Below are 144179 nucleotides of genomic sequence, written 5' to 3' on the forward strand. Positions count from 1 at the left end.
TCTTCATTCTTAAAAACAAATTCATTGCGGAGAAAAATCCATCTTTGTTTTTCTGCTGGAAGTACTGTCTAAAGAAAAGCCAAAGCACAACATATACAAAATAAAAATACAACTTCTGCAAAACAATACAAAACTCTTGGAGATTTACTTTTCCCATCTTTTCACTCAAACACCAGAAGAAAGTCTGACAGCTTGTCTACAAGGACATTCTTTTGGAATAAAGGCTGGTGCTCATTTAAAGCAAACCTATCCTAGACTAAATTAATACCAGCTCAAAGTGGTTTTGAGATGTAGGATGCAATCCAGTAGCAAAGTCTGGGGAAAAGTTTTATCAATAACACCCACGTTTAGGCACTGCATTGGACTAGCTCATTTGTAAAACGCCCCTTAATGTATTTCAGGGGCTAAAGTAACATGTCACAGCCTGCCAAAGGAAAACTGCACACACTTGTTTTCTTCTAAAGCAGCCCCTGAAAGACACAGATCCGTAATCTGTAGTGAAGTACAGCCTGACGACCAGCTAAAGAATATGATGAAGGAACGTTGTTTGAAAATACTTGGTGTTTTACTGTTATTAATAAAATGATAGGTACATTAGTGTCCTAAAAGCCTGTAGCTGGTCAGCTACTACTGGCAGAGCCTGGAAACGGTGAAAATTAATCATCTCTTGTATTAAACACTGTCTTTGTATCTTGCCACATCTCTGTTACAGACTTGGTATTGAATAACGTATTACAACCCAACGGAGCACATCAACTTAATTCCTTTGATCTTCTGTCAGGCATAGCTGGGAAGGCGCAACGGGAACGTTTATTCTAACTAGTAGGTTTAACCTTTAGGCTAGCAAAAATCAGGAAAGCGTTTTTTCAAGCTTGGCTTTGTCACCCATCTAGAGAACCTAGTGCTGTGGCTGCTGTCCGCCCAGCTCCTCTTCTGGCAGGGTCACGCAAACCCATCTTCCCGCTTTCTAGCAAGCCTCAACCCAGCTGTTACTCGGCCCTTTCTTTTTCACAGTGGGCTGGTTACACCCATGAAAGGAGCTGTAAAGGGGCTCAGTGTCAGCATCACCCTAATTAAGCTGCAGAAATCTTTTCAGCCACTTGATACTTCAGCTTTCCAGGGGCCTGTCTGCCTGAACAGAAACATTTTGTTAAATAAGCTCAACTTTTTGCTAGAGCCGGTGTGACACTGAAAGCACAGCAGAAGATACGAATGCTGTCCGTACGTTTTGTTAAACCAGCGTCAAATTACAGAGCATGCCTAGAAAGCAGGTGGCTACAACTGCAGCTCCTTTCAGGACCAACTTGAGATAAACAACCACAAAACCAGCACGGCTTCGTTTGGCGTGGACGATACCGTAATGACTGCTTGTTAACACGCAAGTTCTCTCCAAACCATCCCCGTTTGGTGTTTTTTTTCAAACCAGGAAAAGCCTTTTTTCCCTCTACATCAAGCATCTATGTGAAGGTTAAAGCCCTAGGAAATGCTTTTCATTTTGACAGCAATGCCAATGCCATCCAGTTCCCTTGTAGGGAACCGCTGCCTCAACAGTTGTAATTTCACTGTTCATTATCCCTCAGCAAGAAGCACTTTTAAAGATCACAAGGCAGATTCAAGCGTCAGCAATAACCAACCTTGTATCAAGTAACCTTGTAGTAGTAAAGTCTGACCTATTGGTGCCAAGTATCAGCCAGAGTTTTGACCAAGAGGATTATTTAACCAGTGGAGCTCGCAGGGGAGAGGACGACAGCAGGGGACCAGGCAGGTCCTTTCCAGCAATGCTCAGAAGTTCTTACTTTAAAAGAATTAATCTTCCTACAATTCCCCTCCAGAAACAGCGGCTTCATCATGTCAGAAGTTTTCTAGAAGACACAAGCAAAGACTTCAGTCCCATAGAGGTGTGCAAGCTCAGCCGATTTACAAGCACATACCAACTGCTCATAAGAAACCCACAGCCGCTCCTGGAGAGCCCCGGAGGCTCTGGTACACCTCCCAGCCATCACCAGCCTCTGCAGCGCAGTACTGGGGCTGCTTTTCCTCTGCAAGCAGCGTTTATCGTTATTGTATTACCTACCCTCTTCAGCCTTGAGCACGCTCTCTTTGTTATCAATGTGTTAACCCGAAAGATAAAGGTGAACGCCATGCCTGGCTGCTGGCTAAGCGCTCGCTACTCATCTTCCAAGATCAGCGGAATCCTCTAGGTTACTTCTGTCAACACCAAGAATAAAGGCACAAGATCACAGGGATCTCATTAAGTATATTTGTTCCGAGAACAAGACCTGTGTCTGCTTTTCTCTGATGACCTGAGGAAAAACCCTTCAGCACAGAAAATGTATTTGTAATCAGTTATGGGCATTTGAATGGGCAATATCCAGTTTAAGGAGAAAAAAAAATAAATACAAAAATCTATCTGTCCTAAGCTTTCTATATTGAGACCTAGTGAACAGCATTGTTCTTCTGTTTGAAACAGAAAGCAGGGATGGATGTATCTGAAAACACCAACACACACAAAAAAAAACCCAAACCCCACCCTTAGGATATTAAGTGAGCCATTTAACTAAGTATTTAAAACCTCTGCAATTATTAGTTTATTAGTATCATCCAGGATTCAGATGTTCAATATTTCTCCTGAAGTTATACATAAATGCAAATTGAAATAAGAATCTGAAAGTCAAAATTGTATAACAAAACAATACTCCATCACAAAAGCGTGTAAAATTACAAGAATGCTTTTTTTTTTTTTTTTAAACACTGGCACTTAAGAGAACCATAATTTTGTAACCACAAAACTGCCAAATTGTCCCCCAAACTGGTAAGCAGGTATATGTGAAAATAGTTAACAGTTGCCAGCACTTGAAATTTTACTAAGTATGCAAAAAAACCCTTAACTTTGGTTTTGGAAGAGAACTGTATTTGACCAAATTAGACATTGTTGGTATACCATAAACATTTCATTTTTTAATGCAAAATTTAATAAAATGTACTTTTCCATACAGCTATATTTAACTTAAAAATGGGCAAACATCAAGAGTGCGGTATAAAACCTAACAGGAAAAATACATCTTATCTCATTTTCAATTTGAGACAATATACAACTTTGTTTAAAGGGCTAAAACTAGAATTTCAAGAATACAAATATGAATTTACATAGATTTAACAAATAATAATGGTACCATTTATAGAAATCTTAGAAAGAAAAATCATTTCTCGTGGGCCATTTGCTACCAGGAGAGTTTCATGGTATAAAGCCCGTGGCCATCACCAGACCTGTCACCAAAAAATAATATGGTAATTTCATGCTTTTAACTTTACACATTTTTAGGTACGCTCATCGCTCACAAGTGTTCAGAGATTTACAAATACAACTTCCATTACATGGTAACAGAGTCACACATGTAAATTTCTCTACACTGGATGGACATACACTCTTCCTATGGGTCCTTCTAGGACAAAATTTAACATTCCCTCCCTCCCCGCCCTCCCCCCAAAGCATTTCATTTCTGTAAAATTGAACTCTATACTTCTCAACTGTCCAAGACTGGTAAACTCATGCAACTCAATAGAACATTACATTTCACAAAAATCTGACCGAATAGCAGTTTGTTGAGAATAAATTTTTTGTTTTGTTTCCAGTTACGGAAGAATATTCTTTGATCATATGCCTATATATTTTTCTTACCCTATCATGACTATGCAGGGTATGCAGATCAAAGCTTTGTTTATCAGCTGGTTATATGAAAGATGAAAACAGTAATATTCCCGTGATCCCATAAGGGCATTCAATAAAGCAAAAGATGAGTTCCCCTCAAAAAAAAAAAAAAAAAAAAGAAAAAAAAGAAAAAAAAAAGAAAAGAAAAGAGAGAGAAAAGAAAAAGTGTGATTTTTCAAGGGCACCTATTAAAAGGACAACAATACTAATAAAAAAAATTGTATTTACTTAGAAGCATTCAGAATGTCAACAAAACAGCTGCAACTTTTTTTTTTTCCTTTTTGCAATTACAGAGTGGTATTCAGTTAACAGAACAACAATTATTTTTATGATGCATCAGAGACAACTGAAGATGAAAAATGAACTCCATCCCCGTATATAACTAATTTGTGCTGTGCACCAACAAGAACCTGCTTTAAAACTCCCATGCCAATTTACAACCCCCACACTGTACCAGGCAAGGTTAGTGGCCATTGAAATACCACTAAGGACAGGGCTATCTAAAGACACATTCGGTAGTGTGTTAACTATACAAAAAAAGAGACACTGTACAGTTTAAAAACAAATCTTACACAGCCTTACATTTCAATTTTTTTTTTCTTTAAAAGGAGTGAGTTGTGTACAGGGGGGTTAAATGCTTTATAGACAAGAAAGAAATTGCTCTAAAAGAGACTTATTCATCATCATCATCATCTTCATCCTCCTCCTCTTCCTCTTCTTCATCCTCTTCATCCTCTTCATCTTCATCCTCATCTTCCTCCTCCTCCTTCTTCTTCTTGCTCTTCTCGGCCTTGGCAACTACTTTTTTGCCTGCATCAACCTTCCCTTTGGCCCGGTATGCAGCAATATCCTTGGAGGAGAAAAGCAGGAAGAATCTCTCAAAGATTTAACCAGCCAAGAGCTCTGAGCAACTTCCAAATGGTACTTGTGAAACCAGAGCCACCCACGTATCTGCCCCTTCTCCACATCCACTGGGGCAGGATCGGGAGCTGTTCAGCTACAAGGTGAACAGAGGCCCAAAGCCAAAGAAAGGGGAACCTGCTAACATAGAGATGATACTGACGCTGGAACACACTGCTTACTGCTGCTGAGGGATCGCCACTGTTAGGCTTCTGGGAACACGTTGGAAAAGCTACTGCCTCGGATGGTAAAGGCACAGCTGAGCCCACTGTCCCATAAGGAAATGAAGTAGGGAGACCTCTTAAGGTGCCCTTCTTGCCCTACCTTCTACAATGCCTAAAGAAGTGCACAGGAGAATCCTCCTTTAAGGTACAAAATTGTAATTAGCCATCTGAAACACATTACAATGACATGGCCTAATATTCACAATGTTATGCCTCAGTGAAGAGCAGTTATACAGAATTCTGCCTAACTCAAGTTTACAAAATAAAAGGTACAAGAACTTGATTAAAGGGTAGACAGTGCCACCTTCTGCATGCAATAAATTTATTCTAGTCGTTTATAACGCACAAAATTCAGTTCCTGTTACCAGGAAATCAAATCTGTACCTGGAAAACCAAACCAGAAAAGTGGTTAGACTTCCTGACTTTGTGCCAAAATAACAAAAACAATTAGCTAGGTATGATCTACAAGACAGAAACATACCAGCTGCAGAGAAACGTCAACCTTTTTACGTAGATGGTCCAAATCTTCAAATATTCCTCACCCAGTAAATGTCACTTTCAGTAATAAAATCATCTTTCAGTTCCCTCAGACTCCCTTAAAGCTTAGCATGAGATTTTCAAAAGGTACAACAGTCACGAAGTCAAAGGCCAAGCAGTGAAACACTGACATTACCGCACCTTAAAACCCCATTTGTAAGTGTACGAAACAAGGACAGTACTAGTGAAGATTAAAATATCTGGGAATAAAGATTAATAACTCTACCATATAAAAACTCTCAGAGTCGCCTTGGCTGCATATACAACCAACTACCACGCTGAAGAGTTTAAGTTCCATAGGAAGGACAATGTGGGAAAGCTTCTAGACCCTGTAATGCCTCTCCAGCACATAATAAGGACCCAAAGGGGCCACCCTGCTCACTACAATTTTAAAGTCACTTTGTTTCCCACCAGGAGAAACACACAGAGGAAGGTCACGGCACACAAATGGATCAACATGGTAAACATTAGCTATAGGTGGCTGATACAGATTGCTATACGTTAGCTATAAGTGCATAAAGCATCATCAGGGGATGCGAACATGCATGCCCTCCCCTCCCTTGGTTTTGGGATGGGAATCTGCCCCTGGAAGTAAAAACACAAGCAACACTACCCTGCGTGCACAACCCGATTCTACAGCTCCAATTATAATAGTGGAATTTAGCTTCAGTAATTCAAGAAATTGTGTGACATGCTGTTCCGCATGTATTATTAACTATGTTAATTAGTAGAAAGGAGATGGACACAAACTAGGTACAGGAAAAAATACGTTTAAAATTAGCATCTCCTTAGTGTTCTGACATTATCCCAAGAATAACCTGTAAAAAGCATCTATGTGTATCAATTATCCTAATGTTCAGGGATGCTCATCAGTAACTCCAAAATTAGGGAGAACCAATTCATTCTTTACTACCGTTACTTAACACTACCAACTTAACTCAGATACTGCTGTGACCTATGGTTTTAATAACAATGCAGACACCATGGTATCCATTAAACCATCATTAATGGTCCTGAATTACAGATGAATGCAAACAGTTCAACACAAAGGACTGCAATTTAATGTTACAGTAACAAACCGTATGCCCCCTTATATGGTATTTTCCAACAAATACAATGAAGTTTGTCATTAGCGTATTATAATCTGCAACATCAGAGTACATGAGAAGGGAAGAAACATCTAAACTGAGGCTTGACCTCCCCGAAATGATCTCCATAAACGTCAGTGTTACCTTTTCATACTTCTCCTTCAGTTTAGCAGCCTTTTTTTCATAAGGCTGTTTATCATCTGCAGCGGTGTTGTTCCACATTTCTCCCAGTTTCTTTGCAACATCCCCAATGGACAGACCAGGATGTTCTCCTTTGATTTTTGGACGAAACTCAGAGCAAAACAAGAAAAAAGCCGAACTAGAGAAGAAATTTTAAAAAAAGAAGAAAAAAAGAAGGTAATTTAGAAGATAATTTTAATCTTGGACTTTACCACAACAGACAGTTTTGTGACCCTCGTTACAGTTTCTTAAGAATGTTTTGGAAAAGCACCTAAAAGTGAGACAGATGTTAATTACAACAGAAAGTATTAAACTCGAACAAACTACTTTGAAAACTTAATGCATCCTTGTCTCTTAAGTAATGCTGCACATCTAGTCCCATTTTTGGCAGGACCCCCAGCAGAGCAAATTTTATATACCACATACAAAGAAAGAAAATCTCAACAAAAAGAGAGTAAGTGAATAATACCAGGGGAGCAGATGTTATGTAAGAATTGTTTAAAGGCACAGAAGCTGCAACATTTGTTGTTAAAAACCAGGATTTCCAGATGACGGCATCAGCCCAGATAAGACCATTTACTGGTACAGGAACTTCCCCATTTCTTTCAGCATCAACTCTATTTAAAACACACACAAAAAATGTATCACTACAAAGTATTGGTGTCTAGCAGGAGGTGAACCTGAAGTCAGCTGTCTTTACATAGTGGGTGAAGTTTTAGTTCTCCAAGCTGATTTTGCACAAAATCCGCCCTCTAACCCGTCCTGTGCAAAAGCCTCTGATTTTACATGGACTGCCAATGAAAAATTCTGCTCAAGCCAACAGGTGGGGAGAGCAGGGCCTCAAGTTCTTTACACTAGAATGATGCCTTTAACAGAAATTGGGAAAATCAGTCAGAACCGCACAGTGTAGATTTCCGCATCTAATTGCAATGGCTGACATTCCAACTTTGATAGTGGGCCAGCCCAAAAATAAAAACTTGCTATTCGTAACTGAAATTTCAACCTATCTTTATGCCACTGGTCAGGAAGATCATGTAGCCTTGTTATTTCTGAAGCTTCTAAGCCTCGATAAAATGATCATTTATTTTATAGATATGCTCCAGTATGATGATCCCAAACAAGATAACCTAGAACTAGAAATCTACTTACGGAGGCCTCTTCGGTGCATTTGGATCCTTGAACTTCTTTTTTGTTTCACCCTTAGGTGGTACATAGTTTTTCATTTCTTTTTCATAACGAAGCTTGTCAGCCTTTGCCATATCTTCAAACTTCCCTTTCTCCTTAGAAGACATAGTCTGAAAGGCAATTAGAATCACAGAGTACCTCAAGTTGGAAGGGACTCAAAAGGATTTTGGTCTTTTAAGATTCTAACCAAGTCCACTTCCAAAATTTCAGTTGGGGGAGCTAAAGGTAAGGCAAGAACAATGGGCAGTTAACACAACTTACAACTGCACTACATAATTATCCAAAACCTGAACTTTTAAACAATTTATAACCTCAAATAGCATTTCACACAAAGCAGTCATTTAGGGTTATGCGGGTTTTTTCTTCTTTTAAGCGGTTATTCCTACCTTCCATCGTTCTGAGCATTTTTTTGAGAACTCTGAAAAGTTCACTGAAGCATCTGGATGTTTCTTCTTGTGCTCCTCCCGGCAGGTTTGCACAAAGAAGGCGTATGAAGACATTTTACCTCTCGGCTTTTTAGGATCGCCTTTGCCCATTTTTGATGATTTTCTGTAACAAAGGGGGGGGGGGGGGGGAAGGGAAACAACAAACCCTTAAAACTTGTAGTTTCTACAAACTAAGGTGGAAAGTAAGCTACAACAAAGGACCATGCCAAACAAGACCCATGGGAGCAGTATTCCAAAATCATACAGTGGGAACAAGTTTCTCTTCTGGAAAATTTACCAAAGACTTCTGTCACCGATGTTTGAGGTGACCAAATGCAAGCAACCTGGAATCTCAAAGGGCCTTAAAAACATGCAGTTCTGGTCTCCTGCAAACAAAAACATCCCTTCCAAGCAACCTGAAGACAACTACTGCAGCAGAGACTGTACTCTGTGATTATTGCTAGTGTATCAATCGTGTGCTTGGAAGGAATAAATTGTATTCTTGGAATAAAGATAAATATATTGTATGCTTTGAAAGAATAAATTGTATTTTCTGAGGAGGAAAAATGCACCAGCGTATCTTGTCTCAGCCGGCCTTCTGGGTTACTAAATCCTTTTCCCCTACAGCCTGTGTTTCTATCCCACTCCCCTGTAGGCCCTGGGCACTCGTTTACAAAAGAATTATTTATTTTTTTTAACGCTGTATATTATCATTCTGCTTTATGTGCACTGCAAAAGCCTACTCTTTGTATGTATACCTAGAAATACAGGAATGAACCACCGCACACGGTAAAACATGTTATAACCAAGCCAGGGACGCGAAAAGTATGACATTTACATATGACTAGCAGAGCCTGAGCGCAAGGACCGTCTGACTCTTTCAGGGACTCAGAGGGAATGAAAAATACCTTCCTGGAACTTTCACACCCAAATCAGACATTCAGAGTATTTCTTCTCAGCTCCCTGGAAGAAGCCACTTGCACCCTGACAAACCGCTCTTCAGCAAGAATTGAAAGAGGAAAAAAAAAAAGAAAAAGAGTATTTAAAAAAAAAAAGGGGGGGGGGGGCGGGAGGACGCAGAGCCTGGCTGTACGGCCACAGAAGCAGTATTTCCTATCGGTTTGGCGGACAGACAGAAACAGATTTCTGCTGTGTGACTAAACACGTCCGGTTTGAAGTTTCTATCAAGTAAACAAGAACTGAAGAAGCAGGAGCCGCTCCTGCCTGCTACGGAGACGTTCCCAGCGGCAGCCGGGCCCGGGCCAGGCCACTGCCCACCGGCCCCGGGCCGGGCTGCCTCAGCGGAGCCGAGGGGCGGCGGGGGTCAGGCACCCCCACCGGAGCGCTGCGACAGCGAGCTGGCGTTTAAAAGCCGCCTTCCCGCCATTTTGGACGTCTCCCCTGCGGAGGGGACAGAGAAAAACTTCTCAAGTCCCTTAAGAGACCTGCGGGAAGGGGGAAAAAAAAAAAAAAAGAAAAAAGAAAAAAAGAAAAAAGGAAAAAAAAGAGCGGTCCCGTTATTGGGGAAAAGCTGTGCAAATTTTATTTTACATTCACGCGAAGGCTCGCAGCCCGCAAGCACATGCCCAGGGGCGAGCAGCGGGGCCGGCGGCCGCCCGCAGCCGGCGACCCCCGGTCCCGGCCGTCGCCGGCAGCCCCGGGACAAAGCGCCCTGCCGGCCGCCGCCCCCGGCCCCCCGCGGCGGGGCGCGCCGTCCGCAGGCCTGCCCCGCTCTCCGCCGCCATGAGGCCTGGCCGGCGAGGCGCGGCCTGCGCCGCCGCAGCGGCGGTGGCGGCGGCGGGAGCGGCCGCCATGGCGCAGGCTCCTGGCGGAGGAGGTCACCCGCCGCCGAGTCTCCTTCCATTTTGTGCGCTGAAGAGAGCGAGCCGCTCCCCCCCACCCCCCCGCAGCCCGGCGGGCGGGGCGGGCGGGCCAGGCCGCGGGACCCTCGCCGAGGGGCCGCGGCGAGGCCGGGCGGCGACCCCCAGCCCGCGGAGGCGCGGCGGCAGAGCCGGGCGGCGCGGAATGGCCGCTGCTGGCGTCGCCCGCGCCCGCCGCCGCGCAGAGAACATGGCTCCTTCCTCCCTTCCCTTCCCTTTGTGTGAGCGCGCCCGCTACCCTGGCGCACACGCTCAGCCATTGCAGCCGGGGGAGGGCGGGCGGGAGGCAGCCGGGGGGAGGTGGGTGGGTGCGGGGGGAGCGGGGGGGTGGGGGGGCCGGCGTGCTTCCAGCGCCCGCCCGAGCCCCGGCGGCGCGGGCAGAGCCCCGGCGGGGACCCCCGCTCGCTCCCGTGCCCCGCCGAGTTCCGCGGCCCCTCGGCCCCGGGCCCCGTGCCCGAGCGAGCGGCGGCGGCTGGAAAAAAAAGTTCCCCCGAACTGCGCCCCCGCCCGCCCGAGCGTCTCTCTGCTCCGCCGCCGCTCGCCTTGTTTTCTCGCTCGCGGCTCCCGTCAGCCATGTTACAGCCGGGCGGCCGCGGGGCCAGCGGCTCCCCGGCCCGCGCCCCGCTGCCCCCGCGCTCCTCACCGCCCCGGCGGTGGCCGGCAGCGCGACGCGGCCCGCCCGGAGCCCTCGCCGCCTCGCCGCGCCCGTGCCCGCCGGCTGCCCCGCCGCCGCAGCGATGGCTACGGCGAGGTACCGTAAGCGGCTTACGGCAGGGCACGGCGCGGCCCGCGCCCCCCGCGGCGGGCGCCCCCCAGCCGCTCGCTCACTCACCCCCCCTTCCCTCCGCTCCCCGCCCCCCCGCTCAGGCGGCTTCCTTCGCCCGTCTGCCTCCCTCCCGCCGCCCCGCTCCCGAAGTCGCCCGCCGCCCGCGCCCCCGGCGCCCCCGCCCCGCCCCGGCCGGGGGGCTCGCCGCCCGGGAAGGGTCTCCCGGGCACAGCCCGGCTCGCCTTTGTGTGCCGGCGCCCGAGCCGTCGCTGCCCCACGCTCCGCGGCCAGGCAGCGGCGGCGGCACGGCGGCCAGCGCCGGCTCGCCGCCCGGCTGCGAGCGGGCGGGCGAGCGCGCCCGGCCGGCCCGGCGGGCCCCGGCGCGTACTCACCCGTGTCAGAGTCGGCACGCAGCCCTCGCTCGGCCCCGAGCCCCAGAGACGCTACACCGGCCGCCCGCCCGGCCCCAGCGCTGCCTGGGTCCCTGTGTAGCCCGGTGCACCGCAATGGCTGTGAGAGCGGGATCGATACGCAGCCTCCTCACACTCTCAGCGCTGGTAACATTACTCTCAACACAGCCCCGTCCCCATTGGCTGCCGCCAAGCCAGCCGCCGCGCCGATTGGCCGAGGCCCTTCCATTGTCCTGACCAGAGAGCTCCGCCGATTGGGCGCGGCGCGGGACACGTCACTGAGGATTGAAAGGGCGCGCAAATATAAAAGTGAGTGGAGGGAGCCGGGCGGCGGCGGGATGCAGAGTTCCGAGGCGGCGGCTCGGCGCCGCGCTGCCGCCTGCGAGGAGCGCGGGCCGCCGCCGCACCGCCCGGTGCCCCCGCACCCCCGGGGCTGTCCCCGTGCCGCCCTGGGCAGGCCCCTACGCCCGGCCCCTGCCGCCCCGGGGTGAACGAGGGCGCCGGCGCCGCTGAGCGATACTGCGGCCGCCCCGGCAGTGCCTCCGCACCCCGTGCGGCACCTCCCCGCCGGGCAGCGCCGCCCCGCAGCACGGACGCGGGAACCCGGGCTCAGGGCGCAGCGGGGCTCGGCGGGGGCGAGTACGCCGGTGCCGCCTTCTCTCGCCCGGCGGCAGCCGTCGCACGGCGCGGGCCGGCACACGGGCGCTGCCTGCGGCGGCGTGCGCAGCTCTGGGGGTGTTGCGGGAGGTGCGCGCTGGTGGTTTTCCCCAGAAATGGGTCAGTGCTCCGCAAGATGGGGATCGGAAGGTCTGGGCTCTCTTCGAAGCCACCCCCTGGGTGAGCAGGGGCGGCCGGACAGCCCCTCTCTGGTTCTCCACGCTCCTGGAAGGCGGCCCTGGGCTCCAGCCCGCACGTCCCGGCTGTGCTGGGGAAAAGCCGCGGCCTGGGCCGTGTCCCCCCACGTCCTTCCCGGCCGTGCCTCTCCCCACTTTCCTGTAGTCGCTGGCACTGTGCGAATCGTCCATAGAGGACTGTCGAGGAATAAATACCCTTTACATCCGCTTTGCCATCTACATTTACCTTCATGGGTGCGCACGAGCCCGGGGCTGCTGACCTTCCCCAAAGGCGCTGTCAATGCACCTACCGAGTCACCCGCTGGAATGCAGGGAGTTGTATACAGGTGCACATGTTAAAAACCATTCTTACCTTGTAACTGTTGTTACGCTAGCAATGTGAGTAGCAGGTAATGTTAAGAAATGGTCTGTACAATGCTTAAAAGCCTTGTCGGCCACCTAAATGTGAGAACAGGACAAATCCTCACGTGCCAGACCAGAAACCTTTCCAAAACTTCATGGATAGGAGAAGATTTTACGAAAACGTGATAATTAGGTAGGCTGTCAAAATCAGCTATTTACATGTGAACATTTGTGACTAACAATAAAATTTAAAGTATTTCCATCTGACAATAATTGATAAAGTGCCTCTGTTCTCTTTGCTGGGACCGTGGCTAATAGCTTTCAGTAGCAGGAATTAACTACAGTGAAAAGTGAATCCTAGGGAGTTGTGTTTAAGGTCCCAAGCAAAACTAGCCCCTAAATCCAAGAATAATAATACTGTGTACCTCTTCATTTAGCCCAACGCTACTTGCCCAGTTCTTAGTAAGAGAGAAACTTAAGACAATACTAGTCTATTAACTTTAGGCAAATGGAAAACTGTACAAATACCAAGAACTAAAAAAAAGTCAGACCCACATCTTCAAGTCACAATTGTACCAATTTCCAGTGCAGACAGGCCTAAGTTCAATAAAATACCTTCCTCTTTCTTTAGATACAAATGTGATTATAAAGAAACCAATATAATTATACTAGTACTAGCTCACCGCAGACACTTATATGCTGGGATGGCTCAGTTCTCTGCTTGCTTGCATCCATGTTAGGTGGGTTGAATCTTTAATTGTATCAGCAGAAGAGTCACAGTATAATCCTGTGGAGATGCACCCAAGCAGCCGCTCTGCTTGGTTTGTCTCTGGGGATTAAGCCACAGAAGAGGCTGCAAAAGATTGGCTTTGCCACAGACTTACTTTTTGGTGACCCTTGGACAAATCTTTGTGCTCGTTCTTCCTTCTTTAAGTGGGGTGGTATTTCTAAAACATTTATAAGACACTGTTAGAAACAAAGTCAATCTGAAATGAGCAAGCCTCATAGCAGAGGCCATGGGTGCTGATCTGTTAGAGGTGTTACCGCACTGGATGGTGTGCAGCAACACTCTACACTTACGTCTCAACCCGCAGTGCCACACATCAATGGCTGGTCTCAGTGTCACATTGACATTTATGTCATATTGAACGATGTGAAAAAAAATTGCATTTTTTTCCCTCCTCACTAGCTTACTTTCAATACTCTCGTGTGCATAGTACCATTAAGTCCCACAGAACAAATATATAGGTTTTATATAGGATGTAATAGGTTCCTGTTTAGGAAGCTGTCAGTACATATATTAAGCTGAGATCTGTTTAGCGTCACAAGATGTAAACCACCTCCCAGTAAGCATCTGAACATACAGCAGGGCAACTTTATTATTCAAGAAGTATTATACCAGGGCTTCTTCTGAGTGTTGTTCACACTTTCTACCCTTGTCCTCTGGCAATTCTCCCATACAAGAAAACATCAATCTCTCCTCAAAGTCTTCCCAAGTTAACCAGGTCCCTCACAGCTGAGGAACAGGCCCCACAAGTCATACGCATTTCTACACATCTGCTGACAGAGTATTTGTATTAGTATTCATCTGATACCCTTAATTAATCCAGAATCTGGTAATTTCTGTTCTGGATCCAATGCCCGAGCCAGTTGCTGCGGCTTGGTTATGACTGCTGCCTCCTAACATTTTGCTTCCTCAAGCTGGTGCTTCTTTCAAGACATTGCTGGTGAGTCAGCAAACAAATTCCAAATCTTCTAACGCAATTATCAATTGTTCGGCAAGGTGGGGTGCTTTAGGGAAGTCAATGACCCTAATGCTAAAATTGCCTCGTTTGTGAAGTAGTCCCGATAGACACATGAAGACAGCGGTTCTGCTACCTGAAATCATGTGAAAACACAGGAATAGTAAGGAACACTAATGTTTCTGTCTCAAGCAAAGTCTCTTTTTGGCTGGTTTGTGCCTTAAATTTTAAACCTTTCCGCAGAATATGGAGCAGAAGAAAACTGTAAAAAGCACAAGCATTTATGTGGCCTAGTGTGCAGGAGCTCATAGCTTTGCACATTCTGAATTTCTTTAAAGTTTCTTCTGTGAAAACCAGACCTGAAAGGAAGGAAAAGGCAGGCATTTATTCCCAGCTGTTGTCTAGACCCAACAATTTAGTAAAAGGCGAGCACTGAGAAGGTTCTGATTACATGACATATTCCAGTAAAGGTTTTTCTTCATCTTTGCTAAGTTACATGCTAAGGCCTGTACAGGTTTCCATATCCCAGCAAGGTTTTTTTTGCAGTCCCCAATGACAGAAATAAAAAGAATTTACTCATTGGTTGCAGACAGTAGCATTTTTTACAGAAGCAGTCTATGTTTCTTCTCTTGTTCATGCTGTGCCACATCCCTTCTGATACTTTACAAACATGCTTTCTTCTGCAAACCCTATTGAAGTCCAAATCTGTTTTAAATTACACTCCACATGACAGGTGCAGTCACTGAGATCACTTGGATAACATGAGCCACCTTTGACTTCATGCACAGAGGCTTTGCCTACAGAATAGTCGGGTCATAACAGCCCAACATGACTGGTCCAGAAAAAAAAAAAAAGTATGTAGCTGCGCTGAGAGTTTCAAAATCCCTATTTAGTAATTTTGTTGTTTTGCAAACTGGAGTATACTTTGGGAAAAGTCACACAGATTGGATGTCTTATTGCAAAGCATGAATAAAACTATGGTTTCTGTTAGATAGATGTTTTCAAATATATCAATTTTTACTATATCCTTTGTAGCTACTTATTTGAAAACTAGTGGAAATGTTTGTAAGGAGCTGTTTGGTTCAACTTCTTTTCCATGCAAGGCAAGCTGAACTTGGATGGAAACACCAGCTGTATATTCTTAACCTTTTTTTAAAGCATCCTTTTGTTTTCCATTTTCTTTAGAGATAACAGAGAAAGGCCTCTCCAAAGACAGAACTGTTCTTCTAGACAATGTATTGCTGAGCAGGAACTGAAAAATTCTAACTGAATTATGAAAACAGAGTTTTAATTTCGCTATTTAAAATAATTATGTCACTTCAGATCAGCCCGTCTAGCTCACAGCTGAAGACTTCTAGCAAAGACAAACAAGTATGGAGAATCCCAAGTACAGCCCACCTGGTCAGTGGTGAAGCCTGGTCAAGAGGGAGAAGGCAGAGCGGGGATCTCATTCTCCCCAGCTCTCAAAACAACTTTGTGAAACACCTTGGTTGAGACTCCTCCAGCAGAATTTTCAAGAAAGTCACAGCATATAAAGAGCCACGCCTTGGGAAGTCTGTGCCCACTTGAGTGGTGTGGTTGCTGACGGAGATGAGAAAAGGAACTTGCATCAATTCCAGGAGATGCAGGAGATGGGATGCAGGGCAGCACACTTCCCCTGGGACAAGAAGGTTGCTGTTCCATGCCATCACATTCCCTTGTAAATTTTGCTTTCTGTGAAGGACGCTGCTTACTCCCCAGTGGTTTTGGCTGTAAGGCAGATGATTTCATAGCTCACTTTGACAATGAAGAGATTCAGTGTCGTCACTAGACCTCCAGATTTTGTCACTCTGTCCTCCCTCCCAAGGAATGAGATCATTGTTTCTTCTAGTCAAAATTAAGGTAATATTACAGTGAAAATGGCACAAATAAACCTAGCTTGTTAGTCAAATCCAAAGCTACTATTAAGGTATTTTTTAACGAGACCTGAAAGCCTTTCTCACCGAAAATGTTACATTTTCAGCTTAAAACAAGAGCAAAACATTTGCAGAGACAAGGCACCGAGGCACATGTACATATGACGGAGCTGCTGGTGATTTAGGTTGTCACTGTTGCTTTTGAACACTTTCAGCCATCCAGCGGGTAGGCTGCTCGCAGCACCTTTGGAAAAAGCACTGGCCGTATTTGCCCTTTTCCTGAGGCTGCAGTGCCAGCCTGTATGCAGCCCAGATGAACACAATTCTCGGTTGCTTATTAGATGCAGACTTACAACCAATATTTTTCTCCGGTGCCTTATTTGGAATCTGCCAAATAGCTCCTTAAAATAATTTCCGAAGGAGAAAGACCCCATTCAAAGAAATGAGACTTAGCATGTCTGCAAATAGTAACAATGCATGGAATGTGCTCCGCTTCACCTTTCTGGCTGGATTTGCTCAGATTGCATCAAGTAATCTGCATATATTATTGGCTCTCTTCTATTAGTGAGAGTTATCTAGAGAACAAGATATCAGACAGCCATTTGTCCTTTCAGCATGGATGAGTGGCTGGCTAGTCTACATGGGCGAGTAAGCAGTGACTGCGGACAAGCAGCAGCCACGCAAAGTAACCTCAGCTGACTGAAGGAAGTGGTCTGGGAGAGGCAGTCAGGGAGCAGGGATGGCACCCATGCTGCTGCGGTAATTTCCTCACCAGGCTTCATGTGTGAACCAGCTGATTTTTGTTGACATGTGAGCCCTGCAGACAATTCCATTGTTTCTAGAGCTGATACATTCTTAAATCAGGGTCAGTACTTACAAAGCACTTCAACATAGAATGGTCAACATTACATTTGTATAGGCTTTTGAGGAATTAACAGATAAATAGTAAAGCTTCCAAGAAAACATATTTCCATAGCAAAAGTGTATACCTACACTGTTCAGCTCATGAATTGGGCAAACCTGCTGAAGATACATCAGTATTGACTTTTCTTCTGATGATCAGTATGCCATGAACATTTTTTTACAGTGAAAATGTGTATAGAAAGTAACCATTTCATGGTGACAGTGATGGAAATTATTTACTGTTATGACATGTGATTCCTTTAGCATCCTATTCCTACATAACTTCTTTAAATGTCTCTGTGAAGCTCTCAATGCTGGGTTACAGACAGATAGGAACTGTGTTCAGCTTCAACAGAAAAAAGGAGTTCAAGGAATGTTTTTCTAGAACTGCACTATTTCTGAAATTATTGACCTGTTGAGATGTTTGATTTGCTGAGAGCACAACATGCAGTGCAACATCCACTTACCTCTTCAACTTTCTGGAAACATTGCATCAAATATTCAGTCCCTCCCCAAAATCTCCAGACCATTTAGGTGATTGTACACTCAAGTCTACCACCAAGATAAGAGATATCACCTGCTTCTAATAAACCAAAAATGCTACTGTCCACCTTCACAGACACTCTTCTCTAAACACAGCCTCCCTCAGACCACTGTAGTAGCAGGTAAGCTTCTGATGCTGACGCCACTATTAGACTTCTACATCTGAACAGGCAGAATCCGGCCAGGCTAAGGTGATGAAAAATATCTCAGATTCCCTTCCTTCCTATTTTATCCAGCCCAAAAGACTCAACAAGATATGCTCCCTCACATTCAGGACTCCTTTAGATAGCCCTCAATGCCTCAAGTTAGATTGGCAAGATTCCTTGAGCCAGGTATAATGCTGGAACAGAGCTACTACTCTCTTACCTACAAGTTTTCTGAAAATGCACAATATACAAATATCACTCAGATCTATACTCTAACGCTTTATACAGGACTCTATCCATATCTGCAACACAGGCTAAGCCATCTGCTTCTGAATATGTAGAAGACAACTAACACCAACACAGTCCCCGATATTAGAAATCCTAGCAGTATTATCTCCACAGAACAGGAAAATAATATGAATTCATGTGATGCTGACATCCAAAGAAATAAGGGATGCAGCACATACCACTATCTGGAAACTACACAGGATCTACTGTGATGTCTACACTGCAAGCAAGCAGTTACAGGAACTGCTGGAGGAAATAAACATTAGCTCATAGCTTCAGAAAGGAACTTGCATAGTTTGACAGTCTCTCCCTTCCACTGAATACAGCCAAGTGTGTATGGTTGTCCCTGAGTAGTGTTCATCTCATTCCTAACAATGCAAGGGTAGACAATGGAGCGTTTCTCATTCAGTGTTTCTCATTCATTCAGGGAATCGTCCACATATTCAGCACTTCCCAATGAGATACAGTGCTCAAGGAAGATTACAAGTACTACAAGTTATCAGAGTGAATCACTTAAGGAGGGCAAAGAACATATCCTGGAAAAGCATAGGAAGTCTTAAAAAACTGTTATCCTTTCCTCACCTCTCTCCTTTCTGTCCCCTTTCTCTCTTCTTTCCCCCATACTCCTGTACAAAGAGAAGCTGGAAAATGCACTGTGGCAGCTGAACCTGCTCAACAAATACTTATCAGTAGTATTATTTCATGGGAAGATAATTTGCCAGCCACCCCTCCACTCTCCCCACCGCCAGAATAGTTATCCAGTATATGTTACACTCCAGTGGATGCTGCATTGATCAAACACCTACCATTATATGCAGCCGTCCCAATTTATTACTGGTTCAGGAAGGAGGATCACCTCTTAAATGACTGTTCAGAGAAATGAAGTCATGCTAGTATTCTTACGGAGACTGTCTCCAGCTGCTATGATAATCATCCTGTTTCTTCTACCATCTTCTTTCCCAGTGCCATCTTCTCCCTTTATTTAAGTGTTGTATTCCAGGACTTGGGAGACTCAGGAGAAGAAACTGAGGCAACCTAGGATGTAAGAAATTACAAACTTTATATAAACTAAACCTGTGACAACAAAAGGCATCCAAGGGAATGCCCACTTCTCTCAGATAGTCACTTTGAAAAGGGCTCTGTGAGCTCATCATCGCAGGGGGACATCTTCTAGCCCAAGTCACCCACTGCTACCAAAATCTTAGTATTAACTTTTTCATTAACACACACTTGTAGTCTAAACCTATTTAGACTAGTACTTTCTTAGCCAGAGGCCATTTGGCTTTCTGTTCTGTCCTTATTTGCCTTTACTCCTTTTTCAGGAGTTTTAGAGGATTTAAAGTCTTTTACATTATTTTAATTCTCCTTTTTTTCCTCATTTACCATGTTTCCATGAACTTTAATTTTGCTGAAACAAATTACGCTCCTTATTGAATATGCCCCAAGTTTCACTGAGGGAATGCTGCCAAAACAGAAAGGAGTACTCCTTTCAAAGTTAAAAAGCAAGACAGTTTGGACAGAAAGTCAACCTGGTGACATCAAATTTGTGTAAGAGACAATGTTAGACAAACTTGCATTAAACTGATCTGCAGCACTGAGACTTTAAACAGCCTGTAGTTCAATTTACTGAAAATCTGATTGTTTCCATAAGGAAGAAGTGCGGATCTGTGGATGCAGATTCAATTCAGATGCTGATATGCATGATATGCATAAAAGTCACTGGGTAGTCTGAGATGCTTTGACCAGGCATCTGGTTAGTCTCCTTAGGGTAAATTTAACTCAACCTTGTCCTAAAGTACAGATCAAAATCAAAACGAACAGCCACTCCTTTGTTAAGAAATACTAAAGCAGTAAAAATTCCAAGACCCTCTTTCAAGCTATGGATTTTGATTGTTGGAACTCACACATGACTTCATGGTGACAGCTTTTGTAACAAAAGAAATTCTTAATACTATGTTATTTCTTTTATTACAGCAGAACATAAGCAAGTGGCTACTTATGGGATTAAATGGATGTAAAGGATGCATATGTGCACGCCCATTCACAGTCTCTATTTTCAGTGGCCTGCCTAGTCTGTTACAAACAAAGATTTTGCATTCAATGCTACAAAATTTTGGAAAGTACATATTACCATGTTATCCATAGCACTTAAGGTTTTCTGTATTATTGTGGCTTTACAATTAAGATTATTACTTTTATTTCACTTCTATCTCCTTAAAAACCTCAATGCAAACACTTCTGCAATCCCTCCTGCACACCCATTCTGGATGATTTGATAGCCCTTTTGAAGTTTATGAAGCATTTAAATGTTTTTAAAATGGTCCATCCTTTTCTGTCCTCTAATAATTACACACTCAGATGTGCTGAAGTTATATAAAGTAATTGTTTGTTTTATCTGACCTTGCAAAAACATCAAATTCTGACCATACTAACACAGGGGTAACTAGTGAAGCAATTTCACTGCTGTATATGTGACTAGCAAAATAGTTTTGTCTCTCTTTTAATAGAAAAATTAGAGAAAGGATAGAAAAGAGCCCCAAAACTCATCCAAGAAGGTGAAAAGAAATAATGAGAACCGCAAAAAGCTCACTCAGTTTGGCTTTAACAAAAACCAAACAAAAACAACAACAAAAAAGGCGCAGTAACTTGATTACAGGGTAAAAGCACCTTCCTGGGGAGAAAACAGTGAGTCCTAAAGAGCTCTTTTATCCATCAGAGAAAGGCGTAACCAGAATCAATAACTAGAAGCTGTAGGTAAACAAATGCAAATCGAAATAAGGTAGAACATTTTTAGCAGCACACATGATTACTACTTGTATTACCCTAGTACCTGGAAGCCAAGTCATGGATCAGGGCTCACTCACATTAAGTGCTAGCAAAAAAACCCCCAACCAGCCAACCCAAAAAGCACAAACTAAGCCCAGCAAACAATCCCAACCAAACAACTACAAATAATGTGTAAGATGAAGTAACATAATAAATCGATGATGATATGACAGGCAGCAGTTTCAGGCCATGGTTTCACGATACAAAGTGCAGAGTTGAGATACTAGCTTAAGATGATTCTACCCTATCAAGACACTTCCTGCTCCCACAATTTCCCTATAGCTGTGAAAATTCAAAAACTGATCCTTATTTAAAAAAACAAGTGTTAAAAGCAGTGTTTTATTGTTTTCTTCACAGCAAAATGCAAAAGTACATGAGTTCCACTGACAAGTGTTTTGATTTTTATGAATTTCAGTGAATGGTTTGACCAAAATTTTCCTAACTACCTGTATATCTTAGTATCATCTCCAGCGCTGTTTACAGGCCATCTGAATTTGCTGCCTTCCTTGTGGGAAAAGACTGCAAAACCCAGAGGAAAACATGCAAAAGCAAAGCATAAGGCTGCTTTGTTTTCGTCATAGCAAATGACTAGTCTGGCCACCGAATCTCAGGTGTCACCCATGGATAAGGTAGAACATTAATAAAAACTGAGAGCTGGGCTATGGTCTGGCAAGATTTATCCAGAAAAAAACCTCAAAATCAAGTCTAACATAAAACATAAAGAGGTAAGCTTGTGATTCCCAACACCACTGCTCCGGCACTGGAATCTCCACACCATTCTTGGTAGCTTACAAACACAACAGGCTACTACAGTTTGACCAGGAAGAAGATTAAAGGGACAAGTGGAGTACAACATTTTCTATTATAAAAGGTTTTGCTACCTGTTTTGAGCTCAAGGATTGTATTGATCGCCCCTGAAATTCATCTGGGAGAAAACATGAAGACTTGAGGACTGCCTCCTCTTCCTGACTAATGGAAGAAGACAGATAAGAGAAAATCCCACCTTTGTTTTCCGTTCCTTTATTTACACCTATTAGCAGACTATAGCAACACACCATACACTCCAAACATCTATTGCACAAGAAACTCAGAGGATCTAATTTCTTGAGCTGGGAATGCTGAAGAGAAAACAAAAGCTAGGGTAAACTCTCCCGAAATAGTCCCTGAGACTCAAAAGCAAACTGTATTTTAAGGGTATTACCTGTGCATTTACTACCCAGTCTTCTTCCCTTCCTCCCTCGAGGTGGCCAGCCTCCTACCAGCTGATGTTCTGTATTTCACCGAGCTGAATATTCACGTTCACATGCTAGACAGGGAAACGGTTACAACCAGTTTTAAAAGCATTCATCTTTTCTTGTTTCTTATTAAAAATACTTCAAGCTACAGCTATAATAAGCTACATTAAAAGAACACAATTTCATTGCAAAGTTTAAATACTTAATAGCCTTAATATTTGCCCTCATCCACTCTGCTGAATTTTTCCAGAGGATTGTGGCCGCCCTGTGTGTGCAGGACACACGCTGCTCAGGAAGTGAATCAGGGTTCTGTATCGAATTAGATTATTTATAGGTTGGTATATGTGTTTGCTCTAGAAGTTGTGCAGAGAACAAGACAGACAACTACAGGAAGAGAGCAATGGGCATGTGGTTAAGGCAGTTGAACGCCACACAGGAACACTCAGTTCTGCCTCTGCCTTCGCCATCGGCTTCTGTGAATGAGGAGCCAGTCAGACCAAGTACCTTGGCAGGTGGCCACCAACCTTGTCTTCCTCATTTTCTGGGAGTCCAAACTGAAACACCTTGGGCCTTTTATGTAGAAATGCAAAGCAGCTGATTATAATGGAAGCTTTGGCTTTTGAGGGGGAAATGGAGCTGGAGGCATGAGTTTAAAAGGCAGGAGAACCCAATTAATATCATCAACTTTCCTACTGACTGACTGAGTGGCTTGGTTTTCTCCTTGTCAAACAGGACAGCGGTGCCTTTCTGTTGTTTTGGGAATAAGCAAAAATTCACCAAATACTGTGAAGCTCTTAGATATCATTGTAATATGCCTACAAAGGCAAAAAAAAAAAGGTATTTCTGATTCTCTATATACAGAGAAAGTTTTGGATCTTTTCATCCGTTAATTATCCTATATTGCTATATACTTGCTTTAAAAAGTCTACACAGTATAAATACTAGCATGCACAGGAAGGGACATATCCATTCTTCCTCTCAAACTCTATTTTCAATGCAATTTTGCAAAGTCCTTTCCAGCTTCTATCAGAGCTATTTAACTTTATTACTCAGTGAAACTGCAGCATGGTCATATGGAATAGAACAGGGAACAGCACTCAGTGTAAACAAAAGATACTCTCTGGTTCACAAAAATAAAAATATCCTCACTCTCAGCTATATAGTATGTCATATAACCACAGCCACAGAAATAGAAAAGCAACAGAAGAGCTAGTAAAAGTTAATGCCTTTTCCTACTTATTTTATTGGTCTACATCACAGAGTATCATCATATTGAAAGATTTCAGTAATAGCAGGCTACTATTGCAAAATTTTGCACATTGCAAAATTAAAAAAAAAAGTCTATCAGCATATTTTAAAATGTCTTGAATAGAGCTCCAACAGTTATTCTGACTTCAAAATCTGAGTTAAACAGATACCACAATGACTGAAAACACAGGTGATGATGTCCATTTTAGGTAGGAAGCCATTGAATGTAAAAATATTACACAATAATCACATCAATCGTGAGTTTTTGGCACCTGACAACAGAAGTATTTTGATGATGCCTGACAACGCTGCAAGCACATGGTGTCCTAATGCTACTGAAGTAGATGCGCATGAGATTCAAATACAGTATTGTTTGGCAGGATAATTTTCATGAATTAGAAGCAAATAGACAGGGGAATAAAACAGAAATTTAGGTTCAGGCCTACAATCAGATCTTCAGAGTAGGAACTTGCAGTCATCCAGAGTCCCATGAACTCAGTCAGGCCCCATGGTTATGGCTATCGAGATCCATTTGGACAAATCCAGTGGCAGGATTAGGGCCTAAATACGCAAACAGAAGAAGGGTGAAATCAGGTAACACAACGCACACCTCTAAAAAGACACCAGACTAGTGAAAAATAAAACTCAGAAAAATAATCTGAGTATCTAGACCATTACAAGATTTACATTTTTACCAAAAACGCTGCAGCTACAGGAAAGGCTAAAGTGGTATCTGACATCAAGAGCTTTATACAGCATTAATTGATCATGCCATATTCCCCTTCAGGCAAATACGAATACCTGCAGTGGGTTTGCTCACCTCCTGCATGCTGCCACTCTTTCTTATGTATATATAATTTGTTTTATTATTTTAAACAAAAGATTGTGGTCTGAAAAATCAATAAAGGTGATGTTTTGATCTTCATCAACTCTTCCATTTCTAGATGTGTAGATTTTTAGCCTCTTAGTAACATGGTGGCAAAACTAAAATGAGATAATCTTACCACATTTTAAAACACTGTAAAACTGACAGAAAGTAATATTATTTCTATAAAAAAACCTTTCACTGTTATGCCTATCTGAAGGTTGTGAGAAGTTCTAGCTTGGCAGCGTGTCAGATAAAGTAACTTTTTATGTAGATGTTTCTCCCTGCCATACTAATAAAACCCCACAGTAGCATGCACCTAGTACCATATACAATTGCCAATGAGAAAATAGACTGTCTCAAAAAAATGTCAGCTTTATAAGGAGGTTTGCCAACTGAAATATAGGCTTTAATACAACAGGGATGTGTGACAGCAGCAGTGAAGACACTACAGGAATATCAGGTTTAGGGTGGAACAAGCACACAGAACCACAGGCTACACCATGGAATATCATGTCATCTGAACTTCAGCAGCAGCGTTAATCATCCACCCCAGGAAGGAGTCCATGCTTTCTCTCTACCTATGACCTTCCTGTGGCTATCTGTCAGCTCAGGAGCATGTAATGGCCAATTCACCAGGCCTGTAAACATCACTGCACCTTGCACCTTCACCAGTACTACCTCTTTGAGCTAGCCAGACCAAAAATACTATCAGGTTGTCCAGGAGTATGATACCATTCTTTCCTTTACTATAGTACAGTTAGGTCTTCAGAGATCAGCAAATAATCAGACAAATCAATAAAAACACACTTTCTGTCCAAAAAAATGTTCAGGAGAATCAACCGTCTCTGATTACTTTTATATCCCCTACTTGACGGCTTAAGATGCAGCAAGATCCTTCATATAAAATAAAATAAGTTTAAAAATTATTCCAAGATACGCGAGGACACGAACACCTGAAATTCATTGAAAGAGATGTTGATTTGTCAATAGCACTGACTGAGAGGTAAAAAGACTCAAATTGCTATTATTTCTAGGCAAGAAAAAATTCTATATACAAAATTTTCTATTCAATATGCACTTCGGACATTAAGATACCCTTTTGGCAGAGACGAGACACTGACTTTACTCAGATTACTTATATATGAGGAAATTCATGGACATGCAAGGCAGGTATGATTTCCAAAATCTGTGGGAGAAAGTAATGGTTTCATCTTCTTAGTGTTGGTGTTAGGTCAGGATAGGTACCAAAATCTTTATCTCCACTTTACTGTTGAATTCCCACTTGTATACCACATGCATGCCAGAAACTGGTACATAATAAAGAACCTGTAACACCACATTTAGAATATAGTGTCATATTTTGGTCGGTTTATCTCAAGAGGGTTACAGACTAATATCTGGCTGTTGTTCAGTAAGCATGTTGGGGCAGAAGGAAGGAAGAACACCTCAGCAGGTCCTGCCTCGCCGTGTGCAGGCGGAGGTCCCAGCCGCAGGGCGAGTGGGGAGCAGAGGGATGCCTGACCTCCCGCTTCATCTCTCCCCACCAGCTGTGAGCATCCAGCTGCCGGGATCCCACAGACACATGTCACCTTTGGCCCACAGATGTCTGGCATGCCATGAAGTGTGTTTACTCAGGAATTTACAATTTCACACTTTTTAGCAAGCAAAAGGTCATTTACTGCCTTACCTGGCTATCACTGCTCTTTCTCTGAAAAACCTGAAACTACTGAAGTGCTATTAATATCAAATTCCTTTCCAAAGAGTCACATTTCTGAGGATAGGCAATTTTTTAATTTCTATTCCCTGAGCATACTACATATTTCATTATTTTAATCTGGACATCTAACTACTAGACACCTAAGACAATCTTTCTTCTTGCTTTTGCAAAAATGCATGAACCGTTTATATTTCCAACCCTGGTGGAAATGTATCTGTTGTAAAAATAACAAGAAAGCAGATAAAAAGCTGTTTGTTTTACTTCGGGTTATGCCTCCCTGATACTAAAGTTGCTTCATCTCTGGTTTAAGTGAGAAAGGCCTAGAAACAATTCTAATTCTCACCTGTTTGCTACCATGCCCACACGACTATACGCCAGTGGAAAATTAGCTAAGAGCAGATATCCTCTGCCCTTTCTGCAGTCCCTCTTCTCAGCGTGTGAGCTCTGGGACATGCTGAAGGGGGAAGGAAAGTATGGCTGTGGCTGGTACAGGACTTGGCTATAAAAGCCTCAAGCAAACTGAAAGCTTCCTCCTCTTGGGGAGGATTCTTACATCATCAGGCAGGATCAGAATGAGGAACTGAACCAATTAATTATATTACTGAAGTACTATGGAGTATAGTTATTAGGGACTTGACTTCATAATTTAATTGTAAAGAAATTACCGTACCTGGTGTTCATTAATACCATAAACCAAATAAAACGCTCGGTGCTTTCCCTGCAAATGCAACACACACCTTTTCATGCTAGGCACCCCACTGCGACATTACAAATCAAACTCAACAATTAACATCCCGTCCTTAGTGGCAGGTAGGGAAATATTCTAAGAAATATTACCTGGGAAGCAATCATAGGAGCAAAGAACTCCAAATAATAAACAATACAATTGTATTTGAGGACAGATCTTTAAGGTTTTCATATGAATGACTTAATTGCTGGTGACATACACAACACTGCACAGCTACACAGTCATCCTGCCTATTGCTCAGACAGATAATTCTAGCATCACCTGAGATCCCAAATTTACTACAAACCATAAGATTCGTATTCGTAATTTGCAGATACTTTCAGTACAACATTTCCAAGATGTATTAATTCTTTCAATCAACTGAAGCATTCCATCAGGTTACCCTCATCATCACACTTTGATTCAGCAATGTTTTTCTCTCTGCATTTGAGAAACACAGCCTGATCTCACTCGCATTCATTCAGAACACTGCTGCAAATACCCTTTTGCTAGCTGATCAGAGAACCCATTGCTGTCTCTACAGCTCTCCCTGACTTCTCCTGGAAGATCTGTTACTTGTCTTCACTTTCAAGGCCCATTCGTCCTTGCTTATCACCACCGCACCTATTGTTCCTTAATCATCATCAGGAAGACAGCTGTGGTTTGCTGGCATTTGAAGCTAGGCCAATTTTCATGAAACATAAAGCTGAAAAGACCGCTAGATCATACTGTCTGATTTGTTTATTATTTTCTGTTTGGCTAAAACACTTTCAAAACCCCCACTTTTTCCTGGGGAAAAAAAAAGAATTATTTTTAAAAAAAAAAGTCAGAGGCGCTTCTTGTATCTCTTCCCTTCCTATCTCCCACCCATCATTTAGCGTCATTCAGCTCTTCTCTCACCCACGTTATATTTTCAAACAAACACCTCATGCCTTTTCCTGTTTTACACCTTACACTTTAGGGAAATTCCCTTAAATATCTGAAAACATACTTCGCATTGCTGTTCTTCAAAGCTTTCTCTGAAATTCAGCTTACCAAGGTGCCCCTACAGCCCCTATGAGCAAAATGTGTGATAAGAAGGTATATACACACCACCTACTTTTAAGTAACTGAAGTAGGCAAGTGTGGGATGTAGGACATGAATCCTCCTATGCGGTAAATGGAAAGAGGCTCCTGTTGAGAACAATTTTGATGAAGGAATGCCTAAAATATTCCAAACTGTCCTCTGAAGGAGTCTCTGGGTAAGGTGTGGAAATGGCCTAGGGAGATCAGTCTTCTGATTTAGGTACATGAGTTGGATGCCTGAAATATGAATGTTCTCCCTCAACTCCTAGTATTTCCCTTCTCATCTGTGTATATTCAACTCCTTTCAACTATTTACATTGCAAACATTTAGGACTGCAGATAAACTTTTCAGCCTGTTTGTGTGGTGCCTAGCATCACAGGAACTTCAACATCTAAACAGCACTACTTTACAGTAATAAAAAAAAACAGTCTTACAATGCCATGCAGCATTTTATTAAACAGTACCTGATAATGTAATTTTCATAGAACTATGCACACATGCCAGGTAGAAGATGCACAGCTATGATTCTACTTTGTATTTTCTAAAATCCCTAATCCTAAAACAAAGAGCTGGAATGCATTCATGGCTGGCACCAGCTTGTTTTCTCCCCAGTACCAATGATGGGCAAATCCTCAAGACAATTCAACACAGTGAAAGAGAAGGGAGAATAAGAGTGATGGAAAGGTATATGTGGATCCAAGATGCATACAGAATTTTTGGCAGAGGAAGCAGGGTGGGAGAAACAAACTGTGGAAGCCCTTGTCATGTGTGTGACAGATGTCATCAGCTATTTTCTGAAACAATCAATGAGAAAAAGGTAAAATGTAAGACTGGTAAAACTTAGAAATATAAGGAGTCCCTTCATATAGGCAAAGAGTTCATGCCCCACAATGCACACTTCTCCCTGTTAAACTTACTGAACTTTAAATATACCCTGTATTTAGGGTGTATTTAGGAGATTTCAGTAACATGAAGAAGGTCTCTAAAGCCCAAAATAAGGAAGCAAAACTCCTAGATATATCTTACATGCTAAGAAAATCTCCGAGTCCCCAAAAACATGCTTATTGCTGGGAAAAAGATAATAAAACATTATGAAGAAACAATGACCTTCAAGAAGTTACTTGAATTAAAAAGGAGTCTCACACAAATTTGGAAATCTAATTCTAGTACAAACAATAAGCCAAAGTCACACTAGGCATCACGTACAAAAGAAACAGAATAGAACAACTACTACTGATGATGATCTAGTTCTTGCTCTGGATCTATTCATCTGGATAACAGAAAAGAAGTTCTTTCAAAGCCTGAAGTAAGAAAACAAATCCTCCTCAAGCAAACAAACAAACAAAGATGCAGACAGTCATAGATTAAAACCTGATGAGAATAAACAAGGCGAAATACTGGATTAAATAATTGTTTTCATTATAATAAATGCCATTAATGGCAAAGAGTTAACTGCAAAGTGTCTCAAAAGAATGGATTTGGCCCTGTGTTGTGGTACAGTTGTTAGTCACCCAGAAAGTGGGGTGAGTACCACGGCATAAAATCTGCAGTTATTCAGCTTACTTGGAGTCATGGCACAATGCGGACCCCAAAACCGCCAAGTATAAATGATGACAAATCACAAACACACACTAAAATAAATGCAAGAGAAAACAGTCTGTGTTTTATGAAGTTTCAAATTAAAGGCAGAACTGTAGGGAACTTAGTGTAATATAACTCAATGTGTTAGGCAAGGGGAAGGTAACAGTTACCTACAGAATCTCCAGATAAGTTGACGTTACCCACTGACATTTATTCTCCCATAGATTTAAAATGCTCACACTCGTACGCTCACTTACAAGCACCGAGACTTACCTGTCCAAATGGCCTGGCCAGGATAACTTCCATGTAAAACACAGGACAAGGGCCATGAGCTATTAACTGATGTCCTCACCCCATTTCAGGAGTTGTTCTTAATTAGCAATAAAACCCTAGGGTTTTTAGCAGATCTTTTAGGATATCTTTCAGAAATCATCAACTGTGACAAGACAGTCCTTTGCCTCAGGATCTTGCTTACCTCGTCTTCCATAAATCTTAGGCCACATTGCTGTCCATTGTCCATTTTTCCTTGTTTGGAATATAGGTCTGAAATATATGCCTGCAGCCTCTTCTCCTGTTTGGCTAACAGGAAAAAAGAACAATGTTTGTGATATACTACACCCTTGTCGCCATCCTCTTGTTGTTAGGATGCAAGGTCTTCCACTAGCAAGTCTGTGCTGTAGCACACAGACACTGCTGGGAATGGTGTCCTGGAAAAAGTGTCTTTCATTATCAGTACAGGCCATTTCTTTAACCCTTTGTTTTGCTCTTTCACCTTATGCTTACACATACATTTTCATCCATCCTGCATTTACACCAATCTTCACACTCCTTTACAACTCTGCATAGTTTTATGCCAGTTAAACTGATCTGACACAGATCACTGCATACCCTCCCTCCTTCCTTTGCCATGTGCCCCTCTATTCTCCTTGCAACAGCAGCCATCACTGGTAAGTCTGCTCAGGGAGCAAACCAAGAGAAAAATCAACCTTTTACTGGTAGGACTAGGATTGCTTTTTTAATGGTGTAGTTCCATGCACTGGATCACTGGGGCAGCTGAATGCCAGTGTCAGGTACAACGGAGGTGGTACAACTGCCTCTGTTTAATGGAAATTTTTCATTAGACCAGTTATGTCGTAACGGGAAAGAACAGAAGATGCTTTGGCCTCAGGACCACTTCAGCAGTTTAGTGAAAATATCTGCTCAATATGCTGCTATAATAATAATAATAATAAAAATTTTTTTAAATCAGGCTTCTAAAACAACGGAGGAGAATTAGAAGAAAGCCGGTATAATAGATTATAAAAATCAATACTGTGACCTTAACAGAAAAACCTCCACATGACGTACAGGTCATCCCTTCTCCAAAAGGATAATAAAGAACTGGAAAGGGCTCAAATGTGAACCGTGATAAACACTAAAAAGATCCTACAAAGATAAATTAGGAAGTTTAAAATCAAGAGCATTATATGTGGACATAAAAAAAATTACAACTGCTCTAGAGAGGGCAGCTCAGACATTTCTGTGGTTGCTACCTTGTAACACAAGAAAAAAATACAGAGAAACATCCAAAGTGTGGAAAATCAAAACTGATCAGAAGAAATGTTTTTCACATCGTATGTAATTTATTCATATTGATTATCAAGGAAATTCGGTTATTAATATAAATACAATGTCCCTATCAACAATGGTATAAATCAAACCCTTTACTACATAAAGAAATCAGGAAGAAATTTGTTTAGAGTTAACATCAACTGAGGCATTGGGATATATTTACCAGTGAAACAGGAAACTGTATTATGGTTTAAGCCAATATGGTAACTCCACTCCTATCAATTAAAAAAAAGGAATAGCAATTTGATTTCATTATTGAACTCTTACTCACAATCTCACGGTAACTTTTCCTACAGTTTGCATTAAACACTATTACTAGCTCATTAACAACAGTATAGTCACAGTTACAAGACTTTGAAACTACTGAAGTTTGGACACATTAAGCTTTTATGTAAGCAATAAAGGCAAACACATGAAAAACAAAAATCAGCATGATTATAAACTCATTTTCTCCATCACTGCAAGTTCTACCTAAAATATATTTTTCCTGATTTTCAATCACATCCAGCTTCTAAAAAGTTTGTCTATTTTTTCAAAGACCTGAGATTGAACATTTTTCCCCTTACCCTTTTTTTTTGGTTGTTGTTGTTTTTTTGTTAACGATTGTTTTAATGGGGATTCTCATCACATATCTTGCTAAAAAGCACCCCAAAAGTGACTACTTACTGATCACTCACAAGCAAGGAAACTAGAAATAGTTTAAGCACTAATTCTTAAGCATGCCACCACTATACTGCTTAGTTATCTTGATTAGATCATGTTTTAGTTTGAAACGCATATTGTCACAGCACACACTAGAAAACACATTACCCTATTGTATTAGTCACTACAAAGACATACTGAAAATTAAAATTCTCTCTCAAAGATCAGAGTCTCAATTTTATTAAGATAGGCAAGGAAAAAAAACACAAAAGAGAGCATAAGGATGGGGCTTCATATATTTTGTTTGAATTTTTTCCACTGCTTCTGGGAAGGTAAAGAGAAGATAGCATTGTTTGGGAGCAGGGCATAGTGGGGGAACTGGAAGGAGAAGCTGCCAGCACTGCCAGTGCAAGGATGGGACTTCATGGCTTAGGGGCTGGGTCAGGTAAACCCAAGAAATAAATGACTGAAGCATCACACAGTACAATACAGGGTGCAAATGAAGACTTGAAAGGTCAGTAATACGGACAGCACAAAGAACCAGAAAGATTGCCTAGGAAATCTTTCTTGGGTAAAGAAAATGCAGTTGGTACCAAGACAAAATTTAAAGAGCTACATAAGAAACTGAGAAATTTAAAGGGCTACATAAACTCAGTGCAGTGACACTTCAATGTAGGCACAGGTACCGGTTCTGTTAGGGAAGGGAACTTCAGTCAATGTACAGCTGTGGGTCTGAGAAGACCTTACTGTCCACAGTGACAGAGAAGCTATCTGGCACAAAAGCAAGCCCACAGGCTGCAGAAAGGCAACATAAAATTTCTGAACCCAAATTTTCATCTATGTTCTGGAAGCAGCAGACCATTCACCACCAGGAAGACTGAATATAAAATGTATTCCCCTTGTTTAACTCTCTGTTTTGCAGATCACACAGGCTGTGAATTTGTGAGTAAAAGAATTACCACGTGCTAGATTTACCTTTTAGTTGTATAGCTTTTGCCTGTGATCATTTTAATAATACACCCCACTGACAAATAGTGATCACTTGCTGAAATAGAAGGGACCTTTTGCTTTTCTAAAGCTATTTTATTATATGCTTGAAAATATGTACTGAATATAGATAACTTGAAATATACTTAACTGTACATTTACCTGCCAAGTTGCCCCATGCACTTTTTTCAAGTAGAGGGTGTGCAATTACAATAAACTAAACTCGGGGGGAGAAGGTGTAAACTAACCTCATTTAGATGTGAAGGAATTCCTTGTTAAATGCATTTCTTTGTGCATTCCAATGGTACAAAAGCTGTTTGGTAATAAGAAGTTCCTGGACTGAAACAGACACTTCAGGACTTCTCGTTGATGATTAATGTACAGTTTAAGGGAGCCATTACTTTGTGACAGGCACTACAGAAGCCAAGTGTCAGATAACGTATCAGCTTCTGCTCCACTTCAATTCTAATTTAATGATCAGTACTCTTTTATTCTTAACGTCTTGTTTTAAATATTAAACTACAAAGTTCAGCAGGATACATAGCTGCTGTAAGAGTAGAACTCCCGTCTCATAGCGTGAATGTCGTGTAGGCATTAAATGGAAGATATTTTACTATTAATTTTTGGTTTTAACGAAGCTTATTTTTGAACATGAACATCTGCCACAATCCACCGTATTGCCAAAGGAAAATCTAAGTTTACCCTATATATGCACAAAAGAAAACTGCCATAAACAAAGCAATAAAATTACTTCAACTCACACGGTAACCTGTCAGACTGTGCTTATCATCTGGTCCGCATGCTGTGCAAATTACCTTCCCGAAATGAACAAAATATTTCTTGCGACTAGAAATGCTTTTGCCTACAATCATTCACGCACCTTTTCCCAAGGTGCACAAGAACTCTAAGCCGGAGCGTGTCTCCGGTCCAGCACTGGCCCAGCGTTGCAGGGGGAGGCCCGTTCCCAGCGCCACGGAGCTCAGCGTGCCCTCACCTGCCCCAGAAAACCGCGCAACGGCGACCCCGCGCTGCCGTAACGCGGGGTCATCCCCAAGGCGAGCCCGCTGGCTGGAAGCCCCCAGCCGCGCCGCGCAGGCCGGGGCCGAGCAGCTCGCCCCGCGGCAGCCCGCCCCGCGCAGGGAGGCTGCCCCGGCCAGGCACCGCGCGACCCGAGCGGCGCGCAGGGCTGCCCCGGCGCGCACAGAGGCCGCGGCGGGCGCGGGGCTCCCGGCGGGCCAGGGGGCGGGCCAGGGGGCGGCCACGCCCCGCGCGCGCCGCGGCGGGCAGCCAATGGGGAGCGGGCGCGGAGCCCGCCCGCCCGGCGGCAGCTGGCGCGGCCGGCCAAGGTCCGCGCGCGGCCGCGGCCCCCGCAGCTGCGTCTCCGGAGCGCCGGGGAGGGGCCGCCCGGGTCCTAACGCCGCCGCTCCCCGGCCGGCGCTGCTGCAGCTGCCTCCGCCGACTGCGGTCACCCGGGCCGTGCCCTGCTCACCCGAACGGGGAGAGCTTTCTGCCCACGGCGACATTTGACGCCAGTACCGATCTCACGGAGAAGAACCTGCGGCCACTTGAACGTACCGAGGTGCAGCACCCCCGCGTGCGCGCGGCCACGGGTGACACCGCCAGCCGGGAGAAGAGGACTAAAGGGTCCGACAGAAGGTCAGTACCTTCGGCACCCCGCATCAAACCTGGCTCTGCTTATAAGAAACCCCGATTAGGTCCGTCAGCACTCGGTCCCTACTCTTAACCTCCGAGCTGCGCATCTTCGTCACACAGCCCTGGAAAGATAAAAAAACCCTCTGCAACAGGTGGGAAAGCGAGAGCAGGGCTAAAATTGTATATGCTGTAGCATACACGAGCAAGATTCCAGGATCCTAGCAAACAAAGGAAGGATCTGGACAAGCCAAAGGCTCAGACCAGGGAAAACTGCAGAAAATATGGTCTGGTGAGGCAGCTTGTACACCTGCAGATGTGGGGTACACCAGCATGGCCGGGTTCTGGCTTGCTGTTGCTACTTAGGTCTATTAAAGGCAAACACAGCTGTACAGGAGGGCAGAGACACTGCATCTACACCCCATTCTTTCAAACGCATCAGCCTGGCCACAGCAGCGATTTCTGATGTATTTTCGCTTTGCCACCTCCTTCTCCTCGCCAATACTTCAATACCACTGGAAGATGGAACTGTAGTATTGTTTTATCTTTATACCTTTTATACTCTTTCAGTGACACATCTTTAAGTGACCCGAGATGACTTGGTCTGGGGTGCTAGAATTAAAGACAGGTTTGAAATGGCTTCTTTTATTACCTTCCAGTGTTTCCTGTGGAAATTGTGATCAACTTTGTTAATAGCTGCACATAGTTTTCTTTAATGTGCCTGCAGTCTTGCAGCCCAGACTGGACAAGGGATGGACAGACAGGCTCCACATCAGTGGAAGTAGCGTTAGGTGAGCATTGACAACCTCCTCCTGAAAATGAAGAGGGACATAGAAAAACTTCACACCCAACATAGAGCTGTTAGTAGTGTTATGTGAAACATTTATGGGAAGACCACTTTTTCATATAAATCTGTTTACTTTGGCATAAACTCCTCCACTACATACTATGCATGGCAGAACAAGACTTATTTACAAGCCAAAGTACCTGAACTGTGGCTATGTTGTAGCTATTCTATCACAGCAATCTGTTTTACTCCTTTCAAAACCACAGGTCTGTCATCCAGAGAACAAAATTTCTGGAGCTATATGCATATTTTTAATAACAAATCAACGCAGGCTTAGAGTTAATACTACTATATAGCGCATGCAAAAACCCAAACATCCTAAAGATTCAAAAGAGTATCTGAAAAATTTTACACCCCATGCTTTTCAAAAGCCTTTCTCTCATCTTGCTTCTGTGGGTGCATGTCTGTCTCTGTATTACAGATACCAAAGAAATGTAGGACTGCAACCCCTGCAACCCCTGGCCAGACAGACCTGCTTCTTGCAGCGTTCCAGTATGAAGCTTCTGTAATGTAAGTGGTAATTTCTGTCACATGTTGTGAATAAGTAAATCTGTTTTGTCTTTCACATTTTTATTAAATGAGGAAAATTTAAATTGGTAAGAAAGTAAAAATTCAAGGAGAGCTAAAATAGCCAGCAGCCAGCTGGTTCACTCCAATTAGTGTTTTCACAACACGGAGAGCATTAGATCTGTGCTATCAACTTCCAAAATAAAAGCATTTCTGAATCTGTCTAAATCATTAAAAAAATGCACAGGTGGCAATGCAAAGAAGATATTTCTGTAGCCTCTCATCAAACAGTCAATAAATTAATACACTGAAACTGTGCCACTTTATTAAAAAAAAATACTGAAAAATCACTGTTTCTCAGTTCCAGCTTACGCTCACAAGACAGATGTAGCCTACCAACTCAGCAAATCAATGGTGTTAAAAAGAGCAACCAGACATGGTAAAACACAGCTTTTTGAAAGCAAGTACATTAAGTAATTGATAGCACACATGTCCAATGTGCACAGAACTCAAGGATTCAAACGGGTATGAGCATCTTGCAGATTTATATATATATATACACACACAGATGTAATGGCATCAGGTTTCACTGTGGGCTGCCATACTGAGGACATGCCTTTAGGCTGGCATGTTCATTTAACATGAGTCACTCCGTTTGGAAACAACATAACAGAAACAACCACAAACTAATGAATTGTGAAAGAACTATAATATTTTTCTCCTCAGGGAAAACTCAAGTGTCACAAATAAAGTTAATATCACAAAAATGATTCAACAAAAGAGGAATTAAACACTAAATGGCAGTCAAATCTTTTACAAGTCAATCCCTTGTTTTTACTTGTTTTATTTGAAACAATACCAGTCAGGACAGTCACCTTAGAAAAGATCAACAGAAAAAGACACTCCAGCTTTGGTTTATATAACTACTACAAGTCCATATAAGATACTTCTATGGTGTGGAAACTGCAAAGTAGGTTTTTCTTGATTGAACTTGCCCTTCAGAATTTGAGGGGTTTCAAAACTAAGAGCTCACCTTCCCTTCCCTGCCCCCCCCCCCAAAAAAAAAGTTGGTTTTAAATGTAAACAGCTCCAATAAATAACCAAATGCTCGCCATGTAATGAACCAGAGTGAAAGATTAGCCTGGCAAAAAAAAAAAAAAAGTTGTGAGCAGCCTAAATTCCTTGTCCCAAGTTACTACAATAGCCTACAGAATCACAGCAGCTTTAAAATCTACTTATAAATATATCTAAGCAGGTATCTAAGCTTATATTCCTGTATCTAGCATACATACTTGTCCAGTGCAACTAGAGGAACCTAGTCCTTACATTACAATTGCTGATTTGTGTTCAGTTTTTTGGCACTGGAATGAGTGCATAGCACTTTGAGGGCCAGATTTTATCTCCCACCCACCTAAAAAGTAAAAATGAAAAGCTGAGTGTTGCAGAAAGGGCTATTAAATAGAAGTCACTATTAGTCAATTCCATACCAATTAATTTCAAATTAGGAGACTGCTTACATGAACTCTTTCATGTCTAACGTGCATTTATATCAAGCCTCTGGAGTCTGCCCACAGACCTCTCAGGAGTTCATCTACCATGCATTTTCTGTACTTCCAGTATCTTAGTGAGGATACTCTCTTTGAATTAATGCTGCCTTAGGTAGCTGTTAAGTTATGGTGCATGTCTATACTGTGCAACTGAGTACAGCGCAACTAGATTCTGTCAGCTAGGCTGGTCCTCCTCTCCCCCAGGATACACCACAGTTTTGCTGCTCTCATCAGGTGCCCACAGGAAGTATCTGTGTTAGCACAATGATCTGTCTGAGCTCCTTATCCTTGCCTCTCAGCAGGGCTAAGGCCTCCACAGGCATGCAGTGGACCAAACGCTGTTACCATGCTCAGACATTAACCACCACCCCTCTGACCAACATAGTCTATCCGATTAATGCCTAATCTGCTTGTGAATCAGCTCCTGAGCCACCACAGCTTTCAGCATAGTATGAGAAAATTAAGACTTCCTGAGGTCTGTCAAAACCCTGATTTCACTGGAAGTAGCATGCTGCTGGAAGAGCTACATCAACTGTGAAACTCATGCACCAGAAGAACACTCTGTCTCTGTGCTGCTCTTTACTACCATAGTGTAGGCATACCCAGGATCTCAAAATATCCTTAAGAAGAAGCTTTAAGAACTGCCAGCTGTTACCAGAACAGTTCCACTGCAATACCAACCACCAGTGGTGCCAGTTCTTTGTTAATTTCAAGAAGTCGGTACATGCAGAGATAAGAACAGAATTGGTTTTGGTGAAAACAAGAATTTTTGCTTAAGGAATTGTTGGCCTAAGCTATTTCAAAGACTAAATTAGAAGGAACCACTCCTACTATACTGTAGTTATAGTAAAACTTCCACTGGTGTTTCTACTTGCATTTTCTAATTGGTAGATTTAAATAGTGTAAAACCTCCAACAAAGTTGTACCAGTATAGTAACTTGACATGCTGCCGTGTTACTTTTTTTTTTTTTTTTAAACCTATACAAGGATTAAAAGTTCCCAGCTACGGTTAATTGTCAATAATTACATATGTTTCATATTTCCTGAAAAGTCGGATGCAATGCCCATTAGAATAGTTACATGTGTAGTGCTGAAATATGCCTCCTGAGGTTAGTTGTAACATACTGTGAGTGGAAAAAAAGCTGTTAAAAAATATTCACTTTAAGTATTCAGAGAAATAGATTCACAAACAGTGAACCATAAATGGCCACTAACTACTTCTCTAAAATAACACTTCTAAAAAGATGCTTTAACTGTTTTTATATGCAAGAAGTCACTGCTAAGTAAACTAAAGTTGTTGTATAGTTTCAGAATTTAAAATACTGCATGGTACAGAGCAATCCTCCTATTTTCAAATTTTAGAAGAAATTTTCATTAAACAATCAGACAAATCTTCGGAGACACATACAAACACGTTTTACTGTAAGCTATCATGTACTGTTTAATAAATCACATGCAGATTCTTACCAGAACGCCATTGCTTTTGAAGATGCCATATCCATTGTTGTCCTTGAGATATCCATCCATATTCATCATTAGTACCCTGCTTGCCTGCACTCAGGCTTCAGAATGGATTTCTGACAAGCAACCCACACCTACCAAAATGGTTTCTAGAAAGAAAATTTAAAAGCTGTAAAACAAGGAAAACAAACCAACAATTTGCAAACCACTGCAAGTGCAATGCGAGCATAGTCAATATAAAATTAATTCTGAAACATTCATCATATTATGCTGGACTGTAATATAACCACAGTTATAACAATTATACTTTTAAATGTCTAGTTCGCCTATAGAAAAACTGCAAGAGCACAGTCCTCTTACCCTGTTACATCTCATATGCCTTATTTCATTAAGCATACTCATTTGCCTAGAAATAATTTCTTATAAAAAGACAGGATAAATGAATATTATTCTTAATCATATTTAAGGTCTTTTAAGGACTTATGAAAATGAAGTTCCATTATGCTGGGCAGCGCATAAACACAGAACAGTAAAACGTGCCCGATCATATAAAAACCAACAGTCTAAACAGATAAAACAGCATGGGGGTAAGTTCACACAGAGCACAAACAGCACGACTGTAGTAAACGTAAGGGTAGTTCTGTCTTCGGGGTGGCTTCTGCTTACAAAGAAAATGGAAGGAGATACAGAGTAAGGAGGACAGATTGGGTGGGGGGAAACATATGAAGTAAGCAGGACTGAAGACAGGTAGAATGGACAGAAAGAGGGTGAAACAGTCAATGGGCATAGGACAGTGAACAGCTAATTAAAGCCAGTGAATGTTCTCTGAATGGTCAAAGGTCCCGGCCTTTTGGCTCTTTCTGTTCCTGCTAGTTAGTCTCTGACTAGGTCCTTTCTTTACTGCTGCCAGGCTAAGAACAGAAGGGCTATACTGATTTTCAGTCTTTTCCCCATCACAATCCCCTCACCACCATTTAATATGGGATCAGTCTCTCCCTCACCGTAGCTTTAAAATGGGAATCATCTGAATCTGCTCAACAGTATCTTTTTATAAAACAAGCACGTCCAGATCATCCTTATTTGCAAGTGATCCAAGTTCTGATGTTCTGACTTCAACTTTTTTAATTCTTTTTTAGGTAACGCACACTGGACAAGATTCATTTACACAGCAGAAAAGTAAGGCAAGACACTCATCTATAAAACAGCACTTGAAAGTTTGATCAGAGTACATAAAACATTGCATTCTATACTGAAAAACAGAGTTAAGTTAGGATTTGGGTTGGGGACAGCTGCTTTATAGGCTCTGGTGCATGCAGCCAGATGGAAATAACTGTAACCATTCACAGTAAACTGCACTTGTTCTAGTATCAACTGAATAGATTAGGCTTATATCAGAAAGGAAGATGCATTTTTATTGTCAAAACACTCACCATTTATGTCTTGTAGCACAGATGAACGTAAGTTTGTGTAAAGGGCAAGTTTGCCCACAAAGGCAAATCGAACTTACGAAACTGAAGTGGTGTAACTTCTTATGGGGCTCTATGGATAAGGGTAAATAACCTAGAACGAAGTCACTTTCTTCTGGTATAAAGTCTTCAATACAAATAGTTCATACAGGCATAGCAATGGCAATGTAATTTAAAACAATTTCTGAAACTAGGCCAGCCCTCCTAGGCTGTTTGCTTCTATGCAGAAATAAGCTGCCAATATATATACAGTTTTATACTGATACAGCTCTGTTCACACTGTGGGGAAAGATGGCTGATGCTTTAATTATGCCAGTACAGATAAAGTAGCAAAACATCTGATAGAGAGCTTAGTATCTCAGATATAGTCCATTTACCTATTGCAAGATAGCTGCAATATTCCCAGCACAGGCAAAGCTTTAGAGTACTACTTCTTGCCTTAAAAAATAATCCCTCCTGTGTAATTCCCAGATCATCATCAACATTTGAAGTGATAATGGAATTACTAGAGACAAACCAGACTTTGAATTTCTGCCAGATTCTGTCAGGAGTTCAGCTGACGAGTTTTCTGCCTGCCACTCAGGTGTCTCTATTCTTTTCATAATACTTTTTCTTTTAAAAATAACTTCTTTTTTTCAGCAACAATGCTGTGATAATTTTGAATCTTAGTAAAAACACTGTAAAAACAAAGCGTGTGTTTGGGCTTGAAAAAATACACATAAAAGCAATTACTCCTCCTCAGCCAAACTACAGCTTTGGAAATTACCTCTGACTTGCCAATGACAATAACAGGCAAGCAGTTGTCCAGCAAAATCCCTTTAGTTTAGCTGCACAATAGTAATTCCACCACTGTCTGTGCTTTATTTGGTTGTTTGAAACCACATCTGCAAATCCATGCTGCACTGTTAAAAAACCCAACCTTTTTGCTTCTAAAAGAACAAAATTTAATTGCTTCCCCAAGTATTCCATAACATTTTAACCAGCATGTTCCCCTTAGGACACTATGAATGGTATCTCCCGGACACATCTCAAGTGAGTTGAGACATCAGAATCACCTGATAAAAAAAGAATGCATTTTCCTCCTTACTTATGACTTGTTTTACAATAGCTTCCAAAACAAACTCAAGATAAACGTATATATGCATGGTTGTGTGTCCCTGTCTCCCTCTCCCCTACAAATAAGATCGCTGCTCCCAAAAATCTTTGGATTAAGTGAAATATCTACAATAGTAACTTACGTATCAAGAGGCAAACTGTATGTGCTTCAGTAAAAATAAGAATTGTGTTGATTATAACCTAGCTAGCACATAGAAAGTACTGATGGGTATGTTAGTTATTAAAAAAAATAACAAAATATTTAATTTTTAGACCTTAAACTTGTTCTAATTTTAGGGATGGATCTGTATTGCAAACAGAGGTACTTAAAAGTTGAGGGTTTTGTTTGCTAGTTGGTCAGCCTCAGCAAGAGCAAAAAAATTGAAAATAAAAATAAACACAATCCTTGTAATAGTAGCATCCTGTCATAAATAAATGTAGAGGGCATACTTATACAGAAAATATTGTTAAACAAACATGACATCTCTGTATAGAAAGATTACCTCATTACAAATAGTTAACAGAGCACTTTAAGGACCTGCCAGTAAGTGTAGTCTATTACACATAGGAATTGAAATTTCTCAATGCTATGAAACTCAGTAACAATGTAACTTCATCTAAAATATTTGTTACTTACAGAAAGCATCTTGAAGGATGCAATACTGTAATTTTTTACTTTCAGTTCAACTTCACTACTGATTTTGAAACATGCAGAATTTTTTAGTGATGGGCCATTTTTACCAATAGACTGAGGGGGAAAACTGAGGAAAATGCTTCTTTTTCCTGAAAATTCCAAAGCTTTTTTTCTCCAAGTGCCTCAGCCACAATTCTTTTTCTAATCCTCAGAGATCCTCCTTTCTTTATTACTAAGGTGAGATCAATCTTTGATATAGATATCCTGCTAAATAAAACATGGCTAGGAAATTCATGCCACACAAAACTTGCCTCTGGCCCCATGTTGCCCCTAAAAGATATAAGATTCTATTCATTGCCCTTTGTTGTGTGAAGGATAGTCAGATAAACAAGGTTGGAGGGTGGGAACATATACAACTGATGTCTCCAGGATTAAATGATCCAATAGGAAGTTAGTCCACAGCAAGTTGCAACGAAAGACACTGTCTCTAAAACTAGAGAAGGAAAAAAAGCAGTAGCATAAACAGGTCATACTCTAAAGAAAACACCCTCACCCGGTGTTTAGAAGCAGAAGGCTGTGCCAAGACAGATCCTGCATAAAGAATCATGGTCACCGACAGCTAGAGAGTAAATCAATTCTAGAAGCATCCCTGAAAACAACTGGTAGAACTTAGCAAAAAGATAAGTCTCCAACCACGGTCTTTACTAAACCAAAGCAGAGGGCACTTCATCCATCTACAAACTGAAATACTTTGCCCCTTAAATTAATGAGTGTCTGGAATCCCAAAGCCAGGTCTCTGAATGACAGCTGTATTCACAGAGCAGCACAAAATGAAATTCAAGTCACTAACTATCCCCCTCTGATGTACTGATTGAAGCTCTCATTTGATACCAAGTACAGTATTTGTATCCTGTAAGATGGTAGTCCATAACATACACAATTAGCCACTACACAGTAGGATGATGAAGTTAATCTTAGGCACTACATAAGTTTCATCTTCTCTTCTTGGTGAGGATGTCAGGAGTGAGATATCTTCTCTTGGAAAACCTTGAAACTCCCGTAGCCATATCGCAGATAAGGCGCAAGCATCTCCTTCCTTCAAAAATGCAACTAACCAGCTCAAGATGACAACGTTGAAATGGCAGGATCCAAGAGGACAGTATTTAAGCTGGGTGTTGATGATCAAGGCAACAGATTTCTGGGCCTGCTCTCAAAAAAATGTCATGATGCTGGGAACCAAAACCTCCATAGCGTGCTGCGGTGGTATGCAGTCCTGCTATGGTTGTTAAGTCATAAGGTAAGCTATACATCAGCTCTCAGCCAACGAGCCCTCTCTCAGACATTCCTGGATTACAAGCTCCAAGAACAAGGCAAAATATGTCTCTCTGAGACATGGGAGAGGAAGCTAATTGTGTTCTAAAGAGGAATGGAACAAAGGTATTCCATAACACTAATACATTAATGCATTAAGCACAAAAACTGGCAGGTGCACAGATTATATACTACTCGGGTACCATGCTTCTAATTTACAGCGCTAAGGGCACATACCTACCTACTGTGATACAAACTGTCTCTTAAAATATGTCACTTCTCTAAGACTGAATGTGCTGTCTCCTGATTTAATTTTTTTAATTATCAAGAACTCTTGTAACCGTTGCTTAGATTTTATGTAACTTTATAAATTCAAGAGGGGCAGAAATTTGCCCCCAGTTGTTTAGTATACCCATGACAAGAATTACAGGGATTACTGAATTGTCGGGATGGGGGGTGAAGGGAGAAAAAAAAATTACTGTATTTTTCGTCACTCCTGAAGAAACGTGCAACTTACTACAAGCATGTAATATTTCTTCCACTTACTTAAATTGAGAGCTACTATGAAAACACTTGCATTTTAATAGTTTAGTTTAACCAATTGCTTGGCGGGAATCGTTGCTTACTTTCTTAAACCAGATGATCCACTTCAGATGCACCTGGTTCTCTCACAGTCTATATTGTTTATAGAACCAAACATAGAATACCTTAAATATCTCATCGATGTTAATGGTTCTCTGAAGTTAAATATTCTTAAAAGGTAATACATGCATTTCTTTGATTTGTTATTTCTCTTAAAATACTCTCCATTTTTATTCTTGATCTTGATCTCAAAATACTGATCTTTTACAGTATCTTTTCTGTTTTTGGAGAAGGCGAAGAAGTCAGTCTATAATTGAAGCTGGGTAAGTCTTAAAAAAATCTGCAAAGCTTTAATGTTTTCTCTTTGAAACCCTATCATGCAGAGGAAAAACTTTTTGTTTTTTTTTTTAAACAGGAAAAATTCTTGCTCTTTTTCTACCAATTACAGAACTATTTTCCACCTTTTCCTCCCACCCCCCACCAAAACAGAGAATGAAAGAGGACCCTGGGTGATAAACTAGGACAGATTACTGGAGATGGCCGTAGCAGTTCCTGTTCCTATTGCACACCTTATTCCTCTCCAAGTTCCCCATCTCCACTACTGAGGCAGGAGTACCTGCTGCACCACTATACTTTCAAAGAGCAGCCGTAAAGTAGAATAGCACCAGTTCTGAGTGACTTTAAGGCTCGAGGTTACAAACTACATTGAACTGTCACAACACAAACAACTAAACTACCCTTTCCTTGGATCAGCTGGAGCAGGAGACAAACCAAGTTAATCCTGTGATCTGAACAGAGTCCCCAACACTTACTCCATGTAGAAACTGTTACTTCTAAATTATGCATGCATTACCAAAAGACATCTCTGTCTTTGTAAAATGGAAATTGCGGTAGCTGAACTAGCTACACACTCATAGCTACATGTTGGAAAACAAGATAAAAATGTGGCTGGGAATAGAACTAGACATTCATGTTTTGTGTCGGTAAAGAAGTCCTCTTCAGAAACAGTACTGCTGAAATGTTAGGTTACTATATAATGCTCAAATGGTAACTAACAAATCCTCTCACAAATCTATTTTAAATGTAAATGTTAAGTGGAAAATATTTATAGTTTAAGTTGCACCCTTTGCTACTTAATTATCATAATTTATAAAGAAGAAACCTTTAAGTTCCTCCTCCAAAGAAGTTACTCACCTGAACTGCAGCTTCAGAGTCCCCAGCAGTCAGCCTGTTCAGAGATTCTCATCCTACTGAATGTCAGAGACCTAGTATTTCAGGGATGGGATTTTAAAATCACTTGGTGATGACTTAACTTTGTCTCACTAAAGATACACCAACCTTTATTCCCACTCAGGTCACCTCACTGATTTCACAGAAAACACATTTAAAAAGCAGAGCTGAATATTTTCAGAAATTCCACCCGTGGGGTTAAAATGGAAAAAAAAAACCCCAGAAACTGATATAAACCATTTGAGACTTCTTGATGCATGACAAATCAAGTATTTTTGTATATTCGTGTGCATTAAAAGTAATTGAAATTACTTTCAACTGCTTGCTGAAATAATATAATCACAAGTACCTTACCTTCTTACTCTTCAGATATAGGACACTGAGGAAAATCCAGTTTTGTCTATGTACAGGAGGTTGTTCTAGGAACAGTAATACTTCTGCTGAAAGATTCAGAAAAAAAATACACTCACTGTTCTCAATGTCCATATTATACACATCATAAGCACTATTATTGAATAATACTAAACTTGTTTTATGTTTTACTCTTGTCCTACCTTGGCTTCTATGGAACTGTGTTCAATAAGGTTTGACTTCATGTACAGCCAGAATCCATACACACCAACAGGAATAAGCTTAAAAAATATTATTTTTAATATCCTTAAAGAACAAAGTTAGATGCATCAAAGCCCTCAGTTTTTATTATTCTGTAGCATTTATAAAAAAGCGTTTTAAAATTGTTATCTGGTGGACACTATTTATAGTATTCATACTGCAAATTAATACTAGAAAATTTACGAAGTGTCTCCAGAATGAATTATCTATTGTGATGATTTCATTGAAATGCATTTCAACTTTTAAAACTCCACTGAAGCAACAGCCTCCTTTTCACTAGTGCTTTCCCTGTTTGGAGTTCCTTAACAGTTCAAAAAGCTTTACTTGACTAGTTTCTGATTTTTAATTATCCATTACATTTATAAAGCATTTATTTAAAACAGTATCTTCATGTTTTGTCTGAGTGTAAGAAGACAAAGTAAAGGCTTACAGTAAACGTACTGTTCTTTCTATGTCACTGAAGTTCTTAGGCATCAGCACTGTACCAGGACGGCGTTGATAAGTAGCTAAGCATGTGCACAAAACCATGCAAAACAGAATCCTCAGTTTCTGAGCCCAAAAGATATGATAGTATTCAATTTGAAAAATCTAGTACTTCTCATTGTGTAGGATTTTTAGCAAGACAAATGGTAATGTTAAGGCTCCTCAGATCATATATGCATCTATAAAGATATATTTTATAGAAGTGATCCAGTAATTTAGCAAAAAAGTAGACAGGTATCATAAAAAAAGTTCTAGATTTCTGTGCACCACTGACATAAAAAAAGATCTAGATTTCTGTGCACCACTGAAAAGGCTGACAAACTGTACTCTGCCTTTCTGATAAGAAGCAGTTTGGTTGGAGTTGTGTTTTTTTTCAAATTAATCACTTGTTTGACCACTGGTTAGAACACCAAGCTCATAGCCAGTGAGAGACACCACACACACACACACAGTTTGCAATGAGAACATGGGAAATGAAATTCAAGTACTATTTAAATATTCATAATTTTATTATTATTCTACTGCTAACACTTCTTATTGAATGTATACTGCATACAGTTCCCATGCAGAATATGACTATGAACCAACTTCTGCTGTGAAGTCATTATTATGTTATAAAAATAATTGAATGTCTAGAAAAAAATAAACACAACATACAGTAACCATTCACCTAAAATTAAATCCTGATCCAGTGTTACCATGGCAAGATTTAAGGATCCATTTTAGAAAAAAATTCTGACTGGCAGAAGATTCAAAAGCTGATTTTTTTAAAATAGAAAATTTGAAGATATTCCAAGTTGTGAATACCTGACCGTTACTTTCTTGTTATTTCCCCTGAATGATTTGAGACTTAATAATGAACACTTGCATCCAAAACAACTCTGGCTTAGCAAAATACTGAATTCAGAAAATAAATACATAAGAAACTCTGAGAAAGAACTCATAGCAAAAGAGAGTTGTGTCATTACGAACATCATAATCTCCATCCTCAACAAGTACTCCAGAGATAATAAATTGTGCTAAAATAATTTTCCAGACAACTTCCCTCCACACATCTCCTAAGCATGCGTGCTACTGCATGCGCCTTTTCATTTCAAGATACTTTCCATGTCAAATGACCAACACAAAGGCTGCCACATTCTGACATAACACTGCATGTCTGTTAATTTAAATGAAATGCCAGCCTACCAAAACCAAGTGTAATTTAAATAATAACAAAGAAAAAAGTACTTACCTGAACCTGACAAAGCACCTCTTAACTGCATCACTACTATTTCCCAAATGAAGACTTCCTTGCAAATAAGTGAGTTTTCTTCAGATCGTTATTCTGTGGCACAGGCTCCTCCAAATGGCAGAATGAATGTATTGCCATTATTGAAAATTTACAGATCATCTGAAGAAACTGAACTGAAAGCAAGAAATACGGCGGCTTTATTTTGTGTAAACTTAGTGAAAATACTTAGCTTTCAATAACTTGTCATTTTTCAATAGCATTTAAAAACACACGGAGGATATGTACATGCACTGACTGATAAATTAAGTACAAATTACTTAATTTAACCAGGTGGACAGTTCATTTGAGCAGAAATGCCCAGGTAAAGGACTTCCATTTAATGCTACTGTGAAGCAGCATTTCAATAAATTTTAGGGCTGTTTCTTTTACAGTGGGTACACTGCAAAGAAGTTTCCACCAGGACATGTAGAGTGACACATGCCTTTTTGCAGAGCATTTACTTGTAATTTAGAATTATCTTCAGGTAGTTCAAGGTATTAATTCCAGTGTAAATTATTTTGTAACTGCAAATACTGAATGACATCTACCATTGTTATGGTAATATATCCAGCCTGAGAAGATTACCCTCAATTTTCTCACAACTTTCTCTCATTTTAAGAATGTATACAGTATTTTAACTGTGAGTGCTTATTTCAGGACAAGACTGATCATTTCTAAGACAGATTCTAGAGGCATAATTTGATGACCATCTATTTTGGTAAAAATGCCTGTTCAAACAGAGATGACCCTCCTGCTGCTTGCTACAACCTCATTTGTGCAGATGTACCTGCTGGTGGAACCACTCGCTATACCATATTGAAGAACTAACTTGGGTTAAAAATTGCTGCTTGCCATAGAATTGTCTTGAACTCAGGATTAATTTTCTGATCCAAGTCACTGCATAACGACACAAATGGCTGTGCTAATACAGCAGGAGGGAAAATGAGAAACGAGCACATAGCTAAGTGCAGCTACAAATGTCAGCACTTTAGAAACTACCGTTATTCACCTAAGTGTAAATTACAAGGTAGATTACAGCTTTGCCACTGACAGGGCAATACCACAGGGTATTCTTGGACTGCTTTAACTTTCTTTTCCATCTCTGCAGCAGAGTTCACCATCGCCACAATTGCACCAAAAATGAATGCTTGTAGGGCCACACCAAAATTGTTTGGATTACAGAGACAGTTTCCTGCCAGAGACCATACATTGTAAATCTAAGAAGGTGGGAGGAAATACACACAGTATGCAAGTATATGAAGATATATGTGGGCATGTGTGTCTTTTTCCCCTAACAACAGAAGAAACTTAGATCATTGTTTAGACTGCTAAAGACAGAAAAGATTAATTCTGTTTAATGTATCTGCCTAGGTCATGTCTGATTCTAACTTTTGAATCCACTACCTGATTTGAAACAGTTTTGTCAAAGAGGAAGATTCAAAATTCATTTACAGTTGCAGGCGGATAAAGACTGGCTCACAAACTGCCTGAAGTAAGTATAGGCTGCATCATATGCCCGTGTTATTAGAGAACACACACATATGTAAGAAACACACATAGTAACTACCCCAGCTGCAGCTTGTACTAAGATACAACTATCTCGGTATTGTTAGATCTTATGTTCACAGAACTACTTGACTATCCATTTAGTATTCAAATCCACTTACATGGCATTAAAACATGCGTCTTTGGTCTGCAAATTCCAGATCTGCTCTTTGTGTTCAGTTTAAAAGTACAGTACATACAACACTTGATGGATTCTGGTTTTCTGGCACAGCATCTCATCCTAACAAGATGCATTCTTCTTAGCAGACCAGCCACTTCATCCTTTAGAACCAAATAATGAATGATTCTAATTAAGTCATCATGACTTAGGGGTCCCTAGCACTTTATTCTAGCATTCAATCTTTTGATTCTCTAATCCCATAATCAGATAATGTCCCGTCAACATTATTTGAAAAGAATAAAATGTCCACAACATCTCTGCAGTGAGGATTAGCATGAAGAAATCACTCTGCTCCTTCCTAGGACCTCTTGTTAGTTGCTTTCTACACTCCCTAAAAGTCCAGGAGACCCATCAAGCCCTTAACACATTACTTAATATGTTACCATCCTCCTTTTCTTTTTAAATAAAAGCATACAAATGAAATATTTCTGTGAAAATTTTTCTGTGAAATACTATACAAAGTATTTCCGTGAAATCTGCTGCTACCAATAACACATGACAACAACTATACTTTGTTACTGTGGTTAATTCACATGTTTGGTAGGGTTAAAAGGTTACATAAAAACATTTCTGCTCACATGCATGTGAAAGTGAGTGGCCTTTTACAGCCAGTAATTTTGAGACTTCCTTCCTCATCACCACCTTCTTGCTTAAAAGTAAATGATTAACAATAATAAATGAGAACAGTTAAAGGGGTGTCAATAGGTACAAATTTTTTCCAGACACAGGAAGGAAATCCATATGAATTCCCTGCACATCTTAATAAGAAGGATCATACTACTGTTAATCAAAATACAATGTCTTAAATAATGATAAAGAGACTGTTGTGTCTAGACATTACATATATGCAGAATCTACACAGTATATTCTAACAGTGGGGGGGGGTTGTTGGGGGTTTTTTGGGTCATGGTGGGTTAGGGCTTTTTTTTTTTTAAATATAAAAATGCCCTCCCACATTCAGTGAGAAAACTTTGGCAAGTTTTTAGGGCCTCAAGCCTTTCTTAGACTGCTAACCTGCTCTGATGCCTTTGTTCCTGTAATCTCAGTCCTAGCGGTACCTGAATCAGGCAGACTAAGCTGAAGTCCATTCGCATGTCTCAACTGCACCTAAAGCATAAAATATTTAGGCACTCTACTGTGGGCTAGTTCCAGAACTGGAACAGAGTCAACTGTATGCTAGGAAGGAATTCCTGTATTAGGATTTCAATCTGATATAAAACTGTTTACAAATAATCCAATGCAACAGACAAAAAAGCGTGGCTGTATTTCTCTTACTGGTTTAGATCTTAAACTTGGGTCAAATTTGCAACTCCATGCTACAACATGATGCAATAGGCAAAATAATTGCAATGATTTGCTAGAGCTTAGTTTATTCAATAAATACAGTTTTTATAACTGAAATATCTATTTCCACAATACAAGTTTGATAATCATAAAATCATTCTAGTTGGAACAGACCTCAGAGGTCATCTAGCTCAACCTTCTGCTCAAAGCAGCATTAATATGTGAATACTTATTAATGATACAGGTCATACTCTTAACCTTGCAGACCACTAATCGCATGTAATCCTTAATTAAATGCACTCAACTGCCTTTGATAGGATTACTCATTTGCAGAAGAGTCTGTGGGACCAGTTACCTGCCATACGTTATTCCTAAGTGTGGCACATTATAATACTTCCCAGCTATACCTGTAATCAGTACCATACATCCCTTTCACTGTAAACATCTTTTAAGCAGATACCGTTTTGAGAGCAGTTTTCAAAGTGAGCCTGCTGTACATGAGTAGATTTTGATACATGAGAACAGGATGGAACGAAGTAGGGGATGATAAACCAGTAAGTGAGGCAGGAAGCACAGCTGGGTCCTGGTTTCATGGGTGTTTCACAAGTTGATTAATTCAGGATAGAGGTCCTGCTCTGAGATACACCTATAAAACCAGAGAAATTAACACCACTGGCACTAACAATCCTTTAATCATCAATGCCAGTGACTGAATTTCAGCAGAGTAACTTTGGGAACCTCTGCTTTAGTACTGCAGTTTTATTTTGTTCTGATAAGGATCTCCATGTTGGATTTGTATTGAAGTTTACACCTTTCTCTCATGCATGAAGAAGTGATTTAATATGTTGCAGTATTGCTAATTAATTTAAAAAAAAAAAAAAAAATCACTGAAACAATCCAAACGTAAAAAGAAAAAAGTTGAAATGCTTTATAAACCCACAATTACCCATCCACACAAGCTGAACTACAAAAGAAATTTGCCTTATACCCAGTAACATCCCTCTGTTCTGAAGCATGAAACACAGTAACAGTTTATCTATGTTATGTGGCAATACATAAACTCTGACACACTGACTAAATAGAGAAGAAAAACTCATCTTGTAAATAATAAGTTTAAGTAAACAGTTATTACCTGCTATAGTAAATAAATTCAGATATTAATACATCACATTCTAATTAAAATTAAGCTTATTTAATAGAACTGAAAGAGAACATAATATTTTTATTCACTTTGTTCATTTGTTAGGATTTCATGGTCATTTTTGTTTACTGTGGACACTTTACTATAAACCATAAAAATGCTATTTAAGTGGTAACAACAGCAACAAGAAATAAACAGCAGCAGGATATATAGAAGGAAATAAATTAACTTTAGCTGCTTTGATAACCTTGGTCTTAGGCCTATCTGAAAGACATCTTTAAACACCAGTATTTTAAAAAAATATGCTGAAAACCCTTTAAATTCTATAGTTGAAGACATTATTTACATGCCTTCCCCAAGGATTCATTAATAGCCATGCGGTATGCCTGGTTGCCTAGAGGGCTTGTCCCTGTTTGACCTGATATACTAGCTTTTGAAGTACAGGATACTCCCAGAATTTTACCCTTAATTATCCCCCCAAATAGTTAAATTTGGACCTCTCAGCAAACTTTCCCACCTCTGTATAAATGGCAGAAGTTAGGTCACATGATGGTGCACATGCATCAACCACAGATCACGAAAGTGACACGGTTGAACAATGCAGGTAAGAGGCAACAAGAGACAAGAATCAAGCAAGCAATTCTAAAGCCAAAAATGAGATCAGACAGATCCCCAAACTGACATCACCAGCAAAATTTCCACCTTATACATCTTTATTTTTCAGTTTTGTCAAGACACTTTAATATTTTTCTGATTAATAAAGCTGAGTAATTGAGTCCACTGAATATTTAAGTTCCCTTTTAACACCAAACTATATTGCTTCTGTGTTTTAGAAAGTGAAATTTTACTAAAGAATACTTGCTTGAGACAAAATTAATTGTATTTCCATGTTTGTGGTAACCTTGTATAGTAGTATAGTATTTGGCATTCCAGTTGAGACAGGAAGCTCAATACCTGACTATGAAGTAACAAGTCACTGTTCTGGCACCTTGCTCAAGGGAAGAGTGAACAAATTTTGAGATGCTCTCATGGTGTCTTACAAAGACAGATATGCCCAAACCTTGCTAGGTGCTGCTGCCCTATAAAAAGCAGACAGTTGATTTTGAATTTTGGCCAAGGTGCAAAACTACTTTCCTGGTAACTCTGACTAGAAAACAAACAAACTCAACAACAAAAAGAGTTGTGAGTATCAATTATACTGTATTGTACGTAGAGAATGACATCAGTATACAGATGACATATCAGCACCTCAAAAACTTCTGCATTAACACACCAGAGGTTATATGAAAATTACCAGTGTGGCTATTTAATAACATTTCTGGTGTTTTCTGGAAAAAGCATTATTAGACTGAAAAGGGCAATTATAGCCATTCCCTTCTCTTCTAAAGGCAAAGGTAAAAATTATGCTTTATGTAGAAGAATTACTGAACATTATCACAGCTTTGCAATATATTCTCTCTAATTTTAAAGAAAGGTTGAGAGACTGACAGGGAAAAGGACGTACAATTAGATGCATTTAACACTCCAACACATGCAACACACGAGAATGAGAGGGGAAATACATTTATAGCAGCAAACAGAAAGGTAGTAATATTTGGTTTCAGCTAGAAGTTGAACTATTGATATTTTAAGCTCCAGGAAAAAAACAATGTAATAGTTTCTTTGTCCTCACCATCATCACCCCCATCCACTCCCCACATCCTCCACCAACACAAGACCTAAGAATTATGGAAAAATGCTCTACAAACAGTTTGGGGGATTTTTTTTTTAAACATTTAATTTATTTATTTATTTGCAGAAGGATAATGGTCTTCAGGCCCAAAATGTTTGCTTTTTAAGAGTGAAGAACCACATGCATTTTTACAGTAACCAGCATAACAAAACTCAATCATGATGTGGCCTTCCAGCACCACCACAAAATAAAACCTGACATATAAAAATATCTATGTCATATACTTCATAAAGTCAAATAATTTTCTTTGATTAACCTTTGCTAAGGAATTAATTCATACCATCAAGTTTACTAGCTGTTTCACAAATACACATTAACACCATGCCCGATACTATGTTTTCAGACATTAAAAAAAAAGCAAACCCAACCAAAAACACAAAACACCAAAGGATAATTCAGTAACAGGAAAATTTTGCAAATGCTTTGAGTTTACACAGAATTGGTACCACCAAATTTAGCAAATTATCTAGACCCATGCGATTCTGTGAAAAAAAAAAGGGAAGTATGCCATATGTTGGCTATTGAAGAAAGAAGAGATGGGACAGGTATTTTTAAACTCCTCAGAATAAGCATTAGTCGTTCTTTGCATTTACACAGCACTCATTAGAGAGAGATGCCAGCAACAGGAGCTTCAGCTCATGCATAGTGTCAGTGGCTACAACAGTACTAGCATCCTTACACAATCCCTTGAATGTGATAATAGAAAGCAAAAAAAATCCAAGACTAAATAAGAAAAGGACCACAAGATAACAGCGATAAAGTTTAGCTCAACTGTCTTAAGTACTGGAGGGAAATGTTTCTGATGGATGGGTAGTAATATGTTTAACTAGACAAGTAAGAATGGATAATCTGTCGCTTTTTAAATTTTTCATGAAATATGTCATTGCTCCTTCTTCTTTCTCAGTATGAATTGCCATTTTACCAACAAAGAATCAGTTTACTTAAAGAGATTCCTTCCTTTTGAAAGTACCAGAAACTGGAATACAAGAAAAACATCCTGAAGCATGTCATAGACAATAACAAGAACTGGTTAATTTCTCAGACAGCAAGTGCATTACTTAATATTCTTTGTTCTACTAACATCTGAACCTAGTTTGGTAGGCAAGGTATTTAGAAACTTTCTCCGAGAGTCACAAGGGTTTGACTTTAATATGTTTGATTACCACTTACTTTCAAGAAAACAAAACAGCCAGCCTTCAAAGTTACTTTGAAAACAGAATGAAACCATTAGATCCTTTTTTAAAGAGCCATGTGTTACATCAAATATTGCATACTTGTGTAGATATAAAAGGGAAATCAATTCCAAATTATAAATACACACAGAAGAGAAACAGCACATTTTACATCATCCCAATTTTCCCAAGTCCTGTAAAGCACTGTCTTCAAGCTTGCTCTTGCTGAACATCACCATTCTCAAAACTAATGAATCACCTTACTGATAAAATGTCTTTGAATTCTGCCATAAGTCAATCACTTAAAACTATAATCACAACAAAGAAAAACACCCGCAACCTTAGAAATCTCAGACTTCCATGCAGAAGAACAGAAAGCCAGTATAAAGGCCAAACAAAAAGGAGAGTCAAATATAACATGCCTTTAAAGAACAATATCAATTAAAGAAAAACCAGTATGAGACCAGAAACCATATCACTGGGCATAAAATACTATCTGTGATTTGTTCACTTAATTTCAAAACACTTGGCTTGCTGTAAACCTTTTTATTTTGTATGTCTTTCAACCAATGCATCTCCAAACTTTCACATCAGTTTTCAAAGTCCTTACCATCCTAATCAAGCTAGCCAAGATCTTTGCCCTTGGAGATGTGAATTTTGTTTGACTGTTCTTATATTACATCATGCTGGGTCCCATTCAATTTCTTCTATCAACATTAAAATGTATTTTCTATTTATGCTGACTTGCACTAAGCATAGCAATGCAACACCGTGATGCCACAGGAATATAACCGAACTATTGGAAGAATCCTAAGGACACAAGTGCACAAAACAGTGATCATACAAAAAAAATGATCATACCAAACATCACCCATCTTTACATGGGTTTCTGAAGCAACATTTCACATTGATACTTTCCCACTAGAAATATTCCTGAAAATAATTCATTTCTGAAAACACAAAAGCTATTAAGTTTTGGCTATCGTTCCCTACTGGAATGGAGTCAGAAGCCTATGGGCTGTAGGACAGGGAGGTAAAATAACGGAAAGAACAGAATGAAAATGAAGAAAAATTATTTTGAGGGCCAGCTACAATTCCCAAATGGAAATTTTTGCAATGATTTTTGAGAACACTGCATCAGGCCTAAAGTGTTCCATTTCTCTCTTTGCTACAATGTAGCAATCTCTTTGCTCCTGTTAAGTATGGCAAGATAAGAGCTACTTCTAAGAACTAATAAAAAAAAAAATTCAAAAAAGTGTCCAACTCAGAGCAGTGAATAGATTTCTCCTGTTCTGGCAATGATACAGACCCCATAACAGAGAAACAATGTAGCACTTATTTTCAAAAAAATAGGGGGCGGGAAATGTCATAAAAATATAAGAGGCTTTACTCCAGAAAAAAGGGTTTAAACCAGTAGTGGTTGACAGAAAAGAACCTGGCCTCATGTTTTAGCTACCGATTTTATAACTTGTCTCAAAAAAAGATATCCCCGTCTTTGCAAAAATGCAAAAACCAAAGGATACTACATGTATACATCAAAATCAGTAATGTTAGTAGTTTGTGGACTTAGAAATAGTTATGGAGAGCAAAAAAGTTTACCATCACAGTAATCTTGCCTTCATACACACAAAAATTATCAAAATTGAGATTATCGTTAATAAGCTTTCTTGTGGTATATTTAACAGAACATTAATAACGAATTTGAGCATTAAACAGAGAAAAAAAAAAGTATAGATATAATTAATTAGTTACTTTAGCCTTTTCACATTTCCAAAACGGCACTTTGTAAATTTAAATTTTAATGTTCTTTTGTTAATTTTTGGAAAAAGCAGAAGGAAAGCCAAGCAAACATAAAACCTGAGAAACAAAACCTTCAGAGCAAGAGTTTTCATTTGGTACCTCCCACTCCATATTCAGTTTCTCAGGGACCATCATGCAGTGACAATCTGGTTAGAAGTAAGCAGCCAACGGGTGTGTAATTTGCATGGGAAAATATTTTTAGAAGACACGCATGAATAGCATATGTTGTCAGCCTGAGTACAATCTTCTAAATATATGCTCTGAACATTATTTCTCCAACACTCGTAATCATTTTCCAGATAACGATTCCTGGTACAGATACGTTACCGTCTGAAAACAACATGTGTATGATGCCTTAAACAACACTCATTTTAGAGTTCACCTTGGTGGCTGGGGGGAGCCTCTATATGATTATGTTTTCTCCTCCATATCTGAACATACTAACAGAAAAAGAAGAGTGTTTTTTTCCTGTTATACTACATGCACGATGTACATGCCAATAGAACTCAGTCATGGAAAGTGCCCGTTTCAGATACACCTTTTAAAAATATAATAAATTACAATGAATTCATACTTAAATTGTTTTAAAGTCTTTACTGCCAATGTAATCTCAAAGTTGGCAAATTATGTTTGAAAATAGAGGGCAACAAAAGGATACCCTGATTCAGAAAGTTAAATCAGATACATATGTTCATTTGCCTGAACCAAAGCAGCTTCAAAAATTGTATCAGAAAACCCTCTACTCCTCCTATGTTAGGAAAAAACAGTTTAAAAAGGTAAAGATGGAAGTCAGTAAAACCAGAAAAAAGTCGTGTGCTCATACATTGTTAGTCAAATCTAAATATAGTCACACTGACACAACATGCTGGAGAAAACAACGTTTGAGCAAGTAACAGTCTAACTACATCCCAAAGTCATTACCAGTCCACATCTGGAACACCCAAACCAATTCCTGGTGACTCTGGAGTTTGCATCATGTAGTAATTATTACTTTAGGACTGTTTTGTTCAGGCCAAACAAAGTTCTATTTTACTGCAAGATGAAAAATTTCAGGTTTTTTCCTTTGCCAACATGCAAACTCTCTTTCTAAAGCACATGGAAAAACTCAGATCTGGATTCTTTCTCTGGCCCAAGCTCTCCTTTCTTTAACTTGAATGTCAGTGTGGGAAAATGGAGGGATACCAGTAAATCATACTGTGCTACTTCACAGTATATAGAAAATACCTGATATTATAGAACGGTTTGGGTTGGAAGGGACCTTTAAAGGTCATCTAGTCCAAGCCTTCTGCAATGAGCAGGGAGATCTTCAATGAGATCAGGCTGCTCAGAGCCCCATCCAATCTGACCTTGTGCGTTTCCAGGGATGGGGCACCTACCACCTCTCTGGGCAACCTGTTTCAGTGTTTCACCACCCTTATTGTAAAAATATTTCTGCCTTACATCTAGCCTGTATCTACCTGCTTTTAGTTTAAAACCATTACTCCTTCTCCTATTGCTACAGGCCCTGTTAAAAAGCCTGTTCCCAAATATAAGTTAACTTACCAAAAAAGCTGGAGTGGGGGAAGACAAAACAGAAAATGGAGGCATTAGGTCGCTTTAAAAATCTTTACAGCTTCAAGTCATGAATTCCAATGGATCAGAGAACTGGAATCTATACTGGACCTTCTTCAAAGCCAGTCCATGCTAACAAGCAGGAAAAATGTCTACTTAATCATTGTGGAGCACAAACACACACAAGCAAATGCCTAATAATCATCTGTTAGGCAGTATATGCTTGAAACAAAAGCTTATGCTTGGTGGAAGCCAAAAACAAAACAATGAACCCTAGCCATCCCTTGAAAAAGTAAAAAATTAAACTACGATGAAAACAAGCTAAAAATTTATTATTGAAATTAATAAACAGAGCATATATTAATTTTTGTATATCCAAATACTGTATTTTAACCATGAGTAAGTATTACTAGGGCTAAAATCACAATACTAAGTCCTAAAACACCACGAGAAAAAAATCTTTGCATACATACAACTACCTAATGAAACTACTTAACAGCATTCAGCGGACTGCGTTATTGAATGTTTTAACCGTCAGAGGAACCAAAAAAGAGATTAAATACACACACTGCATTTGATGAGTATGTAGAAACACCAGTCTCAATGGCTTTAGAGCAAATCAGTTCCTTCTCCTACTCAACTTACCAAAAAGCACTTTACACTTTTGATCAAAGTACACAGAAAAAAATACATTCTCCACAATGAAAGCATGAATGAATCAAAACTCAAGATCAATCTTAAAGAAAAAAAAAAGCACTCTTCACAAATTACAATCTTTCCTCAGAACTGCTCCAGTTGAGCAAAATACCCTCAAACATCAATTCAAAAACTTCAGAACACTGCTGTACAAATTAAAGGAATAACTACAGCAAAAAGATAAGATGATGGATGCTACAATGGAATAACTACAGCAAGAAGACAAAATGATGGATGCTACAATGGGATAACTACAGCAAAAAGATGATGGACGCTACAATGGAGCCATCGTACTAACAGATTATTTCACGGTGTAAATCATGTAATGCTAAACGCTTTTTAAAAATGCAACCGAGAGTAAGGAGTCAGTAAAGCAGAGGCAGGCGCTAAGAGAAGGCATTTTTGGTGCAATCTCCTGACTCATGCCAACCCCGGGCCTCGGGGACCGGACTGGCTTGGCCCGCACCGCAGCCCGCACCGACCTACACGCCGGGGCTCCGGGGCTCCTGCGGGAGCTGGCGGGAGAGGGGCCCGCACGGTTCCAAGGCCGCACCGCGGGGCCGCTGGTGCAGAAACGCTCGTTGAGACCCAGCGCCCCGCATCACCTCAGCCTCCTGAGGCTGAAACATCCCAAAAGGGCGGCCGGGCAGCCTCAGAGAACAGGTTCTCTAAAGGGAGCTGCGCTCGGCCGCAGCGAGCGGCAGGACCGGCAGAACCAGCCTCTCGGCGCTAGGAGGGAGGTGAGACCCGAGGTACCGAACCTCGGGCGAGGTTAAACCGCACCCGGGGGCTGACTTTAAGCGTGTTCAGTGAACTGCAAGTTAGTCATCGACTGCCTGGCCCGAGCAAGACGCGCAAAGGCATTACCAGGAGGAACGCGGCTGCGAGGCGGCGGCGCGGGGCCCCCCGTTAGCGGCCGGGCCCGACGGGGCAGGGGGGCCGCAGGCCCAGGGCGGGCAGGGCCGCCGCCGCCCGCCGCCGAGCTGCACCGGGCCCGGCCACCGCGCTTCGCCCCGCCGGCGGGCGGGGGCACCAGGCTCGGGTCGCCCCTTTGCTGGGGAGCCGGGGCGGGCGGCGGCGGGGTCTCGCGCAGGCGGGCGGGCCGCGGCGCGGATGGTCCCCTCCCACCGCCCCGCACGGGGAGGGAGGCGGGAGGGCAGGTACCTCGGGCGCCGCTGCCGCTCCCGCCCGCCGTCCGGCTCCGCCTCCGCCGCCTGCCGGCAGCCTGGCGGGGCGGGGCGGGCTGGTGGGGCGCCGGGGACGCGCCGGAAGCTGCGCAGCAGCCGGGCGGGCGGCGGCGTGGGCTGGGCTGCGCCTTGCGGTGCCGGCCGCCCCGGGGCGACGGCGGCACGTAACGGCCGGTGCCCAGCGGTGCGGGCCGCGCTGGGAGGCCGCCGAGGGAGCCCGGGCCTGGGGCTGCGTGTGCCTCGCGCGGCGCCGGGGACCGGGAGCGGCGGCGCGGCGGCAGCAGCTAGCAGGTGAGAGCGGGGCCCGGCAGGCCGGGCGGCGGGAGGGGCGGCCGCGGCGCTCGGCGGGGTGCTTGGAGCCCTCCGGCGGGGGGCGGGGTGCCCGTTCCGCGGCGGAGCGGGGCCCCTGCGGGTTCCGAATGCCGACTGAGTATTTCATGTCAGTAGCTGCGCGGCTGAGGCGTGCGGTCCCTCCGCTCGGGTGGCGCTGGCCGGGAGCGCCGTGCGATGGAAGGCGCGCTCGCTGAGGCACGGGTGCACGCATATGTGCAGACGTGCACCGAGCACAGGCTTCTATAGTCTTAACATAGGTAGCTGTGGATGGCTCTGGCTGCGGGCTGAGGGCTCAGGCGGCCGTTTCCCCGCGGGTGTACGCGGCAGCCCAGCGCCCTCGGGGGCGGGGGGCACCAGGCGGGGACCCCTGGGTGGGAGCTGGCCCCCCTGCGCCAGGTCCCTTCCTGAAATCCTCCATCTCATAGCTGAGGCTGTAATACGCTACGCTAGTTCAGGCTTTGTTTGCCCCACACTGCTCACTGTTTTTTTTCCGGAAGGACGGAATGATTTGTCAACGAAACGGGTAGTCCCTGTCCCTTGTCATACACGTATTAAATATGAAAAGGTTTAAGAGAAGACTGACTGTAGAAGAAACTTTTAGAACAGCAGAGTAACAAACGTTGTGAGCATCAGTTTTATCCTGGTTCGCCTTAGGTTGGGTTAGGCATCTTGCAGGGAAGAAATTTGTGTTTGCCTCCACATAAAGAGATTTGCAGTTATGCACAGCAGTTACAGGCTGCCCAGTAGAGAGAGTTACCTTGTAACAGCAGTGATGTCTTGTTATAGTTGCACTTAATGGAGCACATTTTGTAGCCAAAATTGTAATTTTTTTTTTCTGTGACTTGAATTTTTATGGTTATGACCTCAGATACAGAAAAACGTTCATAGTCTAATTTCTTCTTGTATAAAGAATGGAGAGGTGACTAATAATGCAATGGATATTTTCCTTTTGTTTGTTTCTTTTCATCTTTTCAATATCCCCTTGATGAAGGAAAGAAGACTTGTAAGATGATTTACAAGAAGGCCAGTTTTAAGTGTTCTTTTTAGTCTTTGAACAAAGGGGAGATGTTCTTTTCACTGTAATGTAGTCAGTGTTTTGTCACCTGCTTGCTACAGTTTGTAACTGATTTTTATTTATAAGGTACTGTTTCACAAGGTACAGCTTACTATTATGAAAAGGTCCAGGTCCCTTTTACCACAGCATCATGCAATGGTTTAGGCTGGAAGGGACTTTTAAATCTAATGAAGTCTAACCGCCCTGCTGTGGGCTGGGACAACTTCCACTACATCAGGTTGCTCAAAGTCGTGTCCAGTGTGGCCTTGAACATTCCCAGTGATGGGGCATCCACAACTTCCATGGCCAACTTGCCCCAGTGTCTACAGAATTTCTTCCTTACCTCCAGTATAAATCTACCCTCTTAATATTTAAAACAGTTGCACCTTGTCCTGTCACTACAGGCCCTGGTAAAAGGTCTCTCCATCTTTCTTATAAGCCCCCTTTATGTATTGAAAGGCCACAGTAAGGTCTGCCTGGAGCTTTCTCTCCTCCAGGCTGAACAACCCCTACTTTCTCAGCTTTTCTCCATACGAGAATTGCTCCATCCCTCCGAACATTTTTGTGGCCCTCCTCTGGACCTGCTCCAACAGGTCCATGTCTTTCCTGTGCCGAGGACTCCAGGTGGGGTCTCACCTGAGCAGAGTAGAGGGGTGGAATCACCTCCCCTGATCTGGTAGCCACGCTTCTTTTGATGCAGCCCAGGGTCGGACGGGCTGTCTGGCCTGCAAGCATACATTATTGGCTCATTTCCAGTTTTTCATCCACCAACACCCCCAAGTCCTTTTCTGCAGGGCTGCTCTCAATCCCTTCATCTCCCAGCCTGTATTGATACTGAGGGTTGCCCTGACCCCGGTGCAGGACATTGCACTTGGCCTTGTTAAGCCTCATGAGGTTCGCTTTGGCCCACCTCTCTAGCCTGTCAGAGTCCCTCTGGATGGCATCTCTTCCCTATAGCATATCAACTGCATCACTCAGCTTGGTGTCATCCACAAACTTGTGAGGTTGCACTCAGTCCTGCTCTCTATGTCATTGATCAAGATATTAAATAGTATTGGTCTAATACAGACCCCTGAGGGACGCCACTCATTACTGGTTTCTACTTGGGACATTGAACTCTTTGGATGTGGCCACGCGGCCAATTCCTTAGCCATCTAACAGTCCATCCATCAAACCCATATCTCTGCAGTCCTTCCCCTCTTCTGTCTTCTGCCCTGTCAGCTCTTTAGCTCATTGAACCTTCTCACAGGCCAATTTAACTTACTAGAATAGTAGAAAAACTTGTGCTTTACTGACGTTTCTGCTGGTTTGTGAGCTCATTTAGCTTGTGGAAAGTCTGATAAGGATGTGAGCTGTCAGAGAAGGTAGGGGGGAGAGAAAGAAGAGAAGAGAGACCTCCCTATTCTGCAGCAGTGAGCCATTAGATCAACTCCTCTACTCAAGGAAACGTAACAATAGCCTTAGTAATTTTATCAGGTCCATAGCATATTTTGCACTACATTTTTCAAGTATCCAGGATAAAAGAAGGAAAGTAGCATAAATGATTTTAAATGTGACTCTGTAAGCTTGAAAGCACGTTCCTGTGTGCTTTCCCATCTGTAATACGGATACTACACATTGCTACAATGGGTTGTTTCAGTACTTGATAAAGCAGTCTTTTAATTGTCTGTTTTTCTTGGCAGCTGTTGATCTGATGCCCAATTTTTGTACATTGTGCAAAGTTCACTAATAACTTGCTGTAATGTTACAAATACTACAAAGTACAGGCAGGCCACTTGGTACAACTCTGCCTATCTAGTACTGGCAGATCAGTTTTATTTGCTTGTTGTGTTTATGTCCTTGAAATAAAAGGACAATTAATACTTTTTAAATGTTCATTATATTCAAAAGTGCAATAAAAGTCTTTACGCCAGTACTATAGTACTATTGCTGGGTGATAATAGTTGAGGGAGGTATCGTACATCTCAGAACAGTATTTAAATGATAAAAAGAAGAGCAGAAGTAACAGAGAACATAACCAAAAAAAAAAATTGCTTTCCTTTTGAGAGGTATAATGGGGACCTGCAAAGAAATAAATACATTTTATAAAACGCAGGCATACTTAAAAAGGAATAACCTGCAGGTTGTTAGTGTTACTAACCTTTCAGTGTGTGTTGTATTTGTGCGGTGAGAAATTGCCTGGAGTTACAGTTGTGTGATCTATGTATTTTATTTACTCTGGACAGCTGAGACTGCTTCGGGCCAAGGAACTGAGTAAAAGTCCCCTGAACAAGTTAGAGGCATTTTTTTTTACTAGCTATAGAATGGAGGGTAAAGTTTTTCAGTGTTTTAGTGTGGTTGGTATCTGCACAAATTGTATAAAAAAACTCAAGGTCCTCGCTTGACTATTATACGGTAAGAGAGTTGAGTCGCAGTGTAATAGTACTATTGCCACTGCATGAAAAATTGGGGAGCTTGGCTTTCCTTTATAGTCCAACAAGCTTGTATACTTTAAGCTAATTCATTAATTTTTACCTTGAGTGAGTCTGGGACCATGGTGTTTCTTGCACATCTTCCAACTCTACTTGGAAAACTAAGAATGCGCTCTAAGGCATGTGGGTTGATGTTTTTATGTTCTTACCTTCCATTACGGCCATTAGTTTTATGAGTCAGGGTATCTTTGTACGCTGCAGCATGGTAATGCTGAATGCATTGAACGTGTCCTTATCATCTCATTTTGACTTTCTCTTTAGTTGCCATTAGAGATTGATTTGAAATGAGTTGTTAAATTTTTCCTAGTGCTCTTTTTTTTATTCATGTTCTGTTGGATTTTAGCATTCTGTTCAGTTCTATAGGGTCAATCCTTGCCCAGTATTATAAACAGTTTGGGTTGAACTGGTATTTACACAGGTCTCCAAGAATATCTTGGGAAATTTCTTTTTTTGAAAGGAAGTATGATCTGAGTTAGTGCTATAGTGTAAGAAAGGGTTGAAAGGACATCATGGTGTGGGAGAGGATGTTGTTCAGTGAAAGTGATGAAAAGGGAACAGTCATGGCTGAAAGATATTACATTGATGACTTCACAATTCAACTTGCCTTAATTATGTCCTACATCTTAGAGAGATGTATTTATTCTAGTTAGTTCCATTTGAAGTCAGCAGGAGCAGAACTGGATCCCTGTAGTTCTAAATCTCTGTTTTTCTGGTTGATTCAGGGTGTAGTTAGCCTCAGTGCCAGTGAAGGAGTGGACTTAGGGATATGCCTTCTGACGTGCATCTGGTTCTTACTGAAGTTGTCCTCCATAAATGTGTCTCTGTGCATGTGTGATATGTGAGAAAGGCAAAATTTCCCCCTGAATTTGAGAAATCATTTGAAATAGAATGTTCAATGTCACTTGTAAAATATGCAATGGAGTTATAGAGCAATGGTAACTGTGGAAGAGCTTTAGTTTGCTAGGAAGTCTGTAACCCTGTTAAAATGACATTAGAGGTTTCAAAAAAGTGGCAGTAGCAGCAGGATGCCCTTCTGTAGTTAAAAATTGCAATGTTTGCAGGATAAACTTTTAATAGTTTATTATGCAATGAATTCACTGTTTTGAAAGATGCAACAGTGGGTTGGTTTTTTTTTTTTTTTTTTTTTAATGTTCCTCAGCAGCCATCTATAACTGTATGGGATCTTATTGTAGCCATTTTTAAACAAGTTCTTTCTTTGAGGCTTAGGTGCAGTAAGCTGAGATGCTCAGGCAAAACACTGATGTTTCTGTAAAGCATAATGCACTTGGAAAATATGCGAGACCTTGTAGAAAGCAATGCATAGATAAGCTTGCAAATTCAAGGCCTAAAGCTGTTAAATCTATTAGGTGACTTAAAGTTTTGAGTTCATAATCTGCGCTAGAAAGTAAATATTTTCAGTGAAGAAAATACTCTTCTGAATCCATTTTCACAGAATGTGCAGGCTGCATTATTGTTGGTGTATTTTTTTCCCACAAAATTTATCTAATTTTTCTTTAATTGTTTTATTCACTTCTTATTTTTCAGGAGTCTTTGAAAAATCCTTAGTGGTCATGACATTGTTACAAGTGACATAAATTAGCCAGTGGCTCAGAATGATGGATACCCAGAAGACTACAAATGGTTTGCAAGTGATTGGAGAAGGGACTGGTATAGGGAAATCGACACTCCACATGGTGGGGTATTTGGGAAAAGTCAGTTGAAACTTGTTTTACATGTGTGCAAAGTTCATATTTTTCTCTGCTTTGAGAGATTTTTAATTGGTCTTAATTTTACCAAAAAAATTCTCAAAATTATTTTCCACGGAAATCTATAACAATGGCGAAAGATTAAGATTATTCTAAGTAAATCTGTGCCTATGATTTTTTAATGGCACTATTTTTATGACTGTTTGCATTCCTGTGAAAACTGATTTGTCTTTCAAAGATCTGAGCTTGTGTTCCCTGGCGATAAGTATCCTGTGGTTCAGTTCAAGTAGAACGAAAAGTTGCTTAATTGTGTTGTTAAAGATACCTTATTAAATATTTGAATATTAAAATCAAAATATAAATTTATTTAGAACACTAGCATACAAAAATATATCCTATAAATATTTAAAAAATCTAGTTTACTCTTTAAAATTCTATTAGGTATTATACTTAGAAGTTGCACGCTGGTTTTCTGTCTTGGTATATATGTATGTCTTACGTTGGGATAATACATGAAATACATAAATTTATGCTGCTTTTTAAAAAAAAAATTTTTTTTTTAGAATTGTAATCCTGTGGAAACAACTGCATGTGAGTATTGTCCAGCCTGCAAAGAGAAGGGCCAGATCCAAGTTTTACGGACTTACCGCATTAATTTTCAAGAGTCCATTCTTCTTTGTGAAAATCCTCAGGTATTACACTAACGGTTTTGTTTGTTTGTGCAGAGGCCTTTACCTTCAGCAGTTACACCTCTTTTAAGTTTAAGATTGTTGTTGGTGAGCAGATTGTTGAAACTGGACCCTTTTGAGTCCATATGCTGGATGATGTTTGCCTGTGTACAGACAAAAACGTAACTAACCTGTGTAAATGCACTGTTTAGGCATAGCTAGCTACCCTGAAGAATTAAAAAGAGTAGATAAGAATGAACAGAGTTTCCCTTATGCAACAAGGGAACACAAATGATACTAAATAAATCTGTGTACGCATCAGAATAGTAAGGTGAAAATTTGATAATCCAGGTAACTAAAACATGACTCTTGCAGATGTGAGTCTCCTATTTTCCCTTCTTTATGTCTGGGTAATGTGAATAGGTTTGTTGTTATAATTGCAGTGGGGGTTTTTTTTCTTTTTTTTTTTTTTTTTCCTTTTTTCCCCTTTTAAGTTTTAACTTTACTTGGATTTCTGTGCTGCTTAATGTTTGAGTTGTGGTTTTGCTGTCTCTCCCTTCTTCACTGCTCCGTGTACATGGGGAGGGTGTAGCAATCTCATATGGACTGGTGCCCTTGTAGAGACTAGGCCTTGTGGGTCTCCGAGTTGCTTTTCCCATCCTTCCCTGCTTTTAAATAATCATAGTATTGTTCTGGAGATTGGTAATAGTGATTTGACTATATTCTGGTTGCAGACTAGCCACATATATATAAAAGACCCTGCCAACACCTGGTCTGTGTTGGGCTAGCCTGAAAGATACCCTGCCAGTTTTGGCGCCAGTGGTGTCTCAGGCACCTGATGATAATGCCAAATCCGTAGCCTAGAGGAATGGATTTAGCAAAATAAGAGAAGAGGGCTCTCCTTAGTAAAATTAGGTGGTTTTCAAGGGTTGGAAGCCTTTACTGGAGAAGTAGTGTTGATGATCACTACTGATATATTTACTTCACAATTGCTTATAAGACAGGAGTTGGAAAAAACAGTCTTCCTGTCATACATATGTTGAATTTATGTGTTTATTTCATTAAAATATCACTTTCCAGAAGTCTTACATTCCATTTTAAGAGTATGGTATATACATTTTTAGCTCCTGTACACCTGAAATTGCTATGTAGATCTCACTGTAACTTTCTTTCTTTCCTTTAGTGTATCTATCCACTTGGCTATAAACCATTAAACAGCATAATTATTTCTGCTGGTTCAGAAAATCATCAAGTTCCATCTGTCCATAAGAAAAGGAAATTGTGTGATGTCAGTGACTGTTCTCCTTCTGAATCACATCCAAAAAAATCAAGAACTAATACTGTGGTAACAGTTGAGCACACTAACAATACAGACCCTGTTGTCAGATGTTATCAGAATAGTTTATGCATTCCCAAGTCAAGCCTACATGATGTATTACAAAATGACCAGCAAAAACCTAGTAACAATGTGGAGTCCCGCATGCAGAAGGCAGATCTTGAAAAAACTGCCAACACCAACAGCTATCAACAAAGTCCGCCTAGGACTTCTAGTCCCAAAACACAACTCTTGCCAAATTCTGAACTTTTCTCAACAACGTCTGAAATTTTGCTCAAAGATGATAAAGATTCTGCTAATAACACAGATTTATGTCTTCAGTGGAGAAACATACATAATCTTTGTTGGTTAGATTGTATTTTGTCGGCACTAGTACACTTAGAAACATTAAAATGTGCTCTAGCAGAGGAATATAATGATGAGAAATGTTTACTCCAGAAACTCTTAACAAACTATAATCAAGCAACTGTGCTTCTGAATACCTGTAAAAGAAGTAAAGTAGAAGGTGAGTAAATTTAGCTGCTGTTTCTTCATATTCAGAGTGATCTTACCTGCTACAGATATGTGGAATTTAGTACAGTGCACTTAAATATGCCTCCTTCTATTTCAGGATCACAAAAAAATGAGTTACAACCCATTACTGTGACTTTACAATGTGGAGTGCTTAATCTAGCAGAATCCTAGTAACCTTATACATTGTTTTTCTTGGGGCAAACAGGCACGCTTTGAAGGCATCAAACACTAAGCATCTCTTGATTTGTTTTTTTGGGTCATATCCCACACAGAGAATTTGCAAATTGATGATGTAATTGAGCCTTACCCTGTTTCCTTCCCCTCTATTGGTTAACATATTAAGATGCTGTTCTAATCTTAATCTTCAAAATAATTTCTCTTGTGTTTTATATCCTTTTATAAGTGGGCAGTTGCCTTGTCACACCAAAAATAGTAAAGCTGTGAACATATGTTCTCTTTTGGCTGCAGCTGCACTCGAAGGAATGCTTTCCCTGAGGTCTACAAGCTCTGGTGTGGGTGATAGTGCTTTCTAACATGTTTCAGTCAAAATTAGGCAAACGCATTAACCTGGTTCTGGAACCTTGTCTGGAAAGGGTTAGTGAGTGCTCACAAGTGCAGCGTAATAGGTTCAAGGACTGTAACTTCCAGGCACTGGGGCAGTGATGAGCAGCTGGGGGCAACCTTCCAGGCAGCACAACTGGAGTCAGAGGAGGATGTGACACTGTAATCTACTAGTACGGCCTTTGATCATTTTCTGTGCTGTGGACTCAGTTTAAGAATCTTAAACTAAGACGTGTTTTTCTTAGTTCTCTTGACCTGGCCTGTTGGTGTCGTAAGTCTGAACTTCTAAGTCATCATCTGTTAGAGAATTAATACAGATCTCTGGTTAGCCGGTATGTTTCATGATTTATTTTTTTTCAACAGACATTCCAGGGAAAGTTTGTGGTTGAATATATATAGACTATAGTCCAAGAACAGCATCAGATAACTTGAAGAAATTAATATCTTTTCTGGGAAAAACAATAGGTGTATCAAAAATTGTTTAATCCACCTTGTGGCAGAGAAGACATACTATTTTTTGGAGGGGAACAAAAAAAAAAAAATTCCCCAAAAGATTCTGAAGTAGTTCATGTAATCTGCTTGCCAGAAAGTCAGGCTGTTTGATTTTAGGTTTCCAGCCTATTACCTGGAAGCATTCTACCATCACAGAGCCTGTCTCAGATGTTTTTCTTTCTCCTCTGTTGTGCTGTATTTGCAAAGGAGCTCTGGTGTGCAAGAACCCTTAAATGGGGATATTGAGTGTTGGAATATAGTCTTGTTTGTGATAACTTAAACTTTTTCATTTCCAGGCATTGCTGCAAACCCAGTTAGTTTATTTGGGGAACAGTGGATAGGAGATTGGATGAAGAGTACTGTTGTGGAGAATAGGTGTAATGTTTACTCTGCCCATCTGTGTAGTTTTTCAGTATCTTTTACATACAGCTGTTCTTAAAAACAATCAAAAGCAATTGAGATGCAAGAAACTTTTTTACCTTTTTATATATAGATAGATTTTATAAGTATTAGTTTCAAGAGCTATTCTAAATCCTTCCTTTAATTTGTGTACGTTATGATCATGATTGTGTAGTAGAAGTTTTATTCTTGCTTGCATTTAAAGAATGCATTTGTGTAGAAACAACTAGTAAATTTAAAATACATAATAAGATACATAAAGCACACAAAGTATTTCTAAAACTATTTTAAAGGCTGACTTAGGAAATCAGTATTTAATCTGGAACAATACATTTAAATGTTTTGTTATGAATTGTATAACATCATTAGAAAGCATGTAAGCAAATTTTTGGACTCTTCATCTTAATGTTTACGTTTTAAAATCCACTCTTAATCTCTGAATCTCCAGGGTTTGTAATGTCTGGTTACACTATCCTTAAATGTTGTTACTATCTAGCTGTTGGTACACGCTCTTAGCCATAATTTGTCAGGTTGAGTAATTACTGGTTAGCAGGCTGCAGCAAAATGTCGACAACTTGTGTAAATTCTTCTCTAATTTTCAAACCTGTGAATACCAAGCACTGGCTATTTTACCAACAGTTTTAAGCAAGTATGGATCAGTTTGAAAGGCACCGGTTTTCAGAGAATGAGTGCACGTTAGGGTATGTATGAGGCATGTTAGGGTTAGGCACGTGTATGAAAGGGTGGGGATGTTACACATAAATACACGAAGGCATATGTATTTTTTTCTTTAGATGTTCTTCCAAAAGCAGAATCTTACCTCAGTGAAATCAGAAACAGAATGTTTACACAGCTTCAGCCTCAGCTTAAGTGTGAATTGGGTAAGTAATTAGCATAGTATCGCAGTATTTACTTTCAGGAAACTCTACATGTAAAGCCTTGTATGTCAGTACATAAAAATAAGCATGTACAGATGCATACAAGACAGTTTGCAAATACATTTGTTTTTATTGGTGACATACATATACTTTACAGTGTGATCAGCTGGTTTGTCCCTTGACTGTTTTTGACTTTTTAGAGAGCATATTCTCATCTTTGTAACTATGCTGTAGTCATGAAATCATCATTGGTAACAACCTAATAACATGGATCAGTCCCTTTGCTGTGAGGATTAGAAGTACAGCCTTGAACAGATAACTGGAATGAAAATCATAGCACTAAGCTTATCTTCCTTTCTGAAGTACTGCAAGCTGATTTCAAATATTCAGTGGCTGTTTTTTCTGCCCCATCTTTGAAGGTATGAAGGAGAGCCCAGTGTTTGCGCTCCCTCTACTCTTACGACTGGATCAACAAGCTGAGAAACTATTCTTGCATTCTTTCTCATGGAAGTTTGAATGTTTATGTTGTGGCTACAAATACCAGGACCGGTGAGATTTTTATTTAAGTAGCTTCTATATAACTGTTCTACCTTACACTTTTAAAATTTGCATATAATAGTTGGCTTTCTTCAGATCTCCAGGTTTTGTACAGCTTAAGCTTGCTGGTGAAGTTTTACTTTTTTTAGGCTAGCATTGGCAAATAGTTTACTGCTATGTCATATATTAGGAAACCATGTTATCACTTAATTAAGAAAGAAATAATAGGTAACTGTGTGAGTCCCTGGTCATGGTCACTCTGATATTTTGCTGAGAGTATACATATTGTTGCAGTTCTAAAGAATATAGTCCTAGTACACTTTTGCTATTGAAGAATATCTGTAATATTCATTTGGATTACAAAAAATCAGATTCTCATACATATTTACCTATTTTCAAATAGTATTACAGGGAAGGAATTTCTTTAGAATTGGTTTAGTTCTCTGTAGCTGCAGGTACAAGCTAGTAATTTAGACTCCTTTTAGAGTCATCAGAAAAAGAGAGACACCTTCAGAAGACAGCTAGCATCATTTGAAAACACCTGTTTCCTTCCGCTATCTTAGGTTTATACAATAAAATTGTAGATCCCCAAGTGAGATGCGATTAATGCTGTTACGCTGCCAGCCGATGTGTAGGCCTGGTTAATAGGATGTGTTCAAGAGGCTTTGTTACATACTGTTTTTTCTTTAAAAGTTGAATAGCTTACGTTGAATATAAAGGAAGTCCTTTCTGGGGCTAATGAATGAATAAACTATGTTATTTCACTTTAATATCCCGTACATTGTATTTTCATACAATATAACCTCTGTGTAATCTCTGCTCTGAATGTACTGGTTTTTGAAAGCTAGACCTTGTATAACATGGATTCTGAGGTAATTTGTTACTGCTTCCTTCTCTCCTTGAGATTCTGTATTAGCTAGTAAATTACGTGGATCCTGGTACAAGCTCTATCTTATGCTGGAAAGGAAACAAAGGTAACATGCTAAGGGAGAAAGAGCAAATAATGTGAAACTGAAGGCCACAGAGCTGCTGAAAACAAATGATGACTGATACTGTTTGGCAGAACTGAATTCAGTGCTGACTTGGACGTGATGCAGTCACAGTGGAATTCACACAAATGGCATGAATATGAAGAGAATTTGGCTTTGGCATAATGTTTTAATAACTTTTTTTCTCCTGGCAAAGTGTGTATATTTATTGTTTTCTGATCAGCAACTAAACTTATTTTTTCTCTGTGTGTGTCCAGATGTAGGAAAACACTAACAACGTTCACAAATATAATTGCTGATTGGCATCCACTTAACGCTATTCATGTTGGACCATGTAATAACTGTGGTGATAGATCTCAAAGAAGACAGATGATTTTGGAAAAGTAAGTTTGCATATATGAACTTGAAAATAAAATACATAAAATTCTAAGACTTCAATTATTGAACGTATCACTTTCCAAACCAAACTATTATCTTGGGTTTACAGAGATGCTAAACTTTAGACTCTGATAAATACTCACTTTTAAAGATTCTAGATCGTTCTTAAATGCTGAAATGGCAAATAGTGTTTAATAAACATGAAACATAGAGCAGTGTTTAACATGCTGACCAGCACATGTGTTTGAGCCAGGTCAAAAATACCAAGTAGTAAATATAGACAACTGATATGCAGTGTCAGCCTTTTCACAACCCTTGCCATTGCTGGGTAAAACTGCTGTTTGATCATCTGTTTACTAGTTTGATTCGGGAACAATGTCCTTTCCTACTGTGGTTATGCCACAGCTGTCTCCTGGGTTTTTTCACCACTTCCCAATGACCAAAATCCCTTACGTGATGTTGGGTTTTTTCCCCTAATCTGTAACAAAATAGAATATCCAGTTGGAGCATTCTTATCCTGTGACTACTGTGCAATCTGAAGAGTCCAGTGTGAAAGCAGAATAGCAAAGGCGGAACCACATACTCTTTGAGCTGCCTTACTTTTTCATTAGGATCTTTTGCTACTGTTTCGTTTTAATAAACTGGTTCTTTATTGTTTCTTTATTAGAGTACCCTCAATATTAATGATACATTTTGTAGAAGGCTTGCCACTTAACAACCTGAAGAACTATTCATTTCAGTTTGAAGAAGACACCTACCAAATAACATGTGTTGTTCAGTACCAAACAGATAAGAAGCACTTCATAACCTGGTCTTTGAATCCGGATGGTAAGAAACATAAATTCTATTATAACACTTCATGAGTCTATATCAAATACTGTGTTATGGGTTACTGCAATAGTCTCAACAGTCCATCTTATAATATCAAGGATTTCTTCCGTCTGTATTATAAACTTCATATTAAAATTTTGTGAATAATTGTGGGAACTTTGTTGCTCAGGGTGAAGGCTTCAGTTTGGTGTAACTGATTTGTTCAGCAGCGTTCTGTCCTACACTGTACTCACTGGCAAAAGTTATTTGGGTAGAGTTTTTTCTCTTCATTACTTTGTAAAAGTTAAAAAATACTGTCTGAGCATGGCTGTGGGACAAATGATATTGGTTATTTTGAAGCCAGTTACTAATCCATTCTTGGCTGGTAGTGAGGGAACCTATGAAACTACCAGCATTAACTAAGTTTCTTTTCGTTTATGAACAGTACTGCACCTGAGGAGGCAGGGAGAGGCACAAATCCGTGTTAGAAATGTTACTAGTGGTGCGATGGTCATACCATTAGTGGGAACTCCATAATCAGTGAAGGTGAAAAGTTGGTATTTTGATTCTCATGCTTTTGTAGAAAGAATGGAGTGCAGTCTTATCAAGCATTGGGACAACATGAAAATTGTCTAAATCATACTGCCAGAGTTTAAATATGAAGAGGGAGCCGCTGGGAAATGCCTAGTTGGGAATATCCTGTACCTCACAGATAATCTATTTTAAAATTCTTAAAGCTGTAAAATATTTGCTCATGATCTATGAACAATTTGCAGATGATGAGGCAGATTATTAAAAGGAACAGTTCCTTTTTAACTGCCTGCCTCCCAGCCAGGCAATGTAAAGGTCCACAAAGAAACTTAATTTGAGAGATGGTTCTTCCCTCAGGGCTGTGGGTTTTTTTCAGACAAGATGTCGGCATCATTAGCTCAGACAAAAAAAACCCCTTAGCTTTGTTTCTTTGGTTGATGTATTAATATTGCTGGAAATTCTGCTTGTGTTTGATTTTTTTACAGTGGAAATATCCTGGTTTTCTCTGATGTAATAAAGAATGGAGAAAAAAACTCTTTATTTTCTGCTTGTCAGGGGAATGGGTTAATAAAAATATTTGACAAGTATCTGAGGTAGTGACTTAAATTTTAAGTCTCTGAGTCTCTACACTGGTTGCTATTTGTTTTTCAGGAACTTGGCTTGAATGTGATGATTTAAAGGGGCCATATTGCAAGAGACATAAAAGATTTGAAGTTCCTGCTTCAGAGATTCATATTGTTATCTGGGAAAAGAAAACATTCCGTGTGCCAGAAAAACAGAATTCGCAATTCCAGAGTAAAAATATTGAAGATTTTCTTCCTAATAATGTACCGTCAAATTCCACAGCGTCACACTGTGGTTTTGGTAACACTGTAGACAAAATACTTGCAGAACATCACAAAGAAAATTCTGTGAGAACTCCAGATAAGAAACAGCAGCAGGCAGCTGAGGATGAAGGTATTGTTCATCATGGTTTAGAAAATCTGGCACATGATGATCTTGTAACACTGATGCTTGAAGAAATTCAAGTTGACTCAGAAGGTAAATTGTTGCTGAACGGACAGATGGTGGGAAATAACTCTGTTGTTGAAACAGTCACACTGCAACAGCAGGGATCAGCTTTTTCACCTAATGCTCCATGTACAGGAGAGTTTGCTGGAGCTAGTCTATCTATGAGCAATAACTGCATGTTATATGAAAATTCCAGCATTTGCTTACCTCTAGAAGAGTTGAACCCAGCAAATTCTACTCCTGTGCCCAAAATACATGACCCTGACCCACCTGACTCATTGCTTGCTCGAAGAACAGGCGACAGAACTGATTTACCTAACAGAGAACATGGATTAAATTCACAACTACAACTAAACAAGAAGTGTTCAACTGTAGAGAATACTACACAAGAATCACCCGACTTGAAAGATGCAAGCAAAATCATAGTTAATTCTCAGGTCACCAATTCTTCTGCTGCCAATAATTCCTTTCAGCCTTCCCGCAAAGATCAAAAAAGAGGATTTGTAGGAAGCTGGGTAAAGAAATTATTAAACAAGAATAATTCTTTTATGCCTTCAAGTGCCTCAGCTCTCAAGAATGAGAAAAGTTGCAAAACTCCCTCAATGCAAAAAATAAGTGAAGTGTGGTTGCCAGTCAAAGGAGCAAGTAACTTTGGTGGATTTCAAAGCAGAGGTACAAACAAATCAACTGAGATCCCGAATTCAGTGGTTCCTCAGAACAGTAATACTCATCCGTTATCAAATTTCAAAGGATTTTCTCAAAACACTTGTCTTCCAAGAGCAAGTCATACCACTCTTGAAGGTCCAGCTTGGAATAAGTTAGGAAGTACATTGGGTACCTCAGGTAAAGTCACTCAGTTCCATTCACCTAGCTTTAACTCTGGGAAGACAGAAGAGTCAGATAGTGACAAAACAAAAAAACTTCGCCTAAAACTGTTGAAAAAACTTAATGCTAAAAAGAAGAAGTTGGCTTCACTGGACAGGCTAGCAGTGGAACAGACGAAACAGGACAAACCTGTGAGTGGAGATGTAAGCACCCAACCACAGACTGAATCTCACAGTGACAGTGAATTATTGCAGAGCGTTTTAAGGGAACTGCAATATCAGATTGATGTTGCAGATAATGAATCTGAATTTAACGCAAACTCTGTATCAGGGTGCACTAGCCATAGTAACGGTGATGAAATACTGGCGGAATTACTGTCCTCTACTTCAACTGTTGCTTCCTTAGAAGCTCAAAAAAGTGAAGATGAATGTATGTATATGGAAATGGTGGACAGCAGTGTTGCAATGACAGTGTCTGGTGAGACCTGTGTGCCACTTGCAGCAATGACAAGCAAGGACCACAATTATTACAGTCCTGTAAAGGACAGTAATTCGGAACTTCATACAATAAGCAAACCCAGTGTGAAAAAACTTGCCTTTGAAAGTCCTACAAGGGAAGATATCCTTCAAGACCTGTTTTTCATTTCAGGACCAAGCTCAATGGCAGGTGACATAGATTTACCTCATTTTGATGAAACTCTGTTTGAAACTTGGTAAATATTCGGTTTCTTGGTTTTAAGTAATTTTCAATGTTATGTATATTTTGAAGCAAAGCACTATTATATTATATTTTCTAACTGATTTAATTGCACACTGGCTGTACTTGAACAATTTATATTTGTGGTATTTTATTTTCCTTAAAATTTTATTGTAGCAGACAAATAAGGTTTTAATGCATTTTATTTTTCTAAGAAGCAGTTATTTTAGCTGTCAGATATAATGATGATTTTAATTCAAAGCTCCTATGAGTCTTAACTTTTGCTGCTTTTAATGTGGAAAACTTACCCATATTCTACCAAGTTTGAGAAGTAATGAACTTCAGTAGTCTTGATGATGTGATGGTGTAAGAAGTATTATTTAAGTAGTAGTGATTTATTTTACAGGATCACCTAGCTCCTGAATTTAGTTTGTCTGATGTTAAAAAAAAAAAAAAAGGTACCTTCTGTGATCAGGGATGTATGTTTGCATCCTTTGATACAAAGATCATTTGCAACACTAAACTCAAGCCTGGTATTCTGTTAGAGACTCTGTTCTTTTTGGAATTACTGTTCTACAAGCTCACCCTGATGTATACACAACACCCCTCAGATCCAAGGAAGGGTGGATATAAGGTAGAAATTTTCCTATTTGAAGTTATGGCATATACTGAGTTTTGATCCTGAGTAACTGAAAATATAATTTGGTAGAATATTTTTCTGAGCCAGGTTATTTTATAAGTAAAATTAATAAGATTTGGGCCAGAGTTTGCAGCACTAAGAAAAAGTATCAGATGTGACTTTTAGTTATTAATAGCTGCAAATTCACTAATAAAAGAAAGGTTTCTAAGAATTAAAGTTAACTGTAAGTTAGCACCTATTACTGTTGTTACTCAATTTTTCATAACCAGAGCAGTGCACCCCGTCCATATACGAGCATGCCAAGGAGAGGCAAGGTCAATAGAAGGAAAGTAATGGAAAATGTAGCAAGACAGCAATGAGTAAGCAGAGCAATTCACATCTTGGTGTTTCTGGTTTGTATAGCTTTTGTTTTGCTAGCTGTGAGTCTAGCTAGACACAGAGCTGAGGGTATTATATGCTAAATCAGATTAGCTGTACATTTTTCTTGCACTTGGAAATAACAAGGATTTTATCAGCAAGTCCTTGTTTCAGCCATTTTTAGAGGTGTTCTGCATTTTATCATTGTTTTAGAACCCAAGTCCAAACCATGAAGTCTTCAGTCTTAGTCTTCCAGGAGGTGCAATTGAACAGAACTGTTACTACAAGGCATTGACTGCAGATTTAAATGGTCTTGGGTTGCTTGAACCAGGTTCAAAAAGTTCGATAAACTGTCAGTAGCACTGAACTCACCTTGCCATGCTGTTTCTGATGCAATTATGTACCAGTTTATCGGACTGGCACTTCAGACAATGAAGGGTTTAATTCTTGAAATATAAGTCTATGTAAAGAACTTGAGCTCCCTTGTTTTAGATGTTGTAATTGGTAACGTTACAGCAGAGAACAAATCAATGGTTTCTGAATGTAGTGCCACTATACTGCTGGTGAAATGTTTGCCTGTTTGAACTCCCCTATTTTAAAAAAAAAAAAAAAGGTGACTAAAATTACAGTTTGATTTATCAGTGAATAAAACAGGTGCCTCTGCAAGACTTGAGAGGGGTAATAGGATATTTCTGCAGAGTTTTCCAACCAGTGGGTTCTATATATGCAAACCGCTAAAGCGCAGTGTGTCCTCCAACCTTGACTGCTTCTTGCAGAGGTTTCCCCAAGCAGTGGGGAGCTGTCTTCAAGTGTAGATACCATCTGTGACCGACTGGATTGCAGCTGCCTGCAGCTGTGAGGTGGAAACTCCTTCACCAGTGGCTCAGGGCATGACACACACAGGGGTGAGCAAAGCAGCAAGCCTGGGATTGGCGTGATGCAGAATGCGTAGGGCAACACGAAGAAGAGAAGATGAGCGAGTCCTGGTGGTAAGGCCTATAATAAGAGAGAGGACTATAATAAGCAGAGAAGGGGATGGGGGCACATCCACTATGCATATATGCCTAGAGAGAAGCAAGAATCTGGTCACCACTGGCAGCACCTCTGCAAACTGGTGTTAGGAGTCCTCTGTCTGCAGCCGTGTGGGATACAGCATGGGTATGTGTATGTATAGAAGCTGCGTAAGCAAATAAATAGTATTTGAGATTAAAGCAAGTCTGAAACTAAATCTCTTGGGTTGCAAGTTCTTTGCTGTCTGTTTTTTTCTGGAATAATTAACTAAAGATGATGCTGTGCAGATTTGTCTGTTTCAGTAATTTTTTTACTGCCTCAGATCCTGTGCAAGTGAGAATTCAGCTGAGATTGGATGAAGACCCCATGACCAAAGAAACAGTTTGGAATTTGGTGGTTACTGGACTTCCTGTTTTGAGAATAGTTTTAAAATGCAACTTTTTAGTTGCCATAAAGAGAATACCAAGTGTTGTATTAGTTTTCTGTCCTTTAGAAATACACTAGGTGGGCATATAGCAAATACGATTAGTGAGCAAAAGTTAGTCACTGTATTTTGGAGGTTTTATCAGTGTTATAGGGTAAATTTCCAAAAGCCTTTTGGAAAGGCTTCGAGCAGTTCAAGGCATTGTATTTTACACGTTCTTCACTTCTTGCATCACGTGATCTTGTCAGTCTGTGTCTTCTGATTGGGGAAAGGCACAATTGTGGCACTACCAGATTTACAGCTTGTAGGTCAGAATCAGCTCTGTGGTGGAGGTAGCACTGATTCAGATCTTACTGCTTCATATGTTCAAACACTTTTAATCAAAGTACAGGGGTGGAAAAAGGGCCGCCTTCTCACATCCTGCCTACAATAAACCAGCCCATCTGCAAGGGAGCTGCCTGCATGGATTTTTAGCTGTGTACCTGCTGGAGCACTCCTAAAAATTCATTGTGGTGCTGATTATAAATCTGATTTTGATCTTGATGTTTTTCATGGGTGGCTGTTGCCAGCATTGGTTTCTGCTTTAAATAACTATTCCCTTTCTGACAGTGTATCAATGGGAGTGATCATGTCTTGTCTGTGTTCCTCTTGCAAACCTAAACAGCTGCTGTTCTCCATGTGAGCCCCTTTGTGCTCAGAGCAGAGCATGTTAACCTTCCAAGCAGATTATGCAGCTCAAAGTGTGCACTGTGATTTAAAGTCCACCAGGATTCAGTCTCGGAGTGGAAGAGCTTACAGTCTAAGTATAGATCTGAGGCAGTGTGCAGACGGAGCAAGAGAGAGAGTAAGGTTAACAGGATTACAAGGCTGATGAAGTTTGCAGCATGCTTAGTTTTGCACTGCTATGCACAAACACAGTGTGGTTGTGTACAAGGGAGATGCTGAAGCAGCACAGCACAGGAGAACGCGGCGGAGCCACGGGACTCACGAAGGAGAGCAAGTGCTGGGGAAGGAGCATAAGGCATCCCCTACCTGTTGGGGGCCAGGTGCCTCCAGCTTATGTTTTCTAGAGAGGCCGAAGAAATAAACCCTCGTGAGATATTTCTCCCTGGACATGGGTCTGTATTACTCTTTTATGCAAATGACCATCTACAGGGGCTTCTATAATGCCCAAGGCAGGGTTTGGGCTAGCTGTAATCTTGTCCCCGGATTTCCAGTTTAGAAACAGGGCAAGTAGGCAGGATGTTAAAATAACCCATGAGCCATAAGGGTTGGCAATACACTGGAAACCTGCCGTGGATGTACCTGGCAAGGAAGCATCTCCCCTTGCCTCTCCAGCAAAATGGAACTTTGGTCCTGGCAGCTGGTCCTGGTGCAGAACCTTCCAACGCAAATGCTAGATGGAGAGCTGAAGCAGAGAGCCCCAAATTATTTTATATCCTTCTGTTAGTGGACTTTGTGTTCAACCACTTTGGCTCAAAGAGAAGATGGCGCATAATTTTTCTGTATGAAATATGTACTTGAGCCTTTAAATGGTGTTTTACAGTTCTCCCATGCTGTAACTCTACCTTTTTCTGTAGGTTGTTTCATTTTTCTGTATCCATGTCTTTGCTGCCTGGCTTTTTCTGTTGGTGTAGCAGAGGGAGAGACTGAAGTCATGGGGAAAGCTGGGAGAAGTTGTGCATCTGGATTTTCTAAGACACCATTTTAAACTATTTCAGTGAGCATCCGGCTCGCTTTTTTTCTTCTCTCTGACTTGGAGCCTCTCTTTGCTAGGGAAAGATGAAGTTTTTAAGTGCTTTGTGCTGCAGCCCTGCAGACGTGACTGTGACCTGGCGTTCCCCGCGGCCAGCACCCCAGCGGGTCCCGCACAAGCCACCAAACGCTCTTCCACGCCTATGGCCGCTCGGGGACAAGCGGTGACAGTGCTCCCACTCGGGCCCGTACTGTTCCGAAGGTTTTGTCCCAAGTTTTCTGATGACGTTCAGACCGTGTCAGGTGAGACTCGGTTGTCCCCCCCGAGGCCGTCCTTCCGGGCAGACGGGGTGAAAGTGTTTGCGAAGGGAAAGCGTGTGCGGGGCGGGGAAGCATCAGCACCCAGCCCCGCCGCGGACCCGCCAGCCTCAGCTCGGTCGGTTGTTGCCTTCTCCCGCGGGGGCTGTCCCGTTCCTCCCCCACGCCGTGCAGAGCCGTTCCGTCCAACGGCCGCTGGCGCGTTTTCAAGGCGGAACCGGGAAAACCAAAAGCCGCGGTGACGTAGGGAAAGAAAATACATGCTGTTTCCGCCCGGTTTCGAACCGGGGACCTTTCGCGTGTTAGGCGAACGTGATAACCACTACACTACGGAAACTTCCGCTAGACTTCTATTTTTCTGCAGCGCCCCTTGACCGGGCGCAGGGAGCATGGCGGCGCGCAACAGAGCGGCACCCCAGCCGCCGCGCCGGCAGCAGCCACTGACACTCCTCCCGGCGGCGGACGAGGCCCTGGGGCTCAACGAGGGACTCAGGCAAAAAATAATACGACCCCGCCGCTGCGAAACCGGCCTCGCAGCGAAGAAAAAAAGACCCCAGCACCTGAAAAGTGGTGCTTTGCGTCCCTGGGTGGGCTCGAACCACCAACCTTTCGGTTAACAGCCGAACGCGCTAACCGATTGCGCCACAGAGACGCCCTCGTAAGCCTGCTAGCCGCGCCGCTCCTGATCCCTGCGGCGGCCGGGGTGGGGCTTGGGGGGGCCGTGGCTGCGCGTCCCCGCGGGAAGCGGCGCGCCCCCGCCCGTCCCTTTGGCATTCCGGCGGCGGGACGGCGGCTTGTGCTACAGCGCCTTGGGCGGCGGGGGGGGTAGGGGGTGGGGGGGTGCAATCACCGGGTTTGGGGGTGATTTGCTTTTTTAATCTAAAGAACATGAACACCACCACCTCCCACCCACCCCCACCACCCCCCGCGCTGTCACCGCGGCCTTTCCCGCAGGAGCAAGGGACAGGCGAGCAGCAGACAAGCAGAAAAGGAACAGCGTTCCAAGTTTGGTCTGTTGGTGGGACAGTTGCGAGTGAGAGCCTGAAAGCTTCGTGCTGAGACAACAGACCATGGTGCTGGCAAGCAGAAACCCCATGGTCATACACCAAGGACAAGGAACACAAACCCAAGCATCAGCCTATTGACACGTGGCCAAAGTATCCAGCACCTTTTCTTCCACAATCTCGATACGAAAAGGACTAGTTGTGACCACAGACTCGAGGAACAAAAGACAAAATTCATCCCACAAAATTGAAAGACCTTTGATAATTATTTGCAGGAGCTGATGGATAGTGAGAACACTGACAGAAATGAGCCATGGCAAAAGAAACATCTCCAAGGGGAGTGGAGGGGAACACCCAGGAATCTGCTGCCCAAGCAGCCTCCCTTCAGCTCTGAAAATTCTATGAAACAAATTATTAAACAATTCGCAGCCACCTAAAAGGTAATAAGGTGAAAACGACAGCCAATGTGAGTTGTGAAAATGAAATTGTGCCAAAGGAGTGTAATTTGCCTTCAGGAATCCCAGGTCCCAGAGACAGAGGACAAAGGCTGGAGTGAGGAAGACATATCCTTGGTGGATGAGGACCAGGTCAGGGCATACTTAAGCAACCTACACGTACATAAGTCTGTCGGCCCTGATGTGATGTACCCACAAGTGCTGAAGCAGCTGGCAGATGTCATTGCAAGGTCACTCTCAATGATCTTGGATCGATTATAGCAGCTGGGAGAAGTGCCCAAGGACTTGCCACCAAGAAAGCACACCACCCCCAACTTCAAGAAGGGCAAGAAGGATGACCTAGGGAACTACAGGCCAGTCAGCTTCACCTTGATCCCTGGGGAGGTGATACAGCGGCTCATCCTGGAGACCATCTTCAGGCACATCAAGGACAAAGAAATTGTTAGTAGTCAGTATGGCTTCACCAAGTGTCCTGTAAGATCCTCACAGAGAATCCGTTGGTGTATGGGTTGGATAAGCAGGTGGTGAGGTGGATTGAAAACTGGCTGAACACCACCGGAGGGTGGTGGCCAGTGTCATGATCTGGTTGGAGGCCAGTAACTAGTGGTGTACCCCAGGGATCAATGCTCCTCAACATCTCAATTAATGATCTGGATGATGGGGCAGAGTGTACCCTCAGCAAGTTTGCAGACAACAGAGAACTCAGAGGAGTGGCTGTGAGACCAGAGGGTCAAGCTGCTATCCAGAGGGTGGGCTGGAGAAATGGGCCGGCAGGTACCTCACAAAGTTCATGGAAGCCACCCCTGTAGCCCCTCTGCTACCAAAACCTTGCCGTGCAAACCCATTGCACAATGGCTGCTGAGAAGCTGCTTCTTGGGAGCAAGGAAGGGAAAGATGACAGAGGAGATCCCCACAAGGTGGCTCTGCCACTCACCGGGCACCACTCAAACCCTACGGATCAATAACTTCCTGGGAGACTCCTGGGCTTTGCCAAAAAGGCCTCAGAAGGTGCTGTCCTGTGCCCCCGCTCCATCCTTTGGTCTCCTGATGGCAGGGAAGATACCAAATCTGCCAGCATGCCCAAGCTGGAGGCGGGCTTCCAGCACCTTGCTGGAGGGACTCAGATTCAAACTAGTCTCACTACATTGCAGCTCCTCTCCAGGCTCAACCTGCTGAAATTTAATAAAGATGAACCCAAACAGCTGCTCTGGGGCCGTCAAGCCCGGCGCGCACGCTCTGTCACACAGGGCTCGCCGGAGAGGCAGGAACGCAGCCGGGAGAGCAGTGGGCGAGACACGGAGCGGAGCGTGAGGAGGAGGCTGTGCCGGGGACCGGGGGGACCATGGGCTCTGTCTTCAGGTGCTGTGTTTTGAGCAGAACCTGTACAAATGGAGTGTGGAGGCAGTAATGAAAAGGAAGAAGTTTGGGAAATGTGGAGAAGGATGGGTTTTTGAGGCAGTGCTCTGATTGCTTCCATGGTGTCACTCTCTTGGCCGTGCAAAATGCAGACAGCATTTAAAAAGCTGCAGCGTGCCCTGTTGCACTTCACGTTTCCAGCTCTGTTTATGCTCTCCTTCAGGTTTTTGTCAGGCTTCGGAGAGGATGTGATGCTGAAGCAGACTGACGTGATGGCAGGTAGTCACACACGCCTATGTAGATGTACTATATAGTTGGTGGTTCTGTGGTGCTTTAAGTTTGCAAAGCACAGTGCTAATACCAACCAACCAGTTCAAGAGGCTCGTGTCCCATTGCATTTATGATAAAGCATGATGGCTGTGTGTCGCCTGACATTTGTATATGGGAGCTTCACAGCAGCAGCTTTTATTTTACAAGGAGATGCACTTTCATTGGAGTCCTTGCAGCCAAGCACTAAGCAGCATGCATGAGAGGAGAGATGAACATCCCAAAAGATATTTATAGATCTGTGTTCCCAGTCCTTTCCTCTTCAGTACGAAAGCAATTCTACAAAAGGATTATTTTGACTGGCTGTTCAAGATTTCCAGAGGAGGAGATTAATGTGTGGGAAGCCTTGCAGCACAACTGGAAAAGCTCGCTGGCTTTGCACATTTTCATGAGTTTCATGGCTCACTGTGTCAAGGTTATCTCCCTCAGACAGGACGATGTAGATGTCAAACAGCAATACAGCAAGCAGAAGGGCTGGGGTCTGACAGCAGCTGCTGAAGCACAGAATTACCTGTGCCTGGAGAGCACCGACCACAACTGGGGCTTACAGCTGATGCAGGCACTGATCCCCAAGGTGTCTACCACCACCACCCCACCACCCCCTTTATTTTTTATCTTCTTAAGAAAAATCCATTATTTCAAATGGCCAAGTGGAATATGATGGAGGTGTCCTGCACTGATCTTTCTACCAGGTGGACAGGGTTTTATGGTGGTGCCAGCTTTGCCTGACTGAGACAGTGATCTTGTGTGTATCCCGCAAAAGAAGAGGAGGCAAGAGCCACCCAGATGTTTAGGTCTCAGGGAGAGGGAACAATATGATGTGTAGATATGACATAAGCTGTTCACAGATTCATTTTGGCCCCACCTTAGCCCTTCCTTGCCAAGGCAATCCCCCAAATTGCCAAAAAAATTGCCAAAACCTCCTTCCATCCTGCAGCTATGCCACTCCTAAGGGGTATGAAAAGATAATACTCCTGGCAAGGGATTTCTGCTCTGTCCCACCATACTTACAACAGTGTTGCTCTGCCACAGTAAAGAGATGGAACTTCCTCTACATCTCTCATACCCTCTTGATTTCCTCTGCTTTGCCTTAAGGAAAACCCTCAGAGTGATGTTGCACTTAAAAAAAACCACCCAAAACGCCACAGTTCTTATTTTACAGCAGCCATACCAAACAGATTCTCACTGGCAAAGCTTTTTTTTTCCCCCTGCACACCCAGAAATCAGCTTAGCAAGCCCTGGAGTTGATGTCATGGGGGTTTGTTTTGCATGGAGGAGGGTGAAGCCCTATTTTCCTCTATGCATACGTGAGGGGTGACTTTGGAGCGAGCCTTGGCAAAAAGCAGTAATAGGCTGGGTTTCCAGCAAAGCGCCAGTGCCGCCGGAGGGTCCTTTGGTGCCAAGAAGTGCCAGGGGATGGGGGGAATCAGAAGGGGCAGAGCAGAAGAGCAAAGCAGGGATAAGGATGATGTAAGAGGTGCTGAGCAGCAGCAAAGCAAAGATGTGGAAAACAAAAGAGTGAGATGAAGAAAAAACGAAGGCATCAGCTGCTCAGCCCTCGCAACCTGGCAAGCACATGGGCTGTGGGCTGGAAGCTTGGGCTGGCCAGCTCGAAAACCCGCTGGCATAAACTCCTGGTACGGGTTTTTGTTTTGCATTATGGCAACTTCAAACCTTAGCAGCTTGACTCCTACCCCCTTTAATATGATGCTTCTGCCAAACTGAAGTCACCTATAGGAAGCCTTTGAAAGCAGGGAAGTGTGTGCATTTTCATGGAAGTTGGAGCAGATCTCAGATCAGGCTCATCTGCTTTTACTGCCCCTTGTAAATCAAAAGCAAGCTGCAAGTGCCTGGTAGGTTTACACCAGCATAACACAGGCAGAAGAAAGAGAAGGATCTGTGTCTGCTGTGGGAGGATGACTAGGAGTGGTCCTGCGGCAGATACCCTGAGGACCTGTGCTGTCTCCTTTGCCCTCTCCCATCAGCAGCTCACTCCTGCCTGCCCGAGCCCATGCACAGGTCCTTTCTTCACAGTCACAGAACGGGTATCTGCTTGGACAATATTCCTCTTTTGACTTAATTGTGTAACCACTCTTTAGGTGATGGGTTTTCCTCCTCAGATTAGTAGTAGCTTAGAATTAAATACCATCCTTAAATACCAGCTACGATTCTGTGCTTAGTAGACCACAAAGCATAAACTTTGATGGTCAAGTAAGAAAAGACTGTTTTGTTGGGGGAAAGAGAGCTTCAGTCCAAATAAAAGCATTCTCAAAGTGCTATTGTACTTCTTTTTTTGTTCTTGGGTTTGTTGTTTTTTATTTGCTTTTTTTTTCCCCTAAAGCAAATTTTCCAAGAGTTAAAATTCTAAACCTAGATACTATTTATGGCCTTGCTTTTCACACAGTCATGTCTGCATGGACTGCAGGGAAGGGAAGGTGTCCCAGAAAGACAGCTTTTTCCTATTAAGTTAACAGTAGGTCACCACTCGAAATGTTTATCACCTGCCTCTCAGCCAGCATGTTTCTGTATATTTGCTTGTACCCAAAGTACTTCAGAGTTTTCCAGATATAATAGTGCAGATGATAATAATTTGCATGGTAGAGAAACTGAATAAAAACACTGTTGCAGGTAAACATGTCCTCGTTAAACAAGATGGATTTTGCAGCTTGGCTCCCGCTGGGAACTTCTACCAGGCTGTGTCCCATCCAGAGAGGTAACCAGTTATCTGGACACGGTTTGGATGCTAGGTGGCACTCAGACCTTCTGGGTAGTATGTGGCAGAGTAGACACAGACAGATAGGAAAAAAGTTGTCCAGGATTCTGTCCAGTGAAAATATTACTTCTATTGGTGTTAAATCCCTACTAAAGGTAAGCATTTTCCATAAGGCTTTTCCCCATCAGAATATGGGCAAAAGAGAGTAGAGTAGTTAGGGTCAGCGAGTGATATACACTTTGGTTGAGGATGCTTTCCAATGATCTTACAGAAGCTGCGGGACTTTCTGCAGCCGTCCAACACTGCAATCTGTGCTTCCCTGCCTTCTTCACCACAGGGTCAGCACTGAGGTGTGCACATGCTGCAGCAATTATCTTCAGCCATATTGGGCTTTGACTGATAAAATTGGGGTGCAACTGTGAAGTCTGAGCCTGTAAAATGCCGAATGCTGGCAGCTGTTACTGTCTTCCAGGGAGTTATTTGTAGGAGGAAGGATGCAGGATCTATCTCTGGTAATGAATGATGGTTTTCTGTGCCCACCCATGATGCTCGCAGCATTTGTGTACTGCCTGTTTAAATACGCCAGATGGATCAGGAGCTTTTTGCTTGCAACCTGGAGGCCTTTTTGCTTGCAACCTGGAGACCTGGGGTCTCCTCACTGGCGAGGCTGATGGAGATGTGACTAGGGAGGACACATGTCTGAGAGCAGCAGTGTTGTTGAGACTCACCAAAGTTATTTCTCCTCCCAGACACTTGTGGGGTGGTCGGGCACTTGCAGGCAATGCCATGATAGCCTGGCTGGTCTCTTCCAGCCTTTCTGCTCTTGCACACAGCTAGCCAAATGTTCAGGCATACTTTAGATATCAAGGTTGCTATTCTGCTCCTGTACAGGAAGGACAATAGATACCTATCCACAATATAGACCCTCTCAGATCACAAACATAGGATCTCTTGTTTCTCTGGGCTTCGTCTGTGTGTGATGACTGAGCGAGCGGGCGAGCCTGTGGCTGTGTTGCTCTGACAGGCACCTGGGTGCTGCCACTCTCCTGTGAAGCCATAGGAAGTGTTTCATGATTCAAGATAAGAAAGACCTTCACTTCCTCCTTCTGTGCTCGTAGGGCTGAGCTGCTGCCGAGGCTGCAACATCCACCCCGACAGCCTGCTTGCAAAATGGACCAGGAAACCGTGGGAAGCGTTGTCCTGCTCGCCATTGTCACCTTGATAAGTGTTGTCCAGAATGGTAAGACAAAAATAAGCATTTATTTAAAGGCTAAAAGGGAGCTGGGAAGAGTTCGGGATGATGTATGCTGATCTGATCTTTGGCTAGATAACCTCTGGTTGTAAGTGTGCCTAGGCATGACTTTGGCTTTGGAAATTATTTTCAAAGCATGTGATTTTGCATGCCATTGTCGCAGTGTCTTGGCAGTGACATGGTCCTACTCTGTGCTATTCTAGAGTGAATTTGTTGTACATATGCCAGCTAATGAAAGGACTAATATACTGGGGTACCCTGTGAAAATATGTATTTTGATTTGAGGACCGAGACCTCCTTTCCTGGCTGAAGCCCCTGATGTGGGCCGCCAAGGCTGCTCTCCAGCTGGAACCCCGCCGCCATGGGCAGGGGCCAGGGCCCCGGGGCGCTGCGGTGGCTCAGACCTTTGCACAGAGTTTGGTCAATGGGGCAAAACTCCGTCAACTCATTGCAGGATTCTGTTTGGGTTATTTGTGGACAGGCAGATCTCCTGTATTCCCACATGTCCACATCCTACAGTCCAACTAATCTCAATTAACTGCGGTCCTAAGAACACTGCGCATTTCCTGCAAGGGAGAAGTTTCCATTTTTAGCTCTTATTCAGACCTCTGTAGTCTCAACTGTTCTTCAGCATTTTTTAAATAATACAACAAGTTTCAAATTTCTCTCTTGTGCAAATCTGATTTCAACTTGATCATAATCTCTTACAAATACTTAATCACTTTAGCAGGAAATTCTGCCCAGAGTACTGAGAAGGGAGTGAGTTTTGCCCCAGCTGCACTGATATTACCCAGGTTCAAGAAGAGTCAGAAGTGGGATGAGGGGCTGATGCAAATGCTGAAAATCTCCTGTGAAGGCTTCTTGGTACGAATGGGAGATTCCCACTGAGTGCAAAGTCCACATTTGGTCCTAGGAAATGGGCTGTTCTTGGGCTGCTGCAGAGAGGGGAAGTGGTGGGAGCCTCAACACAAGCCTGGCTGCAAGGGAGAAAAAAAAAAAAAAAAAGATGCAGACTGGTTTAGTTTCGACATAGACACTAAATGCCACATCGTTTACCCCAATACTGTTTTCTGGTAAATGCACAGCATGTGACATTACCAGAATATGGCACATTGAGATCACAGCACATACTGCAATTGAATGTGTCAAATATATATTTCTTGCTATTTAAACAAATGGCTTTATATTCAGGGTTTTCTCCTCTGACTCTGAAACTTGGGCATTTGCCTTCCAGCCTGACACACGCTTTTATCTCATGGAAATTTGTCTGTGAGATTATTGACCCAACTGCTGCAAGCAGGCAGCACGATGCTTGGCAGAGAACTTAGCATGCCAAGCACGAGTGGCACACAGCCCTAAGCCATGATTTCAGACCTTGCATCATCTGTTTTCCTTCTCCCAGGATTTCTGTCTAGAAAGACCATACTGACATGCAGTTCTGCAATGAATGCAATAATTAAGGCAGTAGAAATGCTTGTCAAGGGACATCAGTTGTACTGAACTCTTGCTATGGCTCTGGTTCAGCAAAGCACTTGGGCTTCAGCTTAACTGTCTTTAAGTACATGAAGTCAATATGATGCAAATTCGGGTTTGTATGCTTTTCTGCATCTGGTGCAGGATTAGAAAATAGTCTGGGTGAATGCTGTTATTCCTGAAGCTGGAGGTGGGCTGTGGTGCTGCCCCAGTCTGATGTCTATTTACTGCCACTTTCTTCAGGTTGGGAATCTCCATATCCCACAGAATGACTCTTGCGGCCGGATGCCACTGAGTCATGCCTTTAGCTTTAGGTTTTGGTTTTGCATCAGAAAGATGTTGCAATTCATCAGCTTTCAGGATTCACCAGCTTTTACTCCTCAGTATCTCTGAAGTGAGACAAAGCCTGTTCCTCATCCACAGTGTGGGTGTACATGATAACCCTACCGTGCCTTTGCCCTACTGTCCAGTCCTTTGGCCCAGGATCCATACACCGTATCAGAGACGGCAAAAGCTTCCAGGACAGATGCCTGGAACTCCACAGCCAGATCCTTCCCTGGAGACCCAGCACCCCCAGGCCTGCCCAGCTCTCATCCTAGATGCTGTGCACCTGGAGTGTCACCACTGGCACTTCCAAGCTCTTGTCCTTGGTTACAGCTGTCATGTTGGACATGTCTGTGTTCAGCCTGATGGCTCTCAGCATCGCAGAGCCTCTCTGCAGTGGCTTGCTGGCATTTGGGAAGTGGCAGCACCTGCTGCAGTGGTGAGATTTATATATATATGTATATACAGCTTACTCTCGGCTTTCTCTGAAGCTGTGGCATCTTCTAGTAATTTCACATACATGCTAAAAGGAAGAGAGAAGGTATTGTGCATATCCCGGTGAGCCCATGCAGTCCCAGACCTGCAGGAAGTGGTTTCTCATCACTGCAGCTTTGCACTGGACAAAACAATGCCGTTCAACCTAGTCCTCTTCAACTAGGTCCTCCTAGACCCTCTGAGCAGGTTAATAACCCCATGCCAAAGGCTGGGGTGGTGGGCAGGTGGAGATGCTGAGAGCTTGCAGTGCCTGTGCCACTGGATGGTGTTGGCTCCGGGTCCCCCAGGGCCAGGTCCTCCAGGAGCCAACCAGTGCTCCGTGCTGGTGGCAGTGGGAGGGTCTGTAGCTTGGCTCAGGGTGGGGACGCTGGCTTAAAGCACTGTGGGTTTTCCAGCACTGTGGGTTTTTCCAGAGAAAGAATGTATGTACCTAGGGAATCACTCAGTTTAGGAAAGCAAAAAACTCAGTAGCTTGTAGTGAAGGCAATGGAAGTACAAAGAACATACTTACAGCATCAGTAAGGGGATAAAAGAGGTGACTTCACATTCCAGGGATGAAATCCTGCAGCTTATCAAGTCACATTTCTACTGCTATAATAACATCTTTCCTGATGGGTTATCTTTTATATATAACTTTTGTTAATATTCTAAACCATAGGGTGATTTGGGTACACTGAGATGGGATGCACAACAATACAAAGCTTGCAGCTTGTAGCCTGTTGGGGCTCTGTCTGGTGTATTTAGACACATGATTTAATGGTCTCTGGTTTGGTGTCATCAGATAAAATGTGTTTGTCAAGCATATGACACATTATCTTGAGGTGCTGCGTTTTTGCGACAGCTAGCACCCTAACACAACACTGTTGCTTTAAAGGAGGATACACACAAGATGGGCAGAGCGAGGTCAGCCCTCAGGACCAGGTTTTCAATGGGCCTTTCTGGAAAATAGAGCAGCCCTGCAGGATGTCCCTGGTTTGGCAAATGGGTATCACTAAAAGAGAATAGATTCCCTTGTCTCCCTGCTCTGTTAGAGGCTGAGATCTGAGGTTGGCAGCTCTGACTGGAAAGCTTTGTCCCCACTGAGGGCTCAAAGGGCCGAGTCAGGATTGTACTTCTGCAGCAGAGAGAGGTGCAGGCTGCCAGAAGTGCCGTGTGGGAATGAAGCAGGGCTCAGAGATGAGGGCAGGCTACCAGTCACGTACAGGCATGTGGGGATGTCTGAGGTCACATCGCACTGCACCCTTGTGCAGAGGGTTCGATTATACCTTGGTGACAGATCTAACATGCTGGCCACATCCTGCACCCCTGCACACCCACCTCCTCTCCTGCCATCCAGCCTGGATGCTCATGAGAATAGAGCTGAGCCTACAAAGCCCAGCTTCTGCAATAACTCCAAGTTACATCTCAGGTTGAATACTTTGTGTTTTTTAACAGCTTTTTTTGCTAGCAAAGTGGAGCATGAAAGCAAACACTGCAACGGCAAGGGGTTCCAGCGGCCAGGATCCTCTGCCTTTGACCGCGTCTACACTGCCAAGTGAGTAGGCAAGCTGTGAGGAGCCGGTGATGGCAGAGCGGGGTTTGTCTCTCTCTTCGTTAGGGTTTAATACAAACCCTTTTGGCGTCCAGAGGTGGGCTCCAAATGCCCTCAGATGAAGGCTTTGGCTGCATTCCCTTGCTGTGTGCATTGCGGCTGTGTTCAGACCCATGGTTTTCCAATATGGTGAACCCAGCTCCCTTCTGGACATCACGTACCATACTTATATTGGACTTACAGCCCTGATGAGTACCATGGCCCTTCATTTGGGAACCAGTTCACCCAGCAGTAGCTAATGCTGGAAGCGTGATACCAGCACAGCCAATGTTCCCAAGGGCACTGCATCTCAAAAGGAAAGAGCTGGCAGAGAAGTGCCAGCTTGCTGAGGAGCAGGTTGGTGGCAAAGCTCATACAAACCCCTCAGTTCAGGCAGCTCGGTCAGCACGTGGCTCTCCACTTCTCCACCACACTTGTACCTCTTGTCTTTGACATCCCTTCAGAAAGATCAGAGGGGAAAATTGATTCCAACCCAGGAAAGAAAAGAACATAAAATATTTATTATTACCCGTGAAGTACTGAAAATGTGCTTGAGACTGGATGGAATGTCCAAGTGCTGCCCTTCACAAGTGTGCAACCCCTGCCAAGGGCAGGGTGCTTCCCCCTCAGACAGCATTGCCAACTGGATGAGGCAGCTGGAAACCACTCCTGTTCCCCTGCAAAGACACGTTAACTCTGTGAGATGCTCATGTTTGTGGTGTGATTCTCCTTTTGTTGGTCGCATGCAGCTTTCAATGCCAATAACTTGATTAATATGACTTAATTATGAGAATTTTCCAAGCCAATAAAGCACACGGCATCTATTATACACGTGCCATAATCAAACCTGTTAAGAGGAGGAAAGCAGCTTTCGCAGGTGCCAGGCATGTGTGTGGAACGGTTTGTTTGCCTCATTGGGCAGGACAAAGGCATCCATTATCCGGGGGAGGAAGCAGGGAAGGAGACCGGGGGTGAGGCAGCCGCGGTTTTCAGGCATGGACATGCCAGCCAGCCCCCAGCAGCTGCCTGCTGCGGGCAGCTCAGGGGCCTCCCACCGCTCCGCAGTAAAAACCCACCTGCAATGGTGTTAGCACAGCCCTAATTCACACCCCACCATTCTTTGCTGGTGTAATGTTGATTTTGTGTCTATTTCCCGTGTTCTGACCTCTGTCATATAAATTCCTTCCCAGCCAGAACTGCGGACATGCGTACCCTACGTTTCTCGCTGTGCTTTGGTGCGCTGGCCTTCTCTGCAGCCAAGGTAACACTCATTTAGGGTTTTTTTCCTTTCATCCTTGCACCGCTTTCAGCAAGGGATGGTGGGTGCTTTGGAGGTTACACTTCCAGGGACCAAATCCTCCTGCAGCGGGGGAACCTGTCTCCCCCGTCTGTCCTGCAGCTACATATGCGGTGGCAGCGGCAGCACACTCCTGGCACGGTTTATGCCAACAGATGTGTTCCCAGACATGATTCAGGACAGTCCAGGCCAGGGACAATTCCCATACAGGCATTACAGGTGAGATCCCTGGGTTTTTAGTGGAGGGTTTAGTATTTGGATGCCGGATGCCACATTATTCACCCTCGGGACTCAAAACGGGCTCATTTGACTAAACTGCCAGAGCTGCCAGCCCTTCCCAGTGCTGAGGGCAGCCCAGGAGTATGTACCTGCACTTCTAAATATGATCGCCTTGAATGCAATTTGAGGTTACCTAAAGTTGAGTACTTTCCTGGGGTCTGTGGCTATTCTTTCTGGAAAAGAGAAGTTTCCTGACCAGGAGAAGGGGGCTTTTCCCTGCAGGTCTGGGGAAAACTAGGATTAGTGGGGAAAGCCCCTTTTTTTGTGCTCAGAAATGAGTACAGGACCATAGTGCTGTCCTCTACCTGCTCCTAGACTAGCACATCTATTGGCTGCTGTTTCTTTCCAGTGAAGACAGTGCCTGAGCTGGCACCCTCCTCCCTGAGCCCAGCGTGACCCACACTGGGTTTCTGACAGGGACGAGTGTGTGCTCAGCACTGGGCAAAGCTGTGTGCAGTATTATACCCAAAAAGTTTTCAGAAAAGTCAGAGCGAGGGCAAAGCAAGTGCTTGGTTTCCCATGCAAAGGTCTCCATCCCGATTCCAGAGCTCATCCTGAAACCCAGGGCTGCAGGTTCCCCTTTCCCAGTCTGGCCCAGGCAGCAGGTGAGGACATTAGGTACAGTGACACCTGGGCTGGGGTTTCTAACACCTTGCTTTACCCGTTACCCAGCTCCTGCTGCCTTTGCTGGCCTGATGTACTTGTTTGTGAGGCAGAAGTACTTTGTGGGCTACCTCGGGGAAAGGACTCAGAGGTAAGGACTTGCAGTGCCTCTTTGCAAAATCTGGGATGCAATGGCAGCAGAACCAGATGCTGCCACTTGTACAGGCACAGCTGCCGGCTCATGGTGCTGCTTGTGATGGGTGCTTGCATGGGGTAAGGCAGGAAAGCCCTACTCTTCTGGGTGCATGGGGAGAGCTGTGGGAGACGTGCAGCAGCACTGGGGTCAGGGGAGCTGCAGGAACGGAGCGGCTGCTTCGGCAGCTTCTGCCCACAGCCTCTGCAAACACACAAATTTGCATGTTCGTGCTACTATTTGTGCAAGATCATCCTTTGCTATTAATAAAGCTCATTACACACATGTGGAACAAGGTCATCCCAGCCTGTGATGGCTGAGAAGACATACAAGTCCCTCTGAATAGCCGCTTTAGCAAGCAGCAGCTTACGCTGAGCACGGCAGGCCAAAGCCAGACCCAAATGCATCCTGAAAATGGCATTTCAGACCTTGCAGCTGCCTTGCAATGCCAGACAGAGCAGCAATTTGCCCCCCTGTCTCAGTGCCTGAGGTCTTTCAGCTGGTCTCAACAGCAGACTCCGAAGCCTGAGGACTTCTCCCGTGAGGTGATGTATGTTAATGACTTGCTTTCCACTCTTTCTGTCTCCTCAGCACTCCCGGTTACTTGTTTGGAAAGCGCATCATATTGTTCCTGTTCCTCATGTCCGTGGCTGGAATACTCAACTACTACCTCGTCTTCTTTTTTGGAAGTGACTTTGAAATGCATATAAAAACGATAACCAGCGCGATCTCCCCGTTGCTGCTCATACCCTAGCTCCCTGCAGCACTGAGAGGGTCAGCATGGCTAATGTATCAATACCCAGAAGCAGCTATAATTCAACTGTTTAAGAAATGAACCTGTAACCCTTTTAGATTGCTGTAAATCTCATGCTTGATGGGCTTTGTAGTTTGATTTAACCTTGCTTTTTCCTTCAGGAAAAAGATTTATCGTGAGCACTCAGCGTGCCCAAGGAATGGTAACAACTTCCAGTTAATTCTTTAGAGTTTTTTCTTTAACCTGCAGTTTACAAGCTGATTGCATGACTGGAAGGGGCATTGTATGCTTGCTTCATAACTGCATTGTACTTAGCTTTAGTCCCCAAACACAGGAGCCTCTCAGAATCGTCCCTGACCGATGACTCCTGCAGTTATCCTCATGCACAGGCACAGCCTCTTGCCAGCATCCTGCATGCCCCTGCTCACACAAAGACACGGACCAGCCTCTTCACCTACCATTTCCCTCCCACTTGTTGATGACTGAGCTCCCACTGCTGCAGGAAGATGGCAAATTGGTCCCTGTCTGGTCTTCCTTGATAAATATTCATGTGCGTAATGCTCCTGACACTGATCTCATTTGCACTTCAGCCTTTTTGTTCTCCCAGAGCTGTGGAAAGGGATCTTGCGTAAATGAGAAGCTGGTTTATTGACAGTGGGGTTGGATTTGTTTTGCTTGGCTTTGTTTAATAAAACAGTTTAAAAGGATGAAATTTGTTTGATCCCATCTTCTTTGCCTGCTGCATGATCCTGACGCCCCATGGCTCAGCAGCTGGCCGGTGAGCGCAGCAAGAGGAGCAGTGCCTGGCTCTTTGTGCAAGCTGCTAATTGCCCTGGGCACAGCCTCGCAAGGACGCAAGTTTAACAACTCCCTCTCTATTAGCAAGTTCAATTTTCTTCCTCTGGCACTAACAATGTGCCCCTACAAGTCCGTACCGAGGAGTGGTTTGGTTGGAGAAGCGAACCGAGGTAGACAAATAGGCTGGTGCAATTTTTTAAACATTGCTACCCTATGAGTTCTTAAGCTCTTAAGCCTGTCTGATTACTGAATGCAGGATGGATAAAGCTGTATTTTATGACTCCTTTGGGAGGGACAGAGACTCCTTGCTATGTGAGAAGAGGGTTTGCAGAGTTGTTGGCAAAAGCAAGCACAGAACGCCGCCCGCCTTTGTACCACACCAAGGCTGGTGGGTTTCGTTGCTGCCCGATGGGGCAGAGGTGCTTGTGCACAGCTGCTCTCCTCTGCACCTGTCCATTTGCACTGCTGAAATAACAGATATCGTTTCTCAGTTTTTAATCTTCTGCAGGAATTTTAGATGTGAGAGATTAGTAATAAACCTATGTACTGCACCATGATTAGCTAATAAATGTTCTCACTGGTTAGAATAGGTAATTCAAAAAAACATAACATAACCCTCTAAATTATAGCTGCAGACACACCTTATTCCTGGGTACAGCAGTTACGTTCCTTCCCTCCCCTCCATCTCTAGTGATGGTAACACACTCCAAACCCTTCACACCACACTTCTCTGCCACTCTCTCCCTCCACAGCTCATGAGCAGCTGCCCATCCTTGGTGGTGAATCCCCACCCCTCTGCCCTGTGGGGTCAGCCCAAGGGATGGCAGCGCCTCAGGAGGAGCGGAGTAACCCCTGTGGCCAGGACTTACAGAGCTCTTCCACATTGCTGATATCAGCAAAGCCTCACACTGCCACCGCAGATGTCACCCGGTTCAGGAGGAAATGCTTCACCAGCGCCACAGTCCCAGCTCTGCAGCCAGCCTGGTCTCCCAGAGGTCTAAGGCTTGTCGATGGAGACCGTTGCTTGTGGGAGGTGACTCTCCCAACCTTATGTGTCCACCCTGCAGGTCTCGGCAGCTGAGTGTCTCCCCTGGTGCCTTTTTCTCCTCTATAGCAAGAAGCATCTCACTTGACCTCCTTCTGATGTCCCCTGCTAGCATGAGAGGAGGCACTCCTCCAGCCAGCTATAAAGGGCAGAGGATTCAAATGTCTATTTTGGGTCAAATGATCTATCTCAGCACTCATAGGCTTCTCTGTTGGCTCGATGGTTGCTTTCTACACAGCTGTATTTAGGCACGATCAGGTCATCTTCTGAGGGAACCAAGCTCCATCTTTTCCTGTAATCATTTATTTTGCAGGGATATCTATTTGCTTCATCAAAGCCTTTCTGATAACAAAAGAGATGAAAATGTAGGCAAAATCTATTTTCCATCTAGCTATAAATGGAAATGGTGATAGTATCTGGCAAACAGGTGGCACATAAATTGATCACTATGTAAATTCTCTGTGAACGTCACACTGTGTTTCCCATGTTACAGGCAAGCCTTGTGGCTGCATTTGCCTTCCCACTCCTTCTGCAAAGGGAAGGAAACGTCAGTGCTATTTGGGCTTTCCCCGCTGTGTTATACAACTCCAGTTGTTGTTTTCGGCAGTAAAACCACCCTGGTCTGGGTAGTACAGCTGCCAGCACTTTGCACACCAGCTACTCAGAAAGCTGCAAACATAGGCTCATTGCAGGGGTGTTGGACCAGACGACCTTTAAAGGTCCCTTCCAACCTAAACCATTCTGTGGTTCTGTGATTCTACATGTCCATATGTCAAAATACACATGCTACTGTAAAAGATGTATGGGCACAGACTGGGGTCACATACATATGAACCTACTAGGACCTGCTGAGCTGCACTGGACATGGGGACATGGCTGGTGGTAGAAGTGATGGTCCCCTCTGACTTCTCCCGTTGAAGGCTGGCTTGCCAGCTCTAGGGGCCCGCACCCGCGTTTGGTGCCACGCACAGCGACCCAAGGCTGTATGCAAACAGCTATCGCTTTCCCATCCTGCTGATTGTGCCAATGCTGCTAATTGTCCCGTTTGCTGTGTTGCCAGGCTGTGGGCTTTGCTCCATCAGCAGTGCCCCAGTTCCTTGCCATGGCATGCCACAGCCACGCTGCATGACTGTCCATGCATCAAAATCCCAGGTGCACAAACATACTGTCTGTGTGTGTATACGCATAGACATGGTGTGTTTACTTACTATACCTGTGTGTGTATAGATATATATATATAAAAGAATATATATATACATATATATAAGGTGCTGAGTCATGTGAATGCTAGAGGCTTTTCAGGGAAGGCAGGGAAGCAGGTTGCTCAGGCACCAGCCCTCTCGCAGCTTGCAGGCTGTGTGCATCAAAGACTGCAGAGACTGCTGGAAGCCTGGCTGTCACAGGATGCTTTTGATCTGCTGACAAAGGCCTGGAGTACATACAATATTCCTGCTACAGTAACCGCATCGCTTCTGTACAGCACTACAACCCTCTAGTGGAAACCTGGCCCTATTGGCACACCGGTGCTTCTGGCTGTGGGATGAGCTGTTTCTTTGAGGTTTGAAGCCTGACAGTGATGCAACAGCATCCACATTTCTGAATAGATGCATTGTTGCTATTAAATGCTATTTTTTATTATTCTGGCACATGGGAGGCCCAGCCCTGGAGCGGAACCTCTATTCTACCCATCCCAAATGAGCAGCCCCGCTTAGCACAGGATCTGACCAAGCAGGTAACATCCAAGTGGGGTAAGAAATCTGTGAGTACCACCCACAAAGGGTTTCCTGCAATATTTCCCAGATTCCCTGTTTCCCAGAACTTGAAAAATCAGCCTCTGCAGTATCAGCTTGATCTGAGTCATGTCTGTGCCAAGTCAAGTTTCCAAATGAATCTCAGGATTGGGAGAGCAGTTTTGCTGGCAGGGAGCAAAGGTTGGCCCTGGGCAGCTTCTTCAGCTCTCACCTGCTCTGGGATTACTTTCTCCTAGCAGAACAGCTGCTTTAACATTCAGAGAAACCTTTCAAATGCCCTGTCAGGGTGGAATGCTGCAAGGCACTGAGCACTGGCCCAAGTCAGTGGTGTGCCTTTTGCAGACTGCAGCGGCAGCAGCATTAGGCCATGCAGGGAATCCTCGGAAATAATCCACCCTTGATAAGGAAAGGGCAGTACAGAATGTGAATAGTGGTAAAACCATTCCCTGGGTGGTTTAAAATTGGTCTCATGTCCCAGCCAGGGTGAAAAGGATAAGTGTTCCCATGGAAAAGCCCCTCTGTGAGCTGCAGAGCCCACCAGCATGCTGGCAGAGGTCATGGAGCCTCCCGGGAGAAGGAAGGACCTCGGAGGCCATGATGTCCCTTCAGAGCACCTGCGGGACATGTAGAAGCTTCACAGTCCCTTTGGGTGATGAAGACTGCTGTCCCTGGGGTCGTCAGGGAGGGCGCAGGACATCTCAGCTGTGGCTTCTCTGGAGGCAGTTTGGTGCCTGGGGGGGTTAGGATGGAGAAGCAGCCTCTGCACCGATAACTGGCTGCAGCAGAAGAGCTGCTTTTAGCAGCACTGTTGTGAACCCCAGGAAAGCATGTCCCGTGGAGAGGAACAGCTCAGGCTGATGCCTGACTCCTGCCCCGCCGTGTACCTGCCCTGCCAGAGGGAGGCTGTGGGCAGGAAACCATCAGAGCTGCTCCATCTCCCGCCTGCCGGAGCATCTCACTGCTCCCAGCCAGCGCATAGAGACACAAAAGCTGGCAAAAGTGAGATTCCTACCCCAAAGGACAAACAGCCTCCATAGTGAGCTGTTTTTCCCTTTAGAGGAGGAATAAATAACTTTTCAATTTCAAGGTCTTCATACTGCGAGGTGATTTCATCAGACGGATGAGCTCCTGGAGCTTCGTGCTGGCTGCCTACTGAGCTGCTGGGGTGTTGCCCGCTGAGAGCTTCCCACTTGTCCCCAGGGGAAGGAGACCGGACACCAAAGAGCCAGCCATGACGTGGGGTGCAGAGAGCAAACGGTGTGTTTTGCACCTAAAATGATAAAGGGGTGGTGGCGTTGCAGTGGAGTTAAGCTCACGGTTGTGGCAGTGCCGTTTGACTGATCATGTGCCGTGACCCTCTTGCAAGGCCAGGGGATGCTTCAGGAGGCTGAGGAGAGGGGCTGCCACCTGCTGCGCTGATACTTGCCACTTCATACAAGCATATAGCTGGTTTATTGTTCCTGTGTTTTCCCCACAGAGTGCAACCGCTGCCTTCATCCCCCAACAATGTTTTCTGTGCTCTTGGCACAGCACTTCAGAGGGGGCCAGTCTGACCCAGCAATGGCCCCTTCAGTACTCTGGGATTAAGAAGAGCAGCATGATGTCTCCTGGCCAGCTGCTACATGCTTTTTGTTGGTGCTGCAGCAAAGGAATTTCTTTTCAAAAGGCGGTGACAGCCTTCCCACTGCCCTCAGCAGATGGGAGGGGATGGGGCATGTCCCCACCAGCAGATGTGGGGCTGTGGTTCTTCCAACTGGCTTGTCCCTGGGCTCTCTCACCTTCACGGGGACCACGTAGCCTTGCTGGTGGACAGAATTACTTCCTTTTCTCAGACTAGGCAGCTTCAGCCATAAACAAAAGCAGGCAGTCATTTATCAGAGTTTAAGTTACAGCTCAGTCCGGAGCTACGTTTAACAATACTGTGGTATCTCGCTCCATGTGCCTTCAGCAGAAGCAGTGCTGAAGAGCAGAAAATCACAGTTTTCATGGCATAACCCCACAGCTCAGCTCTGACCTCATTTCCCAAATCCCATTTGCCCCCTCTCCCTGCTGCCATCAGGCTTCCCAAGCATCCCCTTCAGTGCCAGTTGTACCCATTCATCCTTCTCCATGTTTGGTGTCCCCTCCACGTCTCTCCATCCAGTCAACATGCTTGTTGGCAGAGCTGACTGGTGAGCCAGGCTGAAAACAACCTTTTGTTCCCCATTTATTGGCTGTTTTTTAACCCATCTGAGCTCCCTGATCCCCAGTGCCACAAGCAGGGACTGCTACAGAAATACTTGCGGAGCTTGCGGGGTTTCCCCTCTGCAAAGCGTAAATGCTGTGCTGATGCGTTCCTACGTGGGTGAGGTTTCCTTCCCCTGATTCATGCCAAGTTATCACAGTCACCCAAAAGCCAACACCCAGCTCATGCTGTCTGTAGGATTGACACAGCATCCCATGCAGTGCAGAAAAGATGTATCTGGATTCTGCCAAGCTTGCAGTCTCTGCTGCAGATCTCTGACAGGGCACATGTCATGTGCTGTCACCCATGACATGCTAGTAACACAGCTCACAAATAGAAAATAGCAGCAGGAAACTCTGCCTGGACATGTCACAGGGACCAATACCCCTACCACTCATTGCCTGTCCCACCCACTGCTGGTTTAACAGCTCCGGGGCTGCTTTATTTCAGAAAAAGTACTCTCAAACATGGGCTGGACATTTTTTTATTACTTTTTTTTTTTTTTTCCCTGAAGGAGGAGAATGTAACCCTTCTGACTGAGCTTTACTGGCGGCAGCACAATCTGGGCTCAAATTTAAAGAGGTTGCTAAAAAAACATCAGCTCCAGCTCCCTGGCAAAAGCTGAACTTTTCCTGTTCACACACAAGCCACACTATCTTGGAAACAACCTTTTATGAAAGAAGAGAAATTAAAAGCAGGAAGGTAGATAAACAGTGATACATCCCTACCCTTCTACAGCCCAGCCCCCCTGGCGAGGTGCCTTGTTTTCTCCCATGAGGTGCCAGCAAGTCCCCATCCTGCCGGAGCCACCACTTCCCTGTGGGACAGCATGCAGCCCCCTGAGCCTGGCATTTCTCCAACACTGCAAGCTCGGAGCTGAAAGCTTACCGTGTTTGCACCTCAGCAGTACCTAGCTCCAGTATTTCGCTGTAAAACATGTTTGCAAGAGGCTGCCCTGGCCTCCAAGGCATTGAGTGTCCTGCATCACCTCTCACTCCATGGTGGGCTGCTCCAGCAGGCAGGATCACCCCTCCCCTTCCTTCCCTCTGCGCCCCCAGATCCCCTGTGACACATTCTGGTTTCCCCCCACCCTCACTGTGTGGTCTGAGGAGCTGCCAGCTGTGCCCAACATCCTAATCTGAAACTGCAGAACCCCACCAGGGCCATGTCCCTGGCACCCACCGTGCACAGGGCAGATGTGCGGGGCGTGCGCTTCCTGGGGGATGCGGGGATGGGCACTCCAGACCTGCTGACATCTGCGTGATGTGCCGGGCTGCCCCGGGTTAACCTTTCCCACTGCCAAGGGTGTGTGAGGGGATCTGGTTGAGTCTCTCACCATACAAACAGTAAGTGGCGAGCAAAAGTCGAGACCTGAAGTTGCACATCACACGACAAGGCTGCAGTTTCACACACCACTGAGCACGTTTGATAGCTTGCAGGCACTGGAAGGAGACGGTTCCTAACTCCCTGTGCTTTCCCAACCTTTTCTTTCCCAGTCCTGGTCCTGGTGTCTCATCCTCACCTTTGCTTCGGGTACAGCACCCAGCAGATCTGTCCCTGGGCCACTCCACCCCCTCAAATAGCAGAAGACCACCCATTCCTGTGGGTACCAACGGTCTGTAGAAAGAGTCTGAGAGCTCTGTTGCAGCATTAATGGCAGGGTGGGAAGGGTACAGCCTGTCTGGGGCTATGAGCTGTGCATGGCTCCGTGTAGCTGAGGTTGCACTTGGATGGTGCCTGGCTAGTTATGGTGTTAGGACTTGAGAACAGTGGTGTCATCCTGTGCGGGTTCAAATGCTGCTTTTAAATGCAGCCAGAAGTCATAGGAGGCTTGGGGAGTATCGCTGTGTTTGCCCTGTGCTTACACCTGTTCACAGGGGTCTGTTCTCAGCCACAGGGGCAGGATCACGTCAACAAGAATTTTTGGTTTGACTCAGTACAGCTGATCTCACATTTTGACAAATTTCTGCTCCCAGCTAATTTTGCAAAGTGCACCATGGCTCTCCATTGAGGTGGGGTGATGCATGCTGCAGATCAATTAAGGGACACCCCTGCCAAATCTCTTCCTTTTTCAAACGATTCAGCAAATGACTATAGGATGGTACAAGTGGGATTTATTAGTGTAGCATGAAAAATTCAGCACTGTAAAATGAAAGAAGATTAGTCCATAGGCCCTTAAAACCATAGCTGGGCTTGTTCTCTCCCTCCACTAGCAGGTGACCATCAGACACACACAGTGTTCAAGCCTGGATGTCACCAGCCTGCTCCAGCGCTTGCAGTGGAGAGCTATCCTCCTCCTAACGTTTCCCCGGGGAGAGGACCCATCTGCCAGCCCAGAACAAGGCAGGGTCCTTGTGCAAGAGCTCCGCACAGCTGCTGCCCCAAGGGTAGGAACAGCAGCGAGGCAGGTGTGAACAGTCTCCTTGTGGCTTGGGTGAGGAGACAGGTCTTGGGGCCAGCGGTGGCATCGAGCAGCACCCCACTGAGTGAGCAACCCGGTGGCATGCCTAATCCACCTGGGGAACCTCACACAAGCAAAACCTGCCCTGACCTCCTGTATTGCTGTCACCTGAAAGCAACATGGGGCAAAACCTCCAGGATGCAACTTCACATGTTCTGAGTCAACCTGCCCGCTGAGTGCAGAGGTTGCCATCTCTCAGCGACTGTCCTCTCATCTCTCCGTCCTTCACACCCCGGAAAGGTGACCCAAACAGGCAAACATCACTACTCCCATCCTGAGGTCCCTCCACTGCTGCTGCATGTCACTGCTGGTACTCAGCACCCTTTCCCTGGACCTAGACCACATCACACATGGTGCTGACCCCCTGAATCTTTGCTGTCAAGGACAAATTTAGCGTTGTAGGCAGTGGCAGCAGCTCTGCTCTGAGACTGCCTTGTTACATGGGGGCTGGAGTGAGAAGGAAGTCAAGCTGTGTCTGAACTGCCACTTGCAGGACTGGTTGCACATGCCAGCCCATGCTGCTGGACCCACTGCAGCTGGCACAAGACACTCAGAAGGTGGTGGGGATGGCAGGCTGGAGCCCCCCATTTATGTGTTACCTTCACCCAGGGTTTTTTCATAAAGTACGGCAGGAGCAGCCCTGGAGGGAGCCAGGCAGAAGGCATTAGAGACGGTGCATACACCATGCGGTGTCACCCAGAGCACCTGAAGCCTGCACCATTGCACCCACTGCATCCCGTGCTCGGCCTCCTTCAGCAAAAATGCCACCGAATGCAGGCTCAGGGCAAACATAGATCAGATGCATGCTTCCAGAATAGCCAGCACAAACACAGTGGCAGCATCTGTGGAAGTGTGACTCAGGGCAACATTTGGCAGGATCCTTAATGCTTCCCTCCCTCCCTTCTGGGCTGAGAAAACACAGAGGGTGATTCAGCAATCCTTTCTTCAGTGCAGCCTGTGTTGCAGCTCTTTGTTTTATAGTGGAGGTGTAGCAAGCCTAGGAAGGCTGCACATCCCAGGAGGCATCTATATGTGGACAGCTTTGGAAACCTAGTTCAAACCTGTCTGCGATGAGCCACGGCAAATGTCAATTGGGCAAGGTTTCATAAGTTTTAATTCCCAACATAGCAGTGTCCTCTACTTTTGCTGTCTGGGATTTTCTAACCCAGATGGCAAATGCTAGCTGGCCTTTTCCTATGCTTGACTACTTTAACATGTTTACACTAACAAGGGATCTAAAGTTGATTATTGGCCTAGTTGCTTGGTCTTCCATTATAAATCACAGTAGAAATATGGGGGTGTATGTGCAAGATACCCCTACGATCAGTGTATAGTCGTGTTATAGCCCTGTGGGAACTATACAAGGGTACAGAATTCATTCTTTATATTCACCATCTATGTGGGTAAAGCTAAATTTATGGCATATAGCCAAAATTCTTGCACTGGTACCCTGCTTGTTATGCCAGGAGACCCTACTGGTTACATTATGGAGTTTATTACTGGCAAATATATACAAATGTATTGTATACATAAATGTATACAATATAAAAATATACCTTGAGGGTAAGTGTCTGGAGGATGGGGACAGGCTATTTTCAGTGGTGCCCAGTGACAGGACAAGGGGCAACGGGTGCAAACTGCAACACAGGAAGTTCCATCTGAATACGAGGAAGAACTTCTTTGCTTTGAGGGTGACAGAGCACTGCAAGAGGCTGCCCAGAGAGGCTGTGGAGTCTCCTTCTCTGGAGACATTCAAAACCTGCCTGGACATGACTCTGTGCAAGCTGCTCTGGGAGAAGCTGCTTTATCAGGGGGTTGGACTAGATGATCTCCAGAGGTCCCTTCCAACCCCGACCATTCTGTGATTCTGTGAAATGTCTAGTGACATTGAGATTTTGGGTACAGGAACCTTCCAGGATTAGGTGTGCCTTGTGTGGAAGGAGCAGAGAGCATCGAAACAGAGCCAGTGCCAGCTTCTAGCAAAGGACCCCCCTGTGCAGTGGCTGGGAGGGAAGCAGAGCTGTGTCTCCTGCTCCTGAAGACCTGTCACCATCCTGTGTCTCAAACACTGTAGCCTTGGGGCCAGGGTAGGATAAGCTGAGCCTGGCTAACACACACTCCTCTTTGCCTCAGCACATACTGTATCACTTAGGCCAATGCTCTTCCAACGGGTCTCAGGATTTAGTGCAGCTCATATTTGATCAGGCAGATCCCCAAGGAACCATTTGAATAGCAGAGGATATGAGTACAGAATATGAAGGGACCACCTGGGTCATTAAACCCAGTCCCCTGTTGTCCCTGGCAACCATATAATAGACATTTAATCCAGAAAGGTCCAACTACCTCCATTCCTCCTCCCCTGTGTGGCCGGAGCCTGTAACATGATATTAAAGCCATCACTGAAAGCACATTTCTTGCTGCAAACAGGCAGAGCTCCCAGAAAATGGAAAGTCTCTGATGTCTTTGGCCATAATATATCGGTAGGAATAACACAGTTCCTAGCAATAGCATTTCACACAGAGCCAGACTTGGCATTTCCCCAAACACTTTCTCAGCCATTTTAGCGATTTATAACTAATAATTGCATAGCTGGGTAAATAATTAGACTCTGAGGTTTTGTCTTAGCTTTTTTTCTTATAAATAAATCCCTTGTTCACAGGCTATATTAAAACACCTGTCAGTAGTGTAGCGTGCATTTCATATCAGTGACTCACTTATTTCCTCCTTGGGTACATTGATTTTATTTCCATTTCCTATACTCCTTTATTTATGCAATTATCAGACCTGTCTTTCACCAGAAATACATCTATTCTATATGTATAGGTGTGTATCTCTATAGTGGAGATGGTTCACACACAGAAACACACAGGCAAAAGGGGTTACAGAGAAATGGGTCAGCACAGGGCAGAAACCCATCATGAAATGATGCAGATGTCCTAAACTGCATCTGATTGTCCTGAGTGAATGCTAAGGTACGGCAGAACTATGGCAGAGCTATAGCAGACCATGTTATTCCACTGAAGGAGCACTCTGAAGGAAAAGCAGTGACTCCCAACAGCAAACTCAAGCCCTGCAGGGGAACTGTTGGTTAATGTCTAGAAATACCCTCAGAAGGTCCTTCTAGGAAGGCGAAGATAAGAAGGCAGAGAGAGCTATTGCAGCACTGAGCTCTCATGGGACCTGGTGTTAGCAGGTACGTATTAAACATCTAAGAAAGTGAGGGATAAAGAAAACAGAGCAGCATTAGCAATATATTTACCTCTTGGAAATGTACACTGCTCCCATTTCATTCTTGGTGTGGCCAAACATTGCACAGCTAGAGTCCAGACAGGAAAATAGATACCAGTTAGATTTATGAAAGGACAAGCACCTTCAGCACTGGGAATAGATGAGCACATTGCCTTTTGTCAGTTGGAGGCAGATTTACGGGAGGGAGGATGTGGGACGCTAACGGGGCTGCTGCTCTCCCCCACCCCATTATTGCTGCCTGGCGTGGCACACGCTGTGCATCATGTCAGCAGGGCTCTGCTGCCCCTCATTGCTACCACAGCCATATCTGGCCCCATTTTAATTCACCCCATTGTCAGTCCCTCCTGCAGCTTTGACCCCTCTCCCTGTCTCCACTCTTCTCTTGAGTTAGATGAAATTGCTCTTCTGATTTAGGGAATGAAGTTTGCAGCCCACAGGAATTAACATCTCCTTGGGGGATGTGCTGGGGGTGCAGCAAGCAAGGCAAAATCTGTCCAGGAGCAGGCTGACTCTTACGTAAACAGAAATTTAAATTCAGAAGACCCAGAAGATACAAAAGCCTGTGTTTTCTCTACACTTGTTTCCACTTTATGCCAGCTGAGTGCTGTTGTCAGCTAAAGCTGATGGAGCTCCAGCACGTGGGGCAGGGAAGACCTGTGACCATTACTAAATCCCATGGCAGAGACTGGGTATAGCCAGCATGGACCTGGGTACACCTGACCTTGTTCGTGAAAACTGGGCTCACTTTTGTGTCATAGAATCATTTAGGTTGGAAAAGACCTTTAAGATCATCAGGTCCAACCGCTAACCCAGGACTGCCAAGTCCATCACTAAACCATGTCCCTAAGCACCTGGGACACAAGAACAAGTAAAGACGCTGGCTTTGGGCCCATCGTCTTGTGCCTCAGCTCTGACCCTGGGTAAGGGTCACAGATTATGTGCAAGAGCTATTTCTTAGTGACACTAATTTCTTTTTGTCCACCTTAAGACCTTTGGCACACCACCAGCAAGTACCAACAGTAAAGTAGCTAGACAGGCATTGCTTTTTTCTGTGCTTCTTCTAAGGATGGACGTATTTTGCATCACAGAAGTAAAACCCAAACTCTTATGGGTTGAGTAAAACAAAAACAATCTATAAGAAATCACTTAATCCTCATAACCACATTTTTCTTTTCTCCATCGGGTCCAAGCCTTGCAGCAAGGGCCATAGCAACACTTCTACAAATGCACAGAAGGCAATTCTGCTGGAATTCCACCCAAAGCGGAGGGGCTGTGGAGCCGGAGAGCCAGCCTTGGCCACACGCATCCCCCTTCACAGCACCCCAGCCACACGCTGCATTACCTCCAGCCCTCAGGAGACCTTCTTGGCGTGGGCTTGCACAGGCACATTTGCCAGGGTCCAGGCCAGCTGCTTTCTGTGCAAATTTCACTCATGCCCCATGTAGGGGCTGGGGCTGAGCAGAGCCCCGAGGACTCTGCAAAACTGAACGTTTTGATTTTCCTGGCTGGCAGGAGGTTCACTTGCCCCTGGCTTTCACTGAGGGGAGTTGGGGAGCAGCTGCTCCCCCACAGCCATGGCAGGGCTGTCAAACGGTGACAGTAGGTGGCTGGCTGCTGGAAAGGGGCCAGGAGTTTCAGGAAAAACATTAGTCATGCTCTTTACCAGAAAAATCTTCGGTAACCACTGAGTGCTCTTCTGGCCCTGGGAGGGGTTTGGTTTTGGTTTGGTTGTTTTGGTTTTTTTTTTTCATTTCTGTTGCCTGTTGGGTTTTAGTTTTGTTATTACCTTGTGAGACACCCCAGAAAATCTCCTTCACAGCCAAACCCATCCTTTGCTTCACAAACTGGGCAGCTGTCCCCACCATGCTGCAGCCACAGCACAGCATCCCTCGAGGAGCACCAGACACGGCGGCCACTGCCCTGTGCTCCTCTGTCCTCTTAGAAGGGCAGTGGCAGAGTAAAAAGTCAATCTATTCTTTATGCCATTAGGTGCCTTTGTGTGTTACTTCACTCTGTACATAGAAGGGAATGAGTGGGGTCAACTCACCTCTGTTTGTCATAAATTTTCACCTAATTGGAAGGAGTTTCTCTCTAGGGTTCATGGTGGCCCATGGAGACCTGTGCAGTAAGATGTAGTCAGGGCAGTGCATGAGAACAGCCAAGTTTTTCTCTGATGAGGTGGCCCATGAGATTGAGAGGCTGGAGCACGCTTCATACAGGGCCACTATGGCTTGAGTTAGGGAACAGCACTGCATAACCCGCATGGAAGACATTCCCACTGATGCTAAGCTATGTCCTCTCCAGGATGGGATGGGGTTCGAGAAAGGGCAGAGAGGGACAACTAAAACGGTCATGGTAATGAAATAACTTGTAAGCAGAGACCAACAAGGTTTTGGTGAGGAGGAGGTTGGGAGTTATGACTGACATTTGCAAAATCATGAATGCGATGGGTGCGGTGAATTCAGAATGGTTATTCACCATAGCCCACAAACTAGAACTAGGGGGAGTATGATCAAACTGTTAGTAGAATAGTTTTAGATACATTTTTTTCTTCATATAATGGGTAGTGAGCCCTCACCAGGGTCCTACCTGGGCTTTGCCTTGGAAAGAGCTAGGTGGACCGCATGCAAAACTGAATGAAGGAATGAACCAGAAACTGAGCAGTGGCTTGGAGAAGGATGATCATGGCCCAATATCTCTTCTTTATCGCTGTTGTCATAACCGTCGTGTATATGTCTCTAGGCTATTGACAATTTTGAGATAAGCCTTGTAGGTACTCATCTATTTGGCTTATTACAAGAACATACCCTCAGCCTGTAATTCTTGCACAAAAAGCAAAATAAGAATTAAGAGCTGTGACTTACAAGAATGAGTAAGGCAGCGTTTACCCTAGCCAGCTAATTCTCCTTTAAATCTCTGCTGAAAGCCACAGGCACGCTTCCAGCATGTGAGTCTTTCTTCAGTATTTCCTACAATTTGAGCAAGAGTTCAGCTGGAGTTCTAAATAACTGGGGGAATTGGCTCTTCTCCATCTAGTTTCCAGCAGTTCTGCCAAGTTCACACAGAAATTGAAATGAACTTCCTAAAATTTCAAAATGTGCCTCAACCATTGGAAGTTAGTGGGAAATACTAGTGCAATAGCCTACCAGCCAGGTCACACTGCAGAAGAAATGCGACCTCTGGCTGCAGTGTGACTGGAGTAGCGCGAGGAGCAACAACTGCCAGATCATGTGTGAGGAAGAATCCCTCATCTACCCAAGTCGGCGGGAGTCACAAGGAGAGGTTCAGGGATTTATTTCACTTTCCACTCAACCTACATGGAAAGAAATCTGGAAACTGCCCCCCTCCCTACCCATCCCTAGGTCAAACCCAAACTTTGGCAACCCTGTAAGAGACATGTTTTTTAGCTACAAATTTTAGTGCTTCTGCCCATGCACATCTCCAGTGAAAGGGCCCAGAAGCATCCCAGAGTATGTATCGTGCCTTTTCAATATGTTCAGTAGCTATTTCTGAACCTCGAAAGAGATTTTGTTGGGTGTGAGCTACCAGGCAGGTCATGTGTAGCTGCAAGTGAAGCCTGGCAGAGTGCAGAGAGGAGAAGGTGGGCAGGGAGAGCCCAGAGGACACCACAAGGCATTGCTCTACAGCTGGGGATGTTTAATGTGAGTGTGAACAACTAATACCCAGATCATTTGGGAATGCAGGAGACTGCAGGTTCAATTGCACTTACTGTGGAAACACTTCACTCTGGAAATGTTTGGTATGTGTAGATTTGTTTAGCAGACCTGTGGAGAAAGCTGAAGGGTGAACACTTATCGCTCAGGGCTGCTCAGTCTATAGGATTTACTTGTGACAGTTCGTAGCTGTGACGGTTAGCCAGAGAACAGGGAAGAGCTTCAGGCAGTGAATGTGAATTCTGAGCTGCTCTGGGCTTGGAAGGAAGAGAGGCAGAAATCTGGACAGCTACAGCCTTTGGAGAGACCTATGGAACAGTCATGTTATAGGCTCATCCCAAACTTTTACAGTGGGAAGTGGCCACAGATCTTTGTTCTGCTGAAAGCCCTGATGACACAGGCAGGAATTTCTCACAGCAGCAGGGAGGTTTTCAGCAGCTTCTGCGGGTGCCCCTCCTCACTCAGCTGTGCTGTGTTTGTGGGAGGACATACAGATGTGTCTTGGAAACTTATGCAGGAAAAAAAAAAAATGTGGAGTGGTTATTCCCAGTCCATATCAGTTTGCTTGTTTGGTCTATGGACCTGTGCCAGAAATGGTGTTCAGCTGTGGAGTGGCCTCGAATAATTAGCAGCACAAGCTGCTGAAGCTGGCACTGCCGCGAAAAGAAATGTTTGTAGACTCACAGCTCAAAAAGTTAAAGCTTTGACCCTACGCTTCAGCAAAGGACTCAAACCAATATACAGGGCAGCAAGTATGTAATGTAATAATGCAGAGAAATCTTTTTACCACCCCCCTTCCAATATATAAAACATGATCACATCACATTCATCATTAAAAATATCCTTTCTCAGTAGATCTACATCTTAGCACCAGTGGTTCAAGGATTCTCCCAGCTCCCCATGAGATTTCAGCCAACAGATGGCAGCAGCCCTATGCCTAATGGCGCTACTGCTACGATTTTTCTTCTCATCGAGGCATTTGGTTGCCAGGTTCCCTGGGATGCTTTGGACCTCACTGATGAGCCTGTGGTCAGAAGGATGCCAGAAATGTTCCTGTAACAGAGCAAGTGGCTGTGAAATACAGAGTCTCCACCGGTTGCGCTCTCCGTTGAGTTCTTGGGGACAGGATGGCTTAAATGAGAATACAGATGCCCTAGAAAGCACAGCTGAGTCCTACCAGAGACATCAGACACAGCAGCCCCACCGGCTGCATGGCAGCTCAGCTGACATCCAGCATCACTGGTTTTTCATACATGAACTCTGCGTGGTTTATGTAACTCATTTATTTACACCCTGTCTCCACCCCATCTGCAAAACAGCACTTGGCACAAGGCGCACGTAGGTGGTCCTTTAGGTGAAACGCTGCAGGCACTTCTCACTTCTCCTGGCTCTTTGCCACTTGTCCTGCATTTGGCCATTCACAGCCAGCCACAGGCTTTTCCCTCCAACAAACCACTTGAAACTCAATCTCCTCGCATAGAAGTTTTATTTCTTAGCCAGCACTTGCATTTTACCTCCACTCTTTATTTTAAATGTACAGTTAAGATGGCCATGTGCATCAATGGTGTAAAAATAATGTTTGTGTGGACATCTAACAGACTCCCCACCATCTTGTATGCATTTTGCTCTATGTGCAATGTATAGCCCCAGGGCTACAGGGCTGGCCAAAAAATTTCCTTGGTTTACCACATGGGGTTGGAGAAGGGATTAGGTGGATTTGAGAAGCAGGAGGGGGATGGGTGCTGCGGAGTTGTCCCTGCCTTGCTGAATTCACTTTCTTCTTCCCAATGCCACCATGATGGTCATCTGCATCTCCTGGGCACTTGTCATTGTTTAGAGGATGCTGCACATCTCATGGTGCAAGGGGAAGAAGCTTGGGGATGGATAGGAAAAATGGAGCCGGGAGGTACTGAGGAGGAGAAGGCAGGAGGCATTTCAGAGCGGGAGCAGGAAGAGACATCGTTAGGCTGGAGTTACCTCTCTCCACTCATCGGTGCACTCTTAATTTGAACCAAGGCCTCAAGCAAATAAGCAGAGACTTCAGCAAGCAGAGGAAGGGAAAACCTGGAGAGAGACAACAGGTTTGCTGGCCATGTCCTAAGCTCTGCATCCATCACCCATGCAGCACAGGCCTCCTTAATATGAAAGACGCTGCAAGGAAAACCTGTACAAAACAAAGACAGTGGGTTGCTGGTGGGCACAAAATTGGGCAGTGCTGAATCCAGTACTCTTACCGGAGTACTGAAAGATGCATCTTCTCTGGGGGTTGCAAGTCTTTGCCAAATTTCAGCTGCCTCTCTTTTCTGCTGTGAGGCTGCTCAGGAAAAGATTCAAATAAACTTGTGTGGTGGGGTGTGTGCGCTTTCTATTTTCAAGCAGGAATAACCCAATTTTACTCAAATTTTCCAAACCCCTTCCTCTCTGGAGAACGTCGGCATTAAAGATGAAAGATCTGGAAAATTGTATTAAATGACTGAAAGCAAAGCAGAATGGATATAAGTAATTTCTTAATAAAACATCTTTGCTTAAATACTTGCTACTCTATCAAAATAACAAACAAACAAAGAAAGGAATTTCTTCAGGCAACTGGAAGAATCTGCACATTCACAGGCCCTAGTCCTCATGGGAGACTTCAACCACCCCAGTTTTTGCTGGACAGGCACAACAGGGTACAAGCAGGACATCTCTGGAGTATACTGACAATAACCTCCTGCCACAGATGACTGAAGAGATGATAAGGGGAAATGATATGTTGGACCTCAGAATCACAAACAAGGAAGAAATGGTCAGGGATGTGAGGGCTGGGCCAGCCTTGGCTGCAGAAACCATGAGATGGTGGAGTTCAAGATCCTGAGAGAAGTGAGCAGGGAAAAGGATAGGACCACAGCCCTGGACTTCAGAAGAGCAGAGTTTAAGCTTTTCAGATTGCTGCTTGGAAGGATCCCATGGGTTATGGTCCTGGAAAGAAGAGGGGTCCCCAGGAGCTGGTTGATTTTCAAGGATCATCTCCTGTAAGCTCAGGAATGGTCCATCCTCACATGCAGGACATGAAGCAAAGGCAGCAGGAGGTCTGCATGGATGAACAAGGAGGTCCTGACAAAACCCAAACATGATAAAGAAGAACACAAGAGGTGGAAGCAGGAGCAGGTCACCCATGAGGAATACAGAGTCACTGTTGGAATGTGCAGGGATGAGGTTGGGAAAGTCAAAGCCCACCTGGAGTTGAATCTGATGAGGGATGTGAAGGACAACAAGAAGGACTTCTATGGATATATCAGCAGGTATACTATGGGCCTGCTGCTGAAGTGGGGAGGGGATCCAGCAAGAAAGAACGTGGAAGAGGCTGATGTACCCAATACTGCCTTTGTCCTGGTCATTCTGGTAAGGCAATCCCAGGCTTCTGTGACTCACGGGAACATCTGGAGCAAGGAAGACTTACTCTTACTGGAGGAGGACCAGTTTAGGGAACATTTGAACCAACTAGACATACAGAAGTCCATGGGACCTGATGGAAGGCAACCACGAGCACTAAGGGAGCCAGCTAATGTAGTTCCAAGGCCACTTTCAAATAGCTTTGAAAGGTTGTGGTGATGAGAAGCTCCTAAGGACAGGGGGAAAGCAAATATCACTCCTATCTTCAAGAAAAGCAAGAAAATCTTGGGGACTACAGGCTGTTCAACCTCACCACAATCCCTGGGAAGATGATGAAGCAAGTAATCCTGGAAACCATTTCCAAATATATGAAGAAGATCAAGGTGACTGGAAGAAGTCTGCATGGATTTATGAGTGTTATGAAAGTAAAATCATGTTTGGCCAGCCTGGTAGCCCTTTAAGATGAGATGACTGGTGGATGAGGAGAGAGCTGTGGCCTTTATTTACCCTGAATTTAGTTGCCTATTTTCACAGACAAACTGATGAAGTACAGGCTAGATATGTGACTAGTAAGGTGGACTGAAAACTAACTGAACTGCTGAGTTCAGAGGACTGTGATCAGTGGCACAAAGTTGTGCTGGAGGCCAGGCACTTGTGGAGTACCCCAGGGTTCATACTGGGTCCAATACCGTTTAACATCTTCATTAATGAACTTGCACCCTCAGCAAATTTGCAGAGGGTACAAAATGGGGAGGAGGGATTGATGGACCAGTTGGTTGCACCTCCATTCACAGGGACCTCAACAGATGAAGAAATGGGTTGACAGGGGTCTCATCGAGTTCAACAAAGAGGAGTGCCAAGCTTTTCCCCTTGGGAGGAATAACTCCATGCACCAGTACACACTGGGGACCAGCCAGCTAGAAAGAGCTTTCCAGAGAAGGGCTTGGGGGTCACCCAGCTGACCATAAGCCAGCAAAGTACCCTTGCGGTAAAGATGTCCAGACACCTGGGCTGCGTTGGGCAGAGTATTGTTGGCAGGTCAAGGGAGGTGATCCTTCCTATCTGCTCAGCCCTGGTGAGACACATCTGGGGTGCTGCGTCCAGGTCTGAGATCCCTGGTACAAGAGAGACATGAACACTGTGGAGAAAGTCCCTCGAAGGATCATGACGGTAATTAAGGGATTGGAGCACCTGATGCATGCAGAAAGGCTGAAGGACCTGGGACTGTTCAGCCCAGAGAAGGGAAGGCTCAGGAGGACCTCATCAATGTACATAAATACCTGATGTTGGGAGACAGTAAAGAAGACAAAGCCAGACTCTTCTTCTTTGTGTCCATTGGAAGGTCAGAAGTCAATGGGCACAAATGGAAATATAGGAAATTCCATTTAAACGTAAAAACATCATTTTTTTTACTCTGCAAATGATCAAACACTGGAACAAGTTGCTCAGGAGTCTCCATTCCTGGACATATTCAAAACCCAGCTGGACGTGACCCTGGGCAACCAGCTTTAGGTGGCCTTGCTTGAGCAGGCATTTGGGGTAGATCTCCAGGTGCCTTCCAACCTCAATCATTCTGTGATTGTTATATTCTTTAAATAACCTTGTTTTCAATGTAAGTCAAATGCATTTTGTTTCCTGAAGTGAGAGCTGAGGCCAAGAAATGACACAGAAAGATGAATCAGTGGAATCTTACGATTTTAGAAAATGTTCTTAGTGATTTGACTGTTTCTCAAAGTAATTGTGTTGGTAACTTTATTCCTGGGAAACAGAAAGCTTGCTGAATTCCAATCCACATAAAAATTAGCCCTGCCAATACCCCAGACACCAGACCAATAACCTTCCTCCTCCATCACCATTTGGGCTAAACAAAATACATTAGGCATCTTAATTAGGTGTATGCAGTCATCTTGGAAGGCACATCGAAAATGATCTAATCCACAATTAGCTCACCAAGTCTGGATTCTGTGGGGATTTTCTTACGCTCTTGATTATGCTGCATACATTAATGTACCTCTGCAAAACACCTCTGAGACTGACAATAATACCCAAGCACAGAGACGACTGCAGTGTCCTTGTCTCTTCAGTCTTACCGCTGCTCTGTGTTTTGTCCTCGTGGTGCCCCCGCAGCTGGAGCTCTCTGGAGCTCTGCTGGTGTGTATCCCAGGCACAACGGGGCCCTCTTGACTCTGCTGTGCATAAATACATCAAATTGCTGCTCTCCATCTCATTTATGCAATCCCCAGGGGAGCATTAGTGGTGCCTGCCTCAGAAGAAGATGGGCGAGAGAAAGCTTATTTTACCAGCCCTCGCTCAAGGGTCAGGTCCAGCTGCAGTCTCTGCACTGAGAGGAGGGTGATGCTAATACCCATTGCAGAGCCTCTCTGCACATGGGAGGAGGGAGACCGGGATGTGCCTGGCCGTGTGTTCACAGAGAGGAAGGAGGTGAGAGCAGAGGTCGTAGTCACAGTACTCAAAGAGAAATGGGTTCACATATGCAGTCCTAGAAGATGTTTCATTTGGTTTTGCTCTTCTGAGCAAAATCAAAGCAAAAATAAATCAAAATAAACATCCCAGCTTCTACAGGTTCACTGGAAAACAGCCCAGCTGTAATAACAACAAATCATACACAGTGCCTAGCTCATTTTTCCTTCTGTAGGTTAACCAGAGAAGGTCACAGCAATCATGTTTAATAAAAGAAGGTTTCCTTTATTTTCTGGCACTGGCTCTGAGCAATTGGCCTGTAAGAGCTGCTTCCAAAGCCACTCCCCGGCTATTCTCTCTCTTTTGTGCTCAACATTCCTTGAGGCACTTGCAGCCAAGTAGATTATTTCTCTTTTTTTTTTAAAAAAAATGAACTGATTATATTAATTTAGCTCATATTTCAACCAACACACATTATTAAGTCTGCAGATTGTATATTAGCATGGGAATTTTGAATACACAGTAATTGAAATATATTACATTCAAATAAAGTCTCAAGAGGGCAGCTTCAAATGCTGGTTTAATTCTAATGCTTTTTTTTTAAAGTCTGTGCATGGTATGAAAATAAGTCTCTGGAAGAGACTCTCCCTACACTGATGAACTAGTTCACTGTTTTCTCCTAATGGTACTTGTATTTTTTCTTTGACAGCTGCCCCCGAGCATTTGGTTTGATTATCAGCAGATCTTTAAGACTCTGTAATCTGTAAGTGATCTCTGTGGTGAAGACGGTCCATATTTTATGCCTTGCCCATCACTTAGCTACATCGTGGTACCTGTTGAGCTACATGACCCACGGCTACATCCATCCTACCCAAGAGCAATCCCGCACCCCAACTAGCCACAGGCTCTGCTTGCAGGATGCCCCCCCAGCCCCTCCTCAGGGTGGCAGCAGGCTCTGCAGACACCTTCACCTCTGGTCTGGAGACCCCAACCTTGGGGTCTTCTTCAACAGGACTGCTGCTCTGCCAGGGCTGGTGAGTGCCACCAGGGCTGCGGAGTGTGGTTAGTGCCCACAGAGGATGACTCAGGCGGGCACAGCTGTCGCTGCTGCCCACCCAAGGAACAGAGAGCCGTGGCAATGGGAAGCGAGCCTGCAGCTTGTCCTAAAAAGGAGTGGGTGGTTGTGCCTGTGACATGCCACAGCCATGGAGTCCTCGGGGGACTGGCCACGCATGAACCTCAGCCATAAGTGACAACAGCCTTGGGGCAGCCTGGTCATCACTTGGTTGAGATGCTGGACACAGAGATGGCATCTGGAAAAGGCAGGGAAGCAGGTGGGCATTTCCCCAGCCAGTGCTGTCATGCTCACAGATGCCCTGCCGGGAAACACCCAGCTCAGGCTCCCCAACAGCTGAACAGCAGAAATTGAGGGTCTTACACCCCACTGTTACCCCAGACCCACCTACCAGCTCAGGCCCTGCAAACAGCCAGGTGCTTCCTAACTGCCAGTGCCCTGGCCTCCCTGGCACCTCCAGCCTAAAGCAACCCATGGATGGGGGGCAGGGATTCTGCTTCCCATCCCTCAGCCCTGTTTGTCTGTCTAGTAATAAAAAAAAACCCAAACTTTTGTCTGTCAAGCCAGCTGGGTGCAGCTGAGCTGTGGGAGCTGGGTGCTCCCTTGGAGCCTCTGAAGGTGTGATGTGAGAAGAGGATGACAACCCCTGATGTGTCTGTGCCTGCATTTCCCCATCCTAAGGCTGCTTGGATCCCATGGACACCCTTCTTGCTTGGAAGGTTTTAGTGGGAACCGTGATCCAGCAGCCTCAGCCCACAGAAATCAGCCTTCCTCTGCTGCTGATCTGCATTTCTCACCCCTGCTGCCTCTACCTCAGCAGCTAAAGTTTCTGCCCCAGCCTGCCTGGGTGTGGACCACACTGCTTCTGACCCCAGGCTAGTTCCTCTCTTGCTTGCACTCTGATCGCTCACCCCTGCTTGTACACGAAGCTCCCGCTCCAGTTGCTGTGGTTCATGTGCTGTAGCTTGCAAATGAACATCATCTGTATCAGGAATTTTAATAGAAATCAGGCAGCAGAAGAGACTGAAGGATGCTTCAAACACTTCAGACCCTAAGGAACTCTTCAGAAACAAAATATTTCAGTAATAAATGAAATGCTTTACATTGGTCTTATCCCTAACATCAGGTTCAGCAGCCAAGACTGATCACCAGGCTGTGCCCTTGTACTGGTAAGCCCCAGCCAGAGTGGGAAATTGGGAAATGGCATGGCTGCGGACAAGGAAAGTGGTGGGGATCATAGTACCCTACGAGCATGAAGGCAGAGTAGGGAAAAAGCATCAGAAGAAATACTCCTTACTGAAGTGACTTAGAAAGCATTGCCAATAATCAAACTGAGTTAGAAACCGAACAACAAAATAAGAACATGGCAGCAGGCTCTTAGAGCAGAGGGGGCTGCTTGCAGTCAGTACACGGTAAAGATTAGAGATTACCCAGGTACAGCGCCCCAAACTAACACTCTTTCATAGGCCTGTGCTGATAAATTATCTGGAATGCAGCATACAGTTCCCGTAGATCAACTTCAGGGAACATCTGTAGTGGAACAGGTACAGAGTGTAAATACAAACGAGAGAGAAGAGCTCTTCTAAATGGGAAACTGGCTGCAGATGAGTCCAGGCTGGAAATCAGAGGACAGCTTCCAGCTCATAGAGGAGAGGGGCTCTGCACAGTTTTTCAGGAAAGGTAGTAAGAACAAGTAGGTTAAGTCATTTCGAGCCTGGCTCTATAAATCTTTTCAAAGTACTCCTGAAGGTGACATTGCTATAGACAGCCTATTTCTTGTGCCAGAAAGAGCACTGGCTGCAACAGATCAAATGTTATCCTCAATGCAAATAAACTTATACAAACAAATTGTAAGAAGGTCCAGCTTCAAGAAAAGAAACATTATATTCTGTCTTAAACTTTTCCACTACATGCCAAATAGAACTATGGTGTTGATAAATTTTTAATTCAACTATTCCAACCCAGGCTGTAGAACACAAAAAATCTTGGACTCACAAAAGTGATGTAAGTGGTATCAGTCACCGTACCCAGTACAACCTGATTACTGGCTGTGATAAAGATGACCTCGTGAAACTACAAAAAGCATTGCCTTGGTTTGATGAATTTCATAGTGCAACTCTTAACTGCAGTGATTTCTTAATTCATATTTTTCCAATGTATGCTAAGTACAAATGTTGCTAAGTTTTCAGGTCAAGTTTCCTGTATTGTCCTCTATAGAGTATTTGCAAGTTGAAGTCATTTAGTTTTTCCAAATAGTTATTTTGTTCACTGATAATGGAAATACCACGGACCTTTCCTTTGCCTTACTTATTATCAGGATAATTGAAGAAGAAAGAAAGATAAAACAGAGGCAGCGCCCCATCTCAGCACCTAGGCTGCGTCCCAGGTATTCCTAAGGTAAAGGTATTGTAGGGAATCCTGCCCCACTTGAATGGTGCTCTGTGCTTTCCTGTTCTCTAGGCTGCCTAGCTCCATGGACCATGGACTTGCCCAGGCTTCTCCTGGGCCTGGGACAGTAGCTCTTGCCACCATCCTTGCCAAAAGTGGCTGCACACTGATTAATGCCACATGGTCCATCAGGAAAAGCTGATCTTGATTAAGAGTAGATACCCAATTTCCCTTCTATTAGATCAGCCTGAGTGCATCAGGTTGTATTTATTCTGACATTCTTCATCCGATCATCTGACGTGTTGTGGAAGGACAAGTGATGCCTTTTCTGGGGGACAATTACAACAGCTGAGAGCAAACCCCACCAGGTGTGAAGTATTTTCACAGGGGTGAGTGGGCATTGCTTTTATACCTTGTGTCATATGGCTGCAGGAGTTCTGATTTATTGCAGGGACATCTAAAACCAGATTTACATCTCTTAGAGCTGCCCTGCTGCTCTAATTAATGCAGTGCGGGGCCGCATTTTCTCTCTCTCTCTCTCCACCAAGACACAGGGGCATAAAGAACAGTGACCCGGGGGGAACGGCAGGCTCCTGTGTACCCTGCACTGTGCATGGCCCTGTGATACTATGGGCAGTGACAGAGCCCAGCCCCAGGCTGGCATCGCGTGGTGGGAGAAATGATGGAGGGCGAGGCACAGCTTACCTCTGCCACAGCCCAGATAGTCAGGTGGGCGGCACAGCAGAAAGGCAGGCTTGGGAGAAAGTCTGTCTGCATTTTTTGGACTAATTTGATTTGGTCTCCTTGGATGTCATTGCAATGCCTTCCACGCTCATTTAAAAATAGATTTATGCAGGCTGAGCAGTGACTAAAGCGGAGTGGGGCAGTCTGATATGCCATATGAGGTACAGCAACAGTAGCATGCCCAGGCTTTCTTTTTGCCCAGAGATGCTCCCGAAGTCGCATTTTGCTGTTGGCTGTCAGGACACAACTCCAGAGGTGCTGGTGCTTCCGAGCCAAGTTCATTCCAGCTTCCCCGGGCTTGGTGTAACCAGGGGCTTGCTGAAAAACCACCTTGTCCTGCTCTTGGCTCCCTCTCATACATGATTTGGTTGTCTTCAGCTAAAAACTGTACTTGCACAAGTAATACTAAACCCAAGCTTTTCAAGGAGTTTTAGCTTCATTATGCCCTTAAAACTTAGGTACATTAGCTCTTATAAAAAGTACTTCATTGTATAAAACCACAACATAATAGTGAAGTCCTCCAGCCCTCAGTCTCATGTACCACAAGCTCCTTAAAATCCAGCTAGCTTTAGAAATAAAACCTTCAGTTATTTCACATTAGAAAGAAAGAAGCTTAAGGAAAAAAGTGGAAGCATATTTTTGCTGCGTGAACAGTCTGTGGACCTTGGTTGGCGCTCAAAACCCCCTTTCTGAAATGTTTAAAATGAATTCTTGGTGATATTGTTTTGCTTCTATCACATATGCTCCATCTGTAAGATGTGAGTCATTCTAGAAGAAAACAGGAAGGTCTCCATGGTGGCAAACTCCCGTGGTCTGAAAAAATGTGACATCTTTTCTATATCCTGTTTATTTTGTGATTCCCCAGCCCCCCTCCCAAATAAAAAGCTGAGTTTACAATGTTAAACATGTAACAGCATGAGTTTTAATATCCAGAATAAACAAAATCTTCTTGAATGTGCAAAGAAACTGTCCTCTCTTATGTATACCTGCAAAAAGTTATCAGTATGCTCCTATGTAGTGAAAACTCTCCAGGAGGGACTTGTTAACACAAACTGCTGCAGATTCACCCAGAGCAGATTCACGAGAGCTCCCAGAGCTGGAGAATATTTCCTTAGCCTTCCCTTATGAAAAATTAACACAGAAAGATCTCTGTCATAGATCCTACCAAGATTGAGATTGTAGCATTTTATGTGTTTATACACCCTAGTAAGTGATGGCTGTAAGGCTGCTCTGAGCAAGCAGAGTATTGGGAAGCCCCTGGAAGGGGGACAGGGCTCTGCCCCCCAGAAACACCCAGAAGCCTGTTTCACACCGAGGACCCACTGTGCAAAGGTCTGTGCAAGCCACCAGAGCAAATGCACCATTTCTCCCAAAGGTTTCACATTCTTAGTAATGAAATGTGAGCCATTTCCCCCAAATCACCGGAAACTGTAGAAGACAGAATATCCACCGAAGATAGGGGGAAAAACCCCTAGCCTTTTGTACTTTGCACCAGCTTGGAACAGGTTGGTCTCAAAAATACCATCGGATGCAACTGTGATTTTTGCACAGACTCAACTCACATTACATACACTTTGCCTTGCTGTTGGTACATAGTACAATCTGCGTGAATAAAACTATTTGGGTTTTTAACTGGAGGATTATATGGTGCAAAATGGCTGGCAATGAAAGTCCAGTCTTGTTTTACCCTTCCAGTGCTCTGTACTCACATGGATACTGTTAGAAACACTCCAGGACATTAAAAGTCCCCATAGGACAGGAGCCAGCCGAGGTTATACATTTTCTTATTGCTCCCAATATGTTAAACAGCAAAATCATTTATATTACTGCTTCTTGTAAATATTCCAGGTCACGCTTTTCTCAGTAAATTGCTTTTCATGTGAAGTTTTTTTCAGTGTCTGTAATTATAATAGGGCTGCACAACCAGTTCCCTAAGAAAATGGCCCTGGATTCCCTTAATCTCACACAGGTTTTGTACCAGAATATTAATTTTTATTCAGTAGGGTAGCTCTTGATTTATACTGGCTTGTTACTGAGAGAAAAAGAGAAAAAAACCCCAAAAACAGAAGGGCCAGTGAATTATAGGTGGTGTGGTTTCACCTCAGCCAGCAACTCAACCCCACGCAGCCGCTCGCTTACTCCCCCCACAGTGGGATGGGGGAGAGAATCGGAAGGGCAAAAGTGAGAAAACTCATGGGTTGAGATAAAGACAGTTTAATAGGTAAAGCAAAAGCTGTGTGCACAAGCAAAGCAAAACAAAGAATCCATTCACTGCTCCCCACCGGCAGGCAGGTGTTCAGCCATTCCCCGGAAAGCCGGGCTCCGTCACACATAAAGTCTACTTGGGAAGACAAACACCATCACTCCAAATGTCCTCCCTTCTTCCCCCAGTTTTATAAGCTAAGCATAATATCGTATGGTATGGAATATCCCTTCAGTCAGTCGGGGCCAGCTGTCCCAGCTGTGTCCCCTCCCAACTTCTTGTGCACCCCCAGCCCACTCGCCGGTGGGGCAGCGTGAGAGGCAGAAAAAGTCTTGATACTGTGTAAGAACTGCTCGGCAATAATGAGAACATCCCTCTATTATCAACACTGTTCTCATCACAGATCCAAAACATAGTCCTCTACAAGCTGCTATGAAGAAAATTAACCCTATCCCAGCCCAAATCAGCACATTCTCCATCCCTTATTCCATACCATTTATATCATGCCAAAATCCTACACTATCTAATACATCCTCATTAACCCCATCACCCTTCCCATTCTTTGATATAATACCCAGATATCATTCCCTTAGTCTGTGGACCAGCCCTACAAAATGTCTTTAAAATGTCCACCAATGTTCATTGAGTTCATTTAGTCCGTGACTTTGGGCTCCATCTGTTGTGGTGGTCACTCAGGACAGGAGAGGTGGTGTGTTGTGTGGAGTTATTGGTCACCAAAGCCAGCTCAGGTTGGGTCACTGCTTCTTGTAAGGTTTGTCCTCCATTGGTTCAGGTGGTTCCTGTGATAGTTCCTATAACATGCAACTCGAACTCTGGGTTACAACAGGTTAAACGTATTTCCATTACAGTCTCCACCACTGGTCCCTTTGGGCCAGACCACTGGGTTTAACATTTCAATGACCACCTCCCGTTGCCCCTGGTCTGGCTGGAACTTATCCGCAGACTGCAGTCCTTCAGGTTGTACCTGCTCCAAGTGCAGCCTAATCTCTGAGCCACAGTCTCCTCAGGGTTATACCTGCTGTGGGATACACTTATCCACAGAAAAGTTGCTTTGATGTGCACCTGTTTCAGCATGGCCTTCTTCATGGGCCATGATGCCTTCAGAGCTATACCTGCTCCAGTGTGGCCTTACCCACAGCCTCAGCTTCTTCAGAAGTAAACCTGCTCCAGCATGGCCTTACCCATGGCTGCAGTCCCTCCAGGGGTGTACCTGCTCTGCCACAGGTTTATCCATGGCCACACACCTTGAGGTGCTCCAGCATGACCTCACACACGGCTGCTAATACTTCAAGGTGTACCTGCTGCAGCATGGACTTATTTGCAACCACAGATGCTTCAAGATGTACTGTAGTGGAATGAAGCTGGGTTAATTATCATTGATAATATATAACTGAGTTGGCTTCAGGAGTGGTGGGTTGGCTGATGGAGACAATGTGCAGGTGTGGCTGCTTCTGTTGAGGGGTTGAGAGCTAATGAAGGGAGAGCAGCTGAGGAAGAAGCAAGAGAAGAGAGAGCAGGCCCTGGATGAGGCGAAGGCAAGGCAGCAGAGGGACTGTATGAAGAGTATGTTGGTATGAGATTGTTGCAGCTGGCTGGTTTGGAGAGTGCTGTGACAATGTACCTTCTGCATGGACTTAACCTTGGGCCACAATCCCTTCAGACTCTGTGTAAGCACTGCTTGGCAGTAACAAAAACATCCCGGTGTTATCAACACCGTTTTCAGCACAAATCTGAAACATAGCCCCATACTAGGTACTGTGAAGAAAATTAACTCTTCTCCAAACAAAACCAGCAAAATAGGATAGTTTTTTTGGGTTTGTTTTTTTTTTTTTTAACTTTGATTTCTGGGGGGGAAAAAAGCTGGAACAAATGAACAATTTGTAAGTGTGAAAATGAGTAGCAGATAAAATGCATTTGTCAAGGACAATCTGTCACATTAACCCACATCTCTTCTGGGTGATAGGTGTTGTGAGTAAGGAAGAAGAAACAGAAGTTATGCGTCTAGAGTTCAGCAAGCTTTCTGCTGTCTTATGTGATGTTTTCATTGGCAGAACAGCAAAACTCGGACTAAATGAAACTATGACTGCAAGACGCAAAAATATTGAAGTACCAGACTGCAATTATCAAAGATTTACTCGTCAAATGAGAGGGTATATTGGCTGGAGTACATCTGCCACCTGTCCTGAACTTAAGCCCATGGTGTGCTTTCGTAAGGAACCCGACAGCAGCACCGAGTGCTCACCCAGCGAAACTGCCTGGTGCAAAGGACAGGTGGCAGCTGCTTGGCTCCTGCCTGGTGTGGCACTGGTACCGCTGACCCTGCCATGCCTGCAGTGGGGGGGGTCAGCTGGACGTGCTCTTGGGTAACTGTGGTAGCTCACCTCTTTGTTAATGGTTCTTTCCCAATGCTTCTGTTCGCAGCAGCGAGCGCTGGTTGTGTTAGTTCTTTGCTTTTGGCAGCGGTGGTAAGAATTTAGCACCGGTCAGCCCTGAAGGGTGTCACTGACTTCAAGGAGAGGAGTGGTGCACTGCCTTTGTCAGCACTGCTAGTGAAGATGCTGGGCTCGATTCGCTGGTCTAAACATAGGGTTCATAGCGGGTATGAGGTGTGTGGGGTTGGCAAAGGTTATGCAGCACTCAAATCCTTCTGCAGGAGCTGCTAGACACTAACTGTGGTGCCCAGGGCATCTCAGACAGCACTGGATGCCTATGTTGAGGCAGCACATCCAGTGGAGCCTAGCAGGCACCTCCATTTGATCATTTGAATCACTCCTTAGACTATGCTGATGATACGAAGTAGTCTCCATTGACTAACAAGAACTGTGATTCCTGTCTCACATACAGACTCCTGCATTTTTTCTTAGTCAACAGCTGAATCATATTTCAAATACTTTTTATGGAAGTTTTGTTGGACATTCAGTAGTATAAGTCCAATACCAAACCATTAAACAGAATAAGAATTTTGCCCTGCCCTTCACAGATTGAAGAAGCCTTCAAGCCTTGGGCTCAAAGTTCCTTCATTGGGTTCATTTTATGGTTCTAATATTATTGACAAATGGAAAATATTAGCTCCTGTTAACCGTTTTCTCCCCATTACCACCAAGCACTTTACAAACAGGGACAGGAATCCTGCCTTTCTCCAGACACAGAAATAGAGACACAAGACTTGTTCCTAGATACATGGAAAATCAGTGCAAAACTGAGAACAAGTCCATGTGATTTTCAGCATATCCACCCACTAAGTCATGCTGACCTGTGACAAATTTTAATTGCAAATTAAATTTTTTCCTGATCTAATAGAAATCTGCAGTAAACTTCCATGCACCGAACCCAGAAACAATAAAGAAAAGTAGATGGAGAAAAAGGAGAAGTTTTAAGCTACGGCATATGTATTCAAAATATAATTGCTGTCTTGTATTTCCCATCAGGGATTCCAGCTCTGGACACTTCACTCACAGATGTTTGGGATCACATCATGTTAAATGGAAAAGCATTGGTGTCTCCTTTCCCTCTCTCATTACATGAGGTTTGATTGCACTGTGCTAGTGTCTGACCACCAAGTGGAGCAGAATCAGGCAAAAAGAGAGCAGTCCTTCTGCCATGCTTAAAGCATTCATGTTCATTAAGATCACAGTGGGGCAAAAGTACAAAATTGGAGGCTTCTGGCTGAGCAAAATATATTGTAGACTGTTGAGATATTGTGACTAATGAGATGTATGATCCGGCATCATTCAGCTTTCTCATTTCCAAATCGCAATGAGATCTGAAATTGCCCACTTTCACGTCATTTACTGAGGGTTAGCAAAAAGACCCATTCTTTCTCACACTGTGCTCCCTAGAGAATTTCTAAATCATGTGATTTTGCTATTGTGGTCCTTTTCTGCTTTCAGAAGTGTCTCTGGAATAATGTCTATTGTCCCCAAATGCCTGTTAATTGTGCTTAGTTTACTATGAAATGATTGTTTCTTCTTCTAATGGCTTATCCCGCAAATCAAACAGAGATCGGCTCATCTGTCTGAGCTCATGCTTTCTTGCACATTAACAACAGTGCAGAAGAAAGCTAAATTATGCCCACAGTTATTGCAGGCAGTCATGGTCTTCCGACTAATCTCAGAGTAATGTCACTGGAATCCCATTATCTTCAGCAATAGAGATTAGGCTGAATTAAGCAGCTATTTTCGACCAAGTTCCTCCTCCACCATTTACTGAATTTGCAGGGCTAATATAGAGTATTAAAAATTTTCCAACATAGGCTGCGTTTAATGCTTCAATGAAGCACATGTTTTCTTGGCTACATTTACAGTCTACATATGTATTCAAAAAGTGGGGTGTAGAGGGCAATTCAAGCAGGCAAAATTCATCTGCATCTAACTTCAGCAGTACAGAACTACTTGGTTTAAAGGTGGCAAATACAAGCCATTGCTGAAGAGATGAAAACTGACTGTGAACAAGGCCAGAAGCTGGAGCCCTTACCAGCAGAACGGTGAGATCCTGGAAAATCTTGCTTCTAGAAATATTAGGTGTTGAAGTGCGAGTAGCCCAAATGTAACCCGGGTCCTTCGTGAGGGTTGCAAGACTGCAGTGCTCCAGCCTGCCTGGCAACAGACAACCTCTGAAGATGACTCCAGGTATGAAGAACATCCATGCATGCATGGGGACAAGCTTCCCACCCCCTCACCTGCCTGCGCCTCCCAGCCCCAGGCCGCAAGGTTCCTGGGACAACTCGAGCTGCTGCAGGGAAGCATATGCTGCTCATCGCTAAATACTCTCATTTTTTGGTTAAACTGCCCTACCATCTGGGCTGGTAATTTGCACTCCGAGAATATAAGTTCCAATTAAATTAAAAAGGAAAACTGAAGTAACTACAAATTGATGTGAAAACAAAAAGACCAGTGGAACCTAAAACCTCTGATAGATTTTTAACATTTTGGCACGTACACAAAAGGTATAAAGGTATCTGTAAAAAACTCCAACTGCTGCCGTAACAGAAACATGTTCATAAGTGATCAAGAAAGTTGTAATTGGGCATTTTCAGACTACCTTGCTCCCAGAGCACTTGATTTCCTCTCCTTCTCCCATAACTTTCTTTAACTGTAATTTCATTTCAATTCCCACTCACTCTAAGACCCACCAGGTTGTACGGTATTAGCTACAGTTGTACTCAAGGCACCTGCCAAAGGCTCTTCTGAAGTGTGTTATAACATACTTTGTGCCAAGACATGTTCAATAGATCAATTAATCCATCATTCATAAATGGAATGAGCATGAATGGTTGGATGTTTCAAGAAATGCACTGGCACTTTTGTAAGTGAGTAAATATAGCCATAGCTTAATTTTCCTGGAGTTAAAATTCTCTATTTCTTGTTTTTACATATGGAAACACTCAAATGTATTCTGAGTTTAAAATGTCACCCCTGCTACCGTTACCACAGATCAAAATTGCACTTGCTTCTGGCATCAAGGAGGTTGTGTGGAAGGGAAGGCAAAAACCTGAAAGGCTCCAAGACAGCAGAAGTTTGTAAGCTGGGAAACCTCCGTCTCTTTAAGATGCTGTCTGTGAAAGCTCAGAAAGCTCCTTCTCAAATTAATTTTGCATACTTCTAGAGGCCACTAATGGATGTGAACGCTGTTTTGTCTGGCAACTGCAAATAGAGGCTCATGCATGAAGTCTTACTGGAGCCGGCTGCGGGCCATGTGGTCTAGTTGAGCAATTAAAATACCTAGATAGTGCACTCAGTGCAATGTGTACAATTACCGCATCTTCTTGCCAGTTCATAATCTTGAGACTTTCCAACAACAGGACCTCTGTTCTGGCTTTTGAACACAACCAAATAGCAGCAATTCATTAAAAGACCTAAGTTGCCTAGAATAGCTTCAGTGTTGTGGTATTGCTTTCATACTTTTCCAAATACCCATAAATCACCTGAAATATTTCTTAATAATTTAAATTCCTGCCCAACCCTGCAGAAGCCAGCAGCATTAAAGAGGCACGGCTATATGACAGAGCTCAGGAAAGAAGTTTTCAGTCGAGGGGGAGATTTGGGAAGAATGACAGCGGTCTGAGTAGGCTTCCCAAGCAAAGCAGTGCATGGTGGCCCTGGAACACCTCCACCAGAAAACCTCCAGCAGAAAACAAACATTTTTTAAAAAATTGCTTGAAATTTTACCAGTAGAGGGAAACAGAGCACCTTGGCTGCAACCTGCTCAGAGACCAGGGCTGTCACTGGCATCTTGAGTGTTCCTTTTCTTTGAGAATGAGCTGTCCTGTCTCTTGTCCTGGTGAGTGCCCTGGTTGACCCCTTGCTTCCTGCAACTGCACATGGGCAACTCCACGCCTGGGAGCAGGTGAGGGCCCTGCACTGGCCACCTCATCTGCCCAGCCCAGGGGATGAGATACCTTCAGCATCCTGCTGTGTGGGTTTGTCTCTTCGTGAAAATGGGATAACATTTGCCCTTGATATGTAAACGAAACCTTCAAAGTTAGTTTCATGAAGGTAGGTTGCTAAATCTCCATTAAAGCGCTTAAATGCAAGTAGCTTAATCTTAAAGGTGTTACATACCTCTGACTTAATGGAATCTGTGCCTTCTTAGCACTTCTGAAAATCAGGCCCCTAAAGATTGGCATCAGGATCCTGGCTAGAGGGATGGAGTTGCTGGGGTGGGAGTTTGATTTGTTTTCCTCAATCTGTTAAGAAATATCTAAACACTTTTATATGCAACCTATAACTGGTATTTTTGCTTGCTCTTCAGACTCTGCCTTTTTCATAGGTGTGAGTGTGGAGTACAAGTTTAGATAAAAAGACTGTAATATCTGTATCTTGCATGGTGCAAATACCACAGCAGTTCCTTGAAAGCAGTAAGATCATAAACTTTCAAAGGAAAAAAAAGTGCCTGGCTTTCCCTGGCGTGGATCCTATCTTTGGCAGCTGTAGAGCAGTAGTGTAATCAGAGAGATTTTCTACTCATGCAAAAGGGTGCAACTTGTCGTTCATCACCCATCCCAGCTTTCTCTTCTCTGACCCATGTTCTGCAGTGGCACCATCGTGTTCCAAAAAATGACTCCATTTAGCAGCAGCTAAGGAGGGAAGCTGGCAGGCTGCATTTCAAATCTGCCTTTATTAGTTTAGCAGATATACAGAGTGATACCTGGCCTGTGTTTGTAACCTACAACGAGTTGTAAGTAACTTTTTATATGGACTTAATTTCCTGAAGTCATGCTGTGGGGTAGAGGAGTGCTCTGAGGTCTGTGTCTGCCATCACCCAAGTCCGGGACTTGTGGTGCAGTGCTGTGGTAGCTTTGTTCAGGGCTTGTTGGCAGGCAATGGGCTGGCTCCGGCATGGAGCCTGGATGCCACTGCGATGGGCACCTGGGCCTGAAAGGCGCTCCTGGATCCCACATCCGACCGCATCCCTTGAACAGCCCTAAATATGCAACCCGTTATCTGCACAGACAAATGCAACAGCTTAAATTGACTTTGTAATTTTGGAAAAACATTGGCTTACAGCAAAGTAGCCAAGAAGTGTGAGTTATAATTAGTGGAGTTTTTACAGGTTCGGTTTCCCTGTGGCGTGGTGCAATGCCCGTTAATCAGCTGTTCTTACAGGAGCCAATGCTCTACAGCCATCCAAAAATAATTTAAATAAAAAAGTGTCTCAGTAAAAGGGTTATCATTCCTTAGATGATAACAATAGGCAAAGCTGATTTTTCCAGGAATCAAGGTTATTTGGCGGTGTAGCCTTGCCACAGAAAAATTTTCTTACATTGAAAAATTAGTCTTACAGAGAAACAATGAGGACTTACTAAAAACAAGACAGTCTGAAAGTGGTGCACAGTAATTTTACATTTTTTCAGTTGCACTTTTATAGGTTTGTCAGTGAAAGGTGATGTAGCACCACATCTGTATTTTGTGGGCAAGAACCTTTATTTTTCCTTTTTCATATAAACTATACTGTGATAACAATCTCTGCTTTCATTAAAAGTTTGCACATGGCTGCAAAAAATGTTGAGGAAATGATACAGGACATTAATTTATCAGTATAATTTGTTTCAAAAAGAGAACATACAGAAGATTGTTTTAAAATTGGCATTTTTCACAAGGTTTTTTTGTGGTTTTGTTCTGTTCCGTTTTAATACCAGTCTGTGCAGGAGGGACAGAGAGAAATTGTTACAAGTTTTTTTCCAGAGGGGACTATAAACTACAAGTAAAATGCAACAGATAGGATTATATTGAATTGCCTCAGTCACCAAGCATTTATTCTCCCTGTTATCTTTTACAGTAACACTATTGCTTACTTGGCTCATTTTTGCATCTTTTTGTTGCAAGAGGAAAAAGAGGAAGTTTTATTATGTTACTCATTGTAGCTGAATTTCTTTTTTGCAAAGAATGATGGGATTAGCTAAAAATAAATCTGCTATTGACAAGGTCAGCTGTTCCACAACATAAATTAGCTTCCAAAAATCATAATATTGGATCAAAAATAATTTCTCCCAAATCATTCAGTCTGAAATTCTATTTCCTTCTTAAGTAATCTGGATCATGCTTTCGGGATTTTCCTGGTAAGTACAAGGACAAGGAACTTGTTTTTTAATTGAAATAGTGATTTTTCCATTTTCCTTTGACGTGAAAGGATAACTAACTAATACATTACATCTCAATAAGATCCTGAGAGTTGGGGACAGAAATTAACAGTATTGTCAAGATTTTCAAAGGCTGGTGGATAAAGCTGGACAATAGCTTCATGAAATGCCTTTTATTCAGCTACCTAGCTCTGGTAACGATAATTGGAAAAAATCATGCTGTATCCTTAAATGTTTTCTTAAGCTTCTCTGTTTCTGTAACTTTAGCTGAGGGATGCCTTGAGTAACAGAAACTCAATTACACGCTGTTTTCCTTTTCATAAAATATGCTCCCTTTGTTTAAAAAAGCACACTCAAACCCAGAAAAAATATTCTGTTCCAAAATAATAGCTGATAGCAGTACTAATGATGTTTTGTTTAATAAGGCTTTAATACTCACCACCCATGGTGAGTATGAAGTGTACAGAGAAATCATCTTAAGCAGACCATTAGTATTCTCTACAAATGTCAAAATAAAAAATGGCTCCTTAAATAGTATATATTTTCTACTCTGTCTTTTTTTCTCCTTGTATTTTAAACTGTTCCAATTAAAAATAAGGGGCTCAGCTGGCGCTGTCCCAGTAAGAGTGTGTTATGTTGGTCATCTGGGCTGCGGTTTTGCGTTCCCCTCTAATGCTATTACTGTTTGCTGGTAGTTGTGAATGCTGACTGCTTGACTTGAAGTTATTTTACACACGTTTTGCCAGCTGTTTTGCCCATGTTCTTAAGATTTAAGCAAATAGTAACTCAGATTTGGAGATCCAAATAAAGCATAAAAATACAATTCATATTTCACTAAACTGATTGATATTCAAAGTAGCTATTTATGGGTGGATGTACTTTCCTATGGAAATAAGCTTCAACAAAAAAGTACCTTGCAATGGCCTAGAGAAAACCATCTTTGCATCTGTATCTTTGTAAATGTTGTCATACCCTTCTTGAGTGCTTTTAGCTTATGAATTATTCAGGTGGAAACATTATGCTGCATATGATCACACTGAAGAGCTGCAAAATGAAGAGTAGTGCACAGGGACTGAAGGAAAATGTGTCGAAAAGACTTTGTAAGTAGCCTTCTCTATTCCTCAAAACCCCATATCTGTGAGGGTTTCTGCTGTCTACAGGAGAAGAAATCGCTTTCAGGTGCTTTATTTGAATGGAGCACTCTCCTCACCCTGCTGTGCCATTGCTTTCGCTGAAGCATTGTAGCAACAGGCAAATATAGTTTATAGCAGATGCTTCTGTGGTTTTATGATATTTGGTTAACTTGCTGACACTAAGAATTTTAATACTGGACCAAATTTCTGCTGGCTCACTTTGATATTAGTTTGAAGTGATTCCGTGTGCACTTTTGTATACATACAGGTATCTAAATCTAGTAACCAAGATGATACTTCAGTGCCAAGGTCAGGCTTACATGTTTTTTTGATGTGTCAATAAAAAATGATCGAATTTTTTGCACCTCTTTCCCTTGAACTTAATCCATCTATTCTGAAGCAAGGATTATAGTTTAGTACAGAAATTCAGCTAGCAGGTATATTGGTTTTTAGCAAGATATGTGGACTTCCAGATCTGCAGATAAAGATTTGTGATAAGGATTCTTCTTGTCCAAAAACATCAGCAGAAATGACTCAGCCATTACCTTCTAAAGACAATATTCATGTTGAAGAAGCATCAGCTTTGCAGAAATCAGATGCAATGTCCATCTGGAATCAGGTATGTTCCTCAGCATGGGTAGTCACTGGTAAATAGCAGATCTGATTACCTGCTTCGCAACATAAATCAGAAGTCAGAATGCTGCTGCAAATTGTGAAAGAATTTGCAAGAAAAAAACTTTTATCATTTGCTACAATGTTTTTCTATTGCCTACTGTTTTGTAAAGCAAGTTTCCACTCATATCCTTCAGACCAGCACTGCAGTTTCAGAAGAGTGGAAAGTTTCTTTATGCGGAACTGGGAAATGTGCAAAGATCTGCTTTTAGAATTCCCGTTGCTGCTCAGCAATAGAGAGCTTAGCAGCTCCCTGTGTCCCATAGCAGGGCTCAGCCCCATCTCCCCCTGCCAAGCTGCCCCGGGGCTGCTCGCTGGACCCGGGGGACAGAGCAGGGTCTGTGGGTGTTTTGGGGCAGAGGGTAACATGCCTGTGAGGTATGCTGCCTTAGACCTATATTTTAGTGTTTGGCCATGGTGGTGTCATTTTTTCCCATCAACTTTAACAGTCAATGTAATGACATGCCGTTATTTTGCTACACAAAGCAATGTCTTATTATACTGAAATCTCTTACTTTCCCTACTTGGTGCTATAGTAATTAAGGTGATCTTATTATCATCTGAATTTTAGCAGAAACTGATTATTTGGCAATTTCTCCTAAAAAACACTTCCAGACAGTTTGAGGCTGGCCTCTTCACAAGTACTGCCTAACCCGTGATCACTCTTGGAGCACATTTCCAGCTGTTTTCCAGTAACTTTTTCTTTGTCAGTAGTCGGGTTTCTTCAGGGTGAAACATGAAGCCCAGGCCTGATCCTGCAAAGACTTCAGCAAAGGAGCATTCAGAGAGAATATGCACCGTGCCCCAGGCTGGCTCCTAAGAACGCTCCCTATAAAGACTGTAGGAATGTAGGAAGTGGTTTGCTCATCAGCTGCACCAAGTTAACTTGATTTTTTTGAAGCTCATCAAAGCTGACCTACCTATAATTGGTGTTTTTTTGCTGAGACATCTGGCAAGGGAGACTGTCCTGTGTTTGGTTCAGCTCCACATTAAACGAGCTATCATCATTAAGAATTATAAGGAAATTACCTGCACTGTACTTGGGTCTCACACAGATGGGATGATGTGACTATGGCAAAGAAATGCTCTACTACAAGCAAGAGAAAGGCTTAGGTATGGCTGATGGAGCTTGTTCTTAGTCATAGTTACATCATAACAGCCAAAGAACAGTTATATGAGTGTTACCTTCATTATAAAGGCATAAATGAAACAGGATTTCACCCTGGAAAGCCTGGTCTTATTCTGGCAGCCCTAAGCCTTCAGAGAGGATGCTGTCAAGGCTGTGAACTGTGGACCTGGTAAGTGTGCCTGAGCAGCACTCCTCTGTGCCCCAGCTCACCCATGGCACAGTGTGCCTGGAGGGACCCTGGAAATGCAGGGGTGGCCTGAGCAGGAGACCCAGCCCCACAGGGCCACTTGAGGCTGCTGGTCTGCTCCTGCCCTCAGCTCATGGTAACGAGTAACTAATGATGACATTTTAAGAAATTTTTTTTCCAGGAGCCATCTGGTTTGGGAATAGCCAAATGACGGCTGGAGCTAATTCAGCAAAAAGACATTTCTGAGCCAACAGCAAGGTAATAGTCTTCTCAGATACCCTCCGTGCAGAGGTTTTCTGGTCAATGAAGTGTGGGAGGTGTAGTAATACAGCTAGCAGTCACAGAGGAGCTAGGCCAGGCTTGAATTTAGGGCTGATAGCTTAAAGGAAGAATTTTGAAAACAAAATAAAACTGTTGGTGAGATAAGTAAAAGTCCACTCAAGGTATATGCAATAAATGAACCCCCCAACCCTTCACTTGCATTGATGTGCTAGAGGCTGAGGTCATGACATTGCACCATGTATGTTGTCACCAGAAAGAGGAGCTATCATTCAGTTTATGCAGAGCAGAGCCCTCTTCTTAAGCTGGAAACTGCTACAATGCATTTTAGTTTAATTTTTTCTTTCATGGAAAGAGAAATTTACATATCTGCTCTTTCTTAATTGAAATAAATCACCCTGACTAAGCATACTGTCTGCTTCTCCTGCATACAGTAGCACCAGGAGTTCTCAATTTCCTAAACTAGCAACTCCTGCAACTTGTGTCTTTTCTAATTTTCTTCTGCTAAATTATTCAGTTAAAAAAATAAACACCTCTAGGTTATATTTTTAAAATAAAACCACAGAGTTATGCAGATTGGAAGGGACCTCTGGGGGTCATCCAGTCTGATCCCTCTCAGAGCAGGTCCAGCTGCAGCAAGCTGCTCTGCAACATGTCCCAAAGAGTGCTGAGCATCTCCAAGGACGGCAATTCTACCACTTCTCTGAGCAACCTGCACCAGTGTTTGGCCATCTTCAGGGTGAAATATTTTTCCATATATCTGAAACAGTCCATAAAGTATTTTGCAGCAAGAAAAAGCAGTTGCTCATGAACAGTATACAAGCTCCTGCACCAGACTAAGTCACACATTAAAAGAGGGAAAAGTTTGATAATCATCAGGAAATGACTGATGACAGTGTAAGGTAAAAGTTAAGTAAAATGTAGTGAATATGTTTTGAAGATTTAGTAGGTTTGGGGGTTTTTTTAACAAAGAATATAGTTCAATCATAAGCAGTCAATACACTTGCAAACTGAGGCTGGTAGTGTTGTCTCACAAATGGAATTTGTTACCTGGCACACAGCATCAATTCACACACCGAGTCAAGGTATTTTTATCTTTTTATTCTAGTTTGTGCAAAGTAGGGAGCTAGGTGATAATCTGCAAAAACTAGCTTGCTAACTGAGGAAACTTCACACTATTCATATATTTTAGCAAACAAAAAAGGTCAGTCTTCACTGGCTACATCATTCCTTCATTATTTAGTATCCAGTTCCCTATTTGACAAGTAATTTTCTTGTTTCTTATGTTAATTATCTTGCATACTCAGTTCTTACTTCCTTTTGAGTCGGAAGGTGTCACGTTAAGAAGGGAGAGTTCCTCGAACCCTTTATATCTGATCACCCTGTCAGCTTCCCAAGAAAGGCAAGACCCTTGTGCCTGACCAGCCTGTTGCTACCTTCATTTTGACAGCCCACCATATCAGAGGGTGACTCAACTCACCTATTCAGGGACCCCCCGACAGCATCACTGAGTCAAATCCCTTATAAAAACTACCCAAATCTCTTATAGCAACGACTCAAATCTCTGGACACTTATACAAAATGAACTTCAGCTGAAGATTTTTGTTATACAAAATACAACTTTGTGACAGAATACAGTTCAAAGATTGCCGGTGATACTATACTGACTGCAAAGAAAGCTTAAAACAACGCACTTAGTAACAGATAGCATGAGTTTGTCACAGGATAAAGTTCTTACCCAATAGGTGTCCCTATGGGGGAGAAGACAGGCTCGGCCCATCGCCTGGTCCCAGAAGTTACAGTGGAGGCTTCCCTAACTTCTTCCCTCCCTTGCTTACTTTTTATACCTCGTAGCACATTGCATATTCAGTATCACACACAGGACTGGTTACAAGTTCCTCACTTCTAATGGAAATTAGTACACATCCTCAGACAGGACTACTGAAGTTCTTTACTAACTATGCATGCTCCCCAAGTGGGGTTTTGCCCTCTTTTGGGGGGGCTATTTGAATCAGAGGTCGAGATCTCCCACTGCCACAATTACTTTTGTCCTACTTTCAATTAATTTTCTGATATGTGGGTTACAACACCTCATCAGCTCGTCTTCTCTTGCAGCTAGAACTTCCTCACCTGAAGGCTTCTTTGTTAATTAACGGTGTTCTTTTCACCATCTGTTCTTTGTCTCCCATCCTTCCAGAGGCTGAAAGCCTTAATTTGAAGTGCTTTTTTTCATTATTTTTGACGGCTTTAACGAGTGGGTCAGCTCAACTTAAACTTTGTGCACAGAAATGTTTAACATATAGCTAAACACTAAGTCAGAGTTGGGTAATTCAGGAGTATAGACAACAATTTCCACCCTACCCCACCCCCCTTTTGGACTTATTTCAGTCCAAGACCCGTTCATTTTCTTTAGATTTAGGTGGACCTTGAGTGACTCTAGTCATGCACCTTTTTGTTACTGATGGGTATCACATGCCCAGTGATGTGTAGTGGTACCATGGGGGCAGGTAACTTTGAGATGGATGCATTAGTGTAACAATGGGATTATTTCATCTGAGGAAAGTAATTTGGCTGCAATGGTTGGCTCAGTAGCAGGCATCTTCTCATAGTTTCTTCATATGACAACTGCTATGCAGCTTGACAGCTGTGTGGTACCATCAAGTTCCCATTCCTGCAATGAGCACAGCAGAGCCTGGCTGTGGGGTCTCCACTTCGCTCCACCCTCCGTTACTCCTATCAGCAGGCACTGAGATGGCAAGGTGTGTTGCTCAGGGAGCCATGGTAAAGTAGCCGTCCATCCTGAAAGTGATAGCTGTATTTTACCCTAAAAAGCTTTCTGTAATACTATGTTTCCATTAGGTCCCAGTTTCCTCCAATTCCACCCCAAAGTAATTTTCTCACATACTCCCCCCATGACTAAACTCAAGGTTCACATGAGGACATTTAGGTGTTAATAATACATGGAGTATCAAAAGCATATATATATAGGGAATATCAAGCGTATGCATGTGGAATAGAGATAGCAAGTAGGATAGTTGGTTCATCATTCCCAAACTTTTATGTACAATACCATCATCAAGATGAAAAGCAAAAGGGTTGGTATCAATAAAACAACAGGGTGAAGTACTCTGTTGAACATTCCAGTAGCAGTCAGTGACCATCTGAAAAGAGTGTCGCACCATCAATGTTCTCCATCCTTTTTCACTCTTTGTAGGACATGATGGATGTCCTCTGCATCATGATGGACTGCAATCAGACTATTCTGTCCATCACCCTTGATTTTCCCAGAGAGGGTTTCTTGAGAACAGGTCAGCGGTCATGATCTCCCCCTCATGGATTACTTTTCCCCTGGTTTCACTAACTCTTTGCTGAGTTCAAGATCATTTTTTCCCTCATTATGCTCAGCTCATTTCTTGTGGTGAGCTTCCAGTCAACTCACCTTGTCTTCTGGGAGTGTTTTCTTTTTAAATTCCTTTCTGTTTGTAACCTTGAAGTTCTTGTTTTACACAAAAAGTTTTGCCGGCGCTTAATGAAGCGCTTAGCAGGACCTTGTTACCATGCCTGTAACCTGAATTGGCTATTAACAACCTATTTGTTCTAATTGTTTTAAAATTAAACTATAACTATACATTCAGTTTTATTAATCATTTGATATCAGTAGTTTATCTAGGCACAAAAACTCTCTGAATTAAGAATGATTATACTAGAAGTTGAAGAATTAAAGGAAATAAACACATATTCATATATAGAGAGATATACACTAATAGAAAACCCCAGGCAACTCTCCAGAGCACTAGCACTGCTTCTCCATGTACACTAGACACATGGGTAAGTAGCCACAGAATATCCTTTTAACACAATCTTTCTTACAGCTCTCCCAGTGAACTTAACAGACAAAAATCCATTAATTCTCATGGGAGCAAGCTGTACTCATTTTCTTTTGCAATTTGTCTTCTCTGGCATAGATCTGTGGGTTACGCCTTTCATTTTGTTTTGCTGAGGGGATCAGGGCTACAAGAAAACCTTTGCATTCCTTCACCACGTCCCCCAGCCCAGGATCAGAAATGCTCAGCCCCACAGCAGGATTTGGGTGCCCTGCCAGGGGCAGAGGGATGGCCATGCCATGGGTGGTGCTGCCCCGTGTGCCCCATGCATCTCCACCTCCCTGCGCAATGCGGAGAGAGGAGCAGGGCACGGGGGATGCACGGCCAGAGCTGTGGCAAAGTCCTCCCCACTCACCTGGCTCCACCTGCCAGAGCTGGGGGTCCAGCAGGCAGCAACTGCTGCCTCAAATTTCCAGAGAATGGCAGCTCAGGTCTTAAAGTTGCTCAGGGACTTTTCAGGACACCATGTCTCTAAGGAAGAAGGTGAGACCTTGCACACCCACCAGTCAGCATGTGCATTGTTTTGCATGTGAATGCAGATTCTGCAGCAAATTACACTTTTTGATTGGTTTTGTTAGACCAGCTGTTGCTTTAGAGCTCATTTTCTTGCAATCAGTCTCTCTCCCTGGAGAACTGGTTGCAACATGAAAGTTTATTGTGGTTTCTTAGAAAAAGTATTGAAAAGCTACATGCTGCTCATGGCCGAGGGAGGAGATTCTAAAGGAAGCAGTAAACACTTGGCAAGGATAAGAGGTGGTAAGTGGTTTACAGAACTTAAATTGGCCCTTGTGACCCATCCCTCATCTGTGGTACCAGTTGCTTGTAGAAGGCTTGTCCAATTTTAGAAATTCAGAAAAATGACTGTTAGAATAACTCACGCTAGCAATGTTCACATAAGGGAGTAATGCTTGATAGGTAATAATGATAAACTCTGGTCACTCCCATTAATTAGAAGCACTTGGAAAATTGCGTCCTCATCCGAATCTTCATCCATGGGCAATGTGCTGCTGTGTACCCCCAGTGCCTTTGTGTTCAACAGATCTTGACCAAGATCAACTGAGTTGTGACAGGGTCCATGCCACAGACCGTATCCTGTGTCACCCAAGTGCCACATTCCTCTGACTACCACACTCACCAGAGGTGAAGTGATACAGAGAAGCCAACATGTATTTGTGTGTAATGTGCTGCCCCTTCCATACAATGACCATCTGTTCCTGGCAGGGCTGGAAATGGAGCAGCTGGGGACTGCCTGTGACTGCACAGGTCTTGCATCACTCAGCAGGATGTGTCCCTGCAACCACTGGGCTGTCCCGGACCAGCTGTGACACCGCGTGGCTTAGGAACAACATTTCTGCTGGAAAAGTTGTGACTGGCAAGCCACGGTTTTTTCCTTCCCAACATGCCATTTTTCACCAGGCAACAGAAACAGCCAAGAAAGGAGTTTTAGAGGCCAAAACTGCACAATAGCTTTGGAAGCAGAAGAAACCAATGGCTGACATTTTAAACATGTTTTATTGTTGTTGATTTTTTTGTTCTCCATGTGGCTGAACAGGCTTAGTGAGATGTATCTGCTGAAGATGCAGCAAGGATTGCCTGCCTCCTGATTCTGCAACCTCTGCATCCATGTTGAGAAATAAGAGATGGTTAGAGCACCTGAGTGTCTACAGCAGTGTATGAGAGCTTATACCTGGGTCTTTTTGGGACTACTCCATCTACCCATTTCCAAGAAGAATCTGGAGATGGAGCTAGCCCTGTGCCAGACTGGCCAAAACCCAGACTATGTCACCTAGGCTCAGGACTAGGGGTTGGGCTCTGGCCTTTCATCATGCCATTGCCTTGAGAAATCTCTGGCTGGTAAGTCCATCTCTTCATGAGGAAGTGAGGAAGATAAGGAAGTCTTTATAAATCCATAGTAGTCTGTAAAGCAGGAGAGTACATGCAGTTCCTCAGTGAAGACGTTGCCCACCACATGATGTTTGGAAGAAGGAAGACTTCTTGGACAGCTGTATTGTGGCAATGGTTTCCAGAGAAGTGGACAAGAGTCAAAACAAAACAGATGTCTGAACTCTGAGCAAGGAAAATGGGAAGAGAAACTGAAAGCTCTGGACTGAAGTAGGAATAAATAGTGTGGGTGTGTTTGTGTGTCCTAAAGGGGCAGAGATTAGGTAGGATTGAAAACATCAAAAAAATGTAAGTTAGAAGCTGTCAAGTGAAGGGAATTGATAAATACAGTAAAAAGAAAGATCCATGGTTGAGTGGCTCAGGAGCATAAAGAATATAGAAACAAAAGCACCCTAGTAACAGTGTAGGTTATTAGCTAGTTAGTAAACATAGAATTGTCGAAAAAGATACAGTGCAAAATGAAAAAGCATCATTTTGACCCAGAAGTTACTTAATCTCTGGCTTGTTGGGTCTCAGTAATATCATATGGTGACGAGACTTACAGGTAAGTTTTGTCATTTTATCATCCATCACCAGCCGGTTGTTTATCTAAACATCATTGTGATTTCCCCGAAATGCAGTTCCATGGCAGGGAAGGACAGGACTTCAGGACAATTGAGGTGTCACAAAACCAGGGTTTCAGCATGCCTGCATGCCTGGAGAAGTCACCCTTCCCTTGAACTAGGGAAAGCAGACCTAGTTATGAACATGTGTGGTTGTTAATGTAATTTTTTAGAATGGGCGTATTTATTTAAGTCTTTATTTAATCCAATACTGACCTTTTAATGAAAAGTTCAGAACTAGAGATGAAGAACCAGGAGGAAGAAATGCACTTCAGAAGAACAGGTCTGTGTTCTAGTTCTTTCTCCTTTGCAGATCAGGTGGAGACTCAAGTAATGGCAGTTTAACAAATTACAAACCATTAACTAATATGCCCTCACTCTGCATTTCCACTCTTATAGTCTATCCCACGTGTTCAAATGTTTTACTGAGAGCGGTCTAGGCTAAGTTACCTTGTTCAGCAAATGGGGAGTGCTCAGAAGGTGTAAATAGGGGGAGTTCAGCTCCATGATCACATAAGTGGATTTGGGCAGTTGAGTGCAAGTGGCTCCATGTGAGCTATGTGTTGAAGGTCCCTTTACAGCCCTTGGAGACCCCCCTTGGCCTGGCCAGCTCCAGCTGGAGGATGCTCGGCTGGTCAGCAGGGGTGCCCACTTTGGGGCAAGATGAATCATTCCTTGATTTCTCTGCCTGCGTTGATGGAGTCTTGATTCAGGCCTGCTGTTATACCTACCTTCCCAAACAAATGCCTGGGATACCCAGGGGATCTCAGGTGGCATTAGGAACCTGTAGCTGAGCACACGATAAACCCTGCGGGCAGTGGAGTGGTGCACCAGGTGCAGGGTATGGCTGTATTGACTAGGCTGCAGGAGGAGGCCAGACACTCAGCTCATGTTGTACATTCACAAAACCAAGGTCTCCACATGTGGAACTGAATTTGGTCCTTTCCAACTGTTTCTGTGCCTTGACTGACTTACCAAGCCACAGTGGCTGGATTGTTGGCCAAAGTGTCCTTAGTTGCTGCCAGCAGACATTTCCCCTGTTCTTGTTTTTGTTTTTATCTTTCCAATCCGCAGCAGGGCACTTGTCCCTACTCTCTTGCCTTGTTTTTATCTTGTAAGCTTTTTGTAGCACTTAAGGCAGTGGAGCAATACAGACTGTTAAAGATAAAATACAAGCACCCGGTACCACTCAGTCATGGTTACAGCAGTCTCTGGTAACTGGCTTCTGTGTGGATGTGACACAAATTCCAGCCTGATGTGAAAAAAGCTTAGGGCTCAAGAATTTTTGGCCTGCTTGTAGCTTTATGCCTGCATTTCAAGCTAACAGCTCAATGTGGCAGTCACGTACAGCCTTCCCCCACCTCCTCCCTCACTGCTGGTGTGTGAGGAGAAATAATTCTCACTCTGTGGCTGCAAAAGATAACAAAAAATCTCAGTAATGCATGAACCAGGCACCCCCTCACCATTTCAAGCTCATCGAGGCTTACAAGCCATGACATTGTGCTGTAGGATGGTGTCATGGGTGACCTGGAACGCCACCTGTCATATGGACCACTGCTCCATTGCACATTTTCATAAGGATGCTCACAGGCATGATTTACAGGAGGCAGGGATCGTTAGTGTTCTGCCAGTTGTAATCTCTGCTCAAGTGTGTATTGGTGATGTTTGTTTTATTTCTGCATGCTGGAGCCTGGAAGAAACAAGCTGTTTTCTGATTATAGAGATCTGAGCTACATGCATATTCTCAATTACACAGTGTGTTTGATTACTAACATTTTGGAAATCACAGACTATTCCTCTGGCAAAACTGATTCTTTTCTGCAATCTCACAGCATGAGCATTGTTGTCACCTGAAAATGACTTTTCGAGGATTGTGTTTTATACCACAGTTTTCTCCTTCCCTTAAATTAGCTCTCATCTGTGTTTTTCACAGATGCATCTACAGCATGTGCTGGAAAACACCAACGAGGGTATCATTCTGTTCCTTTCAGCATTAAGCATGTTCCTGTTAACAATAGCTGCTGTGTTAGGCAGGAGCCCTGACTCTGGAGCAGGCTCCCACTGAGCTAGTGACTCGACAAACCCAGAGTGATGAGCAACACCATGGGAGTTTACAGCTGAGGTATATGTAGTAGGTGTATATGAAGTACATGATTACAAGGAAGTCTATGTAACACGGTAAAGGAGGAAATACGAGTAAGACAACCTCAGTGAACATGGCAGAGTGTTCTTGGCACATGAGCAGCCTGATGTTTTTGGTTAAGCTTTTTTTTTGAGTGGGCAAAGGTCATAACAGGAATGTAGTATTGGTTTGTAAACCTGTGCAAAAAGACGTGAGCTCTTTGGACATACCGACTCTTTTTTGTCTGTGAAGCCATAGTTGTTAACAAGTGGAAAGAAGAGCACAGAGGTAGCTCCACAGGTGGTAACAGGGAGATTTCCTCCTATGGGAAGGGCAGCAAAGAGGAGGTAGATGGATGAAGAGAGATGGTATCTGAGTAACTGTTGATAATATTCAATATTATCCAGTTTGGAGCCTCCCAGTTCAAAAGAGCTGTGGAACAACTGGAGAAGATCCAGCAGAGAGTTGCCAAGGTGGTCAGGACCTAGAGCACACAACTCAGGAGTAGATGCTTGAAGAACCTGACCTGGTTTACTCTGGAGCAGGAGAGGCCAAGGGGTGATTTAACAGCAGCCTAATACTTGACTAGAACTGCCCGAAGGGCTACTGCAAAGACCTTGGAGTCAAACTCTTCCTAGTAATGCCAGGCAATAAAAGCAGGGGCAACAGCCATGCGGCCTGGGAGTTTTAGGTAGGACAGAAACGGTTTACCAGAAGAGTAAACTTCTCACTGGAACAGTTACCCCATCACTGCAGATTTTCAACACTTTGCTGGACAATGCAAGGCTGGCCTGTTCCAGCTTTGGTAACGGTCCTGCTTTGAGCAGGAGGTTGGACCAGAGGCCTCCAGAGATCCCTTCCAGCCAACATGTCCATCACTGCAGCCATGCTCTGCTTGCATCCAGAGCTTCAATATAACTTTGCTGACAAAACATGACCAGCATACAGCAGAACCTACTGCTCAGGTAGGGTGTGATCTGCCTCTCCCCTTCCCAAAGGTTTAGGCTTTCTTCCTGTTCTCTCAGGTTATCTCTCTACTGCTAAATAAATGAAAGGTAGGGAGCCAGCTGCTGTCACCACCCACTGCCCATCACGCTTCCCTGCAGCTGGTTCTGGCAGGGTGCTGGCCGAGCTCCATGGGCCACCAGCCACAGGACACCCTGCACCTCGTGTGCTTCGGCTTGTCTGGGAGTCCTCGGGCTGCAAGCTGCATCTCCTGCCAACAGCTTCAGGGAAGCAGCCCAGGAGAACAGCTCCTCCCTCACCAAATGGCTGGTGAAGGAGGCATGGAGAAGGCAGCAGAAGGGTAACTCCCTCAAGTTCACGGTAAATGTATCAGAGAGTGCAAGTGCTCAGCAACACTTCAACCCTGCAAAGAGCCGTTGGAAAGGATCCCTACATCCCTCAGCTTCTAAATGCCTCTGCTGTGAGCAGGATTTGGCAAAGAGGACCCAGGCAGCCAGACACAGAGCTGTCACTGGTGGTTTGGGAGAACCTAAGTATCCAGTAATGTGGCAAAAAACCCTGTTTATGGCATGTTGAGTTACATGGATAGCTGTTCAGGTGGCACGTGGTGGCTCATACTTCAGGTGGAGTATGAGTCAGCCAGGAGAGTATCCAAGTGGCTATACAATTCAAACTTCAAACAGTCCTAGCTACTGGCTCTGCAACAGGCAGCTCTGATCTGGAAGAGAAACCAAACCTTTCATCTTCATAGCACCAGCTGCCCAAACCAAAGTCTGCTGCTCAGGCTAGCCGTTCCCACACTTGCCTGCATCAGCTGAGCCACGAGCCAAGAGTGAGCCCCACCAATTGTGGAGCTGAAGTAAAACGCTCTTCTTCCTGAATAAATTCAGCCCCCAGGTGATGGAGGAGAAAATACAAGAGTGTGCGGGTAGGGGGTAACACTGGGAAAGAGAAGTTGGGGAGCCTATGGGATTGCCTGGAGAAAAGAAAAGCTAATGGGATGCGAAACCTCCAGCAGCAGGTGCAGATAGACAGGCACAGGATAATCAATTAACCAGA

General features: G+C 43.4%; 3 protein-coding genes, 2 long non-coding RNA genes and 2 other non-coding genes across 16 annotated transcripts; 3 read left to right on the top strand and 4 right to left on the bottom strand.

Annotated features, from left to right (window-relative positions):
• Positions 1 to 2564: 2564 nt before the first annotated feature.
• Positions 2565 to 11480, bottom strand: HMGB1 (high mobility group box 1). The gene is made up of 5 exons (XM_037376819.1): positions 11287 to 11480; positions 8210 to 8372; positions 7788 to 7933; positions 6603 to 6777; positions 2565 to 4559 (listed from the first exon to the last, which is right to left on the bottom strand). Exons 2-5 carry the CDS (start codon positions 8357 to 8359, stop codon positions 4383 to 4385), a joined length of 648 nt encoding a protein of 215 aa, XP_037232716.1. The 5' UTR covers positions 8360 to 8372; positions 11287 to 11480; the 3' UTR covers positions 2565 to 4382.
• Positions 11481 to 14608: 3128 nt separating this feature from the next.
• LOC119143225 lies at positions 14609 to 59261 on the bottom strand. Of its 8 annotated transcripts, none has more exons than XR_005102631.1 (11): positions 48891 to 49365; positions 47185 to 47357; positions 45210 to 45295; positions 44820 to 44890; positions 38544 to 38686; positions 34828 to 34987; positions 29761 to 29864; positions 23773 to 23887; positions 22045 to 22149; positions 18874 to 19052; positions 14609 to 15991 (listed from the first exon to the last, which is right to left on the bottom strand). It is a non-coding gene; the product is annotated as an uncharacterized LOC119143225 (long non-coding RNA). The 8 variants fall into 8 exon arrangements; XR_005102629.1 differs by having other exon boundaries at positions 18824 to 19052; XR_005102626.1 differs by having other exon boundaries at positions 14609 to 16981; positions 18824 to 19052.
• Positions 33916 to 44826, top strand: LOC119143226. The gene is made up of 4 exons (XR_005102632.1): positions 33916 to 34181; positions 35444 to 35532; positions 39674 to 43948; positions 44041 to 44826. It is a non-coding gene; the product is annotated as an uncharacterized LOC119143226 (long non-coding RNA).
• A 347-nt stretch (positions 59262 to 59608) lies between the features above and the next one.
• On the top strand, positions 59609 to 77925 carry USPL1 (ubiquitin specific peptidase like 1). 3 transcript variants are annotated; one of them, XM_037376658.1, is made up of 9 exons: positions 59609 to 59803; positions 64916 to 65082; positions 65640 to 65768; positions 66928 to 67585; positions 69840 to 69926; positions 70343 to 70472; positions 71707 to 71832; positions 72495 to 72655; positions 73820 to 77925. In XM_037376658.1, the coding sequence occupies exons 2-9, from the start codon at positions 64984 to 64986 to the stop codon at positions 75718 to 75720; spliced, it is 3291 nt and encodes a 1096-aa protein (XP_037232555.1). In that variant the 5' UTR covers positions 59609 to 59803; positions 64916 to 64983; the 3' UTR covers positions 75721 to 77925. The 3 variants fall into 3 exon arrangements, with proteins under 3 accessions (XP_037232555.1, XP_037232554.1, XP_037232556.1); XM_037376657.1 differs by lacking the exon at positions 59609 to 59803 and having other exon boundaries at positions 59839 to 65082; XM_037376659.1 differs by lacking the exon at positions 59609 to 59803 and having other exon boundaries at positions 59840 to 65011.
• Positions 77926 to 80409: 2484 nt separating this feature from the next.
• TRNAV-AAC lies at positions 80410 to 80482 on the bottom strand. The gene has a single exon. It is a non-coding gene; the product is annotated as a tRNA-Val (tRNA).
• A 241-nt stretch (positions 80483 to 80723) lies between these two features.
• Positions 80724 to 80797, bottom strand: TRNAN-GUU. The gene has a single exon. It is a non-coding gene; the product is annotated as a tRNA-Asn (tRNA).
• Positions 80798 to 86864: 6067 nt separating this feature from the next.
• On the top strand, positions 86865 to 94952 carry LOC119143661 (arachidonate 5-lipoxygenase activating protein). The gene is made up of 5 exons (XM_037378142.1): positions 86865 to 87240; positions 90979 to 91078; positions 92305 to 92375; positions 93363 to 93444; positions 94078 to 94952. Exons 1-5 carry the CDS (start codon positions 87171 to 87173, stop codon positions 94238 to 94240), a joined length of 486 nt encoding a protein of 161 aa, XP_037234039.1. The 5' UTR covers positions 86865 to 87170; the 3' UTR covers positions 94241 to 94952.
• Positions 94953 to 144179: the final 49227 nt, after the last annotated feature.

Source organism: Falco rusticolus, chromosome 2 (genome assembly GCF_015220075.1).
Source record: "Falco rusticolus isolate bFalRus1 chromosome 2, bFalRus1.pri, whole genome shotgun sequence".
NCBI lineage: Eukaryota > Metazoa > Chordata > Aves > Falconiformes > Falconidae > Falco > Falco rusticolus.

Excerpts from the sequence above, each read along its gene's own strand:
- HMGB1 (XM_037376819.1), bottom strand. The coding sequence starts at position 8,359 with ATGGGCAAAGGCGATCCTAAAAAGCCGAGAGGTAAAATGTCTTCATAC. Across the intron at positions 7,934-8,209 it reads AATGCTCAGAACGATGGAAG|ACTATGTCTTCTAAGGAGAA; the intron begins GTAGGAATAACC and ends ATTGCCTTTCAG. Across the intron at positions 4,560-6,602 it reads TGAAGGAGAAGTATGAAAAG|GATATTGCTGCATACCGGGC; the intron begins GTAACACTGACG and ends TTCTCCTCCAAG.
- USPL1 (XM_037376658.1), top strand. The coding sequence starts at position 64,984 with ATGATGGATACCCAGAAGACTACAAATGGTTTGCAAGTGATTGGAGAA. Across the intron at positions 67,586-69,839 it reads TAAAAGAAGTAAAGTAGAAG|ATGTTCTTCCAAAAGCAGAA; the intron begins GTGAGTAAATTT and ends TTTTTTCTTTAG. Across the intron at positions 70,473-71,706 it reads GGCTACAAATACCAGGACCG|ATGTAGGAAAACACTAACAA; the intron begins GTGAGATTTTTA and ends GTGTGTGTCCAG.
- LOC119143661 (XM_037378142.1), top strand. The coding sequence starts at position 87,171 with ATGGACCAGGAAACCGTGGGAAGCGTTGTCCTGCTCGCCATTGTCACC. Across the intron at positions 91,079-92,304 it reads GACCGCGTCTACACTGCCAA|CCAGAACTGCGGACATGCGT; the intron begins GTGAGTAGGCAA and ends ATTCCTTCCCAG. Across the intron at positions 92,376-93,362 it reads TGGCCTTCTCTGCAGCCAAG|CTCCTGCTGCCTTTGCTGGC; the intron begins GTAACACTCATT and ends CCCGTTACCCAG.